Source organism: Schistocerca serialis, chromosome 2 (assembly GCF_023864345.2).
Source record: "Schistocerca serialis cubense isolate TAMUIC-IGC-003099 chromosome 2, iqSchSeri2.2, whole genome shotgun sequence".
Lineage (NCBI taxonomy): Eukaryota > Metazoa > Arthropoda > Insecta > Orthoptera > Acrididae > Schistocerca > Schistocerca serialis.
This window is the reverse complement of record NC_064639.1, coordinates 398,560,239-398,704,417: the sequence shown is the minus strand read 5'-3', so window position 1 is coordinate 398,704,417 and position 144,179 is coordinate 398,560,239. Positions and strand designations below refer to the sequence as shown.

General features: G+C 41.0%; 1 protein-coding gene across 1 annotated transcript; it reads right to left on the bottom strand.

The window, feature by feature from the left end:
• Window positions 1–49,044: 49,044 nt before the first annotated feature.
• On the bottom strand, window positions 49,045–98,717 carry LOC126455569 (putative defense protein Hdd11). The gene is made up of 4 exons (XM_050091324.1): window positions 98,676–98,717; window positions 74,605–74,929; window positions 66,856–66,947; window positions 49,045–49,557 (listed from the first exon to the last, which is right to left on the bottom strand). Exons 2-4 carry the CDS (start codon window positions 74,926–74,928, stop codon window positions 49,488–49,490), a joined length of 486 nt encoding a protein of 161 aa, XP_049947281.1. The 5' UTR covers window position 74,929; window positions 98,676–98,717; the 3' UTR covers window positions 49,045–49,487.
• Between the last annotated feature and the right edge of the window lie 45,462 nt (window positions 98,718–144,179).

The following is a 144,179-nucleotide window of genomic DNA, read 5'->3' as shown; positions in this document are numbered from 1 at the left end:
ACCAGTCTCTAACATCTTTTAAAATTCACTACAGTGCACTCCAGTTGACTCTATCAAATGATTTCTTCCACTCAATAAAGCAACTATACATCTTATTGTTCATTTTTATAATGCTTTCACCAGTGTTCCTCAGACATATCATAGTATCTCATGTTCCTTGACCCATTCTGAAACTGAACTGGTTGTCCACAGTATTTTCCTCAATTTTCTTTCGTTTCTCGTTAGTATGACCCTCATTACAGCCTTTGTAACATGACTGTTAAAACTAGTTGTCCTATATACTTTTCATTCTTTTGTGTTGCAGTTTTTAAGTAGTTGTACTAGAAGGGTCTTAAATAGATCTTGGGAGCCAACTTCCTGTGTCATAAATTCTGTTTGCTACCTCATAAGTCTGGCTATTGAATTTGGACGTAAGAATTTCATTGCTTCAGATGGTATTCTGTCACAGTCCAGTGCTTTCTTTTCCTATAGCTCCTGAATTGGTTTCTCCAATTCCCATTTTAATATCTTAGGACTTAAGTTTTCTTCATTCTCTTCCCTTTTCAGAACCAGTCTAGTTTTATCTGCCTGTGTATCATATACCATATTTACTCAAATCTAAGCCGCACTTTTTTTCCGTTTTTGTAATCCAGAAAACTGCCTGTGGCTTAGAATCGAGTTTAAAGTAAGCGGAAGCTCAGAAAAATGTTGGCAAGTGCCGCCACAACTAACTTCCGCCGTCAAATATATGTAGCGCTATACAGGCATGCTTTGCAGGCACAAAGATAAATACTGGCGCCAAAACCTATGCGTCAGTAAATAAATTTAAAAAAAGGTAGAAGACGAGCTTTTTTCTCCGCCCCGAGTTTCGACCACCACATTTTCACACATTATCCAACAAAGTAAATAGAAATTTTGTATTGTTCTTCGCGAATGTAGCAGCCTTTCAAATATTCGTAGCAACAAAAATAAATTTCTTTACACTAAAATATCACAATGCACAAGGCTTTAAGATTGTTGCACGAGTTGATACGCTGGGGCTCGTTATGATTTCACATTACATCTACATACATACTCTGCAATCCACCATACGGTGCGTGGCAGAGGGTACCTTGTACTACAACTAGTATCTTCTGTCCCTGTTCCACTCCCAAACAGAACGAGGGAAAAATGACTGCCTATACGCCTCTGTACGAGCCCTAATCTCTCTTATCTTATCTTTGTGGTCTTTCCGCGAAATGTAAGTTGGCGGCAGTAAAATTGTACTGCAGTCAGCCTCAAATGCTGGTTCTGTAAATTTCCTCAGAAGCGATTCACGAAAAGAACGCCTCCTTTCCTCTAGAGACTCCCACCCGAGTTCCTGAAGCATTTCCGTAACACTCACATGATGATCAAACCTACCAGTAACAAATCTAGCAGCCTACCTCTAAATTGCTTCTATGTCCTCCCTCAATACGACCTGATAGGGATCCCAAACGCTCGAGCAGTACTCAAGAATAGGCCGTATTAGTGTTTTATAAGAAGTCTCCTTTAAAGATGAACCACATCTTCCCAAAATTCTACCAATGAACCGAAGACGACTATCCGCCTTCCCCACAATTGCCATTACATGCTTGTCCCACTTCATATCGCTCCACAATGTTACGCCCAAATATTTAATCGACATGCCTGTGTCAAGTGCTACACTACTAATGGAGTATTCAAACATTACAGGATTCTTTTTCCTATTCATCTGCATTAATTTACATTTATCTATATTTAGAGTTAGCTGCCATTCTTTACACCAATCACAAATCCTGTCCAAGTCATCTTGTATCCTCCTACAGCCACTCAATGATGACACCTTTGCGTACACCACAGCATCATCAGTAAACAGCTACACATTGCTATCCACCCTATCCAAAAGATCATTTATGTAGATAGAAAACACCAGTGGACCTACCACATTTCCCTGGGACACTCCAGATGATACCCTCACCTCCAATGAACACTCACCATCGAGGACAACTTACTCGATTCTATTACTTAAGAAGTCTTTGAGCCACTCACATACTTGGGAACCAATCCCATATGCTTGTACCTTAGTTAGGAGTCTGCAGTGAGGCACCAAGTCAAACGCTTTCCGGAAGTCAAGGAATATGGAATCCGTCTGATACCCTTCATCCATGGTTTACAAGATATCTTGTGAAAAAAGGGCGAGTTGCATTTCGCAGGAGCAATGCTTTCTAAAGCCGTGCTGATACATGAACAACAACTTCTCTGTCTCAAGGAAATTCATTATATTCGAACTGAGAATATGTTCGATATTCCTGCAACAAACCGATGTTGAGGATATTGGTCTGTAATTTTGAGGATCCGTCCTTCTACCCTTCTTATATACAGGTGCCACCTGCACTTTTTTCCAGTCGCTCGGGACTTTACGTTGGGCAAGAGATTAGTGATAAATGCAAGCTAAGTAAGGAGCCAATGCAGTAGAGTACTCTCTGTAAAACCGAATTGGAATCCCATCAGGACCTGGTGATTTATTTATTTTCAACCCATTCAGCTGCCTCACAATGCCAGGGATGTCTATTACTATGTCCTCCTTATGGGAATCTGTACGAGACTCAAACGGCAGTATATTTGTACGATCCTCCTGCGTGAAAGATTTCTCTAATGCTAAATTTAAAATTTCAGCTTTCATTTTGCTGTCTTCCGTTGCCAGGCCAGATTGATCAGTGAGTGACTGGATGGAAGCCTTTGACCCGCTTACTGATTTTACATAAGACCAGAATTTCCTTGGGTTTTCAGCAAGATCTTTTGCTAAGGTATGATGGTGGTAGTGGTTGAATGCTTCGCGCATCACTCTTTTTACAGCAGCACAAATCTCTACTAACTTTTGCCTGTCCTCATTCTCCTGATCTTTCTTGCACTGCGAGTGCAACTGCCTTTGCTTCCTGAGCATTCTCCGAATTGCACTGTTAAACCACGGTGGGTCTTTTCCGTCCGTAACCCACTTTTTTGGCACATACTTGTCCAATGTGTGATTTACAATGTGTTTAAGATTTGCGCATAATTCTTCCACGTCCGTCGTACCGGAAGTAAATGAAGTCTATTCATTTACTAACTGGGATGCTAACAACTGCTTATCTACTCTTTCTAGTAAGAATACTCTCCTAGCTTTCTTGACCGACTTTTTAACTTTTGTAACCATAGTCGTAATGACAACATCATGATCACTAATCCCTATCTAAACACTGACACTGTCGATGAGGTCTGGTCTGTTCGTGGCTACCAGATCTAAAATATTTCCATTACGCATCAGCTGTCGATTTAGCTGCTCAAGACAGTTTTCAGATAATTCACATGACAGCTTGTCTGTACCACCTGTAGTGAATCCATAGACATCCCAGTCTATACTAGGTAGGTTGAAGTCGCCTCCGACTAATATAGCATGATCCTGGTACTTCTGCAATACAGAATGTAGACTCCCTTTGAATGATTCTAGAACTGTCATGGTGGAGCCTGATGGCCGGTAATAACACCCCACAATTAACTTTATTTCCCCTAGCCCTGTTAAACGTGTCCAGATAACTTCACAATCACACTCTACTTCGACCTCAGTAGACACCATATTTTTGTCAACTGCAGTGAAGACACCACCTCCTATGGTGTCTAATCTGTCTTTCCGATACACGTTCCAACCCTCACTAAATAAGTCAGAAATTCCTATCTCAGGGTTCAGCCAGGTCTCAGTCCCAAGAATAATTTGCGCACCACACGCTTCAAATGGTTCAAGTGGCTCTGAGCGCTATGCTACTTAACTTCTGAGGTCATCAGTCGCCTAGAACTTAGAACTAATTAAACCTAACTAACCTAAGGACATCACACACATCCATGCCCGAGGCAGGATTCGAACCTGAGACCGTAGCGGTCACAGTTCCAGACTGAAGCGCCTAGAACCACATGACCACAGCGGCCGGCCCACATGCTTCCTGGAGGGCAGTAAATTCAGGAACTTTATTCCGAACACTCTGAAAATTTACTGCTATATCTTGATAGCTGAAGTGTCTTTACACTGAGCGTGCCCTGATTTCCCTGCCTGCACGTTGACTGGTGAGTGTTCATCAGGACACCTCACACTACTGCCTAGCCTAAAAAACCCCCATGTGCACGTCACAAATACTCTGCCACCCGAGTAGCCGCTTCCTTTGTGTAGTGCGTGCCTGACCTATCTAGGGGAGTCCTACAACTCTCCACCCAATAGCGCAAGTCTAGAAATCTGCAGCCAAGACCGTCACAGAGTCAACGAAGCCTCTGGTTGATACCCTCCACTCGGCTCCAAACCAAAGGACCCCGATCCACTCTGGGAACGATGCTGCAAATAAAGAGCTCTGCTTGCACCCCACGTGCGAGGCCAGTGGTCTTCACCAAATCCGCCAGCCACCTGTACGAACTGAGAATCGCCTCAGGACACAGGTGACAGGCACCTATTGCTTCGTGGAATTTTGTAAAGTGCTTGTTGGTGTTAGTGAACCATAATGAAGCGCTTTCATTATAGTGCCAAATTCAAGAGGGGAGTTATTCCTTTTGTGGAACAAAGTTCGTGCTGCAGGTCTGTGTACAGTAGTGATGAGAGCAACATAAGGCGAGGGCGACTGCAGAGAGAGAAATTATTTGAATGTTCAAGTAGCAGGAAAGCATTTAGTGGGCCAAAGTGTGGCCGATATCATGCACTAGAAGTGATTTTAAATGAATTTGTTAAGGAACAGCGTCCGAAACTCCTGCCTGTGAACTCCGAAATTTTTAAGGCACATGGAATTGCTAGAGAGTAAAAAATCGAAATTCTTAAGTCTAGTCGCAGCTGGATTGATCTGTTTATGAAGCCCTGGGGCTTTTCACTTCGGAGGCGAACTTCAGTGCACAGAAGCTGCCGAAAAATTATTAAGAAAAACTTGTGGAATTTCAGCATTTCATAAATAGGCGGCGCACAGAAAAAGCAATACCTTCATGGTCAGATAGGAAATGCTGACCAAACTCCCTTATATTTTGACATGCCGTCAAATTATACGGTTGACGCCAAAGGAAAGAAAGACGTAAGTGTTCTTGCATGAGGGGGTGAAAAACAGCGGATGTCCGTCATGCTTGCTTGCACAGCAGATGGACATAAATTACCCCATTCACAGCTTTTAAGCGAAAGACTTTACCGAAATCGGAAGTGTTTCCAAAAACTGTAATTGTACGAGCAAACGAAACTGGATGGTTTTGGGTGGACATGGTGCTGGAATGGATTAGGCGTGTGTGTAATCGTCGTCCTGGCGCACTGCTTGGTTTACGCAAGTAATCTCTGGTTTGCGCAGTCTGTTGGCAATAGATGCGTAAGGCCCGTCCACACGCAACGATCTGTCTGCGCAAATGTCTGCGCACATCACATCTGCGCAGACAGATCGTTGCGTGTGAACAGAAGATTTGCACCAACCTGAGGTGTGTGCAAACCTGGAAGTTGGAGTTGGAGGTTTGAGCGAAACCTCTCAAATCTGTCGGTTCAAACCACATCTGCGCAGACAAGTTGGAGCGTGTGGACAGGAGATCGTCGCAAATCTGGCGCGAAACAGCTGTTTGCTCAGTCTAGTGTTTGTATTTGTGTGCACAGGGCATTAAAATGGCTGATACTCGTCAGTGTTCTCGAGAGTTTGTAAGTGAATTCATTGAAATATACAGAAACCACCCATGTTTGTGGAAGATTAAAAGTAAAGAATATAGTGACCGAGACAAAAAGACAGCAGCATACAATGCTCTAATTGAAAAATTGCGGGCAGTTGGCGCCTCGGCAAACAGAGAAACGGTAATAAAAAAATAATTTCGTTGCGAACTGGCGAAATTATTTGCGGATGGATGTCGAAACTTATAATTATCTCTTAAAGCATGTAACCCCTCATATTATGAGAAAAATACTTGTGTGAGAAGGGAAATTTCTCCTCATGAACGCCTGGCAGTAACATTAAGATTCCTAGCAACAGGAAGGAGCTACAATGATTTGGAATTTTCATCTGCAATATCGAAACAAGCATTGAGTGAAATAATACCCAACACATGTGAAGCTATTTACGCTTTCCTGAAAGACGAGTTCATGAAGGCAAGTCAAGTAAATTAGTCTGTCAGCGAACTGTTTACCGAAAAGAGTTATCCAAAGTTCAGAAATCTGGAAGATCTGGTGAAGGAGTAGATCAAGTATACCAGCCAACGGTATGGTATTTTGATCTGCTTGGCTTTCTTAGTGATCAAGAAACGCCAAGACCAAGCAGAAGTACAATTGAAGATGAAATTGGAGTGCCAATGTGCGAGGAAATGGAACACGAGGTTATGTAAAACAAAACAGGTTCACCCTGCAACTCTCGCAGTAAATTTACGTGACAAAACTGCTTTCGCTTTAGCAGCCACTGTCTGCACCATTTTGACCGCTTTCTCTGTTTCCTGCGGTTGGTCTGAATGTTTTTTGCAACACAAGTTGCGAACACAGACCACAACAGAACTTCCTCCATTTCTATTTTTCAAAATAACTGAATTAAATTTTGACGTTTTCGGGGAGCGTAGTCGCTTGCCACTGATATTTCTTTTCTACACCGACAGATGGCGGGCGAGTAGCAGATTGGGGTTTGTGTCGTGTGAACACACCACATTTGCAGCGATCTTTTGCATGTACAGACATCTGCGCCGATGTCTGCGCAGACAGATCGTTGCGTGTGGACCGGGCTGTACACAGGCCATACAACGCCTGCAGTAAAACGAGAATTAGAGGAAAGCAAAACGGACGTGGCAGTAATTCCAGGTGGGATGACGTCAATTCTACAACCCCTTGACATCTGTTTGAATAAACCATTTAAGAACAAGCTTAAATGCATGTACACAGACTGGCTTTCGAAAAGCGAGACAACTGACACCAACAGGACGTGTAAAACGCGCATGTCTGTCGCAAGTGTGCCAATGGATTTATGATGCATGGAAGTGTGTTCCAAATCAGATTGTGCAACAAGCATTGAAAAAAGCCTCGATATCCAATGCACTAGATGGTACGGAGGACGATGCTCTGCATGAAGAAATGAGCAACTAAGAATCGAGTCATACTGATTCAGAATCATGACTGATATTTTAAACATTACTTGTAAGATGTATTACAAACCTAATAAAATTTTGTTTTAAATTTCAGCGTTTAACTTCTAAGTTATTTTCATTCTTATTTTACAAGTGTTGCTACTCTGCATTGCACAATATACAAAAGCGTGGAGAGCTGCATCAAAGCAGTCTACGGACTGAAGACAACAACAACAACAACACACTCCGCATTTGAAGTCATCACTAAAAATCTACTACGGAAATCCGACTGGCAAGACTGTTTGGGATGTATGTCAATATGGCCAACTCTACGTTCTGAATTTTTTCCTGCCTGTGGCAAGAGACGGTTGCTAGTAGAAACTTTTATGAATCGTGAATCACATGCAGTATTCTCTTCACCATAAGAATAATACGAGTGTAAACATTATGCCATGATTCTTTCGTGTTTGTTGCTATCTCATTTAAATCCTGTCTGCGTAATAAACTACGAAATTAGAGTGAGACAACAGCAAACGCGGAAGAATATACATATCATGTCATGTTTATATTCGTATTATTCTTATGCTGATTAGTGATACCGTCTTAAATGAAGCACAGCAACTGACTAGATTTTTAAATCTAAGACGACTCTAATTTCTGTGCAGATTGTAATGTACTTAAAAGGCGTCTGCAAAGATTTTCAAACGGAGAAAAATTTTCGCTAAACTCTCGCTCAGAATATCTATTATACACAGTCTATTATTTGGTTCTTGTTAATTATTATCAAAGGAAGCAGCAGTGTAAGTAACAACAAATAGCAGTCTCTTGCCATTGTTTTGCTAATCAGACAATTGCTCTCATTTTTTTTAATTGTAAGTGGCGGTAGCGCGCACAAAAGCAAGCCATGCCGCGAGCGGCGACAGGTCGTAAACACTCATTATCAGAATGCGACAAACAATGCATGACACAGTACAGTAATGCATTTTCAGCTTAGAGTGACGTAAACACCTATAACAAAGAGAACGGCACTTATCAGATCAAAGCAAAATAAGCGATCGATTCAAACCAGATGAAGCACGTGAAAAAGGAAGGGTACTCGTATAAATACGGACGGAGCGCCTGACGCATAGCAATGGCTACCTGGTAAAGCTTAACTGCTAAGTTACGACTCGAACCAAACTACTGTAGCTGTTACCTTGATCCATTCGACCTAAATTGTGTCTTATGTTACAATGGACCAACTTTGTTTCAATTTGGAGGTGCGGGCTAAAACTTTTCTCTCCCCTTGAATTTCGAGTCTCATGTTTCAGGTGCGGCTTGGATTCGGGAAATTTTTTTTCCCTAGATTTCGAGTCTCATTTTTCAGGTGCGACTTAGGTTCGAGTGCGGCTTAGATTAGAGTAAATACTGTAAGAAGCAAGTTGATAGAACCCCCATATATGCCTAGGTATATTTTGATACTTAATTACATGACCCGATTCCTTTCCATTGAAAAATATCACGAATGTAGATTCTAATTTGCTACCAGACCTATTTGCCACTTTGATGCGCTTTCTTAGATTTGGGGAAGAGGGTATTTGTGGTGTGGACCAAACCTTCTTACAGTTAAAACTAAGTAACGAGCACGAAGATCTTACGAAATTTTTGTGGTATTGTTGTAAACACAGTACAACAGACAACTGCTCTACCTCTGGTGATATCACAGCATATCATTTTAAATGCTTGCATCAATTTCACTCCTTTTATCAACTTCCATAAGAGAGTTTGCAACAGTGTATTATAATAAATATACTCAGGCATAATTACTTTTAGATAAGAGTATATTCATAGATGATTTTTGTGATAGTGTAACAGATGATGAAAAGTTAGTAATCTGTATTTGAAGTAATCAGATTCATCAAGCAAATAAAATTTTTATTTTGCTAATAGACGAGTAGGGAAAGTGGCACGCACAAGAAGTTCTGCAACTAAATTTGTGATGTGAGCAATTGATGGAGATTGCAATATGACAAAGGATTTGATCATCATTGATGTAATAAGACATTTGAGAGGATCATTGGCAAATAAATCATTAAGAAGGGGCAGATTGTAGACTACAACTAAATTTTCATGTTAGGTTTGTCCACACATATTGGAATCATAGTTACATTGACTTCTGATGACAACTGACTGCATGATTTAGTATGGGAAGAAATTTTGTCATCAGACTTGACTCACAGATGGCATTCTTGGGTTACTAAACTTTATCATTTGTCCTTGATACAGATAAAATAAATTCCCAGAAATGTAGGTTTTCTGATATGCCTTTCAAAGACAATATGGACCAACCTTGTATCTGAACATTACTACTGTCACCTAATGTTTGGTGTTCACTGCCTGTAGTAATCAAGAAAGTGACACTTTCAAGAATTTCAAGAATTTTAAGAATTTTATTCACCATAGATCATTTTACAATGATATTGGCTTCGTCATACAAGATGTACTAGTACATACAGAGTAACAAAATAAACTTCTGTCAATACATTATAAATACATTTGAAGCATGGCAGTGTACCAAATTAGAAAGGATAGCTTTTAAAAGCTAACGCAACAAGCTATCTTATAATCCAATATAATATGGTATTTTATTGTTTATAGTATAAACTTTGTAATTACACACGATTAACCACAGCACAAAATAATATGTTTAACGACAGACAACTTTTAAATGCTTATATTCTCCTCAGGCATCTCAAAGAATTGTTTAATGTCATAGAATGGATGATCTGACAGCCAGCTGTACCACTTAATTTTCAAAGAATTTGTATCCATAGACTGAACATGAATTGGCAGTTTATTGAACATTTTGAATGGGTTAACTTTGTGGGAATTTCCTGTTCTCGCTAATCTGTGGCGTGGTATGCCTAAATTACCGTTCGCCCTGGTGTTGTGTTCGTGTATTTCCTTTCTGGCAATAAATTCTGAAATATTATTTTTAATATAGTGTACAGACACATAGATGTATAAATGTATAATTGTAAGTATTCTAAGTCTGGAGAAAAGAGGACGACAGTGCTCCCTATGACCTCTTTTACATATTATACGTATGACTTTTTTTTGTAATTTCAATACGTTTTTGATGTGAGGGGAGTGCCCCCATATAACAAGACCATATGAAATATGTGACTGGAATAGCCCAAAGTATGTCACCCTGAGGTACTCCAAGCTCACTACCTCCCTTAATTTCAAGAGAAGGTATGGCACCCGAGATATTTTTTCACATACATGATTGATATGTTCCTCCCAATATAGTTTTGAGTCAATGTGAATACCTAAGAGTTTTACCGACTTATTGCCTACTTCATTTGATGTTCCCATTAAAAGTTGTTGTGTTTTGTCAGGGTTGCATAGGAGCTTATTGGCTGCAAACCAGTCCAGGGCCTTATCTAGTGTTTCTTTTGTTAGGTTATTCAGATCTGAAATGTTCTGATGTGTGGTAAGTAGTGTTGTATCGTCAGCATAACACACAACAGGATGAGCTATATTTTTAGGTAAATCATTAATAGCGACAATGAAGAAGAAGGGTCCAAGGATAGACCCTTGTGGTACACCTGTGCTGATTTCCATGATGGAAGAATTTAAATTTCTGACTGAAACGAATTGTTTTCGGTTACTTAAATTAGAATTTATCACAGATAAAGTGCTCCCTCTCACCCCATAAAACTCTAGTTTCCCCAGTAGTATGTCAACAGGAATGCAATCGAAAGCTTTGCTTAGGTCACATAATACCAGTGATACCATGTTATTATTTTCAAAAGCTGTTAAGGTTTGGTCAATGATTTCCAAGATGGCCCCTGTTGTGTTCTTCCCCTTTCGAAAGCCAAACTGATTGTTACATAGGATATTGTGTTTTTCAAAGAAGTTGCTTATTTGTGTGTGTAACAGCGCCTCAAATACCTTTGAGAATATTGGAACAATGGAGACTGGTCTGAAGCTTTGGGGGAGATGTTTGTCTCCTTTTTTAAAAACTGGGACAACTTTTGATACCTTGAGTGCATCCGGAAAAACTCCAAATTCTACACATTTATTAAAAATATAAGCTAATGGTTTGGCGATTGAGTGTATTGTCTTTTTAATTATGTTATTTGATAACCAATAACAGTCCATACTTTTAGAACTGCTCAAGTTGAAGTCACAGTGTCAGTACACTCGCATCTTGTTTTTAACTTTTGCCAACAGCATTACATAGTGGAGTGACTTGACCATTATTACACTTGAATAGATATAAGACATATATAATAAATGAAAAAATTGATTTTCCGTTATATTGTTGCATTCAGTTCTGAAAAAATACCCTATTTTTAATTTTTTCTTTTAATAGTTGAGTGACAGGAAAAATACAACCTACAGCCAATGGAGACACTCCACAGGATCAAAATCCTGCTCATTACATCACACATGGACTGTGAGCGGATCAGCTCACCATCTTTGGTCTTTGGTGGAATGGACGATACCGTCTAACAAAGGATAAGGAATCATGGCCAGTGAAGATCACATTCCCACTGAAAGCAATGCCAGAAATTAAAAACAGGACAGGTATTAATAAAAACATTGTAGAGCACAAAATATCACAGTAATAGTCTTCCAATTTAACAAATCCTTAAAGAACAAAATTAAACACACAGACATGTTGCCATCTTTTGAATAAAATGCAGCATGCACATATTGGACTATGAAGATCTTAAAAAAAAAGAGCAAGATGTATGGCTGTGCTAACTGCTCTGAAGAAGAGAGAAAAATTGGCGGAAAACTTCTCTAATCACATGGTAAAATCCTCTTCTGTCCAAAAATGTGCCTCATTATTCTAGACAGACAACATTACTTCACTCAACTTCTCATCAAACACACACACATCGAACACCATCATCATGCTACACTAATAGTGATTGTCCAGTTGGGTGCATTATTTTGGATCTTGAGCACTAGACAAGCAATGAAGAAGCTTCTATATAGCTGCTAGCCCTAGAAAAATGGCCGCAAATGTTCAGATTCTGGAATAGAATATCCTGTGTGACCATACAGTCTGACCCAAAAGACCATTTGTAATCAGGTAGCTAATCTACCTGTCCATGTAGAACATGTTCAGAACTATCATTATTTTCAATAGTTGATTTCAAGTACTTAGGTCATTTTTGTCAGTCACTTTATGACATGTGGATAACTGGAAATCTGGTAGTTTAATTTCTTTGTTGCTGTGAATCATACATTTTTCTGGATTCATTTTATTCAGTATTATTTAGGATGCCAAATTCCAAGCAGGGGAAACATTTGTTACTGCAGCACTATGACTATCCCAATGACATTAAGACATGTGGAGCTAAGGAATTTGTCCCACTGACACAGGCTAGTAACAGTAAGAAGACAATAAGACTCTCAGAACATATGCAAAGATCTAGTCATAAAAATTTTGTTTGTGATTCAGTTAACATATTTAATATGTAGAAACATTAAAAGTAATGATAGTAGTTATAATACTAGTATATGTCAGTATTGCAGTCTATTTTTTATTTTCAAATGAGATTTATTAGTAACTTTACAATTGTTGTGCTTAGTGGTATTTCAACAGAAAACATTTAAAAGTACAATACAGCATTTTCCCTATGGTGTGCCTGGGGTTCCTTCCATCACATGACTGAAAACTTGACACATTGGAACATTTCAGCCTTAAATGACAACTGTTGCAGACTCCTTTTTTTATTCTCCTTCTTTGTTTTTTCCTCCTTTGTCCTCTTCTTCTTAGTTATGAAGATCTGATCATTGTGTTCAGCCAATTGCCAAATAATTCTGCATAGTGCTTGTGTAATCTTGTTGTTGATGTTCCAATTGTATGTATGAATAATAATCACTGAAAACAGCTGACAAATTGTGAATTATGTAAGTAGCCATGAGTTTCCTCATACAAATTGTTACATTGTTTGTGGGTCATGGGTATCATAGTTATTGTGTCCTTATTATTTTCATTATGATTGTACAATTTGGAGTTGTGTGATATGTGACTGCAAGTATCCTTCAGATATAAGACTAGATCTCATTTGCAGTTCCACAGGTAAACATGTGAATTAACAAATCAACAAGACGACATGTTTCACATATGGAAGTTGTGTTGAGGTGAATAATTTTTTGTTTGTTGCTATTTTTTCATTGATGATCAAATACCACATTGCTTTAACAGTGGATAATAGAACTTGCTGTGCAAATTCCTCCTGATAATATTCCAATGTATCTGAGGACAGATTTCCTCTAGATGATTTTTCTTGCTTTTATTTGTTAAAAAGTCATAGGTCTGTTGTTTGTTAAAATATGCTGTGGATTGTGGTTCTTGTATATGTAATTTTATCTGAACTTGAAAAAATATGGTTTAGTAACTGTTAATGTCCTTGGTATTCTTGTTATGTCGACTGGCAGCACTGTGCCTACTGGCTCCCATCCATTGCCTATGGGCTTTATAATACTATGATTCCAGTGCTGTTGTGCTTGTGGTTGATCATGAGGAATTTGCATTTTTGCTTTACTTCCATGATATTTAGACCATTATTCATGGTTGGCAGTGTCAAGGTATCTCAATGCACATTAAAAATATTTCCCATTTGACAAACCAGCATAGAGCTCATTGTATGTTGTCTGCTGTGGCAATAGGCACTGGAAGTATCCATGCCAAGTAACTCAGTTTACTTAGCACTGAGATTTTTACTGTTTGCCCTTTTGTAACAAGTTCAGTTGCCTGTCACAGTACAGTTTTATGTTGACTCTAATTTTGTTTAGCATGTCTGCCCAATTTTGTTGATAATTGGTTCCAGGCCTATGCTAGGTATTGCTTCTAAGTGCATACCAACAGTTTTGTGACAGCTACTTTGTTGATACCAGCTATAATGTCCCTTACTACCAATGCTGCTGTTGATTTGCAGTAGGTAGGTTTACCTCTTAATTAGGTAAGTACACATTGCCACACTAAAATCGCTGATGATATAGGTAGGTTTCCCTCTTAATTAGGTAAGTACACATTGCCACACTAAAATCGCTGATGATATGCCCAACCAAAACAAGATCTTTCGACAATGATACAGTAATAAATAAATTATTGGCATATGTTGCACAAAGTTCCCAATGATCACACCCAATGTTCCAACCATGATGTTTGTTACGAGGAGCTTTGCAGTGATAGTGTACAAAACTGCTGAGAGTGGGCATCCTTGCAGATCAAGTGCTGAATTTTTAGAGGCCAGTTCAAGTATCCATTGGTCGGAACCAGTGATGAAGTATCATAAATGTGCACTACAACTCATTTTTCTGTGTGGTGTTATGTAGATATTCTTAAGTGATGAGGATGCATGCCTTTTCAAAGTCCAAAAATAAAAGGACAGTGCAGTTCTTCCTCTGTGCAAAGGCACTGATTTTGTTGTGGAGGTTGTAGGTGACAGATATTGAACACTTCATCTGGATATGACAGTTTATTGACATGCACCTAAGTCGTTCATTAAAATAGGTTGCATTTGCAGTTTAACTGCCCTAGCAAGATCTTGTGTCTGCATTTGAGTGAGTAATAGGCTCATTTTATTAATAATCTTGCTGTTGCCCTTCTTAAGGTAGTAGAATTATGATGCTATCTTTGACAGCAAGAGGTATATTTTCAGAATCCCGTAACTTGTTTGCCATTTCCCACAATTTGGGTGCCAAAAAGTCGCAGTAATGTTTGTAAAATCCTGTTGGAGCCCATCTGGTCCTGGTGAATTTCCTTTTCTGGCTTGTTAACAGATATGTTGTTGTCATTTTTCATGAAGGGTGCCTCAAGGTTTGCTTCTTTACACTGTGTCATTCAGTCAACAATCTTTTCAATCATACTGTCACAAAGATATTCATTAAACTCATTTGCTATAGACTTCTTGCAGGTGGGTCATGATTTCATGTTGGTTCAGTAGTTTATTTCCTGTTTTGCCAGTGACATCATCCCAAAAAATCTCATTGTGGCATATCGCCAACATCTTTGGCAGAGATCTCACTAAAGTGGCCTTCATTTCTCGCCACTGAAGAGCTGTTATTTTGTCTCTGTACTTTTCGGTGACCCTAGCAATAAAATCATTCAGGATCGTACTGTATGAGTACAAGTGCCGCAAGTATTGAGAATAAAGCTAGGTTTTTTGCTTCTGCCAGAATGCTTTTTGTTATGTGAAGTGTATGACTACATATTTTTTTTTATTTTAGGCTTAGCTGTGTGTGTGCACCATTGCAAGATGCTATTGTAGTGACCTTTACATTGCAAGACCTGATACCAGGCTCACACTATTTCCTCATCCAGTCGGTTGTTCTGCAAGAGACTGATATTTAACTAGCCCTCTTCCACAATAAAAATTTGCGTGTTGGAGATTCATTTGGGTTTGATAAGCACAATAATCGGAACAATGACATATCATCATTCATCACATGCTCCTGGAGGCTGTGAGAGACATAAATCAAATGCTCTGTAGTGTCTCTTCAGAAATATGATCTCCCTGAAGACGGATTGTAACGTCATTCTGACAGCACAGCATGATGCCTCAAGTGTGCTGGCATACACCTTTGCCAGCACATCAGTCGGCACTAGGAAACATTGTATAGCAGGTGCTGAACTAACCTCACCTATGACAAGAGAAGACCAAGACATGGCCGCAGGCTACGCGTCAATGACATCCCCTGGGCAGCAGGCACATAGGCTGCCACTGCTGACCAAGCTGTCTCACTTACTCAATCTGTCTCAGTACCTCAGTACATTGCATAGGGACTCTGTTCGCATTGCATCTCAATACATCGCACTGTGCTCTAGTCTTCCACAGTGATAGTCATCGCTTTGCACCTTAGCCAGCTGTGAGGGAATGTTAGTCATTGTATATAGCTGTGATATGGACATGGGTGTGATTCAAGGATTATGACATGTAATTTTAATGCTGTTAACTACCGAACTTCTGATTGGACCTCATTGAAGTTAAGTACTTAACTGGTTCCTGTAATAAAGTGTATTTTAAACACATGCGCACTTTGTGTTGCAGTGAGAGGAAACTTGCAACCCACCTATCATACTACCCTCTCCTCATCCAGCCAGGAACCACAAAACATTATGGGGGGTTGGGCGGGGGGGGGGGGGAGGAGGGTCGCAGACACAACAAATGGCTATGAGTCTGATCAACAAGTTTTGTTTACTTTTCACATGTTCTAGGTTGCTGCAGGGGAGCTGTCAGTGCAGTGATTCTACTTGCTCATTTGTTCTTGTTGTTGCATGTATTACTGTAAAGGGAACTGCAGAACTAATGTATTTCTCTTTTCAGAGGTTTTGCACATTGCTTTTCTATTTGTCTTTTCATATTTTGCTGTAATTTGCTAGTGTTGGAATGGCTACCCGCCCACTCCACCCCCTGCCCACGCATGTTAACTGCGGACTGCTCATGCTCTGGAACTAAATCAGATTTTTCAGTTTCAGAACTAGCAAATCGCCACATTGCTGTCTACTGTACATCAATTGCTTCCATACAAGATGCATCAACTGCCCAACCGACCAACAAACTGATCCAACAAGTGCCACCAAACAACATTCCACCGTAAGAAGAGGAATGGTTCGAATATCTCACCCAGTTCCAGGCTCACTGTCAAGTCCATCAAATTCAAGGTATTGTGAAATCTCATTATTTCCTGTCCATCATGGGAAACCCTGTGCTTCACTTACTTGAAAAACTCTTCCCTATGTCGTCTTCTTACACACTCACCTGTGATGAAGTAGTAGGTACTTTAAGTCAGTATTACGAACAGCAGAATCAGGTTGTGGCAGCTGGAACGGACATACCATCAGTGGTCTACTGACTTTAGGGTCTCACTAGGAAGTATAAATTCAAGTATAGTTGTGGCAACTTTTATAGTGACATGATGATCCATGATGCAGTCACATACAGTGTCCCTGATAGCAGCAGAATTAGAGAAAAGATTCTCAAGAATCCAGATCCTTTGCTCCATCAAGTGTTGCAAATATTAGAACAATTAAATTTTGGCGCCATAGCCACTGATAAATTTGATCAGGTCTCGATTTGTCAGGTAGAGTCGCCTCTTGTCCATGACTGCCCCACTCAGCCACCACAATTAGTCTGCACACAGACATCCTAGTAAACAAGTAACCTGGCCTGTAAATCTAGTGAAGTCTTGCCTTTGCTGTTTTGCTCACTATAAGCAGCAAGATTGCCAATCGTGCAATGCGACATTTTACTCACGTGGAAAGAAAGGCTATGTCCAGGCAGTTTGCTTGCAATGGCAAAAGAACACCAATTCTGCCTGATTTTGCAACAACAGGTCTCATGAACATTCTGTGAATGCAGTGTTTTCAAAACCAACTACAAGTTTTAGCAGTAATTCAAGTAAGGTTGTGGCCTTCATCTTGCCCCAGTGCAGTGTGATGCCATTCCAACAAACTATTTGTAACACTTCACATTGTTGACCATCAAGCTGACTTTCAATTGGATACAGGTGCTTCTGTAACTTTGCTTAATTTGCCATGTGTGAACAGATAGGCTCACCATGCCTGTCAAAATCTAGCATGCACCTCACTATATACAATGGACAGGATCCCAATACTTGAACAGTGTCGTTTGCCTACCACTTACAAATCTCACACACTAGGACAGTGAAATTTACTGTGTTGCAATCAAAAGACAGTGAAAATACTTTTGATTTAGATTCATTTGACTTGTTTAGCTTTAGCATCCAAGACAATGTACTTTCAGAGACTGCTTTTAATCCAAAGACACTAGCTTGTTTGCTTACAGAATTTCCTGATCTCCTTTCTGATGAAATTGGAAAAGTTAATAATTTTGCAGTGCATGTTACCCTAAAAGACAACACACAACCAAAGTTTTTTCAGTCTCGACCCATTCACATTGCTTTACAAGACAAAGTAGCCAGTGAATTAAAAGAATTGCAAGACAATGGTGCGATTGGTCCAATACAAGCTATTCAGTGTGGAAGTCCATTGGTTTTGATGCCCAAGCCTTCTGGCCACATTTACATTTGTGTTGACTTCAAAACTACAGTCAATCCACAGACAATAATTGGCACTTATCTGTTGCCTCACCCTTAGGAACTTATGGACAGGATTGGGACAGGCCATTACTTTCTTAAGATAAATTTGTGTGATGTTTATTTGCAAATATCACTAGATGAAGAATCACGGAAAGTGTTTGTTGTTAATACACACTTAGGCCTGTTCAGGTATTTGTGTTTGCCCTTCAGCAGTGCCTCTGCATCCACCATTTTTCAGCGTTACTTGGAATAGCTGACTGCTCAAGTACTGTTCTGTTTGAACTATCTTGACGCTGTTATTGTCTTAGGTCATATGCTAGAGGAACATATTGTGAATTTGCGTACTATTTTTTGAGTGTGTCAGATGCAGGACTCAAGTGTCATCTCAAAAAATGCGACTTTTTTCAGGCAGAAGTACAGTACTTAGGTCATGCGATAAACAGTCAGGATGTGCACCCCCTCAAATTTCATTTGCTTGCAATCTGTGATCTGCTTGTTCCTAGCAATGTCTTTGAACTGCAGTCAGTGCTATGCAAGTTGACATACTACGTTCAGTTCATTCCAAACGCTTCACAGATTGTGGCTCCATTGCATTACTTGCATTTGGAAAAATGTGCCTTTTGTGTGGACCAAATAGTGTCAGATGCATTTCAGAAACTCAAAAATGCCTTGCTTAGTGACAGATGTTTAGTCCATTTTGATCCTGCCAAACCAGTGATTTGCAAGTAGACACTTTCTCTTATGGAATTGAAGTTGTGCCTTCACACAGAACTTATGCACAAGACTATTGCTTTTGTCTCAAATTTGTTAACTCAAACTTAGTGCAATTACTCAAAAACTGAAAAAGAAGCTTTTGCTATTGTGTACGGTGTGACAAAACATCACTATCTGTTTGGTCACAAGTTCTATTTAGTGACAGATCACAAGCCCTTGCAGTCCTTGTTTCATCCACCAAAGCCAGTTCCTACACATACTGCTCAAAAATTGCAACATTGGCCTTAGCTTCTATCCCAGTATCAGTACAAAATTGTGTACAGACCTACGGCAAAGCATGGCAATGGTGACACCATTTTCGATTGGCCCCGACTCTGCTTTTGATTCCTCCAATGTAGCTTATTGTCAGATTGATGTGCAGGACTCTGAGAATTGCTGCAATCTTTCCCACTGAATTACAGAAAAATTGCACAGGCCACAGAAGTGGACTCTGAACTGTAGATTTTGTTGCATTAAATTTGTACGTCTTGACCTCGCTCATTGAACAGTATTCAGAACTCAGTAGTGCTTTAGTACAACAAGGTGTGATGTTAGTACCTTCTGACAATGGACAATCACATGTGCTTACTCCCACAGTGTTGCAGAAGGATGTGATACAACTGCTTCATCAAGGACATTGAGGAATTGTTCACACTAAACTGTTAGCGTGCTGGCATTGTACTCGGCAGGGCATGGATGCCCACATTGAACAGATGGCATCATGGTGTTGTGCATTAACAACTAATCAGCTCCACCACAGACATTCTGAGCTTGACCTAGATTCAATCCCCATGGCAACAAGTGGACATAGACTTTGCAGGACCATTTTGGAACACTCTTTGGCTCGTAGTGGTAGACTCTTTTAGCAAGTTCCCATTTGTGGTGCCTGTGAACTCTACCACGTCACATAGCACTGTTCAAAAGTTTTCCTCAATTTTTTGCATTGAAGGATTGCTTAAAGACATTGTTACGGCCAATGGACCTCAGTTCATGTCACATGACTTTGAACAATTTTGTGAACAAAATGGCATTTGTCATCTAATAAGTGCTTTGTTTCACCTGCAGTCCAATGGAGAAGCAGAACGCTTTGCTTTGTTCACACCTCCAAACAACAGATGGCCAAGCTTCGCACCTCCCACACACTGGAACAGGTATTGCAACTCTTTCTCGTTCCCTGTCACTCCCACCCACGCGACATACCATCACCGGTGGAAATTCTGCATGGGCACCACCATCGAATGCTGCTTCACTTGCTCCACCCTCCACAACATCTGGCACCACCGATGGTCCAAAAGCATCATTTTGTGCCACATGATCTTGTTCTTTACAAGGTTTTGGGTAACGCCAGCACTGGGAGCGATGCGAGATCCAGAAACGTATTGGCACAAATATGTTTGTAATTGCAGGTCCCGATTATTTGCAGTGCCATCACCAGAATCAAATTCACATTTGTCATTTGCCCCGGCTTTTCTTCCCCCAGATTCACGGCCTCACGGGACCATGCAGCCTTCACAACCACCCGCTGGTGTCACCATGGCACCCCAGGATGAGCCAATGGATGTCGCACCCTTGCCTCCGCTGTTGCTGCTCTCTGACCCAATGGACCTGGACCCACCATCACCATTGCTATTGCTCTCTTCATCTCAGGACTGGACATGTATCCTGAGCAGTGTTTTTGGCAGGACATTCCTCTGCTGGCATAAGCCAGATGGCGGGATACAGCTGGAAGTACGTCGTCTTCCACAGATATGACTCCCAGCTCATCTCTGTATCCAGCTTCCTGCCTGCCTCCCACTGTCATACGCATCTCCAGTACATGACAACATTGTGGCATTTCAGGGTGGAGGAATGCATTGGCGTATGCCTTCACCAGCACACCAGTTAGCACACGGGTCTCAGTACCTCAGTACGTCGCATCGAGACTCTGTTCTCATTGCACCTCAACATGTCGCACTGTGCTCCAGTCTTCAACAGTTATAGTCATCATCTCACACTTTACCTAGCTGTGAGGGAACCTTAGTCATTGTATATAGTTGTGATATGGATACAGATAAAATTCAAGAATTAGTATAACTAATTTTATTGCTCTTAACCACCAAACTTCAGATTGTTGAAGTTAAGTGAAGTTAAGTACTCAGTTGGTTCCTGTAATAATGTTTATTTTAACCACTTGTGCATTTCATGTTGTAGTAAGAGGAAACCAGCCACTCTCTTCTCATCCAGCCAGGAAACACAAAATATTATAAGAGGGCACAGTGAGAACATCGAAAACAAGTAGATGTTCCATATGAACATTTGTCAGCCTGCTGATATAGTGGAAAAGCAACAAGCGAAATCCTTGAAAGCCACTGCTGTGACACCAAGGTGCAACAAAGAATGCTGATCAGCCCAGAAAACAAGGACACACAGGGTCATCCTCAGTAACATCATTGCTTCAGATAATCAGAAGTAAATATTCAGTCCTCCAAGCCCATATCCCGGTCAGTTACAGTGAAGCAGCTATGATGCCAACCCTGTGATGTGCTGCCTGCCATCTGCTGGATATCTTCTACCTTCAAGGTTGCTGCCCCCCTGATCTGCCAAACCTGGTCACTGTGAGCTGCCAACATCTCATCCACGTACATGCATTCTTGAGGACTCCTACCTACAGATTACTGAAAGCCAAACTGATGGTGTTCACTTCACTGTCAACCTTTCACTGTATTCAGGAAGTGCACTAAAGGCTGCTGCCCCTGAATTAAATCTGTGTGCAGACACTGGAATCCATGACATACCTTTAGTGGAGATACATGCAATAACTCTGCACTACCATCTGCATCGCCTGCAGATCTCCTGGAGTTTACTTGGGCATACCCCTTTGATGTCCACGAGTGTGCCTTAGTAACAAGCAGTGCACAATCAAATGGTTGACACCACTGTATGAGCTGTGCCTGCTGTCAACTACCTTGCTTGGCATTGCGGTATTACATGAGCAGCAACAGTGGAGACAATGGTATCAGGAGGCATATGAGTCCACGTATTCCAAGCCTGTGTGCTGCTTCCACTGCCCTCACTGAGACCATAGGAAATATAATTCAATTGTAATACTTAACCTGAAAAAATGTATGTCTTGCTAAGCCTATTTTGTTAGTGCATAGAGTGAAAACTGGCCTTCACCATGATACCCCACACTTTACCATACTGCAACCATAAGGGTATCATCCCAGGCCCTTTCAAATTGGCATCAAAAGCGTTTATGCTAGCTGCCACCTCATTGTCATCATCATGGTCCACATTTCCATCCATGCGTAATGTGGTTCAGTGAGTGAGTATCTTTCTGTTGGCCTTTCTGGTTGTGTTTATTATGCCTAGCTATGTCAAATTGTACGGACGTTAATTCTATCCTCAAAATGTCTTTTCTTAAACTGCAGGAACCTACAGACTTGTCACTGTTTATAGGAAATACCATAGAAGTATATTTATTGCCAGTGAGGTACAAATTTTGTAAATTATCAGGACATGAATTGCCATGCATTAAATAAGTACTAGCTATGTGTGTTACTAGTAGATGTTTGGTCTTTAGTACAGGACTGTTATGAATCACATTGGGCTATGAACTGGCATAGAAACTAATTCAATTCATTGCTATGTGTATCACTTTGTACTGTTTTGATGGGTACTGCATTTTCTTGTGAGTAAGGCTCATAACTCATTGTATACATGCAGGGGGTTGTGGTATTCATGAGTATTTCAAAAAGGTCATGAGTTATAAAACTGAAATTTTACACGATAAGTCAAAAATTTCCTACAACATTAACCGTAAGTGCATCTATTGTTATTTCAGTGTCAGTGGTTACTGAGTCTTCATGGACTGCGGAGCATATAGATTAGCATAAAAATTGCTCACTCATGACTTTTCTTCAATGAACAACTATTCATTACAATAAATGAAAGCTGTACTTGGAAAGAGATGTTGATTTTATTACAATACAAGTAAATATTGTAAACTGCAAACTCAAATGATGCTACCAGCATTTAATTCACATTTTTAGCTATAGCTGCATTTCTTATAACAATGCTGAAGCAAAACACAATAAAACAAGTTAATATTCTTGATCATCATTGTCACTGTCATTGTTTGTTCCCCCTGCTATTGGCCAGTCTTGCAATTGCTCATAAAATTCCATTTACTTGGGTAGAATATACCTTTTCTGTTTCACTATATCTAGTATTTTCTTGACACTGACAGGCACTTATTTTTCAGGATATGCTAATTCGCTGAGAAGTACAGGATCCTTAATGAAGCAGTAAAGGAGCTGAAATATCCTTGTGACACCACCATCAATGAACTGCTCTGTTGTTACTTGCCCAGGATACTACTCAAAACTTATCAATTTAGAGAGGGAAAAAGAAATTTTACATTCCTTAGAAAATTTTCTCACACTTGTTTCAGAGAGGCAAGACTTTTTAAAATAGAAAGACCACCATCTGTTAAATGCTGATATAGAAACATCATCAACAGTTTCCACTGAGGGTTTACTTGATGACTCTTTGATCATTATGGCTTACTCTTCAAGTATATAGATCTTGTTGTGATGGCTCACCAATGTCTTCATAGTTCCATCTCTATCGTTTAGGAGAAAACTATCCCCATGTAATGTTTCATCTTCTTAAATCCCCCAGTTGATACGAGTGTTAAGCAAAAGTGAATCATCACATTGTTCTTCAGTCATAAATAACTGTAGATCTACCAACAGTAACTTGTATGTGGTAGTACTGTAAGTAGCTGTCATGTCATCACAGTTTGAGGATGTGTGTCCTGAGAGAATATAAGGGAATCTTACATTTCAAAGACAAAGTTCCAGATGATGTATCAAAAAAGCAGATTTGAAAACCACCCAATTTGCATCTTACCTTGCTGAACACGAGACATAAATAATATTAATAAGGAACAAATAAGTGTAGCATAAAATAAGAGTGTAAACTTGTATTAAACATAAGGATTCAACAGAGAAAATATAGAATTAAGAAACAAAACAAAGACTTTGTGAATAAGCTCTTATAAACATTTGAACAACAAGACTGTGTGTAATTATTGGTGTAACATATATGTCACGAGACTGTTCAGAGGCAAACTAAGGAAAAATGTTTGAGACCTTTTTTAAAGAAGGGTATGTTGCACCACAAAAAAATGTTATGGACAGATGTAAAATTTTCTTTAAGTTTTCTGCAGCTAACCAAGCCAAGTCAGTCCAGGCCAGCACACTGTGTAGCAATCAGAATGACAAACAGGCTGAGGGCCAATTCTGCAGAAGCTATTGCTTCACTTGCTAGAGTGAGAAGTCTGAATCGGTAATTTAGCAGCATGACCTCACTGAGGAGGAGAGATCATTACATGATTCTGACAGGACAGCAAGATGCCACAAGAATGAGTAGGTGTTCCACGAGAACACTTATTAGCCTGTGGACATGGCAAAAAAGGACCAAGCTGAAGCCCTGAAAGTGACTGTTGTTACACCGAGGAGTGGCAAAGAATGCTGGTGGGCCCAGATAATGAGGACAGATGTGCTCGCCATTGGCAGGACATAACATCATTGCCTCAGACAGACTGTAATAAATACTCAGGCTTCCAAGGCCACATTCTGTACAATTACAGTGAACCAGCTATGATGTCAACCCTGTCATGTGCCGCCTACCATTTGCAAGATGACCTCTACCTTTGAAATTGCTGCCCATTTGATCTATCTGACATTGTCACTGTGAGCTGCCAACATCTCATTCACTGATGTGAAATCCTTGGGACTTCTATCTACAGCCAACTGATAACCAAACTGATGGTTTTTGGTCCACTGTCAACCTGTCACTGTATCTGGGAAGCATGCTAAAGGATGCTACCCCCGACTTGCATCTGTGAGCAGACCTACGATCAGGTGCTTGACACCACTGTACAAGCTACACTCTCTGCCCACTTCCCTGCATGGCATTATGGTATTATGTGAGCAGCTGCAACAGACAATGGTTTTGAGAATCTGCTGAGGTGTTTGAATGAGCATGTTCCAAAGCTGTTTGCTGCATCAACTGCCCTGCCCACAGCTGCGGAGAAGATGATTCAGCTTTAACACTTAACTTGGATAAATGTCTGTCTGGTTAATGCTATTTCATTAGTGCACAGACCAGTAATTGGCTTTCAGCACTGTACTCCAAGCTTTTCAATACTGCAACTGTAAGGATATTAGCCCAGGCCCTTACAATTCGACTTGCGGAGCATTTAGTCACATAATTAAAATGACCACCATGAAGGTTTTGCTGTGTGTTGTGCAGAGGGAGGTCTTGGACAAGATGTTTGAGCTCATAACATTTATTTATGCTTGATATTTGGTTGTTTATAAGTATCACGCAGTTAAAATCAGCCAAAAAAATAAAATTTCCATTGAAAGATCTGAGTAAAAGAGCGACATGATTTTTAAAAATAATGATCTTTTGTGACATCTGTTTGTTCTGGAAGCTACATATACACTGTCGCTTAAATCTCCATTAACACTACATGATATTTCCCTCCCAATCGTGAGATAATTTACTTTACTGAAACTGACACCTTCATACAATAACATTGCCATCCCATTTACTCTTCTTTCCACACTGATTTCAGTAAGTACTCCCTATAAAAGTTGATGTCAGTGTTTGTGCCAAGATGAAAAAAAAATTGTCAGTACTTGCATTTTTACAGCACTCTGGATTCTATATACATGCATATCATAACATTGTGTGCATTTGTAGGAAAGTCATAGCTGCAGCACACTGTAAGCGGTAGTCCAGTTCCATGAATTCTGAACTTGGAGTTTCCACAGTATTTTGTTGGTTAATTCCCACTTCTTTGATTTTTCAGTTCCTCTTTGCACTTTCATTTTTAACTTTTCTTTCAGTGTGGCATCCTGTCCATGTATAACTTGTACTTACATTTATCTGAGAATGATTGCGTTACATGAATCTGGTGACGTCTCTTTTGGCTTAGAGGCCATTTCTATTGGTGGTTCAGCTTGTGCAGGCTGTTCTGCCACCACTTGTTTAGAAACTCGCACATCATCATGTGTAGTGGGTCTGGCTTCCAATGCTGGAGTCGAAACTCTGTCATGATCAAGATCATGTTGCTACCTGATGTAGGAGTTTGAGCATGTTTACTTGGAAATAGTTAATTTCTTGTGTCACCCAGGTCTGTCTGTAAGCTGGTTATCCATGAAGTTGCACCACAGGCTGCAGTAATGTAGGATACCTGCACCGGGGCTGCATCACTCAGTGGGACATTGCTAGTAGGTTGCAACTATACTGCTCACTTACAGGAGCATTTGGCTTACATGTGGTCCACTGAGTTCCAAATCGAACATATTTTGGGTTGGCCCTCATGTATGATTAAAGCTTTGAATCTATGTGCATTCTCAAAAGATTAGATATGGCTCTTTAGATCTATCCATGTGTCACTTATACTATCATAAACATTAAAATATTTGTTAGTAGCCCAACACTTTGTAGGAACTGTAAAAACAGACCAAAATGTGCTGGTGATTCCTTGATGTGAACATCATCTACTTCAAATGGCATGAGCTTTAACCAATCTACGAGCCAGTACAGCAAAGGAAATCTGAACATTATTTGCCTTACTTCAGCACTCAGCAGATCCTTGGTTTACAGTCATTTATCTCTGGCGCACTTCATCATTTCTTATCTTTTCGTTAAACATATTATCCAAGAAATCATGCTGCAGCCCAAGAACTTCTTCAGCATAGAGCTGAATTCATTCACACAGCTACACATCATACTCATAGACTTTACAATGAGATACATTGAAACTGAACTTCAGCATAGACTTTTGAACATGCAGTTCCATTATTCTGTTTATTTCAGGTGAGAAACACTATGAGTAATAAATGTACCTAAAACTCACACTTGTTGGCACAATTGGAAGAAAACTCAAAATAATGTCTCAAGTAAGTAAAAAAAGGTAGCGCAGTTAAGAAGTGTTTTATAAATGACTGTTGATAGGTAACTCATCTTAAGTATAATGATGTAGTTACTTTAAGCATAGTAATGGGTTCTCTGAGGCATGAAATCTTAATTTTGATCCCACCATCGCTCTATTATAGTATTGGTGGTGGATGTTTAAGTAGGGGTTATTTCTCCTTTTGCTTGGCTTTTCTGTTTCAGCTATTTTAAATTTTCATTAATTCAGAATTTGTTAGATATATGAAAATGTGCTAAAGTATACAGGGTGAAGAAAAATCGACACACTCAGACTTTACAGCATGGTTCCTCATATGCTAGCAATACAAAAATCTCTCTTGCAAAATTTCATCCTGCGCATATGTCGGGAAGCAAATGAACATTAAAGACTGGCAATCTGGCAACCTGTAATCACATGTATGGTAGCTACCTGCGAAAAGAGATAGAGCAGAGCTGCACAATTGGTGCAGTGGACAGCATTTTGTGTTAGCATGGAGGAGGTCAAAGGTTCAATTCTGGCTTGAGGCTTATTTGTTTTCATTTGCTAAAGTAGTCTACATTGTACATTATCTAGCCTCTTAACTGTCATACAGTGATTACAGTGGGTCTTCTACAAAAAATTTTGAGTTATGTACTATGAACACAAAAATGGAAATACAATCATTTCCACTGATCAGCTTTTAAAGAAACCTTTTGCACATCGATTCCAGACCTGTTTTCCGTGTACCCTCCCCCAATGGACCCATTGAAATTATTTGCAAAGCATGTTGCTGGCCCTACTGATGACATAAGACCCTAAGAAAATTGGATGAATCTGAATGTGAGAAGAATAATAGTTGGTATTAATCAATGGGACCACTGGGGCAGGGTACACACAAAACAAATTTGGAATCTAGTAAGTGTAGTGTTGTGGAACAATTCACTTCTATGTTGTGCAAATGTCACTGTATGATGATTAAGATGCTAGATACCATACCACACAGACTACTTTTAGCAAATAAAAACAAATAAGCCTTGATCCAGAATGGAACCCTCGACCTCCTGCATGCTAACCCAAAACACTATCCACTGCACCAACTGCACAGCACCATTTCAATATGCAAACACAGGTAGTTACTGTACATGTGATTATAGTGTAGCCAGACTGCTAATGTTTAATGTCTGTTTACTGCCCAAAATATGCTTAGTATAAAATTTTGTGAGATTCATTTTTGTATTGCTAGTATGTGAGGAATCACGTTGTGAAGTCCAAGTGTGCAAATTTTTCTTCACCCTGTAGACATTAACAAGCAGAGGTATCTGTTGAACTAATTCTGTAAACTATGTTAAAAGCTATGTTAAAAAGTGTGGCTGCAAAATATTGTTTCACTCCATGATAAAGATTTTTTTATATTATAAAGGACAGCAGACATAGACAAAAAAACTGCCAGTGCTTTCATTCCATGTACCATTTTAAAGCATTGTTAGAGTCCAGTGCATGGGTTTTTTCACACTCTTTTGTCATGATGTCTACTTGAAAAATATGAGCCAGCTTGTCAATAATTATGTAAGAAGATCTACATCTACATCTACATTTATACTCCGCAAACCACCCAACGGTGTGTGGCGGAGGGCACTTTACGTGCCACTGTCATTACCTCCCTTTCCTGTTCCAGTCGCGTATGGTTCGCGGGAAGAACGACTGTCTGAAAGCCTCTGTGCGCGCTCTAATCTCTCTAATTTTACATTCGTGATCTCCTCGGGAGGTATAAGTAGGGGGAAGCAATATATTCGATACCTCATCCAGAAACGCACCCTCTCGAAACCTGGCGAGCAAGCTACACCGCGATGCAGAGAGCCTCTCTTGCAGAGTCTGCCACTTGAGTTTATTGAACATCTCCATAACGCTATCACGGTTACCAAATAACCCTGTGACGAAACGCGCCGCTCTTCTTTGGATCTTCTCTATCTCCTCCGTCAAACCGATCTGGTACGGATCCCACACTGATGAGCAATACTCAAGTATAGGTCGAACAAGTGTTTTGTAAGCCACCTCCTTTGTTGATGGACTACATTTTCTAAGCACTCTCCCAATGAATCTCAACCTGGTACCCGCCTTACCAACAATTAATTTTATATGATCATTCCACTTCAAATCGTTCCGCACGCATACTCCCAGATATTTTACGGAAGTAACTGCTACCAGTGTTGGTTCCGCTATCATATAATCATACAATAAAGGATCCTTCTTTCTATGTATTCGCAATACATTACATTTGTCTATGTTAAGGGTCAGTTGCCACTCCCTGCACCAAGTGCCTATCCGCTGCAGATCTTCCTGCATTTCACTACAATTTTCTAATGCTGCAACTTCTCTGTATACTACAGCATCATCCATGAAAAGCCGCATGGAACTACCGACACTATCTACTAGGTCATTTATATATATTGTGAAAAGCAATGGTCCCATAACACTCCCCTGTGGCACGCCAGAGGTTACTTTAACGTCTGTAGACGTCTCTCCATTGATAACAACATGCTGTGTTCTGTTTGCTAAAAACTCTTCAATCCAGCCACACAGCTGGTCTGATATTCCGTAGGCTCTTACTTTGTTTATCAGGTGACAGTGCGGAACTGTATCGAATGCCTTCCGGAAGTCAAGAAAAATAGCATCTACCTGGGAGCCTGTATCTAATATTTTCTGGGTCTCATGAACAAATAAAGCGAGTTGGGTCTCACACAATCGCTGTTTCCGGAATCCATGTTGATTCCTACATAGTAGATTCTGGGTTTCTAAAAACGAAATGATACTCGAGATCATCTGGAAATGAAAGTGGAACAGGAATTCCAGGCTATTAATGGTGAAGAAATGAGTCATCTGAGTCTTCTTCAAAAGATGTTGGCTCAACCTATGGAACATCTTTGGATTTGTCACATACTTGTCAGCAATATGAGCTTGATGTATCTACTACTGTTGGAACACCCCTAAACTTTTTGTTCACTAAGTCTCATTTCCCTTATATAGTCATGGTCTCACCTCTTGCACTTTGAAGATCTGGAAGATGACAGTGTTTTGCAGTTCTTCAAACTCTTCGTGGATGATGAACTACTGATTATATTAGTTTAAGAGACTAATGTTTATTCACACCAATGATTTTTTTGTTTCAGAACAGTGGCAGCTAACAAGCAAAGAAATATATATTTTTCTGTCTCTTGTAATTTTGCAAAGATAGTGAATTTTGGTACCTCAACTACTATTACATTGCCCATGCGACCAAATAATTTCTAGTCCTTTGTAAATAAAAACAGTGCCATTCTGCTGATATAAGTAGCTGAAAGCATTTAAAATTTTGAAACAATGGAAAGTATGAGTTAAATAATAAATTAAATAAAATCTAGACCATAAGCCAAAGGCTGCAGTAAAACATGTTGTATACAGTTATACGATCCTGAAAGAGAACTTACGATAGAGTAATATCTATTATCTTACTAAGGCAGACTAGGCTGGTTAAAATGATGCTGATTTTGAATAAAGTCTTTCTCATTTTGTGAATCTAAAAATGTATAGTAATTACCATAATATACACTGGGAAGAGAACTAAGTTTGATTAGGAATACAGAGGTCTTCCTGTGTTTTCAAATGTTATAATGATACTGAGAAGTGCTGGATATTGTCAGCAGTTGATGCTTTTACACATCATGTAGTAAGTATTTTGGTGACTAATGGAAGAGACTTTTGTGACACTGTCAAGCTGAACAGGAATCATAAGCCACTAGGTATAAAGGACAAGAATTAGAAAAGGAAAGACGCTGTAACTTTCCAATGAAGAGGAATAACGGAGGCATTGCAGTAATCAGTTCAGCATATAATGGTAAAATGGTACATGTAGAGAACTGTTATAGTATATTATCCATTGTGTTGATGCCATTCATTTATTTGAAAACATAAATTGTGATTTTTACAACATGTATACAGAGTCAATGATGTTTTTTTATTGTCAAACAGTTTTTACTAGCCGTTGTGCAAGAAACGGAACTCATCTGCAAAAGAGATCAATGGTCTTAGATCTCTGGCGCTGCTCCATGGAGAGTAAATTTCCTTGCCATGTTAATCTTATGAAGAGACACACTTCTTTGTCTTGAGGTCTGATGAAAGAGTGTGCATATTGGTGTTAGTCTCAATGTTTGTAAAATGGGTATTGTTTTCAGCAGCCAGTAAAGGTTGTCTGAAGTTAATTCAGTTTCAACAATGCAAATGGTGCCAGTTAGTTAATATTTCGTCTCGAAACTGATGTGAGGGACTCAAGAATATATTTTCTTACTGAAAGAGTGTAAATCAGTTTATTTCTTTGAACAGTGACTGACTTACTACTGTGGCTATAGCCTACACCCATAGAATATTAGAAATGACATTTGCTAGATGCTTCAATGGTCAAACCTGCACACATGGTCATACACTTTTTGGGAAACATTGTAGTCTTGTTTTCTGACTTATGAAATCCTATGGTGCCATAAAGATAATCCAAATCTCATCACAGAACTATACTTGCACCTGCACAGACTCAAGTGATCCTATGAGGACAAATACAGCATATTTCTAGGTTAGAGGCAACCAAGAAAATTTTAGCAGTGTTGGAGTTGAAATATGGATCTTCAGAACCCAGCATAGTGATTTCTAGCAAGTTTTGACACCTGTTAGCTTCAACAAAAGCAGTTCATCATTCATTATATCAATGCACTTTGAATAAAGGACAAAGAAGGACTTCAATAATAAACTAAACACTAAAAAAATTCTAATTTAGATTGTAATAAACTTGTAAATAAATAATAAAACTTTTGTTTTAATATCTTACTTTATCTACTGGCTGGTCAAAGACTTGTTATATTTCATCCAGCTCTCAAATGAGGACTTGTAAGAGGTAAGATTTATTTTATTAAGAAGTATTGTGATACCAATAATGTATTCTTATCCAAGTATTGCGATTTATGACATGATTTTCTGGTAGAGTACAATGGCCTACAGTAGTAGAGCTGTAATGGTCCATCGCAAATGACTTCACGGTGCAACTAAGCAGTGTACAGGCAAGCATAAGCAACAATTCTCAGCGCTTATCTGCATGTACCACACTATGGACTTCAGCAAACTCTTACTAATAGCAGCAGTTAATCGATTTTTCTTTTTCACCATACTCTGAGTAGCACCTTCAGAATAATTTTTAGGTGATAGTAGTTATTTTTCCAGGTTTCATATTAATTGGCAGTAAGTTACTATCTCGTTAGTGAATTTTTGCTAGGTTATGTTAAGATTAGATCTCAGTTCAAAATGCAGTGAGATCAGGAATCCAATGTTCAACCTGTAAAGGGAATTCACAGAGTAGGACAAGGAGCTACATTTAATCAATTAGGACTTTATCCCAAGTGGAGATTTTAAAGACAGTTAAGGCTTTTACCAACTCAACATCAGAGATATCTACTACTGTTACTAATTTAGCAACTCAACAAATAAAGATGTCTTCTACTGTGACTAATTTGTCTATAACTATTACTAATTTGGCAACCCAGCAATTGTAAATGTCTCAAAAGCAAATGGAGATATCTTAATCTGAAGTCTTAAATAAGATGGTTCAGCTTCAGAAAGCTCAATGGAAATTTCTGAAGGAACTATTGAGAATTAGTCAGTAGGTCCAATATTTATAAAGAGGAGGTGGGAACAGTTGTAGGCCAATTACTCAAGACAGGAAAAGATTTATCCTAAGTTTGTGGTTAACTTATGGAATACAAATTTCATGAGTACCAACTAAAATTCTCAACTCAATTAGATGACTGGGTGAAAGCAAAGGAACAGCAGACAACCCTCTGTATTAACAAGAGTATTAATGAAGCTGTAGAAAATCTCTCAATTGATAATTTACCTTTTTCACTGCAACTGAAATAGGACCTGGAAGGAGTAAGTGCTCAGATAGGATCTGACATGCTGCAATGGAAGAATGAAGTATCCCAATCAGTAGAGATATAGCAAGAGTTCGGGGAGTGATAAAGGGAAACCTAGAGGAAGAGAGGCAATAGATCTCAATCCTCGAATCAGTGCATGGCAATGTCTATGCACATAATAAGCCTGGCAGTAGTTTAGATTCTGCACAGGCTGGTATCGCACCATCTAATGTGTATGCAAATAATCTGATGGAAGAGAAACTGTTAAAACATTGACAGTTCCAGACTTACTCACCCAATAAAATTTCTGTTAATCCAGATACATTTATTCAAGGATTTAGGGGTATAATACCCAGATCATTGACTGGACAACAAGAAGAAAGCTATGAGTCAGGATACATCCAAGAGGATGTAGCCTGTCGGCAGCTGACATAATGGATAAGCATGGAAATTACCATGAATTGGTAAGGAATTCCTTGCCAAATATTGGTCCAGAGGAATATTTAAACATCTTATCAAATAACTGTTCAGCTTGAAGCCTTTGTCATTCAAGACTGGTAGCTTGTGAAGGTATTTTGAAAAGTACCTGAATAAAGTAAGATACTGTAATGAACTGATAACGCATAAAGAGATCTTGTGAATTCTTAAAGCAAAATAACCCATGAAAATCCATGAGAAGCTGACACATTATCAGAATAGAACTAGAGGAGTTTATGTCTCTACTTGTCTCCATTGACCTTATACAAGAAGATATATGATCAAGGACAAGTCATGGAAATTTGCATGCACACTGAGTGAGTCAGCAGAACAGTTGTGCAAAAATTTGCAATGCACAAGAAATCACTGCTGGTGAACTAATGTCTAATCATTATAACAATGGACAATACGATGACCAGAGACTGAATGGCAATGGAAACAATTTCCATCAGAAATGAAGCAAACAAAATAAGCCAGTATGAATATTCAGTCCTGAATATATTTCCAGTGTCAACAACCAATGCTGGAATCACAATATGACACATCCACAACTGTTGACTGCTAATAACTGAAGGGAACAATTACCAGCAATTACTGAAGTCATTGATGAGATTACCCACTCTAATGAGCAACATTCATTAAACTAGACTCAACAAAATCATGCTCCTGAGGACAAGGCATGGATCTGAATAGGGGCTATGGGCCAAAGGTTCAGTTCTTTTGACAAAATGGCAGAAAGAATGTGACTGAGGAACTCTGTACAGGTGTAAATGATTGTAAGGGACGATATTCTTCAGTACCAATATCAGCAACATGTCCTCTGTAGAAGATATTCTAGCCAAGGTTGTGCTTGATGTAGGAGCATTCGGTAAATGCTGTATAAAGCAACTTCTCCTGGGAGGTATCACAAAGGACTCAGTTACCCACCTGTCCTATCCATAATTGTTAATTATAGGAGCAATCAACATGTGATCACAGAACATATGAATACAGGCAGTGTTGGAAATTAAAGTGGGATGTACAGTGATTAAATGCGTGTTCCTCCTAGTAAATGAACTGATGGTTGACTGTATTCTGGGACTTAAAATTATCCAAAATAAAGGTGTACAAATAAACTTCTCTTCAGGCAAGGTCAGTTTTCGGGTTGATGGCGCCATCACTCAAGTAGATTTGATAAGGGTAGAGAGTAACCAAGGTCAACACTGCCAAGGGGGAGGGATGCAATTAATAGTGAAGGAGAGCTGACCAACCTATAAGTCACAAGTAAATGATATAAACTTATTTGGATTCTCAGAACAAGTACAGTGCAAGTCAGCTGAGTTGAAGCACCTTACAATAGAACAAAGAAGACAGTTGTCTGAACTCCTAAACAAATATTATAGAGTGTTCTAAGTGAAACCTGTAATAGTACATGGATTTACATGCAATTTAGGCGTTTCCTCTCATTGCACATGCTGCCGTAGTTCCTATCCAATCCCTTGGAAGCAGTGACAAGCTGTTGATGAAGAGACACAAAGGATGCTTAAGTGGAATCTGACTGAACCTTCCAACGGTCCTTGTTGTAGTGTGCTCCTCTGGTAACAAAACCTGGAGGGTAGAAAGAAATGAATGGACAGAAAAGTTAACGGAGGTACCAAACGAAGAGGTAAATTGGGAAGTTAAAGTTAGAATGGCACTTATGAATAAGCAAGGAGATGGAAGAATGAGTATGACCAGGAAAAAAAGAGACTGTAAAGCTTCCACATAGGAGAAAAAGTGTTGCTGCATATACACCCCACATGCCCATAAGAAATGGCAAGTGCTGAACATTGGCCCATTTGGGATATCAAGAATACCACATCCAGGACCATATCTATTTGAGTACTCTGAGACACACAGAAGGAAGGGGCTCTACTCACATCAAGACATCAAGAAGTATTACGCTTGACGCAAAAGTTAAAATGATTTGTCTGATGATAAGAGAAAAGATATATGTTGATGATGATGCCAGGCTGATATGTATATAAGGTGTAGTATAATCTTTCTTTTCCTTTTAATTTTGCTGCAATGGTTACATGTACCTGTGAACATGTGGCTTATAGAAATATCAACTATATTAGAAAAAGGATAGATTGCTACTCACTGTAAAGGTTACATGTTGAGGCGCAAACAGACACAATGAAAAGATTGTTGCACATTTAGCTTTTGGCTGAGGCCTTCTCAAGAAAAGAACACATTCATTCATAAAATCAAACACACCTCATGTCTGACATCAGGACAGGTGTGGGTAGAAAAGGTCTGAACTGCCACAGATGGCAGGCTTGTGTATATGAGATGTGCTTGCTTGTATGAATGTGCATGTTTTTTCTTTTCTGAAGGAGGCTCTGGCCGAAAGTTAAATGTGTAACAGTCTTTTCATTGTGCCTGTCTGCAACTCACTTTGTCATCTTAATGGTGAGTGGCAATCTATCCTTTCCTAATATTGTTGATATTCTAGTCCGGAGTTTCCATTATATGATTTTATCTTACAGAAATGTCATTTGTACTTTTTGCATAAACATGTTTTACAAATATTTTCTTTCAGTCAGTAAGTAATTGAGAAACTGAATCATATGAAAAGATTTGTTTTGAATAATGATGGTTTTCAGTCTCTTGCAATGTGTCAGGGAGTCATGTGAATGGTAAGGATGAAATGGGATTAGTGTTATCCCATTTAATCTATTTAATATGACTTCCTAGCATTAAGATTTCTGTGTTCAAACACACTTCTTTGAATTCTCAAATTATGGCTAATTCACACGCAACTGACACATCTTTTGTGACCACTGAGGTATACCATTGACAAGACAGATTAACTTACTCCCTTTGGAGCATTTTATGAAATGAGTCTGAATTTATGTACATGTTGAGAAGCTAGATCAAGCTGGCACAGGCAGTGAGTTCTGACGTCTTTGATCTGTGTTCTGCACTTACAGTGTATGATCCTTCTCGAAGCCAGTTACCAAGCTTGTGATTTTCAGTTGTGATGTGATCTATTTTGATGAACTAACTGGTTCCTGACCCAAATTAAGTCAGATTCATATGTAGCAGTTATATCAGTTATAATCTAATGTCGAGTGGCACCACTTATGAGTGTCCGAAGTGAGGCAGACGAAGTCATCTTTTGCTGGTGGCCGAATGGCTGAGAAGTATGACCCCAAATCGTTCCCCTCCATAGTTAAACCATGGGAGGAACATAGGTCCACAGAAACAAGAGAGCCATATTTGCCTCAATATTTAATTTGCAGAAGAACTGATGTGGACTCCTCTCAGGCTACAAAGCCTCTTATTTGTTGTTGACAACCTGGAGGATATGTTTGGGGAAGTGACCTCACTGTGTATCATGAAAATGAGTCAGTCCTGATTAAGACAGCATCCCCAGCCAGTCATGGGCAATGCTCATCTGTGACAAGCTGGGTGATATTTCCATTTTGATCACTCCTCATAGAAGCCTAAAAATGGTCCAGGGGATTATTTTTCATTGAGACATTCTATTGCTGTTTGATAACGAGCTACGTGCATTTATAGGGTTGGTACCAGCACCTTTATCTTGGCCTTCAAGGGCGATTCATTACCTGAAAAGGTCAAGGTGATGGTACACCGATGTGACGTCAAATCTTAGGTCCCTTCCCCTTTGCTGTGTTTTAAGTGCTGGAAATTCAGGTGCATGTCTTCCCGGTGCCCCTCCTCCCACCTGTGTCAGGTGTGGAGAGCACCACTCCCCCCTGCTCGCCAGACTACATGGTTCTTCGAAAGGAGAGGAAAATTATATAATACAAGGCCATGGACAGGCTGACTTACCAAGAGGCTAAAAATAAATATGACCACTTGAACCCTGTTTGAATGACATACTTCTATGCTGCAGCTACAATGACGTTGCTGTCACTGGCGATGATAGCCCTTATTCTATGCCTCCTACAGTAGACCCTTAGGGCCGCCTGACTACATTCGCCCCCCCCACCCCCACCCCCCCACTTGGTGGTTGGGGCACTTCTTCTTCTCTTCTGCTGTTCCAAAAGCACATAATTTGGAACAATGCCCCCCCCCCCCCTTTCTCCTCCCAAATGCCGGGGTCACGGTCCCCTACTCCCAGCTGGAAAAGCAACAGCCTCCTATGGCTCCTCTAGCATGAAAGGGGTTCTTTGGGACTCTACTTTCCAAGGCCTCTTCCCCGTGCAAGAGTGGACACCAGCCAGTGGCTGAAGGGCCCACAGGCTGCCAGTTGAAGGTCTTCATGCTCTTCATATGTACCTGAAGCTACTTCAGAGAAGCCCTCCCAGCAAGCCCCTAAAGAGCAGCAAGAGGGCAAACAGATGAAGAATAAATCTGGGAAGAAACAAGAAACTCCAGAGGCCCCTATGCCACCACTCCCTACCAGTTCCAAGTTTAAGGATGAGGTGGAGATTCTGGCATCCCCCAAGGACCTAAATCTAGCCGACACCTCAACAGTGATAGTAATAGATACAAGCAACCGTGGCATTGGTAACCCTGTGGCATAAACTGTCTCCTTTGTCCTTTCATGCCTTCCCAGATTACAGAAATTGTCATCCTCCAGTGGAATTATAGCAGTTTTTTCCACCACCTGGCTAAGCTATGACAGCTCTTAAGCATTACACCTGCTTGCAGCATTGCCCTTCAGGAAACCTGGTTTCCAGCAGTGTAGACCCCCCACCTTTCATGGTTATTGAGGGTATTACAAAAACTGTAATGATTACAACAAGGTGTGAGGTCCTTACCTCTGTATATAGTGAAGATGTGCCCCTCAATACAACTTTAGAAACTGTGTCTGTCAGGTTGAGGACAATACAGGAAATTACCATCTGCAATGTCTATCTTCCCCTAAAAGGTGAAGTACCACAAAATGTATTGGCTGCACTAATTTCTCAACTCCCCCCACACTTCCTACTGATTTCAATGTCAATAACACTTTGTGGAAAGCAACCAAGATTACTGGCTGTGGTAATGATTTCTAGAATTTTCTAACACCACTCAACCTTTGCCTCATTTCACTGTGGCACATGGCGCATACTCGGCCACTGATTCCTCAGTGCAATGCACTGGCTTTCTAGCATCTATCCACTGGAGAGCTTATGACGAAATGTGTGATAGTGACAATTTTCCACTCTTCCTGTCCCTCCCCCAGCGTCACTGGCCTGGACACTTGCTCAGATGGGCTCTTACCAAGGCTGACTGGGGCACATTCACCTCTGCTACCACTGTTGGATCTCCCTTGCATGGCAACATCAATGTGGTGATACAGAATATTACTATGACCATAGTTTCTGCAGCTGTATCAGCAGTCCCATGTTCCTCAGGTTGTCCCTGGTGGAAGACAGTGCTGTGGTTGTCAGTGAAAATCGCTGCAGCGATTAGGGAACATAGGTGGGCCCTACAACGTTGTAAGTGGCAGTCATGAATGGAGAATCTCATTGCCTTCAAACGACTCTGTGCCGGGGTCCACCAATTAATCAAAAGACGGAAGCCAGAATTCTGAGAATGGTATGTCTCCACCATTGGAGCATGAACCTCTCCTTCCCAGATTTGGACTAAGATGATATGCGTTTACAGATATCAGACCCCTGCAGGTATAAAAACCTGGCATTTCCAAATATGGAGCTGTATATACCGACCCATACACAATTGCAGAGCATTTTGCTGAGCATTGTGCTTGAACCTCTGCATCTTAGAATTACCATCCAGCTGCCTTTTGTACCCCCAAAACTGCGGGTGGAACAGCAACACCTATCTTTTACTACATGCCACCCTGAGCCATATAATGCTCCATTCAGTGAGTGGGAATTTCTTAGTGCCCTGGCATATTGTCCTGACACAATCCCTGGGCCAGACCACATCCTTGATGTCTTCAGCCATCTCTGGAACGATGGCGAATTCCTGTCACAGGGGCAATAAAGTGTCATCGTTCCAGTGCTAAAAACTGGTAAGACCCGCTAGATATGGATAGCTATCGTCCCATTAGCCTCACCAACACACTGTGCAAGCTGCTCAAATGTATGGTGAGCCAGTGGTAAATGGCCTTTTGCCTGCATCATCACCTTACTGCCATCTTTTTTGACCTGTTGAGACCCTATGACACCACTTGGCAACACCACATCCTCGCTGCATTACATGAGTTGGGGTTCTGCGACCTGCTCCGCCTTTTTATACAGAACTTTTTGTCACTCTGCAATTTCAGAGTTCAAGTCAGTGCTTCGCACAGTCCCCCCCCCACATCCAAGAGAATGTGGTCCTGTAGGGCTTTGTACTGAGCGTCCCTCTCTTTATAATGGCCATTAATGTTCTTGCAGCAGCTGTGGAGTCCTCAGTATCACCCTTCTTATATGCTGAGGATTTTTGCTTTTCTATTTGCTCATCTATTATTGGTGTGACTGAATGTCAGCTGCAGGGTGCCATATGAAAGACACAGCCATGGGCCCTTACCCATGGCTTTTAGTTTTCAGGCCGCCAAGACTTACGGCATGCACTTCTGTCACAGTTGTACAGTTCACCTACACCCACAGCTTTTTCTTGATGACCATCTCTTTATTGTAGTGGACTCTTATCACATTTTAGGACTGGTTTTTGATGCCCACTTAACTTGGCTTCCTCATCTTCAAAGTGCTGGCAGCATCTTAACATTCTTTTCTGCCTGAGTCACACTGAATGGGATGCATATCAAAGCCCTTGTACAGCCCCTTCTTGACTAGGGGAGTCTGGAGGAAGGTTCAGCATCACCCTCAGCATTGCAGATGCTGGACCCTATACACTGCTGTGGGGTTCAACTTGTGATGGGAGCTTTCGAAATGAGCCCTATGAACAGCCTACTCATGGATGGTGGGGTTCATCCATTGCAGATCCAGTGACAACAACTGCTTACCAATTATACTGCACACATTCACAGCTTACCTCAACATCCAAATCACCATCTACTTTCCTCCTACCATGATGATCGATCTCCTGCAATAGTGGCCCAGGTCTGGGATTACAATTGCAGTCCATATCCGGGCCCTTCTCACTGAACTCAAGTTTTTCCTCTACAACATCTCTTCCAGGTCCACTCACATACACCTCCATGGTGCCTACCTCAACCACAGCTTCGTCTGGGCCTATCACAAGTCCCAAAAGACTCTGTTCATCCTGTGGCTCTCCACTGCCTCTTTCTCACTCTTCTTGACATGTCCCAGGTTTCAGAGGTAGTTTACATGGATGGCTCGATGGTTGATGGTCACGCTGGGTTGACTTACGCTCATGCAGCACATACTGACTTGTTCTCTTTGCCAGATGCGTACAGTATTTTCACACCAGAGCTGGTGGCTTTCTCTCGCACTCTTCAGCGTATCCATTCCCATGCTGGGGAGTCCTTCCTCATTTGTAGCAACTCCTTGAGCACCTTACATGCTCTCAACCAGTGCTATCCTCACCATCCTTTGGTAATGGCCATCCAAGAGTCTGTTTATCAAACAACATGGGTGGTCAGTGGTGTTCGTGTGGACCTCTGGACATGTTGGAATCCTGGGAAATGAACTTGCTGACAGGCTAGCCATGGAGGCTTCTCTCAAACTGAGTCTGGAAACTGGCAAACCAGAATTTGATTTTCTATCAGTATTATGCCTCAAATTTTTAGTGCTCTGGAATACAGAATGATGTTCCTTGACTTTGCAAATAAATTATGAGTGATAAAGGAGGTGACAAATGTGTGGCGATCCTCTATGCGAGCCTCTCTCAAGGAATCCATTGTCCTTTTCTGGCTCTGTGTCGGCCATACTCATGGTCACCTCCTACATTGTGAGGACCTACCTCAGTGTCGGTGTGGTTCACATTTGACAGTGGTCCACATCTTGTTGGACTGTCCAAATTTAGCAGCCCTGAGGTGGACTTTTAATTTCCCAGATGCGCTTCCTTTGATTTTTGGTGTCAATGCCTTAACAGGTAACGTAAAAGTTTTAACTGTGAATGAGGTTTTTATCATTCTATTTAATTTCAGGCAATAGGATTCTTTTAGGGTATGGTTTTAATCTGAGACCTGTGTGACTAAGGGAAAAGGGACTGATAACCTTGCAGTTTAATCCCTTTAATCTACAAACTATCCAACCAACCAACTTACAAGTGTGAAGTCATCACAAATTATAATTACCAACAATGAACTTATGATGGAGTGCTGTGAGGCATTATGATAAACACTATCCAGTTAATGAAATTATGCATTTGCAGTGCCATGAGTAAATACAGGTGTGTGGAAACAAAACTTCAGCTCGTGCAATAATTGTGATAGTCACCGATAACTACATGGGTGTAGCTATATGACAGAGGTATGACATTGTCAGTGTTCCAAGGACAACAAGAGATTGTTGATCAGGTTATCTCCGGTTTACAAGTGATAAATCATGGAACATTGGTGTTCTTTTAAAAGGTTACCAGATATGAAAGCAGAGCTACACTTTTTATAACACGCTACTTCCTAATCTAACCATTCAGATCAGATACAAAATGGTCAAATCATAAGTGCTTATCCCATTCTTTTATAGGAAATTAACCTTTAAAAAGTACTTATATATGCATGAACTCTTCCATGTTCTCACATCACATTGTAAGTGTGGTGCTATGAGCTCTGATCCCAGTATCTTCCTGTCTGAGAATCATCCTTGGTCTGATGTCAAGGACTTTCTTCATCTCCCCATTTAGGTCTTCAGCCAAACTTCAATGTACTGTTTAAGTATGTAATAAATCAAATGAATCAAATGGACCACATGATGTTGTGCCAATGCCCCCTTCAGTGTATTACTAAACCAGATGATTTATTTTCGTGTGCCAGTGTTGACCCATTTGGCTCCACCAAGAATATTCACAAAACTTAATGCAAAATTAACACACTTTGTTGCAACCAAATGTACAAAATGATTTCCTCTCAACATACAACAACATATTATTATCTATTTGCTGCAAAGAACCTGAAACAACTTTATATGACTGTGCATGAATGTCATTCCTGATTAACACCTTTGTAAATTACTGAATGGGAAACATGGTTGAGTGAGCTTTGTTCCAGGTTTTACTTGGAACTCTTGCCTGAATGGCACATTCTTTGTAAATAAATGGCAATGGCCATACTAATCACTTAATATGCTATGAAAGCAATTAGTAAACATAATTTTCAACCTTGTTTATAAAATGGTAGCACTTTATTACTAGCTACCTAGTAAGCTGCAAATATTGTCGTAAGCAGTCAATCGTGCCCTTTAGAAATCATTACAAACAAAACATGTTTTTGAACATGACACAGTCCTTAGAGCATGCAAAATGTTCCTAAAACAAAATTTCACTGCCACGAGGGACCATACAGTATATCATAACTGTGTTGCTGTCATTTGCATATATGAAAAAGGAAATTCTGATTTCTGTAATCGTGCCCTTTAGAAATCATTACAAATAAAACATGCTTTTGAACATGACACAGTCCTTAGTGGATGCAAAATGTTCCTAAAACAAAATTTCACTGCCACGAGGGACCATATAGTATATCATAATTGTGTTGGTGTCATTTGCATTTCTCAAGAACTGCAAGAAAATAGTAAATCAATGACAGTCACAGGCATGGTTAAACCAGGTGCTGGTTTCAAAGAAGTGACGGAAAACATCGTAAAATATAACTATGACAAGCAGGACAGTGTTGTAATCTGCACAGGAGCTAAAGACATTTACGAAAACTATGCTATGAAAATGTATAAACAGCTCTTGAGTGTTTTGCTAGTACTGTCAAATACAAACATTTTACTGATGAACTTTACCCACAGGCATGATTTACCTGAATGGTCATGTGTGAATAAGGAAATTCACAGAATTAATGCGAAACTTAAAAGTAGTTGTAGGCTATTCAGCAATGTGAAATTAATTGACTCAAGCACACTTGACAGAGAATGTTTTACGAAACATGGGCTTCACCTTAACAGAAATGGAAAGGCCAGGTTAGGAAACTTAATAAGGGAAGCAACTAAATGCAATTATGAAGTGACAGCCACTGAACTGGGATGGTATAAATCTCCAATAGCAGAAACACCAGCAAAAACAGGAGCAGCACGCAAATGGACCATCCAAAAAACAGTAGCAACAGAGAAACCTACTACTGAACCAACAGCACGAAGAATCCTGTCAGCACCACCACCACATCCACTACCATTACCACCACCACCACCTCCGGCCACAGAAGCACCAGCAGCAACAACAGCAGCAGCAACTGAACCAACAACAACAGTAGCAGCAGCAATAAAACCATCAACAACAGCTGCAGCAACACAACACTGTCTAAGGAGGAGTCAAAGACAAGGTACATCTACATCATTAAATAAAGATTTTTTATGGCTTCAGACAAAGAAATGGAAAAGATTGTGACAAATCAGCAAGAAAATTTGCAGATAAGTCACAACTACTATGGAAAAAGCAGCACATTACCAGGTAATGACAAAAGAAAAAAATACTTGCAAAACAGTCAGGATAATGTGTCAGAATATTCAATGCCTCAGAAACAAAGTACTAGATCTAGAAGTAGCTTTAAATAATCTTGCTGATGTCTCTTGTATTTGTTTATCTGAACACTGGTGCAAGGCTAGTGAATTAAGTCTCATAAATATAAGCAAGTTTAATTTAGCAACACATTATTGCCAAAGTGTTTTTAAAAATGGTGGGGTATGCATTTACTCTAGAGTAGGACTGCAGTTCAAAGTGAAAACAGAATTGGACCATCTAAATATAGAAAAACATTTTGAATCATGTGCCATAGAGATAAAAACTGAGGAGAAGAGTGAAAAACTAGTTGTCATTACAGTAAATAGATCTCCACTGGGTGACAAAAACATATTCTTCAAAAAATTAGAAGCAGCATTAAACACTTTTTATAGTAATGAAGTGAAATTATTTTTATGTGGAGATTTTAATATTAACCTGTTAATTGAAAGTGATGAAAAAAGACAGCTTTTGAGTATACTCAGCAGCTTCCACATGAAACCACTCTTTACAGATGCCACCAGAATAAAATAACAGAACTGTCATCTTCTCTTTTAGACAATATTTTCTCAAATATGGAGAATGGTATCACTGAGCCACTAAACGTAAACTTAGGTCTTTTGGATCACAATACACTATTAACATACATAAATTACTCTATCCTCAAGTCAGTAAAACATAAGTGGGGATACAAAAGGCACTTCTATACAGAAAAAGTAAATACTTTCATCCAGTTGTTAGCTAATGAAACCTGGGATGATGTCTTTGCACAAACTACAACCGAGGAATCTTGCAATGCTTTTTCTAGTACATTCATGTCCCTATTTGAGATGTTTTTCCCAAAAAAGCTCACAAAGATCAATGTCATGCCTAGGAACACAAGCCAGTGGATAACGCCTGCTATTAGAGTATCTAGTCAAACACTAAAACATATCAGTCAACTCAAAAAAGATAACAAAGATGAACACTTCACCGATTATGTTAAGACATACAAGAAAATTTACAGGAAGGTGATAAAAAAAGCCAAGACAATGCACAATGACAGTGTAATTGCTGGGTCAGCAAACAAATCAAAAGCTATGTGGAATGTAGTAAAAAAAGAAATAGGCCCAAGCAAAAATGTTAGAAATCCAGATGACTTTGTTTTAAAAGATGATCAAGATGAGCTAGTCAGAAATCGTACTTTAGCAAATTATGTTAATGACTACTTCATAAATAGTCCAATCAATCTGCATAAAAATTGTCCTAAGATTAGTAGAACATCAATCCCAGAAGAACAAAGTGTTAATTCATTATTGCTACCTCCCACAAACAAATTGGAAGTTAATCAAATAATAAAAACAATGAAGAATAAAATGTCCTCAGGGATTGACGAGATACCTTGCTCAGTCATGATGAGATGTGATAGTGTCATATCAGACCCACTCTCACACATCATAAACATATCATTTTCAGAAGGTGTCTTTCCACAACGATTAAAAATTGCAAAAGTAAAACCATTGTATAAAAAGGGCAATATACATGAAGTGGGAAACTAAAGACCAATAGCTTTATTATCGGTATTTTCAAAAGTAATAGAGACAGTCATGAAAAACAGAATTACGAAGTACCTCGAGAAATTCAATCTATTGTCTGTAAACCAACACGGCTTCCGCAAAGGAATGAGTACAGAGTCAGCCATCACCCAATTCATTGAAAATATTGTAACGTGGCTAGATAAGAACAACAGTACAGTAGGAATAAATTTGGACCTCTCAAAGGCATTCGATACTGTCCAACATGATATCCTGCTAGACAAATTAGAATATGTCGGTATACGAGGAGTAGCTAAAAAGTGGTTTCAGTCATATCTCCATAATAGGAAACAGGTAGTAGAAATTGCAACAACAAACAGTAAAAACCAAAATATTGTTTACAGATCGGATATTCAGACTGTGCCAATAGGGGTACCGCAGGGGTGTGTTCTAGGACCTCTCCTATTTCTTCTTTACATAAATGATATCAAGATTCCAGTAAATGTTACTCATATAACCCTGTTTGCGGATGACACAAACATTGTAGTAACTGACATAAACTGGGTATTGCCAACATCTGCAACCAGAGTTATAGAATATTTACAAAATTGCTTTGAAGTGAACAAATTAACCATAAATATCTCTAAAACTAATTATATCCATTACAGGAAAGCAAAGTCACACTCTGATCTAGATCTCAGAATACAAAATAAAGAAATTGTGAGAGTTGCTACCACAAAATTCTTAGGTGTACATATAGATGAAAATTTAGACTGGAAATCCCATATCCTGTATCTCTCACATAAGTTAAGCTCTGCTTGCTTTGCTTTACGCGTTATTAGCTTTGTATGTAGTAGGGAATGTAGCAGAGCTGTTTACTTTGCTTATATACATTCTGCTATTACCTATGGCCTCATCTTCTGGGGTCATAGTAAGAAAAATCTCAAAACCATCTTCACTCTACAAAAACAAGCTTTTAGAATAATTACCAACAGTTCAAGGCTAACTCTTTCAAAGCAATTATTTAAACAGCTGAATACTCTACCCCTACCGTGCCTCTAAATACAGAAAAGCGTAATTAATGTAAAATGAAATATTAACAATTTCCAATCCAACTCGGATCTACATACTTACAACACAAGAAAGTGCAATGACATTCATATAAAAAGAGTTAACAAGGCTTTGGCGCAGAAACAAACAAACATACAAGGAAGTAGATTGTATAACAAACTACCGGTAAAGATAAAAATAAAAAAATTATCTTCATTTAAAGACGCAGTATTCAAATTTTTAATGACCAACTGCTATTATAGTGTAAAAGAATACCTGGAATAGCTCCATACTAAACAATTATATTTATGTACTCTGTGCCAATAGTAATTTTTATCTGACTGTTGCTGTGATCTAAATAAATAATATGTACAAAAGTGCTAGAATTGTATGTTATATCTAAATATCAACTGTGTATTCCATGTAAAAAGTCTTTCTCATACATCAATGTAAATAATCAAAGTTGTACATGCTATTTCAATGTGGTCTGATAATACGTAGTCTACTATGCACATCTGTATTTTGTATAGTATTGTTCACCCTATATGTGTGTATATATATACTATGTATTTTTTTGACGAAATCCATGCAATGTAAATTGTCTCTGGATGAATAAACTACTACTACTACTACTACTACTATGAAAAAGGAAATTCTGATTTCTGTGACATGTACACAGAATCAGTGACCTTCTGTATTTTCAAACAGTTTGTACTTGTTGTAAGGCAAGAAATATAAATCAACTGTGAAAGAGGTTTAGACACTTTGAACTCTAGAGCTACATTGTGGAAAGAAAATTTCCCTGCTATGTTAATCTGGTGAAGAGACTCACATTTTTGTCTTGAATCTGATGAAAAAGTATGCATATTGATGTTAGTCTCAATGTTTTTAATAAGGGTATTGTTTCCAGCAGCCATTAAAGGTTGTCTTAAGTTAATTCAGTTTCAGTGATGCAAATGGTGTGAAGGATATATTTTCTTACTGAAAATGTCATAAAGCAGTTTATTTCTTTAAAAAGTGACTGATTTAAAATTGTGGCTATGGAGTACACCCATAAAATCTGCTTACATGGTGATTTACTCTTTTGGGAATATTATTTTCCCATTTTCTGATTTATGAAATCCTATGGTGCCATAAAGGTAATCCAAATCTCATCACAGAACTGTACTTGGACCTATACAAACTCTGCTGATTCTATGAGGACAGTTAAAGGATATTTCTAGGTTACAGGTAACTGAGAAAATTTTGGCTGAGTTGCTGCAGGTCTACAAGACCCTCAGAACCTAGCACAGTGATTTCTAGCAACTTTTGATATCTGTTAGCTTCAACAAAAGCAGTTTATAAATATAAAGAAACACTTAATTAATAAACTAAACTTTAAATAAACTCTAATCAAGCTGTAACAAAAAATGTTTAAATAAATAATAAGATTTTGTTAAATATTTTACTTTAGTCACTTCAGTGCTTAATTCAAAGATCTTCACATGTCTGTACAAGTTATAATGATACTGATAAAACCATTTTTAACACAAGATATTGTCTGACAACTTATAATTTTTGTACATCACCTAGTAGATATATTATTTTAATACCTTCTACTACTTTTCCAGTTAGTGTACATTTTCCTCTTTTGGTTAGCTTCTTTCGTTTTCTCTTTCCGAGCGGTTCCCCATTACTTTTCCACCCTTTTCCTTTCCCTGAGTCCTTTGGGAATTGTTTTAACTTGAGTCTTGTTTGCATGAGGAAAAAGAGATGGATGACCCTGTAGTTTGGTCTTTTTACACCCCAAACCAACCAATCAAATGGTTCTGTGGTTTTCACATTTTCTAAAAGCTGGACAGCCAGGAAATGTCAGAAATGTATGACATTACTGAGTGTCTCAGGAAGCTTATGCAACCTACAGAAATGAAACAGCACTCCAGAAGGCAGCGCACAGTGTGCAGCTGTGTATGTGATGCAATGGAAAGAAAATGTATAGAGGGTTCATTGTGCATTGCATTGTTTGCTACATGTCCCCTGTTTACTACCTGTGTCTGTGTTTGTTGCACTACCAGCTGCAGTAAGACTGACATTCTGAGTAATAAATATGACATTTGATATTTAACATGGTCTCATACCAAAAGGAAAATTCTCTCAAGTAAGCTATAAAATTGTGAGACATAGTTGCTGCTCAGTACTTACCTTCAAGAGAAGTGACAGATAATGTGTCATAGTAACTTATCATAAATAATAAAATTCTATTACAAATATTTTCTGGTTCATCTTCCATTAGAATTTACTTGGTGCTCTTGACTTAGCCAATGTTTTCTTCCCATATTTACATAATTTTTCTCATTCTATTTTTTTCCTTATTCTCCACCACATCTCTTAGTATTGTTTACCACTGTTGCTGTTATTAACTTAAAGTAGTTAGTTTCATATCAAAAAATAAAGGCAAATATTTGTTGTTTTATGTTTTATAGGTGATTAAATGTGTTCCACTGAAAGAAATGTAAGATTATGTTTAAAAAATTAATTTTAAACAGTATGGAAGTAAGTAATACAGTAATATATGTAGAATGAGGTTTCCAGATATATTTGTCTCATGAAGGGTCTTTACATTTAGGCCAAATTGTTGTTAAACTTTTGATCTGCAATTACCTAAGAATATCATACTCTAATTCTTTTCATGTCATTGAAAATTATATTTTCTGGAATTATTTGCAACTGTGTTGTTGAAAATAGAAAATTCTAGTTTGTTTTGGGAATTCTGTATTTGTGAAACATTTCTTGATGACATACACAGCTTCACTGATGTCCTCCATTTATTACACCTGAACAGTTCTTAGTCATTTTAGTTTGAACATATGGTGTACTCATTGTACTGATTTTTATTTTCGACTAGTGTCTGTCTATTTCACACTTATTTACCTATAAATACACTTTCAGTCCTTTAGCTTCTGTAAATAAACAATGTGTCACATTGTGGAAAGTTGCATTTAATATTTTAGTGTTAGATATCATCATTTTGCCTAACATGTTCCTTGTGATTTCACAAAGATTGTTTCATGAGAAAAGTTCCATCAGCCATGGACTGACAGTCTCATTGAACTTTAAGAGTTTTCATTTCTTGTTCATGTGGTATTAAAGTGTTTCCCACAGTTTCAGTACTGTATAGAAAGCACTCACTGCTTGCATCTACTTCACTGAAATGGGCTCAGATTTCTCAGCAACCCAGAAGGTACCTCCATCTTTAGCAACTGTACATCTGTGAAAAAAAAATTATCAATAAGACAAAGGATACAAACAGGTTAACATTGATACACTTTGGTTTATAATATCATTAAAGACTAATTTACAATCAATAACTTCAGAACTATTGAGATGATCTGAGCTGATATTTTGTAAACATGCAGATTACTTAATTAAAATAAGCATCCCATTAATTTTCTTAATCCACTGAAGAGCACCAGTATCCTGTATGGCTGGGAAAAGCAGAGAGGTCAGTTACTGTCTTTTATGGACTGTAAGTCCCTATGGGCTGCAAAACTCACGTCAATTTTTAAGCACTTTTTTTAAAAAAAATTTACCATTCTTATCAATAGATTGCAAAGCCAGACTAAAAAAAAATTCTTAGTTTATAAAACTGAACTGATCTTTAAAATGCCTGAAAATTATTATCTGAACTTTCTTCTTCTTCTTCTTATCTTCAACATCACTGTTGTCCTCTTCATATGTAAGATGGTCTTCACTGGCATCAAGAGCACCGCTTATGTTGCAGTTCTTGAAAGATTTAGCAATAATGTCTCCTCTCTCTCTAGACCATGACTGTTTTATCCACTGACACACTTGTTTGATTGAAGGTCGTTTTAAAGCTCCCTGCAGTGTGAATTCATGTTGGATTTCATATTTCATGCATTTGTTCCATTCCTCTTTCATATACTCTTTACATGATTTATTTATCAAGACATCAAGAGTTTGCAATTGTGAAGTAAGTCCTCCCAAAATCTCTGTCACATAATTTTTCAAATGATTACTAAATTGATCTAACACAAGAAGAGAATTCTTCTTCAATAAAGCATCTTTCCTTCTCTCCCACACTCTGTTAATCCAAAATTTCATACCAGCCTGATCCATTCAACTCTTGTCACATAGTGAACAACAACATCTGGCGGTGTTTCAGAAGGTTTTTTGCATTGTTTTGCCATTGAAAATTATCATTGGATTAAGTTTAGCACCATCAGCACAACGTGAAAGGACCACAGTGTAGTGCACTTTTTCGTGTCAACTTGTTTTCATAGTTACAATTTCAGCACCTTTCTGTTAATCAGCATGTAAAATTTTAGAGAAGTTTCATTGATTTTCACTATATGGATAATTCCACACTGGTTTCCTTTCAATGTTGAATAATAATGCAATGAAAGATAATATTTTCTCTTCATACTCTTGTGGCATTTCCTGAGATACTTTCGTTTTGATTTGCATGCTAAGTCCACGACACTTCATAAACCTTTAGCACCAACCATCTCCACCCTTAAAGTCTGTTAAGTTCCACTGTAGTACCAGCTTCTGAGTGTGTATTTGAATCATTCTTGTATTAGTTCCAGTGCCATTTTGATGGTGTCCTTGAATCCATTTCAATATGTCTTCTTCTAGTTTGGCCATTTTGCAGTCAGTTCTCCATTTGCACATTTAGTCTTCTTCATTTCTTTCAGTTCTTCATTGTGGTTTGATGAACTCTCTGCCAGGTGCTTATGTGTGATTTGGGGAGTATCCAGATAGATGTAGATGTACTAGCCCACCAATTGTGAACAGTTTTTTGTATTGGTGGAATGCTGAAATGCCACGCAGCTGGTCTGTTTCCATGTTATTCTGCATAGGCTATTGGTTTTAATTTGTGGCCCACATTATATGAATATCTTTTATTTTTTTCCATTATCAAACTAGCTACTAACAAATATATTGTACTATTACTGATAACACAAATCACTTTCAATTCAAGTTCACTGGGACCATAGACTGCAATAATGCATCATAGACTAGACAGTGTTCTGGGTTTGTGATGTTGGGGTGGGAGGGAGACAGTGTTATCAAGCTTGTGAATCCCCGCAACTCATGTTCATTGCATTGGTACACTGTTGCTGCCCTAGTTGAATCTAATGCTGCTGGATAGAGATAGGTCTCCTGCAGACATTTTTAAGACTGGTGGAAATTTTAAATCAAACAGTGGACATGTTTATATTAATTTTGGGTGTGGTATAAGACACACCTGAATTTTGGAGGCAATTTTTCCATATGTGTCATGATTAAAGAACTCTATAAGATCAATATGAATTATGCAAGCACTTATTTTGTGAAACCATGTTCACTCTTCATGAAACACATATGCATATAATTTTTTAAAGCCAATTGACAACTATTTTGAAGCCAATAATTACCTTTTCCAATCTTTTTTTTTTCCCGTTCTCTTTGGAACCTCCGTATTTCATATTTAAGATGTTCACTTACTTTTAACATTATTCAATAATGCCAAATTTCAAGTGGTTTTATTTTATTTTTCTCTGGATTTCCCATGATCTGTTTTTCACATCCATACAATCAGTCTACATCTAGATGTAGATTTAGAGAAATTATCTCCTCAGTAATGTATCAGTATTTCACACTATGAGAGCTGTTATATTTGAGAAAGTATTCTTTGTCTGTGCAGATAATTCTTATATTATCCTCATTGTTTCAGTCATCCTGTATAACCTTGCTTCCTAGATAGGAGAAGTCTTTCACTTTTTCTATTTTTGAATCACTCATCCATTCACTAATTTTCAGCAGATCCCATCAAAAAGGAGAACTTCTACGGATGTGAAACAAGTCAAGGTACACATTAACAAAAGACAAACAACAGAAATCTGTATACTGCAATAACAATAAACTATCACTATACTATTTAATGCTGTTCATGTTAAGTTAGTTACATGTTCCATATAACATTGAATGATTTTTTTTTTTTTTTTTTTTTTTTTTTCGAAATGATGTGGAATGAGTCAGTTTAGAGGATATATATACATGATTAGGGTTAACATTAATGAACACATTATTATTTTAGTCCTACAATTAAAAACATGGTGTTTTGTTTACAGGCTACCAGTTTTTAAGTAGAAATTTGTCAATGGACTAGAAGTAGCTGTCCAGGACAATTGATCTGAAGTTAGATTTAAAACTTAATATGTTATTGGTTAAATGATCAAAGGCTTTTGTTGCTACATATTGATTTCCTTTACAAGCTATTGGCAGCTTTAATAGTTGGTCATACCGGTAATTTTTCCTTCTAGTGTTGCAGGTATGGACTTTATTATTGCTTTGTGAAAGCACAGTTAAAATGCCTAGCTCCTTGAAAAATGCTTGGTTTTGTGCAGTCAATACTTTCTTTTTAAGTGATGATTTACCCCAGAAAAGTATTCCATAGGCTATTACTGAGTGTAAATACACAAATTATGTCAGGAGATTGATTTGTTTGTTTCCAAGACTAGGAATTATATGAAGGGCAAACATACCTGAACTTAACTCTTCAAGAAACTCAGTAATAAGCTTCTTCTAATTTTCATCATTATGTACACCCAAAAATTTGGAGCATTCTACCCTATTTACTGATTCATGTTCATGTGCTACATCAATTGTTGGTATGACCATTAGATGTACAGAACTGAATATAGTGTATGGTTTTCAAAACTGAGGGAGAGTCCATTTTCTGAGAACCACTTTATAATTCTTTGGAAAATATCATTTACCATCTCTTCTGTTGCTGTCTCTCTAATGGGATTTATTATAACACTAGTATTGTCTCCAAGAAGCTCCAATTCTGTTTGTTGAATGATAAGTGGAAGGTCATTCACATATATAAAGCATAGGAGCGGGCCCAAAATTGAACCCAGGGGCCTTCCTTTGTGATTTCTTCCCAGTCACTAAATTAGTCACTAAGTTAGGTAGAAAAAAAGTTGCTAATTTGAAAACACCTGTTGTCTGATAGTGCTTCTGTCCAATAGGAAGCTTAATATTTACTTGATTACAATGGTGTGTTTCAAAAGAAAATATTCAACTATATCTTTAAGTAAGGAACCCTGTTTACAGTACATAACTACTTGTCATACACCTTTACAATGAACCCTGCTACTTGAGATACAGCTAACAGAAATTTTCAATCTTTAAATATTCAGATAATTTGTCGATAAAATAGCTCATGAGGTACACATTTAATTTTCTTTTGGAGTGGTTGGGATCCTCAATTTCTTGTTTTGTCTTTGATGGAGACCTGTTAAATATTTTCTTTATGAACCCTAGACATGGAGGCCACGTTTATATACATTTTTTTTTGTGTTTTGTGTAGGTCATAATTCAGCTGAAATTAATTTCTTGTATCAGCAGCAAAAGCCATTGAGGAGTTAATGTGTTGGGTAGCGAGTGTAAGAATTCCTTAAAAAGGCTACTCAAAGATTTAGGCAGCCCATTAATTTTCGTAATTAATGTGCTGAAGAACACCAGTGTCTTGTGTGGTTACCTAATTCCAAACAAACCCCATTACGTCATTCCTAATTTTGATGTTAAGTATGTTAGGATGGAACTTTCTGTCTTTCTATTACTTTTCTTAACCTCTGCTTTAGTTTTGTTTATCCTTAAGCCATATTACCTACTAAGTATGTTGTCTGCTCCATTCAGCAGGTGTTCCTTACTTTCAGCCAGATGGCCCATGTTATCTTGAATATTATCATATATTTTTGCTGAGCACTTTCACTTCACTTCCAAATTTTCACTTTACCTCCTTCATTGCTTCTTTGGTGTACAATTTAAACAGCAGTGCTGGTACACAGCAATCCTCCCTTCCACACTACTTAACATGAGTTTACTTTCTCAAACTTCACTTTTTTTCTCCTACATCTACATCTACATCTACATTGATACTCCGCAAGCCACCCAACGGTGTGTGGCGGAGGGCACTTTACGTGCCACTGTCATTACCTCCCTTTCCTGTTCCAGTCGCGTATGGTTCGTGGGAAGAACGACTGTCTGAAAGCCTCTGTGCGCGCTCTAATCTCTCTAATTTTACATTCGTGATCTCCTCGGGAGGTATAAGTAGGGGGAAGCAATATATTCGATACCTCATCCAGAAACGCACTCTCTCGAAACCTGGCGAGCAAGCTACACCGCGATGCAGAGCGCCTCTCTTGCAGAGTATGCCACTTGAGTTTATTAAACATCTCCGTAACGCTATCACGGTTACCAAATGACCCTGTGACGAAACGCGCCGCTCTTCTTTGGATCTTCTCTATCTCCTCCGTCAGACCGATCTGGTACGGATCCCACACTGATGAGCAATACTCAAGTATAGGTCGAACGAGTGTTTTGTAAGCCACCTCCTTTGTTGATGGACTACATTTTCTAAGCACTCTCCCAATGAATCTCAACCTGGTACCCGCCTTACCAACAATTAATTTTATATGATCATTCCACTTCAAATCGTTCCGCATGCATACTCCCAGATATATTACAGAAGTAACTGCTACCAGTGTTTGTTCCGCTATCATATAATCATACAATAAAGGATCCTTCTTTCTATGTATTCGCAATACATTACATTTGTCTATGTTAAGGGTCAGTTGCCACTCCCTGCACCAAGTGCCTATCCGCTGCAGATCTTCCTGCATTTCGCTACAATTTTCTAATGCTGCAACTTCTCTGTATACTACAGCATCATCCGCGAAAAGCCGCATGGAACTTCCGACACTATCTACTACTTCGTTTTTGTCAATTTTATAGATTACTAGATTGTCTCTCTAAATTAGTTCTAATTGTCTGAAGATTGCAAAACCTTTCATTTATTCATACACACATCACGTTCTCTGAACTCCATCATGAAGGGCAGCCTTTGAGGATATGAACTGAGACAAATTATATGTCAAGCACCCACAGCAGGCTACTTCTATAGAGTATACGGTAGCCTGCAGCCAGGCGATTAGCGCGAGTTTTGGTGTTCTCGTAAAGTTAAGTCATTTTAGATTATAAAAATAAATAGTTTAGTACTGATTAAATGGTAAATAGGTGTATTAGTGTGCTTTTTAAGCGTACCATTAAAGGTTTCATTTTTCTTTACGTAATATAGCAGAAAATGCAAAAAGATTGTACAGTCGTATTTTACGTTTACGTTTTGCCACAGCAAGTCAATAGAATTTCGTTTAGTTCCTCTTTGTTCTCTCCAGCCAGTTTAACTGCAGTGTACCTCTTCATTATTTAACTCACATTTCCAGGAAGTAGGGTAAAGTTTAAGTTGTTGTTTCAGAAACTTTGCACTGTTGTTTTTGTTTACACACAGTCGCATGTAGGCCAAATTTGTGGAACCATATTTTTGTGTTTATTTGTAATTTAACTGACGTTTATCATGAGTGAAAAGTGCTTGACTTGTCGTAGAATTGTTAGGTCGGGGCTTTGGTGTGACGGGTGCTGTAGTTTTTTCCATGTGGGTGACTGTAGTGGTGTGGGAATAGGGGAAGTAAATGAGATTCATCAGTGGTTTTGTAGGATATGTAGTATAGACAGGAAGATACTAGAACAGGAGGGGAAAATTGCCACCCTTCAGGCTGAGTTAGACAAGGCCAGGGGAGATCTTGACAGGTTAAGAAGGGAGAAGGGTAAAGAGAGGTGGGAAGTGGCAACAGGCAACAGGAGGAACAGGTCTAGAACTTTGTCTGACAGCTTCGTGGTGAATGTAGAAAATCGATTTGATCCATTGCTTCAGGTAGAAGCTGGTGAGCCTCAAGCAGTTGCAGGTGCAGACAGGGCACAACAAATTTTCAGCAGCAAATTGAAAAGTAAGAATGTAGGGAAATCAGTAAAGAGAAAGAAAGTGTTGTTGTTAGGTAGTTCCCATGCAAGAGGTGTTGACCAACTTTTGCAGGATGAACTAGGATCAGAATACCATCACCAATTTTTTTGAATCTTGTGCTGGTCTTGAGCAGGTGACAGAGGATTTAGGATCACTTTGCAAAGATTTCACAAAGGAAGACACTGTGGTTATAGTGGGTGAGGCAGGTAATAGTATTGACAGAGATCCTGGGTACAGTACACAGTGTGACCTGGCAAAGATTGCATCAGCATCGAAGCATACTAGTGTTGAGTTTGTATCTGTTCTTGGGCGCCATGACTGACCTCATTTGAATTCTTCTGTCAAAAGAGTTAATTTGGAGTTGGAACGGCTGCTTATGTCGGGTGCAGGGTCACACATTGGTGTGGTTACTGTTGATTCTCTCAATAGGTGGGATTACACTAGGCATGACCTTCACCTCAACAGGAAAGGGGAGGGTAAACTGGCTGGGAAATCAGTAGGAAAGTTAAAGGGGGGAGGCACTGTCATGAGTGATAAAATACCAGTGGTTATAGGGTTCAGAAAAGACCCTTTTTTAGGGTAGGGAGGATAGAAAGAAACCAAATTTTAAGAGAGGTTAGGACTGAGACAAACCTTCAGTTTGAGAAAGAAACCAAAACACATAATTCTAGCTTTTTACATCAGCATAAACAGCTATTGGTTAAAAATTTTCAACAGTCAGCAGATATTTCAACTTTACTCAATTTTAACTCAGTCAATGTGAAATGTCAGCTATCTTTATTGTGTCAAAATATTCGAGGACTGAGAAATAAAATTAATGAATTAATTGTCTGCATAGATGAATTAGAGTCTTCAAACCTATCTGACATAATCTGCCTCTCTGAAGATCATGTGACCACCGGTATAGAACTTTTAAGTGTTACAGGGTTTAGGTTAGCATCTCACTTTTGTAGAGCAGTACTGGAGAAAGGAGGAGTTGCCACATTCATTAGGAACTGTCATAAATTTAAGAACATAGACATTCATAAATTTTGCCTAGAACAACATATGGAAGCATGTGCAACAGAAGTAGAATTTCACAAAAAGTCCTTCATAATATTAAGTGTACATTGAGCACCTGCAGGTAACTTTAATCTGTTCATAAACCACCTTGAAGCTGTACTGGCCCATTTAACAACCAAAAACAAAGAAATAGTGGTTGCTGGTGATTTCAATGTAGATTTCCTTAAAGACTCTCCCAATAACTTATTTGAGTTAGAAACACTATCATTCAACTTAATTCCCACTGTAAAGTTTCCCACTAGGGTAGCCAATTGCTCACAAACAGCCATTGATAATATCTTTACAGAAAAGTCCAATGAACAAAATTATGTTACAAAACCAATAGTTAATGACCTCACAGACCATGACATCCAGTTCCTTCTGTTAAATGTTTATACTGAACAGGATATAAAATCTGTTAAATCTGAGCTGAAGAGGGTAATCAATAAGCTAAAAATTGATTACTTTAGGACACACCTCAGAGACATTCACTGGAACAATGTTTACAGTGCTCATGGCATGAGTGAAAAATACAACACTTTTGCTGATAAACTGCTTACGTTATTTTTCTCCAAAACTAACCAAGGTTAGAGCAAAGTCTACAAAGAAGCCATTGATTACTCAAGGAATAGGGGTATCTTGTAAAACAAAAAGAAAACTGTTTCTGTCAATCCGAAACAGTTCTGATGTTGATGCTACAGCAGATTACAAGAAATACTGCAAAATATTAAAGACAAGTAATACGGACATCAAAGCAAATATATTACAAGGAAAAGATAGTCATATCAGATGACAAAATAAAGACAATATGTGATATAGTGAAGTAGGAGACTGGTAGAACCAGACATGAAGAGGAACAAATAGCATTAAGAATAAATGATACATCGGTGACAGGTGTGTATAGTGTTGCAGAACTTTTTAACAAACATTTTATAACTGTTACTGAAAAGATGTGGTTGTCAGATTCTGTAGATGCTCCTATGGAATACCTCAGACTAGACATTTCAAGTAACTTCCATAATATGAATTTGACCCTCACGACCCCAGCAGAAATAATTTCCATCATAAAATCTTTAAAATCAAAAACATATAGTGGGTATGATGAAATATCAACAAAGTTAATTAAAGAATGTGATTCTGAGTTAAGTAACATATTAAGCTATCTGTGTAACCAGTCATTTATGAGTGGAATATTCCCTGAATGGTTAAAATATGGTTAAGTTAAGCCACTGTTTAAGAAGGGAGATAAAGAAATAGCATCAAATTTCTGTCCAATTTCACTTTTGCCAGCATTCTCAGAAATTTAGAAAAAGTAATGTACAATTGGCTTTATAACCATCTTATCTCAAATAACATTTGCAGTTCGGATTTCTAAAGGGTTCTGATATTGAGAAGGCTATCTACACTTACAGTGAAAATGTTCTTAATTCATTAGACAAAAAATTGCAGGCAACTGGTATATTTTGTGATCTGTCAAAGGCATCTGACTGTGTAAATCACAATATCCTTTTAAGTAAATTAGAATATTATGGTGTAACAGGAAATGCTGCTTAATGGTTCAAATCTTACATCTCTGGCAGGAAACAAAGGATGTTATTAGGAAAGAGACATGTATTAAGCTATCAGGCATCATCCAACTGGGAACTAATTACATGTGGGGTCCCACAAGGTTCCATTTTAGGCCCCTTACTTTTTCTTGTTTATATCAATGACCTTTCATCAGTAACATTACCAAATGCTAAGTTCATTTTATTTGCCGACGACACAGACATTGCAATAAATAGCAAATCAAGCGTAGCCTTAAAAAGACTGGCTAATAAAATATTTGTGGATATTAATCACTGGTTCCAAGCCAATTCTTTGTCACTAAACTTTGAAAAAACACACTACACGCAGTTCAGAACTTGTAAGGGGTGTCCCACGAGTATATGCCTAACATATGATGACAAGCAGTTAGAAGCATTCTTGGGATTACAGCTTGATAATAAATTCAACTGCAAGGGGCACACCACAGAACTGCTGAAGCATCTTAACAAATCTGTATTCACAATGCGAAATGTGTCAGGCATAGGGGATACAAAAACGAAAAAGCTGTCGTACTATGCTTACTTTCATTCCATAATGTCATATGGGATTATTTTTTGGGGTAATTCATCAAGCCAAGCTGAAGTTTTCTGGGCACAAAAATGTGCAGTAAGAGTTATATGTGGTGTGAACTCAAGAATATCCTGCAGAAGCCTGTTTAGGGAACTAGGGATACTAAGTACTGCTTCCCAATATATTTATTCCTTAACGAAATTTGTCATTAAAAATGTATCACTTTTTCAAACCAACAGCTCAATTCATGGAATAAATACTAGAAATAAGAATAATCTTCACAAGGATTTAAAGTCACTTACTCTTGTACAAAAAGGTGTGATTATTTAGGAACACACATTTTCAATAACTTGCCAGCAGCCATAAAAAGCTTAACGGCCAATGAAATTCAGTTTAAGAGAAGCCCAAAGGATTTATTGGCGGTCAACTCCTACTCCATTGATGAATTTCTCAGTAGAACCAACTGATTTGTGTGTATATCTGTATATAAGTCCAATATAACTTCTGCACAATTTCAGTGCAGTAATGTGTTCATTGTAAATAAGTATTATAGTAGTTCTATTACATGTTTATTACCTTATAAATAAATAAAACTTTTTTATTTTAAATTCAGTGCATTAGTGTTTGTAAAATAATTCTTTCATTTAGTGTTCATAAAAAAATGACAATCATTCCACTTGGGACCTGTGGAAGGTACATTACCTTATTTGTTTCAGTTGTAAATATTTGTGAGGTGTAGCCCTAGTGGGTGATGGGAGTGGCAACAGCTCCTTCTTATCCCACCCAGTTGCCAATCCCATCAATCATTTTTGATGAAGGCATTACTGGCCAAAAGCTTTTTTTGTGCCAGTCTTGTAGTTCTGCCTATCTGCAACTCAGCATCTCCGCTACATGGTGAGTAGCAACTTTTCTTTACATAATATTGTTAGCTATAGATATCTAGAGCATGTTTGTCAACTTCTTGACTGTGCAGTCATCTTTGTCAAGTTGTGTCATTGACTGTAAGATTTCAACAAGGGACTTTGGCTATTACATGAGTTCTTGTGCTGATGTTCAAAATATAAAGTAATCCAAGAATATAGCAAAAATAGTTTGGAAATTATTAAATAAAAAACAAATAAAAATTAGTATCTAAATGAAATTACACTGTCAAAACCAGCTGCAGTAAAAATGGTGACACTTTCAAATCATTGGTCAGCAAGTTCAAAGATTACTTTCTCACAGTGGCTGAGAATTGTGCATCCACTAATAAACAATCAAAACAGATGCATTAGATTTTAGTTGGGCAAACACTACATAGACCAGCAGTAAGCATTAGTGTTATAAATATAGCCAACAAGGAAAATAAAGAATTCACTGGATCACCAAAAAGTAGTAATTCTGCTGATTATTAAACTCTTTCACTGACATGATAGGATTATCCATATGCTATCTTTGTAACCAGTCAGTGATTCATGGGAAAAAATCAACTGAAAGACTTGAACCTTCTGCAGTAAAATCCAACTATAAAACTGCAGATAACCAAACCACCTCTAATTACAGTCAAATTTCACTCCAGCCTTTCCAAAAGTGTTTGAAAAAGTGATCTATGACAGAATACTGATTCATATAACAGGGCAGAACATTATAACTGCTCCTGAGTTTTGTCATTTTTAAGGAATTTTACAAAGGGAAAACAATACAGGACTTCATAAATGAAGTGGTGGGAAAGCTAACAAGAAAAATTATGACATTAATATATTTTGTTTCCTTGGCAAATCCACAAGCATATTAATTAAGAAACCAGACTCAGTCTTATCAGACACAGCTCAAACAAACCTAAAAGCGATTAAAGCTAACAGTTTAAGCCTGAATCTAACAAAGACTAATAATATGTAATTTCTAAAAAGCAATAATGGCATGTTATCACCAGAAGTAGACATTAATAATCACATACTAAATGAAACATCCTGTGTAACATTCCTTGACTCCAGTTGGATAATAATTTAAAATGGAGCCAACACATAGATAAGCAATTGAGACGCTCAGTTCAGTGTTGCCCTGAGAAGCATAATTCACTGTGTTGGATGAAAACCAAGAGCGTTTGCTTATTTTGGATAATTTTGTTCCTTAGTGTCTTATGAAATGTATCTTCTGGATCAGTGCACTTAAATTTAATAGGGGGTTTATTTAGCAAAAGTGAGTAGTATGAACATGGTGTAGAGTAGATACTGTAACCATATGCCTTGAAGAAGCCTTTTTCAGATCTTGGAATTCTGACAATGGCTTCCCATCATATTCTCTATTAATTTTGTTTTGTTTTGTTTTGCTGACAATAAAAATCAGTTAAAGCTGAACCATGATTTACACTGAATGAAGTTATGTGCCCAGGGGGAAGTTATTCAACAAACTCGAATCTAACATAAAGCTCAAAATTGGAGATTACTATAGCTGTAGCAGTTTTCAGTCAGAAGACTGGTTTCATGTACCTCTCCACACTCATCTGTCTTGTGCTAGTCTCTTTATCTTCGAATACTACTGCAATTCATGCCTTTGTTTCACTCTAAAAATTTTAACCCCCACCCCTCAAAAACTTCCCTCCATTCCCAAGCAACTATTCTTTGACGCCTCACGATATGGCCTACCAACCAATCTCTTCTTTTAGTCAAGTTGTGCCATAAATTTCATTTTCCAGTCTGTTTCAGTGCCTCCTCATTAGCTATTCTATCTACATATCTAATGTCCAGCATACTTCAGTACTACCACATTTCAAAAACTATTCTCTTCGTGGCTGAACTGCTTAGCATCTGCATTTCACACCTATAAAAGAGTACAATCCAGACAAATACCTTCACAATAGACTTCCTATCACTTAGATTTAAATTAGATGTTAACAAATTCTTCTTTGTCAGTAATGTTTCTCTTGCTGTTGCCAGTCTGCATTTTACACTACGTGATTAAAAGTATCCGGATGCCCTCAAAAACAGGGATATCCTTAAACTGACTTGATTACTGAAGTGCCTTAGTAGTAAAGAATACACTATGTGATCAAAAGTATCTGAAAAACCCCTAAAACATATGTTTTTCATATTAGGTGCATTGTGCTGCCACCTACTGCCAGGTACTCCATATCAGCGACCTCAGTACCTAGTCATTAGACATCATGAGAGAGCAGAATGGGTTGCTCTGCAGAACTCACGGACTTTGAACATGGTCACGTGATTGGGTGTCACTTGTGTCAAATGTCTGTATGCAAGATTTTGACACTTCTAAATATCCCTAGGTCCACTGTTTCTGATGTGATAGTGAAGTGGAAACATAAAGGGACACACACAGTACAAAAGCGTACAGGCCGACCTCATCTGTTGACTGACAGAGACCGCCGAAAGTTGAAGAGTGTTGTAATGTGTAATAGGCAGACATCTATCCAGACCATCACACAGGAATACCAAACTGCATCAGGATCCACTGAAAGTACTGTGATCGTTAGGCGGGAGGTGAGAAAACTTAGATTTCATGGTTGAGCGACTGCTCAAAGCCACACATCTTGCTGGTCAATGCCAAACGATGCCTTGCTTGGTGTAAGGAGCTTAAACATTGGATGATTGAACAGTGGAAAAATGTTGTGTGGAGTGACAAATCATGGTACACAATGTGGCAATCCTTTGGCAGGGTGTGGGTATGGCAAATGCCTGGTGAACATCATCTGCCAATCCGTGTAGTGTCAACAGTAAAATTCAAAGGCGATGGTGTTATGGTGTGGTTGTGTTTTGCATGAAGGGGGCTTGCACCCCTTGTTGTTTTGCATTGTATTATCACAGCACAGGCCTACATTGATGTTTTAAGCACATTCTTACTTTCCACTGTCGAGGAGCAATTCGAGGATGGTGATTGGATCTTTCAACACGATCGAGCACCTGTTCATAATTCATGGCCTGTGGTGGAGTGATTACATGACAATAACATCCCTGTAATGGACTGGCCTGCACAGAGTCCTGACCTGAATCCTACAGAACACCTTTGGAATGGTTTGGAACACCGACTTCATGCCGGGCCTCACTGACTGACATCAGTATCTCTCCTCAGTGCAGCTCTCTGTGAAGAATGGGCTGCCATTGCCCAACAAACCTTCCAGCACCTGATTGGACATATGCCTGCGAGAGTGGAAGCTGGCATCAAGGCTAAGGGTGGGCCAACACAATACTGAATTCCAGCATTACCAATGGAGGGTGCCACAAAGTTGTAAGTCATTTTCAGCCAGATGTCTGGATACATTTGATCACATAGTGTATGTTTTCTCTCCTGTGCCCAGCTTCAGTTATTTTGTTGCACAAGCAACAAAACTTACCTACTACTTTAAGTACACAATTTTCTAATCTAACTCCTTCAGTATTGCCTGATTTAAATTGACTAAATTCCACAACCCTTGCTTCCCTTTTGTTGAGCTCATCTTATAACCAGATTTCAACTGTCCTTGGTTTTTCTTTACTGCATTGCCAATGTACAGATGATAGTCAGATGTATGCTACATCCCCATCTCTTTCACTTTGCAACCGTTGCACCTCCTTCCATCTCCTGTAGCTCTTATAACTGCAGCCTGTTTGCTGTACACATTGTAAATATCCTTTTGCTCTCTGTATTTTGTCTCTGCTAGCTTTAGAATTTCAAAGATTGTACTCCAGTCAACATTGTCAGAAGCTCTAAATCTACAAAAGCTATAAATGTAGGCTTGCCTTTCTTCAATCCATCTTCAAAATATGTTTTAGGGTCTGTACTGAGTCATGGGAATCCTGGAAAAACATAAATTCTGTCCATAGGCCCTGGCGTGTCCATCTGTAGCAACTGACCTCTGTGTTATTGTCTACCAATGGTGTCATTGGATGTAGTATGCAGGGGTGTGAGGTCACCACACTGCTCTCCCGGCCATTGTCAGTTTTTGTGACCTTGAGGTGCTACTGCTCAGTCAAGTAGCTCCTCATGAAGCTGAGTGCACCCTGTTTCAGTCCTCCCACTTAGGAACAATTCCTGGCAGTGCCAAAAATCAAACTCATGTCTTCCAGATGGCAGTCAGCCTCACAGAGCATTCAGCTATGGAGGTGGGCAATTGGAATCCACACTATTTATAAATAAAGTTAAAAACGTACTTCATTTGCCATTTTCCCTACAAATTACCAGAATATCTAGAGTCAAGCACTGAAAAGTGCTGTTAGCTACATGGCAAGTAGCATGGTTTGTTATAAAGCAGTATGATGAGTAGTAATGCAGCCCACTCTAAATAAGATTCAGTACTTACAGATATAGGTAAATATTTTCTTTGAAAAATATTATTGTAATCAAATAAATATCAAGCTACCAAAAGGAAATATATAAAAATTGAAGAAGCAGTATATTTCTTCAAAGTAAAACCTTTCTTTCTACTATGTTGTATTAAATTTAGATGGCATAAAAATGAACAGTGTTAAGTAGTGTAGTCACAGTTTATTGTTAATACAATATACAGCCTAAGTTTCTATTTTTTGTTTCTTTTTGATAAAGTATACCTTGGTTCATTCCACATCCCTAAAGGTTCCCTTCTGGATGGGCTCACTATGATTGAGTGAATCAGTTCATACACTCAAGGTTAGAGAGTTATTTGTCTGAAATAATTATGTTATTTCAGCTTATTTGCATTTGTGGAAACAAGGGGGAAAAGTCACATGGCCTATTGCATCAAAATAATCAACAAAACATTTTGATTGATTTATTATAGTGGTTTTGCAATGAACAAACACACCAAATGCTTCAGATCTTAGAAAAATGACTTTTGGTATTGTGTAAAGCAGTCTCTGCCACACATTTTAATTCTTCCCTCAAACTGGGAAAAAACCACCAGTACTGTGTGTGTCCACAGGACATGAACTGTATTCACAGCTGTGAATATGGACTACCATCGGCTGTAGATGGACTGGACCATGACTTGAACTGGGATTTCCTGCTTATTGTGAGCTGTTGCCTTATGATTTGGCTATCCGAGCATGACCCAAACTTCCACATGTTGCCAATCATGTGTCTACAACCTGTGCTCATACATTAATTATGTATATTCCCATAAAGGGGAGCCATTTTACTTAAAAGTCACTTCCCCAATGTTGGGGGATAAATATGATATTTAATGTTTATAATTTATAAAAAAACAGCTACCAGCCACATGTATGGTTTAAAAAGGTTTATTATCTTCAGAACATGACCGGTTTCGGATTTTTCTTTAAAAATCCATCTTCAGATGGCAGTTACAAGCATTCTAAGTTGGACCTAGTTTTGTTTTTGTTATTCGTTTGCTGCAGAGCTATTTAATGTCCTTCTGGGCACTTTGTCATGAACAGCAGTAACTATTTTTTTCCAAAATGTGCTCTGGCCACTCTTCAGTGGTGAAACATGTCAATTGCCTACAATGACACACTATAAGATCTGTCAATATTGTGGGTGTCTTTCTCTCCCTCCAGCTCAGCCCCTCCTGCCACCATGTGTAAGCAAGTAAGAAATCTCTTATTCATCCACGCTTCCCAAGTACCCTACCACCTTTTCTTTCTGTTTAATATATTTCCAATATGATGCACACTATAAACGAAATTTTGCAGCAGTTAAGACTCTATATTCATGTTTGGGAAAGGTGAAGATCTCATTAATATTGTTAAGGACACTGAATGTGAAGAAAAAACTCAGATGGCTTAAGGGGGATGGAGAGATAATCATTCATGATCTTTATCAAGCAATCACTTAAGTGTCTAAAGTCACTTAAAGGAGCCAGTTGTAACTGAGAGGAGTATGGCAAGGAATTTTATACACCAACTCAAGCTACACACAATGAGCTGTTTTAAAATTGAAACAGCATGCACGGTTATCACAGCGGACACTTTGACAAATGTTGTTCAAACAATACTTCACCTAAATGAAAAGTGTCTGGTGCACGGGTCTTGGTTATTTAAAACATCTGTAGTTGTTGTGAAGGTCTAAGGATACTGGCAACCATTATCTCACATTTTATCAGTTTAGTATCTTTTTTGTTTTGTTTTTTATTTTGTTTTTCCCAACTGCTGTGTGCATTTGAATTTGTGTAGCACTTCTTTTCTCCTCTCCTTCCAAGATATCTTCATTCACTCATTGTGTTCCTTCTCTATTCTTCTGTCAATAATATAGTTTGTTTGGGGGGGGGGGGATTCAGAGCAAATTTGTGAGTGTTAATTATGGTTCAAAATTTTGTTCAATCCTGACAGATATCTTTATATACTTCAGTTTCCTATACATATTCATGAATTTCTGTTATTCAGTTGTTTTGGTTCTTTATCAGTAGAGCAATGTTTAGAATTTTCTTTGTGAACCTGTTATTATTGATTCTATGTATGTTGCCATTAAATTGTAATCACCAGTTTAGTGTCATTGTATTTGCACAGTTTCTCATTTATTAATTTTTTCTTGTGCATTTTCAGATGCTGTTTTCTCAGAAATTTGACACATATTCAGACTTATACTAAAGAAATCCATATTATCTATTATGTTTATTAAATATAATAACTTCAAAATAAAGGAAATATTTCAACTTACACAAATGTCAGAGGTTTATCAAGCTTCTCAGATGCTACCCAGGTGAATTCTACTTTTGATTTCTCGTCGGCATTGATGTGAGTTACAGCATCCTGCAAATGATTGAAACTGATTGTAAATTTAAGTTTTATGTGCAGGAACACTTTCTAAGTAATATCAATATTGAAAACTTAAAATGGAACAATAATATCACAGACATGTGAAGTCATAGACTATCCATAAAATACCATTTTTTGTTATAAAAATTTACTTACATTAAGGCATCACCTTGCAATAATGGAAATGCTGCTGCAAATCAGCAGCAATGGTGGTTGATTTCAAAGCAGACTCAGTCGTCAACTGTTCGTAACAGGGCACTCTACCAAACTACAATTCCTCATTGACACAGGGGTTGATCTCTCAGTTCACCCTTCTTCTCATCCTCCATGGCAAAGTACTGATGGCAACTACGTGCATGCTGCGAATGGATATTCCATCAAGATTTGCGGCTGTCTCACACTACTCTTAAATTTAAATTTTTGATGTGAGCTCCTATGAATATCCATTGTTGCCACTGTGCAATGCTGAATTGTTGAAGCAGTTTCCTTATTGTTTACGGCCTCCTCCCAGATCTTCACAATCAATGCCTGCTTGAGTCTACAACACAGTTGTCTCATCATGGACACCTACACCATGCCAACCATGCTGGAGCCAAATTTATAGCTGGAAATTCACCATATTACAACCTGCTTTGCTAGTACTCTGAAGTCACCCATCCATTGCCAACTCTAGTATTGGAAAAATACTCGAAAGATCATCACAATTTCAGCATGGCAGGATCATCAGTCCACCCACAGCCTCGTCATCTACCTCAAGATAAACTGAAGATTGCAGAGCAAGAGTTCTCATCAAGTTATCACAAGGAATTTGTCACTCTTCAAATAGTATCTGGGTCTCACCACTACATATTGTTCCTAAGAACAGTAATGGGTGCACCTTTGAGGCAGCTGTCAACAGCTTAATACCATAACAATACCTGATCATTACTCAGTGCCATATGTCGAAACTTTTGCTATGCACATCCACAGCAAGACAGTTTTCTCCATGATACACCTCATCCACGTTTTTTGTCATATACCCATTACACCAGAAGATATACTGAAAATCATTTATGAATTTCTGCAAATGCCATTTCGACTATACAATGCCTCCTGTACCTTGCAGCACCTAATGAATGAAATAAATTAGAGTTCTGTTATGTGTATGCTGATGATGTGCTTGTAATGTTGTCCAATAAGGCAGAGCATCTAGCACATATACAGCAACTGTTTACTAGTCTATAAGAATATAGCTGGGTTATTAATCCATCAAAATGTGTCTTTGAAGTAGTGCAAATAAAACTCTTAGGATGCTCAAGGAATCCTGTCACCTCAAGACACAGTTGAAGCTATCTCTCAATTCCCATTTCCCACTGCTATATCAGAACTATGCCATTTCTTGGGCTTTACAAGTTTTTATTGACTTTTATGCACAATCATGCATTGTTGGTAGCACACCTCAATGAAATACTAAAAGGTTTGCCTAGATCTAGACATGTGCTGCAGTCGACTTATGCCTATTCTCTTCCTGGCACATCTCTCAAGTTATGGTGGATGAATCGTCAACTACCACTGAAGCTGTATTACATTAACATGTACAATGTGACTTGCAACCCCTAGCTTCGGTTAGTAAAAAATTATCAGTTTCACAAGCAAATGGGTCAGCGTATGATTGCAAGCTCTTATGAGGCATATGTCTCAATCAAAAAGCTTAGGCAAATGCTTGAAGGTAGACATTTCGCTATTGTTACAGAGCATAAGCCATCCGTGTTTGCATTCTGTCAGAAGCCAGACAGTAAATCACCATACCAGTTACAGTATTTGGACTTCATTGTGCAATTTACTGTGGATATTTGACATATTGCTGGTGACTAGAATGGACCAGCGGATGCACTATTTCATACTGATGCCACTGCAAAGGAGCTTGACTTCATAGTGCTTACCAATGACCTGGAAAGAGACAATGAACTGAAGGCATTTCCTGAAACATTGTCAGGCTTACAGTTCCAATGCATTCAAATACCATTCCCAGACTAATCGCTACAATGTGATCTATCAATGTCACAAGCACGACTGTTTGTTACAGCAGATTTCTGCAAGCAAACATTTTGCTCTCTTCACAGCCTCTCTCATCTATAGTAAGGACTATTGTATGACTAGTGAAGAAGTCATTTTCTTGGCCAAATATCAAGAATGATTTCAAGGCATTTCTCTGCCAGTGCAGTGCTTCTCAGAAAAATGAGCTAAATTGGCACATTACTGTTCTGCTCAATACTTTCATCCCACTGAATCAACAGTGTGACAATGCCCACTTTGACATTACTGTATATTTATCATTGGCCAAAGAATATCAGTACTGCCTGACAGTTTAACGATTTCTCTTGCTGGCCTGAAACCTATCAAATGAAAGATACAACAGCAGCAACTGCAGCCACACCTTCTTTTGCGAGTGAATTCCACATTTTAGCATCTCTCTCCACATCACTACCAATCAGGACAAACAATTTGAGTCTTACTTCTTTAAAGCATCTGAGTTTCAAATCACTTTCAGCATTTCTCGCGACGAACTGAATTCGAACCTGTGTCTACCACATTTCTGCTAATGGTCTCGTGGAAGAGCTCCATAAACAGTTCAAGGTCTCATTCAGATGCTTCACAGAGTATTGAACTGACAGCTTCCCTGTTGTCCCACTAGGCCACCAAACAGCTTTACAAGAAGATTTCATTGCAACAACAGCTGAATTGATGTGTGGACAAAGACTTTGACTACCTAGAGAATTCTTCATTGACATGTCAAACAATGTTATTGAAGCATCAGACTTTGTACAACATCTACACTCACAAGTTCACTAGCTGCATCCAGCTGATTCAGAAGGAAATTTTATCAAGTGACAATTCATTTTCTATCACTTACAGTCCTATAAACAGGTTTTATCTGACATCACAACATTATAAAAATTCTCCAAGCACCATACAATCATCCATATACAGACAGAATACTCAATGTTGACATCAATGACTCTTCCTTCATGATATCCATTGACAGGCTTAAGTCAGCCCTTTCCCCAGCTGAGACTCTCATCTGTTTAGGGATAGCAGCTAACAATGAAATGCTGTCTATGAGTGATTCCACAAGGACACCAGATGCCTGTGCTTTTGGTAAACATCCAGTCACAACTCATTTCAGGTACTGTGTACACTTCAACCTAAATATTGTTGACACTTACGTAAACTCTTTGGTTATTCATGTTGTCTGTGAACTTCAAACAAATGATAAGCATACAGAATTCAGCAAACATGATCCTTAGTCCAACTATGATGAAACCCCCACCTTCCTATCATTATAATCCATTATTGTGGTTTGCACAACTGGAAAGCCAGTTTCTCTTGGCTCACATCACCTCACATGAAACTGAATATAGTTATGTGGTGGATGCACTTAAGAAGCAGATAGGTATGGAAGTACAAGACATCTATCTTCACCATCATGCACTGAAGAATCCATCTCTATCAAACATGTGCTTGCTGTAGTCAGAAGCCAAGTGACCTGAAAAATTGCTCTGCAGTGAAGAACTCAGTGCCTGCACACCATCCCAACTATTTTGTCTTCTTCACGTGCTGGTAGTCAATGCAATTGACAGTGATGTTCTGCACAATATATGACTGTGACTCTTACTTGCGGATGCACAGAAAATACTCACACAGCACATATGTCAGAGACATTTTACAGTTATATTATCTGCTACACTCTTCTCATCCAGAATCACAGTTAACTGCTAAAATCTTAGACTACTGTCCAATTGTACCACACTTATGCTGCCAATAGGTAAAATGGGTGGCAGGCCCCCACTTAAATTAACTTCTGCCCTTCAGGAAAAGATGAAAGTAACTCAGTTAAAATATGGAATGCAGCAATTTTTACAGCACAGACGCAAGGGACCTCTTTTGAAAGTGTGAAGTCATGCATTAATAGTTAGTGTTCAATTCAGAGGTGGATCAGGATTACTTCATCCCATTGGAGTCTGATGTGAGCACATCATTGGATAGTTTCTCCAGTACAGTTAATAGTCCCCGACTACCAGTGACTCCTCCACCCACAGTTGCATAACACAGTGATGCACAAAGATGATGGTCAGCAGGTGAATCATTCAATATGTCACATTTTGTTCCCTGTAGGTCACTTTGATTGCTAAATTTGCTTGCTCATTTCCTGAGGTTCCCTGCAACCCAGCGGAATGATAGCGACTACGCTGCTGTTGAAGAAGGATGAATGAATCCTGTATATTTCATGTGGATACATTTCCTAAAGTGTATGAGGGCACTTGGGATATTTTATCATATGAGAAACTTTGATGACATGTCATTTTCTCCAGTGTCTCTGAGAACTGTGTGCTGTTCTGCACTAAATAGAGTGTACACATTAGTAAGGTGAATCCTGAATATGTGACTGGTAGTCAATCCTTGGTTTGAACATCAGTGTACAGTATGTTATATTAAAATAGTGGTGACTATTTAACATTTTATAAAATAAGAAAATAGGAAACATTGATTGAATTTTTGTCGGTGGTTGGCAGAACATGATTATAATATTCAAAGGAAAACCCTTACTGATGTTCTACAAAATTATACTTATTTGGTCACAAACTGGCTTTCAGCTTCTCAGGCCATCTTCAGGTGACAATTGAAAGTTGCAAACACAGATGTTCATTATGTGTAACTTACACAGGCATTATTTATACAGAAGACACAAAAATGACAAAGTGTTTACATAAGAAAACGTTACTATAATTACATTAATTGGAAAATAAGGTAAACAAATTTTTATGTGGGGATACATTTAACAAAGGTGATGATGTTTCTACAAAACATTTGGTAGCCCATGATTTAAAAATTGCTGCCGCTCTTAGTGATGAACTCTCATACATTTAACAAAGGTGATGATGTTTCTACAAAACATTTGGTAGCCCATGATTTAAAAATTGCTGCTGCTCTTAGTGACGAACTCTCATGCAATGAGTTCAGTATGTCAAGAAGAAAATAATCTCCAGTAATGTCATTGCTACCAAAGCAGATTAATCAACAGTTTAGTTCTTTTGAACAAAGGTGATTACATTACAAAAGTGAACCAGCACCTTAATAGTTTCAATTTCCAACATCTACAAAAAGATCACATTGCTCCTTTCAGTGAACAAATGAAAACTGCCATCAGTTCATGCAAAAGTATTATATCTGAAACCGACAGTTGTATGCTAGCTAATATGAATCCCTTGGCTCCTAAATTATATGGCTTACCCAAATTACATAAAGATGGTGTTCTAGTATGTCCACTAGTGGTATCCTTGTTTGCTCCCATGTTACCTACTATTGAAAGAGCTTGATTATACTATTAAAATGAAAACCAGTTTTAAACCTAAGTTTGGTATCAAAAATTCTATGACTCTTGTTGACAAAAATGGAAGATATGCAAATCACACCCAGTTCTAAAGTAGCATCATTCAATGGCGCTAGCTTATTTTCAAATGTTCCTACTGATGAATCTGTAAACATATCAGTTGATATTTCCACTAATCCAAACTAAATCTCAGAATTACATGACATAATTGATGCTATTCAAATGAGTGTAGAACAGAACTACTTCTACTTTCAAAACAAGTATTATGGTCAGTATAATGGTCTAAGCATGTGTTCACCTCTTAGTCCTGTACTATCTGAAATTTTCATGAAGAGTTCTGAAAAAATTTTCTCACCAAAAGAGCCATTGAATTGTAAAATCAAGTATTGGTTCAGATATGTTGATGAGGGCTGTGTTTGTGGAGTAGTAACATTAGACAATTAGATACATTACTACTGCATTTAAAGCCACAACATAACAAAATTCAGTTTATAATAGATCTGGGAGCTCTTCTATAAATTTCATGGATATTAAGATAAATGTTACCACAAGAAAGCATGCATTTAGCATAGCTGCTGATATGGTGATTCCTGCAAGTTCCCAGCATCCTCACAATCACAAACATGCAGCTTTCCATTCAACAGTGCATTGTCTCAATCTATTCCACTATCCAAATCAGCCTTTCAAACAGAACTACAAACCATCAAACAAATTGCTTCCAGCAGTGGCTAAAGCACTGCCTTGATTGATAGTATTCTATGAAAAAATGAAGATGAATAAAAATAAATTTACATGACTTCTATATTCTGATCAACAGCAGTCATTCAGCATTTACAAGGTCTGGTGCAGAAATCAATTTATTGGCAACATTCCAGACAATCTTGCGAGAAAAGTTAAAGTTTCACAACTACAGACCTGCATTTTGTAATACTAATAACACATCATAATTTTAGTCAGAAGTAATGACAAATTGCAATCCTTGGCAAGGAGTGGTGTATATAAAATCACTTGCAAACAGTGTGAAAAAGGGTATATTGGTCAGTCAGGAAAAACTGTGGCAGTTAGGCTACATGAACACGAGAGAAGCTGGTGGTTAAGGAAGAAAGATTTGACCTTTCCTGCTCATCTTTTAGTAGAAATAATTAATATGATGTCAAATGTGAAATTTTATATTCTGTCAAGAAAAGCAGAAAGGTGATTCTACTGTAAATACTGGAAATCAAGAAACACATGACAAAGAATGCCAGCCTAGTATTAAATGAACAGACTCATTTTCCATTTCCCCTTTGTTAAATTAAGTTTTTGTTACAAATACTAGAGTCAAACTGTGCATTCATCTTATTTCTCATTATTTATTGAATGTATCTCCTTATAAAAACTTTGTTTAACCCCTTTTTTTAGTTGAAGTAATTGCTGCAATGTTTTCCTGTGTAAACATTTTGTCATTTTTGTGTCTTCTGTTCAAATAATGTCTGTGTAAGACGCACAACATGTTTATCTATGTTTGCAATGTGCAGTTGTTTCTCTGAAGATGGCCTGAGGAGATGAAAGCCAGTTCATGAACAAAGAAATATAATTTTGCAGGACTTTCAGAAGTGTTTTCCTTTTTAATATTAATAAAATACGAACTTAAAAGTTATATCAGGACTGCATTACTTCTTAAAGTTTGTCAACTCCAACATAATTCTGGGCAAAGGTGGAGATCTGCTACAACCTTGGTGTATAACTTTCAAATGCCACCCCCATCTCTGAAAGTCAGCTCTTCATGCAGATCTGAAAAGGCCTTGTTGTCCATCAATGAGGCCCAGAACTTGCATGTTAAGTACTTTGTAGCTTGATAAATGACATCTTGATGTGCATCATGAGGTGCAGTTCAGAAGTATTTATATGCCAGACTGGTATTTGGGTATATAGCTTTTCATCATTGACACATACTGTGTGCATCTACATCATCTGACATGTCTGTCAAGTATACAATCTTTATGTCCATTAAACATCATGTGAATCTTTGTGGTACACAGATTGTCATGTGTACATGTTGTTACTGTGAAACAATAAAAACCATTTCACAGATGATGTGCCTGAATACTGAACTTGAAAATAAATACTTTCAAAGTGCAGCTCCAGGTGTACATTAATATGTCATTTATCAGTGAGGTCCATTAAAACACAGCAGCCATCACCCCCATTCCCACACCTAAGAGCAATGATATTATCAAATTTCAGAATTATTTCTAGTGCTCATTGTACAATAAATTATTTCTTGAGTAAAGTCCTTACCTGCTTTCCTGAGCTACAGTTAACAATCTGGACTCCATCAGCTTCTTGGAAGTCACCCACTCGGCCTTTCTCATGTGCCTGACACATAAATCCTTTGAACTTTTCACCTTTTTTACCAGTGATGGTGACCTTAATCGGCTCACCTACTTTAATTTCCCTCTTACTGACAGTGATAACATAGGGACAGGGGTCTTTCTGAGCTGGTACTCTGTGTTGTGGCACAAGATCTTCACAAGCATCGGTGGGTGCACCACTGCTGTAGCCAGCCGCATGGTGCATCAGTGCAACCAAGCATATTACTCCCAGCAAAATAAATGCCTTCATTCTGAAACAAGGTGTTTGCTCACTGTCAGTTTCATATCAAAATGGTTACATGTACAATAGCACAGTTATGGGGAATGGTTAGTAATGCAGTGATAGAGTATGTAACATACATATATATAATCTGCAAGAAAGACAATTTTTTTCAATCGCTTTAGCAAGTAATTCCACAGGTGCGAGGCAAAACAAAGTAAGTGATTTGATTTGATCTATTTGTTGGCCCATTTATTTATTTCTGTACAAGGGTGCAGGAGGATATTGAGAAGTCCATTTGTGATGAGAATGAATATTGAGAGAATATGTTCATGACTGTGTTATGCATACATTGGTAATGTTATAATTATGTAATTATTACAAACTTTTGCAGTAAATAATGACAACAGAAATTGTTGTGCACATAGATACTGCTGTATCGAGGTCTTGCACCCACTCAGCCAGCAACCAACAACCCAGATGGATTATGCAGGCACAGACTTCATAGGGGACAGCTCCTCAGATGACAGACAAGGAATGACTGCATATCATGTGACCACCAAGTGGCAACTCAAGCACCACCAGAGGTCACTCACCCCACAAACCTTTTTTCCTCCATGGGCTGCATGCCTGAAAGTAGTGCCTGCAGTGTACTGGCACCCAGGCAGTATTTAGGTCAGTGCCTGGGCTACTCTCTACCAGTAGTTGAGTTTCATGGGCCAGGCACTGATTGCAAAAGCTTTCACAGAAACAGGATCTCACTCTGGAGCCACTGCTATGACACCAACACTGTCCATGTTAGCCTTTGCCTCCCAGAGCTGCCAGCTATGGACCTACACCATTCCTAACCTCTACACCAAAGAGACATGGCCTCCAGTGCCATGCCAGCAGTTGGACTCTGTTATATTTGTCTTTATTTTCATTGGCAATATGCTGATCTTAAACTTTCATGTCCCTAGGAACTTTAATTATTGTTTGTCCTCCTGGGGCTTTGATTGTGGCACTCTTTGTGTATACTCGCTAGATTTTGGAACTTTCAGTTTACTGTAACATTTTCAGATCTTCAGGCTTCAGAGATTATTATTGTTCTCCCAGTATTAAAGAAGTGACTTGGTTTCATCTATGCTGCCTTCAGTGGACACATTGTCTGCGATGAGGTTCCTTCTCTTCTCCTTCTTCTTCCTGCCCCAAGCCAGTGTCTCTCATATTTCCTCTGACCCATGTAGACATTGTTTTTGTGTGTCTTCTTCCACTTTCCAGTAGTAGACTTACTCTCATGATGGAACCAGTAGATGTCTCTGACTGTGTGATGTTAATGTTCTAGTAGAAGCAGCACTCTCATGACCTGCAACCTGCCTTTTCCATGTCACCTACAGACCTCTCTAACGCCCCCCCCCCCCCCCCCCCCCACACATCAACTCCATGGTCAAAGCTTCTGGATGGTGCCGCCCCCCCCCCCCCCCCCCTGTTCTAGCAGTTCACCAGGAAGGTCAGTCTGTGGGCACACTATGTTGCACACATGGAACAGCACTTCCTAGCCCACAGCATCACAGGTGATCTGCAGCAGTGTGCCTTCTTTCTGGCATACAAGAGCCCAGACATTTACCACCTCCTGCAACAACTTAACCCAGAAGTGGAACCCCACACTCTGCCCTAAGGCAGGCTGAAATCAAGTTTGTTAGAATACTTTGACTCCCACGTGCATGTGGCAGCAGCTTGCCCCAAGTTTTCCAGCTACCATAAATTTAATGAACTGTCTTACTGGGAATGGAACACCCGTTTCTATGGTTTATCTCATGACTGCCATTTCCAGTGTAGTAATCCTCAGTGTCAGTAATCGAATGTGGCTTTCTTGGTCTGGAACGTGATTTTCATGCATGCTCCTTATGTGGGACTGCACATGGATCTCTTTAAACTGAAAGACCCTTCTTTACAAACAAGACTCCACATTGTCAGAGCTTTTGAACAGTCTCTCAGATCATCATCCACCCTGCATGCCCCATCACAAGTGTTCACCACCCAATAAACATGTTGCCCTCAGCCCCAGTCATACTCCCCCCCCCCCCCCCCTCTCCCACCTGGGTCAGATTCACACAATTCAGGCAAAAACTCAGCAGCCAGATGCCACCATCAACAGGTCTATTTCTGTAGCTAGCATTTTATTAGTCATTAGAGACACCTGTGCTCCTACCAGCATGCTAATGCACCTCTTGTGAGTGGATGCAAAGATGGATCACGGGGTGGATCTGTTCACAGATGTATCGTACTCTCAGTCTGTGCTCCTACACTCAGAGGAATCTCCATTGCTAATGGTAGCCATCAAAAATGCACTCATCAATCTGCAGATAGATACAGGGTCCTCTGCGACCATCATAAATTGGCAATATTATTATCGTGTGATGTCCTCTCCCCTTCAACATTTTAACACTCCGCTGTGTATTTATAGCAGTTACATCATTGAAGTCAATGCCCAATTTACAGCCCAAGTTCAGTACCATTCAACTGCCCTCACCGCCAGGGTTTGGTTGTTGACACTCTGGGAGCAATCAGTCTCTTGGGCCTGGATCTGTTCAATTTTCTTGGCTTAGAAATACACAATACTGTCAAGCTGCTGGTTGCCAAACCCCACCTAGAACAGTTCTTTTCTAAGTTAAGTTCAGTGTTCATGCAACCCTCCTCAGTTGTCAAAGATTTTGAGGCACATGTGGCTCTTCTACAATCAGCAGCACAAAAGTTCTTCAAAATCAGAAATGTTCCCTTTGCACTCAGAGCCAATCTTCGACTGCAGATACAGTTGTTTCAGGATGAGGGTATTCTCTCTCCTGTTTCCAACAGCTGAAGGGCCATCCCCATCGACTTTGCAGAGAAATCAAACAGCACGTTTTGCATTTGCAGGGACTTCAAGACAACCATTAATGCCCAGTGAGTCATAGACACTTTTCCTGTTCCCAAGGCAGAGGTCACAATGCTCCAATGAGCAGTTGCAGAACCATTACACCACCTCTTATGCAAAAATGTTCACTGTCATGAGACACTGGCATGTGATAAAGCCTTCCAGAACTTGATATGTGCCCTCCTCCACCCCCACATGCCTGACAGAAAAAGACCCTTCCAAGCCTCCAATATTGGAAGCAGAAGCATCAGACAATGGGTTGGGGTGGTCCTTTCATATGTGACTGATGGGAGTGGCCAATTGCATTTGTGTCTAAGAGTCTCTCTGCTGCAGAGGATAACTCCAGTTGGATAGAAAAAGAAGCTCTAGGGCTCAAATTTGGCTCAAAAAAGGTTCCATGACTATGTCCATGGCCGCCATTTCATGCTGTTCACAGACCACAAGTACTTACTCCCTCATTTCAAGGTGTCAGCAAATATTCCAGCCAATATGGAATGCTGCCTTCAATGCCAGGCTCTATTTCTTTCAAGTGTGCTAATGCTGATCTCCTCATGCCTTTGGGCCAGGACCCGGCCTTTCACATCAATCCCACAGTCTGCTTCCACATGGAAGTCACTGCTGAGGTTGCTGAAGTTTGACGCCAACCTTGTCGCATGCCACACTGCCAAGGACCCAGTGCTTAATGAGGTATTCTGCCTGGTGCTACATGGTTGGCCACCAGACTGCAAGCAGCTGCAACATCCAGAGGTCCAGGCCTACTTGTATTGTTTGATTGAGCTCTCCATCTTCAATGATATGCTCTAGCTCCAGGGGGAAAATGGATGGACCAGGGTTATGATCCGAGTGGCCCTTCAGCAGTGTATCTTGTCTCTCGTGCAAATCTGGCAATGGGAAGTTGTGCTGACAAAGTGCCTGGCCTGCCATTGTGTCTACTGGCAGAGCATGGACACAGCGATCACCCACATGGTTGCCTCCTGCAGGCAGTGCAAGCAGGCTACCCCTCCAAGATTTTTTTTCCCTTGGCCAGGCCCTTCTGCCACCTGGTCGGGGCTACTGTACACATGGATTTTGTGGATTCCTTTCTGAGATAACCCAGGTTAATTGCCATAGATGCTTGCTGTGTCTCTCACATGTCTACCATATATCCAGGGCACACCACTCAAACCCTATCTCAATTTCTTTTCAATTGGAGTGCTCCCAGAAACTATTGTCACAAATAATGGCCCTCAATTTGCTTTCATGGAATCTTTGCTTTCTGTGAAGCAAGTGGTATAGTGTTGATACATACTGCACCTCATGAGGTCCTTATGCTCTTTCTGGATCCTTATTGTTCTATTCCCCAGGACAGGTCAACACCAGAGAAAAACTCCACAGCCAACTACATTGGTTGCAGTTATCTGTCATACATCCCACCTGCACCCACCCCTCCTCTCAGTGGTCCAGCCACCACTGTTTCTGTCTCTAACAACTTGTGTGGGTACTTCTCTTCAAAACAAAGAATGTCAGCATTGGTTTCTTGCAGTCATTTCCAATCTTCTTGATCAGGCCATGGCCAAAGAGACATTCAAGATGACACAGTATGTTGTAAACACATTAAGCAATTGTGGCCTCTTTGTGGTCCTTTTCCTGGGTCTGTTAATCTGTCATCATCTTCTGTTTCAGAGGCGGAATTGTCCACAGTACCCATCCCAGACACTGCTGGCCTATCTCAGTTCCAGTCTGTGGCCAGTCCCTGAATGGGCACTTAGCTGCCCCACATGCCATACCAGTGCCAACGCTGATGGAGGTAGACCTCAGCTGCCCCAGCCACCAATGGGAACTCAGCCCATTTCAGAGACATGGAGATGTGCTACCACATTTCCTCCCATATGGGGGGGGGGGGGGGCAGGATGGAGGGGGAAGGGGGGAATACTGTGGCAAGTCTTTGTGCCTACTCATCCAGAAACCAACAACACAGACTTCACAGGGAACAGCTCTTCAGATGACAGACAAAGGATGGCTACACTCTGCTGAACCACCAGGCATGACAAACCCAAGTGCTATGAGGGGTTACTGGACCTGTGAACCTTATCTCCTCCACGAGCCATGTGATTGAAAGTAGTATCTGAAGTATCCTGTTGCCTAGGCAGTATTGAGGCTGGCACTCTGCCCTACACTTCACCAGTAAGCTCTGAGTGAGTTTCCTGGGGCAGATGCCAATTGCAAAAGTATTGCCACAAATGGGATCTCACTCTATGGCAATGCCTCCATCCACACCAATCTTCATCTTCCAGAGCAGCCAGCTATGGACCTGCACCATTCATGGCCACTGCACTAAAGTGCCATGATCAGCAATTGGACTTTGTAATGTTTATCTTTGTTTCTCATTAGCAATATGCTGGACTTTAACTTTAGGAATTTAACTTTTGCATGTCCCTTCCAGACTTTGATTGTGGTGTGCTTAGATTCTGGAACTTTCAATTTACTGTGGCATTTTCAGGCCTTTACCTTTCAGAGATTGTTATTGTACTTTCAGTATTCAAGAAGCGACTTCATTCCAATTATTGTGTTCCAAACTGATTCCCATTAGAGAATAATGTTTTTGTGTGTTACAATAAACTTCATATTCATTTTATACCTGGGTGTTTCTCATGTGCCACCTTCATTGGATACATCAGATGTGATGGTAGGTCAAATGAAAACTTTAGATGTTTCATAAAATAACCCTAAAATTGCACCTGCAGCCTGTAAAATGCCAGGCGTTTTCCTAATAGTGTGACACACAGTCAGAAGGAGACAGTATCATGCAGATGAACAAACACTATAAAAGATACAGTGTAATGATGGCTTTCCAATTGCAATAGTCACCATGGATGAATAATGTTCTGTTATTCATTTTATATGTCTACATCTATACTTTACAAACCATTGTAAAGTGCATGACAGAAGGTACTTCCCAATGCACCACATATTCTTCCTATTCCCTTCTGGCAAATGATAGTGGTACTAATAGCTTCTGAAGAATAGCAGTTATCTAGTTGCTCAAGACAGAGATATTTCAAGAGCAACAATTGCTACTTGTCATGCTGTTATCACATATCTGCAGGCATGGAATCTTATTTATGTATGGACACCAGTGAATTCTTTAATTGATGGGAAGATCTTCATTGTTGACTAAGTTTTAAACACTCAATATGACTCAACATAAAGACACAGCTTTCTTTTACATAAGCACTCCATCTTCAGGCCACAAGTGGCCCATTGGGAACATCAGACTGCCATGTCATCCTCAGCTGAGGATGTGGATAGGAGGGGCATGTGGTCAGCACGCCGCTCTCCCAGTTGTTATGATGGTTTTCTTTGACTAGAGCTGCTACTATTCAGTCGAGTAGCTCCTCAGTTGGCATCACGAGGCTGACTGCACCCCGAAAAATGGCAACAGCACATGGCAGCCCGGATGGTCACCGACCCAAGTGCCGGCCACACCCGACAGCGTTTAACTTCGGTGATCTGACGGGAACCGGTGTATCCACTGCGGCAAGTCCATTGCCTTTCTTTTACATGAAGATGGGCAAAGGCATTAGACAAAGGTTACTTTAAAAATGCATATGAGGCAGGTCAAGAATGTCAAAAAAAGTTCAAAACTAGTTTTCAACAGCATTTTGTTGCAACTTAAAAACAAAATTACTCAAATATTGTGCTGATTTGGTAGTACCCATTTTTGTAGTCAGTTAATTAATCTAGGTGTATATCCTGAAAGACTGAAGCATAGAGGGGAACCTTCTTTGTAAAACTGGAGACAAATAAGTGATCCTCTACTTATAAAATCTTTCTCTTCTCATGTTCTCAAAAATTTTTCAGAAGCTGACTTTAAAAGAAGTATTAAACTGCTTCTCTGAGTACATCTTAGTCACAACTTAGTTTAACTTGCATAAAAGCATTCTATAGAGAAAGCAATATGGTCTCACAAATGTATTTCTAGTAGAAATAAATAAGAAAAACTACTGTTTTGGCAATTTGTGTGTTCTTGCCAAGTCCTTTGATTGCGTAGATCATGAAATTCTACCAGGGCAACTAAAATTGTATGTTGTCAGTACCATTCCCCTTTAATGGATGGAATTGTGTCTCAACAACAGAAGACACAAGGTCACAGTAACAAATGGTACAACATAAATATGAATAAATGTGAAATGGGGAAAATATTAAGGTGTCCCACAAGATCTGACACTTGGCCCACTGTCATTTTTAACTAAATAAATGATTCTTCTGCAACATCAGAAGGTTCTTCAAAAACTCTGATGTTTTCTGATGACACTAATACATCAATATCAGGTCAAAACACATTCATAACAGACACAGCCAGAAGAACAAGGGAACAAGCTTGTGACTGGTTCATAACAAACAGTTAAACCTTAATCTTACAAAGCAAGAGTGTACCCATATTGGTTGGTTGGCTGATTAATGTGGGAGAAGGGACCAAACAGTGAGGTCATTGGTCCCATCAGATTAGGGAAGAATTGGGAAGGAAGCCAGCCATGACTTTTAAAGGTAATCATCCCGCCGTTTGCCTGAAGTGAATTAGAGAAATCACGGGAAACCTAAATCAGGATGGCTGGATGTGGATTTGCACTGTAGTCCTCCAGAATGCGAGTCCAGTTTGCTAACTACTGTGCCATCTCACTCGGTAGCATACCAAGATCTGGTCTAGGGGTTTGGGGGCGTGCAAGAGTTGGACTGGGAATGAGCATCATGGAGGGGGGAGGTATTACTCATGTTAGTGTTGTGTTGAATAGTGAAATAGTTGTTAGATTTCACAACAAATGGCTCTGGGAACACATGCTACTAGTAAATGCCCATTACATATTCTGATTATTGTGAAACTGACACTGAGTTGATATATCTGTCTGTTTGACTGGACAGGATGCAAGTTTAGTTTAAGAAGACCATTTTTCTTACATATTTTACATACTTTTACTCAGTACTGTCATCTAGCATAATGCCCTGGGGAACTGCTACTAAGGTCAAAAAAGCATTTACCTCTTCTGAAAAACAACTCTTTCTAATCTGCCAGGAAGTTTCATATCATGCATACTCAGCTGCAGAGTGAAAATCTTATCCAGGATATATCCCTTAGGCTGTGGCTAAACCCTGCCTCCGCAATATCCTTTCTTTCAGGAGTGCTAGTCTTGCAAATTAGCTTTGGTGAAGTTAGAAAGGTAGGAGATGAGATACATGTGGAAGTAAAGTTGTGAGGACACATTGTGAGTCACGCTTGCATAGCTCAGTCGATAGAGAACTTGCCCACAAAAGGCAACAGTTCAAAGTATGAATCTTGGTCTGGCACACATTTTTAATCTATCAGGAACTTTCATATCTCTGCACACTCTGCTGCAGAGTGAAAATCTCATTCTGGAAACATCCTCCTGGCTATGGCTAAGCCATGTCTCTGCAATATCCTTTCTTCTGTGAGATCTAGTTTTGCTAGTTTCACAGGGGAGCTTCGGTGGAGTTTAGAAGGTAGGAAAAGAGATACTGGCAGATGTAAAGCTTTGAGGATGGGTCATGAGTCATGCTTGGATAGCTCATTCAGTAGAGCATTTGCCCAGGAAAGGCAATGGTGCCGAGTTCGAGTCTTGATCTGGCACACAGTTTTAATCGACAAGGAAGTTCCACGTCAGCACACTGTGCTGCAGAGTGAAAATCTCATTCTGATATCAAAAAGGACTTTACAACTTTGAAAACTCATATTGATTTATTAATTTAACTTACAGACATGGTTTTAATGTCATATTATAGCAAAACATATCAATTTTTTTTTACCATATACCTAAACAGGTTAAAAGTGAGATCCACTGAGTGTGTGACACATATGCCATCTGAGGCCAATTTCTTGCCAAACTTGCTGCAGCATGTCAGCTGTGACGTGTTCAATTGTGAGGCAGATTCTAGCTCTGAGCTCTCGTAGAGAGGCTGATAAGGTTGGAACAAACAAGGTACCCTTCAAGATATCCCAAAAACAAAAATCAAAAAGCATCAGATCCAGTGAATGTGGGGGCCATGCATTTGGTGAACTTCAGGCCATTTGCCTACGTGGAAAGTGGGCATTTAGGAGATAATTAGGTTGTTAACATCAATATGCATTAGGATTTTGGAGCATGTACTGTGCTTGAACATTATGAATAACACATGGGAAATGAATTATTGACAAACAGCCAACACAGATTCAGAAAATATTGTTCTGGTGAAACACAAATAGCTCTTTATTCTCATGTAGAAATGAGTGCGATTGACAGGTGTTGCAGCTAGATTTGTGATCAGAAAGGTCACAGTCCATAGTATTTGACAGAAAGTCATTGAGCACTACAGTAGTAATATCTAACATCCCCCAAGGATTAAAACTGTGTGCCGGACCGAGACTCAAACTCAGGACCTTTGCCTTTCGCGAGAAAGTGCTCTACCAACTGAGCTATCCTAGCATGACTCACACCCCATCCTTACAGCTTTACTTCTGCCAGCACCTTGTCTCCTACCTTCCAAACTTTGCAGAAGCTCTCCTGCGAACCTTGGAGAACTAGCACTCCTGAAAGAAAGGATATTGCGAAGACATGGCTTAGCCACAGCCTGGGGGATGTTTCCAGAATAAGATTTTCACTCTGCAGTGGAGTGTGCGCTGATATGAAACTTCTTGGCAGATTATAACTGTGTGCCGGGGTGTAAGTCATGCTTGGGTAGCTCAGGTGGTAGAGCACTTGCCCGCGAAAGGCAAAGGTCCCAAGTTCGAGTCTCGGTCCAGTACACAGTTTTAATCTGCCAGGAAGCTTCATATCAGTGCACACTCCACTGCAGAGTGAAAATCTCATTCTGGAAACATCCTCCAGGCTGTGGCTAAGCCATGTCTCCACAATATCCTTTCTTTCAGGAGTGCTAGCTCTGCGAAGGTTTGCAGGAGAGCTTTTGTAAAGTTTGGAAGGTAGGAGATGAGGTACTGGCAGAAGTAAAGCTGTGAGGACAGGGCGTGAGTCGTGCTTGGGTAGCTCAGTTGGTAGAGAACTTGCCCGTGAAAGGCAAAGGTCCTGAGTTCGAGTCTCAGTCCGTCATACAGTTTTAATCTGCCAGGAAGTTTCATATCAGTGCACACTCCGCTGCAGAGTGAAAATCTCATTCTGGAAACCTAGGCCTCACCTTGGAATAATTTAAGGAAATAGTGAGAAATCTAAGTTAAGATGGTCAGAACATGATTTGTAACTCATTCTTCCGAAATCACATGACCGAGCGAGATGGCATACAGGTTAGCACACTGGACCCACAGTCAGTAGGATATGGTTCAAATCCCCATCCGACCATCCAGATTTAAGTTCTCCATGATATTCCTACATTGCCCCAGGAAAATGCCCCAATGGTTCCTTTGAAAAGCACATGGCCAATATTCTTCTCCATCCTTTCATAACCAGACATTGTGTTCCTTCTCTAATGAGCTTGATGCTGATGAGACATTAACTCTAATCTTCTTTCCTTCCAAATACCACAACTTCTGTCAACATGTATCTTCTGCATTTGCTTGTCAGAGGAGTAATAGAAATACTACTATTAGTCTTGCAGAGTTGTGATTTAGGTACTACAGTGAATACTATACCTTCCTGTATGTCCATACAATTTACGCAAATCAAAAAAAGTTTTGCATCACCTCAGTGCCGAGAGTTCTGGAGCCTACACAGAAAATTGGAAGAGAGATCAACATATCTACCCTTTTTATTGCCCATGAAAACTACACATTGCATTGTACCACTAAACTGCGAGACCTTCAGAGGCAGTGGTCCAGATTGGTGTACACACTGGTACCTCTAATACACAGTAATATGTTCTCTTGCATTGATGCATGGCTGTATTCATCATGGCATGCTATCCACAAGTTGGTCCATATTATCCCACACTTCAATGGCAATTTGGTATAGATCCCTTGGAGTGGTTGGTGGGTCACATCATCCATAAGCAGCCCTTTTCAATCTGTCTCAGGCATGTTTAATAGGGTTCGTATCTGGAGAACATGCTGGCCACTCTAGTCGAGCAACATCATTGTCCGGAAGGTAGTCATTCACAAGATGTGCATGATGGGGACGCAAATTGTTGCCCATGAAGACGAATGCAGTGCCAGTATGCTTCCGATATTGTTGCACTATCGGTCAGAGGATGGCATTAATGTATTGTACAGTCATTATGACGCCTTACATGGCCACCAGGGGAATACGTTAGCCCCACATAATACCACCCCAAAACAGTGGGGAACCTCCACCTTGCTGCACTCACTGGGCAGTGTGCCTTAGGCATTCAGCCTGACCAGGGTGCCTCCAAACACGATGCCTCTGACAATTGTCTGGTTGAAGGCATATGCAACACTCATTGGTGAAGAGAACGTGATGATAATCCTGAGTGGTCCATTCGGCATGTTGTTGGGCCCATCTGTACTGTGCTGCATGATATCATGGCTGCAAAGATGGACCTCGCCATGGATATCAGGAGTGATGTTGTGCATCATGTAGCCTATTGCACACAGTTTGAGTCATAACATGATGTCTTGTGGCCGCACGACAAGTATTATTCACGTTGGTGGCATTGCTGTCAGGGTTCCTCGAAGCCATAACCCGTAGGTATCAGTCATCCACTGCAGTAGTAGCCTTTGGAACATACTTACTTACATTCATACAAATGTGCATCCATTATTATACACACAACAAAAAAAGGGAGGCATGTCATCAACAGTTCCTGCTTCTTTGTATCTCCGCCATGTCAGAACAACATCGCTTTGGTTCGCTCATGCATGGTTGTTTACTTCTTTGAGTGGGTTTAGTGAAATCTCTGAACAGTTGAAGGGACTGTGTCTGTGATACAATATCCTAGTCAGCGTTTTTATCTCCAGGGGTTCTGGGAACCGGGGTGAAGCAAAACTTTTTCTGTTGTGTGTATAATAATGGATGTACATTTGTATGAATGTAAGTAAGTATGTTCCATATTTCCTCTTAAACCATTAGATCAGTTTCAATCAAACTTGGTACTCATATTATTTACTGTCCGGAAAGAATCACTGTCGGGGTAAAAATCACCCACCTATCAAAGAGTTGGGGGTGCGGGTGAAAAAGCAGTGTAGCACATGAAGTGAGAATAGCTACTTTAGTCATCCAGTATTTGAGAATAAGAGCACTTAGAAACCTGCACAAAACTTTACACATAATTTAGAACCTATGTGACACTTTTTCTCTCTGACAACCGCCACAAAATAATGAAAGGACAAAATTTTGTCACTTGCTATATTTTCATTGTACGTGAAGCACCACATTTTAATTTATTGCCTTTTTGCTACTAACCATATTCATGTCACTTTTTGCATACAGTATTCACATATACCACTAAATGTACCAGAAAAATTACATCATTATATGGCATTTGGTTTACGAGATAAGACATCATAAACACTGAAATGAGTGAAAAACTACTGCATCCTGCAAACGTTTTAATTTATTACTTCATAGCTATTATTTTCTCAACGTTTTTTCAGGCAGTAACCGTATCTGCTGCTGCTTGTGCATACACAAATTTATCATAGTATGACACACTGAGTTGCATGAGAAACTGTGACATATTGCATGTTTCAATTTATTACTTCTTTACTACTAACTCTATTCGCAACACATTTTCCAGATGGTATCCACATATGCCCCTGAATGATTGTAGAAAAATACACTCAGATGAGAATGGTCATGGGATACCTCCTAATGTAATGTTGGACCTGGTTTTGCCTGGCATAGTGCAGAAACTCAATATGGTACAATGGGATTCATGTTGGGTGATGTGGGTGGCCAGATCATTCGCTCGAACTGTTCGAAATGTTCTTCAAACCAATCACGAGCCATCATGACCCGGTGACATGGCACATTATCATCCATGAAAATTCCACGTTGTTTGGGTACATGAAGACCATGAATGGCTGCAAATGGTCTCCAAGTAGCTGAACATAACTGAGGACCCAGTCCATTCTACGTTGAACACAGCCCACAACAATATAGTACCATTACCAGCTTGCACAGTACCTTGTTGACAACCTGTGTTCATGGCTTCGTGGGGTCTGTGCTACATTTGAACCATACCAGCAGCTCTTACCAACTGAAATCAGGTGTCATTGGACTGTGCCACAGTTTTACAGTAGTCTAGGGTCCAACCAGTATGGTCATGAGCCCAGGAAAGTCTCTGCAGGCGATGTTGCGCTATTAGCAAAGGCACTCGTGTCGGTTGTCTGTTGTCATAGTCTGTTAACGCCAAATTTTGCTGCACTGTCCTAACGGACATCGTACATCCCACATTGATTTCTGTGGTTATTTCATGCAGTGTTGCTTGTCTGATACCACTAACAGCTCTAGCAAATGCAGCTATTCTCGGTCGTTAAGTGAAGGCCAACGACCACTGCGTTGTCTGCGGTGAGAGGTAATGCCTGAAATTTGATTCTGACGGCACACTCGTGACACTGTAGATCTCAGAATACTGAATTCCCTAACTATTTCCAAATTGGAATGTCCCATGCATCAAGCTGTAACTAACACTCCATGTTCTAAGTCTGTTAATTCTCGTCATGTGGCATAATGTGCATGTCTCTATCCGATGACTTTTGTCAGTTCATTGTGTATCATTGTATGACTCATGATACAGGAGATATAACGTCATAAAGAATGACCAACGTGAGAAACTGACGCATCACACAAGACATTTTAATTTATTACTTCTTCATGATAAAAAGCTCATCCTAAATCAATGGAACGATTTCAGCCAAATTTGGTACACATATTAGTCACTACTGGAAAAAAAATACTGTAGGGGTAAGTAGCTCCAGCGCCTCTATCGGGGTGAGTAAGATAACTTGCACAGGGAAGGACAATGAGGGGGAAGAAGGAAATAGGCACAGATAGAAGGAGGAGGAGATGAACAGAGATAGGGGTGGGGGAAATAGACAAAGAGAGGAGTGAGAAGGAAATGGGCATAGAGAGGAAAGAGGAGGAAATAGGCAGAGAGATGGAGGAGGAGGAAATGGACAGAGAAAGGGAAGAGGAGGAAACGGACAGAGAGAGGGGGAGGAGGAGATGGAATTAGAGAGGGGAGGAGAAAATGGACAGAGGGGGTAGAGGCAGATGGATACAGGGGGAGAAGGAGATTGAGGAAGGGGGGAAGGAGATGGGCAGAGAGTGGGGAGCGGGGGTGGAGATGGAGTGAGAGACATGGAAGGAGGAGATGGACTAATAGAAGAATGGAATAAACGCATACCCGGGAAACGCCGGATACGCTACATGGTTTATAAAGTGTGGTCATTCCACTTTAGGGCGCTGCAAATGGTTATTCCTAGGTATGTTACTGTTGTTACTGTTTCCAGCAATACACCGCCATCAGTATAGTCCAAAACTAGTGGATCTCTACGGGTATTTATGTGCAATATGCGCAATCTGTGCAATATATATTTACGTTCAGGGTCAATGTCAGTCCCAGCACCAAAAGTAGATCTTTTGCAGGTCATCCTGTACTTCGTTACAGTCCTCTGGCGTTGCATTCTTCGTATAAACAGCATCGAAAGCAAAAAGCTACTTGGGGCTTCCGACTGAACATTTATATATGCAGTAAACACGAATGATCTTATAACACTCCCCAAGGATTTTCGAAAAATTATCGTTATATCTGTCGACTTGGTTCCGTTAAGATAGTGTCGAGTTCTATCTGCTAGGGAGTCGTTGAATCCAGTCACAAACTTGGTTCTGTACTCGGTTAGTTTGTGTTTCGCTCTCTAAATGATAGTGCATAACTGTATCGCATACTTTTCGGAAGTCAGTAACATGGCATCAGCTTGGATGGCTGCGGCTCTCTGACGGGGCAAACAGAGCGAGCAAAGTTTCACAAGAACCTTGTTGATTCCTATACTCCAGATTTTTTCGAAAGAGGTCATAATACGTTAGCATAAAAGGCATAAGTAGCCGCTATGTCAAGCCTGAAGCGTTTCGGTTAGTGCAGTTCACTTTCGCGGAAGAATTGGTAGCGGTTCCGCATCGCTAGCGCAATAACCGCGTGACAACGCTGTATCCCAGTCGCTGTTGGTGAAAGTATTCGAAGTTACGTGTACTACGTTACTAAAATAACTCAGTCCGCATTCATAAACAATTCTTCAAGCTTTCCTTTGCGTGCGTCGAAAGTGTAGTGAAATGTGCGTAGTGTACTAAAGCAGAGAGCAGACCTCTTTCTGTTGTCGTTACTCTGTCAGTGTGCAAAATTGTTTCGACTAATAAACGTCACGTCACTGTACAGAACATGGGATATACGTGACAGCGTAGCGGTAAAAATTAAGTCTTACGGCAGTGGATCCCAACCTAGCGATAATTAGCCCGTGAGGGGTAAAATTTAATTTTATGAGGGTAAAAAGAAAAGGGTTCAATTATTTTTCGGTCGCGAAATTAAATTACATTTGAAAGACGATTACTACTACCAGTATTTCCTAAGACTGTATGTAACAGTGATTATGCAAGTTACCAACAGTTACAATTTTTTTCAAATACAAACATTAATGCCTGATGCAATGTGGCGCAGACTAAAGTTAGCGAAACGAATGTATGGACATCAACCTCCTCACCCAGTCTACCCACAATACAAACACTTTGAAGTTTGTACCATGTACCTATGACAGTAAAATTGAGATATATGCACCACATATGCTTAAATATCTCATGATAATGCCTTCTAATTGACAGCACAACACAACTACTGTGCAGTAGGGCCTACGCTGTATTATTATGATTACTATTATTTGCTGCGGTCAGACACAACGCATTGACAGTCTGGAGTCTCTCGGTTTATACTAGTAAGGAGTCCAACAATCAAATGATTTACAAACGGTAGGCCGAAGTATAGTGCATACATTTTAATTTGGTCGATTACAAATGGGCTTGTAGGATGTGGGTGAAGCAAATGTCGCTATAGAGAGGAGTGGTGCAGAGGAAGCATGCTTTGTAACAACTGTCTACCCTCAAGGTGGATAGTTGGCATTCTTTTCTGAGAAGAAGTTAAAGGTAGCACTAGCGATGGGCCGAGAACTGCTATATCCTCCACAAATATTACAAAAATTGACGTACATATGTGTGCGTGATTCATAACCCCCCCCCCCCCCCTAAACCACCGGACCGATTTCAACCGGACGTGGTTCACACACGCCTTACTGTCGGGCAACAATCGCTATGCCTACCTATCACAGTAAAGGAAATATAACACCACAGACAATGAGATGAGCGACAAACTGCCGCATCATGGCCCACGTTGATACATATTACACTACTGGCCATTAAAATGACTACACCACGAAGATGACGTGCTACAGACGCGAAATTTAACCGACAGGAAGAAGATGCTGTGATATGCGAATGATTAGCTTTTCAGAGCAATCACACAAGGTTGGAGCCGGTGGCGAAACCTACAACGTGCTGACATGAGGAAAGTTTCCAACCGATTTCTCATACACAAACAGCAGTTGACCGGCGTTGCCTGGTGAAACGTTATTGCGATGCCTCGTGTAAGGAGGAGAAATGCGTACCCATCACGTTTCCGACTTTGATAAAGGTCAGATTGTAGCCTATCGCGATTGCGGTTTATCGAATCGCGACATTGCTGCTCGCGTTGGTCGAGATCCAATGACTGTTAGCAGAATATGGAATCGGTGGGTTCAGGAGGGTAATACGGTACGCCGTGCTGGATCCCAACGGCCTCGTATCACTAGCAGTCGAGATGACAGGCATCTTATCCGCATAGCTGTAACAGATCGTGCTGCCACGTCCCGATTCCTGAGTCAACAGATGGGGACGTTTGCAAGACAACAACCATTTGCACGAACAGTTCGACGACGTTTGCAGCAGCATGGACTATCAGCTCGGAGACCATGGCTGCGGTTACCCTTGACGCTGCATCACAGACAGGAGCGCCTGCGATGGTGAACTCAACGACTAACCTGGGTGCACGAATGGCAAAACGTCATTTTTTCGGATGAATCCAGGTTCTGTTTACAGCGTCATGATGGTCGCATCTGTGTTTGGCGACATCGCGATGAATGCACATTGGAAGGGCGTATTCGTCGTCGCCATACTGGCGTATCACTCGGTGTGATGGTATGGAGTGCCATTGTTTACACGTCTCGGTCACCTCTTGTTCGCATTGATGGCACTTTGAACAGTGGACGTTACATTTCAGATATGTTACGACTCGTGGCTCTACCCTTCATTCGATCCCTTCGAAAGCCTACATTTCGGCAGGATAATACACGACCGCATGTTGCAGGTCCTGGACGGGCCTTTCTGGATACATAAGCCAGCATATTCTCAAGATCTCTCACCAACTGAAATCGTCTGGTCAACGGTGGCCGAGCAACTGGCTTGTTACAATAGGCCAGTCACTACTCTTGATGAACTGTGGTATCGTGTTGAAGCTGCATGGGCAGCTGTATCTGTACATGCCATCCAGGCTCTGTTTGACTCAATGCCCAGGCGTATCAAGGCCGTTATTACGGCCAGAGGTGGTTGTTCTGGGTACTGATTTCTCAGGATCTATGCACCCAAATTGCGGGAAAATGTAATCACATATCAGTTCTAGTATAATATATTTGTCCAATGAATACCTGTTTATCATCTGCATTTCTTCTTGGTGTAGCAATTTTAATGGCCAGTAGTGTACTTATGTCGCTAAAGGCTCCTACACAATTATATCATGGTATCACACATGGTTCAGGAGATATAACGTCATAAACACTGAGCTGCGTGAAAATCTGCCGCATTGTGCATAACGTTTACGTTTATTACTTCGTTATTACTGACTCTATTAGCAACAAATTTTGAAGACAGTATCCACATATGCTGCTGAATGCAGCTACACAAACATGTCATTGTACGACATATAGTTCAAGAGATAAGACGTCATAAACATTGAGACGCGTGAAAAAATGCGTCATTATGCGTTTTAACACATTTATTCTTCACTACTAAGACACTTCTACATCGAGTCAACTTAAGGAAATCCCTGACAGCTGGCAGTACTTTTAACAGCTTTCAGCTGCGAAACGCCAACGGCTGTAGGCGAAAACAATAGTTGCCTATAGAGCTATGAGGAGGTGTTGCCACACAGATGTTTACAAAATCGCGTTGTAGACCCTCGAAGCAGCTGCACCGTGCGTACTAGAAATATTGTTTATAATAAAGTTCTAAGTAATGTAAACATTATAGAGGATTTGTATTTTGCATACAGTGTGTCTTAATTTAGATACTGTACTTACACATTTGTACATTATGCATATTTCTTTATACTACCGTTTCATAATTTCAAGGTGTTTACACGAATACATGGAAATGAAAATTTTTCGTTTGTCATAGAAATTTAGCAAAATGTATACCTGGGTAATGTCAGATTTGTCATCTAGTCAGTCTATATAAAAAAAAGATAGTTAGAAATAAGGAGTATCAGTTGTCTCATTGACTCATCAGTTCGTGGTTTAATAAAACAACCATAAAACTACATAAATATCATTTATCTTTCGTCATTTTAAAGTGTTCAAAGAAAATGCTTTTTCATTTTAAAGTTTAGTTAGGCGCTAATATTGATAATGCTTGTGCAAGGTTATTAGCTAATATCAGATTGCACTCGTAGGTAACGGTCTCAGAAAGTTTGAAAATCAATGTCTTATGGAATGATGGGCTGGTAGACCCCCGAGGGGTAAGTTAAACCACCTAACTGGAAAGGTTTTTCTTCCTTCACACACAATGCCTCTTTTCCTTCTCGAAGTGTTAAAGCATTGTCTTAAGTTACTTGTTGAGCGCAGGTGAATGCAAGGGGTATATGTATAGTGTAATGTCGCGTGATGATGAAAGAATGGAGAGGGTGAAACACGGTGCTTGCACACAACGTACCCCTCTCGAATAACATCAAGGCGGCCGCCGAGATCATTACCATTATCGCTGTCACTTTTCCTCAGTCCATGACAGACTGCAGGAGATACGGAATTTAACCCAAGATTTCGCACAGAGTATGGTGGCCAGAGCCGTTCGCTATCACCTGTCCTCTCCGTACCGCCCTAAAGCTAATGCTGAAAATGTTTTTACTACCGAGAACTAGAATCGGTAACATCTGAAGCGAGCGCCATCTCATGTGTACATTAGTGACCCCGGCCGTGGAAGAGGGCAATATTCTGGTCATGCCTGTACTACAGGCCTTGGCGACTCAGAAGGAATAGTGAGGCTTAGAGTCATGTAATTGTCTGCTGCCCTGACAAGGAAAGCAAGGTGGACACTTGAAGACGGATACGGGCAAAACCTTCATGCATCCAGTTTCATCAAACGTTTTCTTCTGGTACCGAGACTTCCGTGTAAAACGATAAAACGAGTAACATTTCCCTCAACTGCACAGATATTCTAAAAAAAGATCATCTGAGGCTAACGACCTGACAATGCAGACTTATTTCCAATGGAGTCCTTTCAGATAGCAAATGCATATTGTGTTAACAACGGCACAGTTATAACACACTCCTCGATTCGGGCGTCTTTTAACCTTATCCGTTCTATCCTTACAATACGTAATATATAACGTAATAAGTGTGATAAAATACGATTTCTTATCCGGTAACTCCAGTTATTACCTGACACTGCAAGAATACGAGATGATGTTTTGCTACTTAATTTGGCGGTATTACGGAATGGACGAAGAAAGAAAGAAAGATCAAGATTTAACAGTTAGTAGACGGAGAGATAATCAATACAGGACAAACATGGGGAAGAATTAGGCCATGACGATTTGAAAATAAACGTCTCGGTATTTGACTTATCGATGTAAGAAAACCACGGGGATCCGAATTCCTGGTGCGAGTTCAGTGCACAATTGCGCCAGCCTATTCGGTTTGAGAGCTATTCACGTAATCACTCACTATCCGATAAAGCAGCAAGTCTAGATACCCAGAGGTCGTATAACCTGTCAGAACTGCTGAAATTTTCCCATCATTCATCATGTGACTCTTTAACCACTTTTTTATTATTATCAAAACTAGCTTTCGGCTAAGTAGCCATTCAACTAGGTCATCTGGTTCTTACAGTGCATTAGTTCTTGTTGTCTCCACACTACAAATAGTAGACGAGTTTTGATATCTGGATTGACGATAGCAGAACTAAAGAATATATACCATGCAAAATGACAAGAGTAAGTAAAACTTCACTGAAAACGAGGGAGGCACGTTAGCATCTAATAAATATAGAGGTAGAAGGAAGTCTTTCTTGAATTGCAGCCTTACTTGAGAACGAAATAGGTAGATAAACAGTACAGACAAGACGAGAATCGAAGCATTTGAAATGTAGTGCAACAAAGAATGTTGAAGATTAGATGGGTTCAACGCATAACTAATGAAGAATGAATAAATTTGTGGCTCAACTTGACTGAAAGAAGGAGCAGATTAATAGGAAACATCCTGAGACATAAAAGAAGAATGTTAATTTGGTAATGGGGGAAGTGTGGGGTTTAAAAACAGTAGAGAGAGACCACGTCTTGACTCCAGTAAGTAGTTCAAGTCGATGTAGGTTGTACTAGTTTTGTAGAGATGGGACGACGCGGAGAGCTGTATCAAACCACTGTTCAGCCTAAAGACAATACCAACAACAAGAACATTAATATTTAGACTCGTTATTCATTCGTACGCAGTCACACACAATCTTTTGCCCATTTCTGTCTATTTTAATTCTGACCCTCTATGTACACAAAGTAATGGTGTATTTGAAATCCCCACCAATGTACGAGGCTGAATTCGAACCCGCGACTTCTAGCGTACCAGGCAGCAGCAATACGCCGAGACCGCGGAGAGGACCTATAAACTGAGAAAACTGTTCAGGGCGATTATAATGAAGTACTTGCGTTCTTCCCATTAGAAGAGAAACTACACTACCTTATAAAAAAATACAGAATTTAAAATTAAAGCTTCAGTAGGGCGGATCACAAATATAGCTTTTTAGCTGGTTGAAGACTGCCTAAATATCACCAAGTCTTTCGACTTTTCATCACTTTCCTTTGCTCTTCACGTTGGACCTTCCGCCTATTGAAATATTGTTCTCAAGATTGCTTGCTTGCTAATGAACACTAACTTCCCACTGTTTAGTCAAGTGAGAGTACTATTCGCTCACTCCACATGCGAGCGACGTATGTAGCGATCCGCCACATCGGCAACCGATCACTTCGTAGATCGCACTTGTGTTGGCAAATCACAGCGATCAGTACTGATCACATGAAAATCCCATGCAGTCTGATGATGGATCACCTGCCATTCGTGGTTGCAATGTTTAACTGGCTGGTTATCAGCGATGTGAGACAATATGGTTGCGACTCGTTTCTCTAGTTATTAAGTGTTGTCGTGAGTTTTGTTTCGGCCCTAGTTGAGTAAGAACTTTGCGCTAGAATTTTTAGTTATTACGGAACCACGAACTACTCTGACAAATAATGTGGAGGTTGGACTCGCCATTTGAATTAAGGAATAATACAAAATACACCCTCTGATTCTGTAGTGATTAGTATTTTGAAGCTTGTTTTATAGAAGTAGAATTGATGGGAAAGTAATAGCAACAGTCGCGATACAATAGGCTCCATCTGATGATTTTGAGGTAATTGTGGAATAATTATACATACTGTAACTAAAATTTTTAACTTCTAACGTTCGTGATAGCTTTACACAGAAGCTTTGAAAAATAGTAAATACACATGCTATACAGTAAAAACTCAACTGTGGCTGAACTCACAATCAGCGAAAGCAGCGTAGGCCATGACTGCAAAAACAGCAATAATTGAGCTACATTGCGGCTAACCTTATTTCAGATGAGATGATGGTATGGGATTATCGGTCAGGAGATCCCGTCTGGGGTTGTAAGGCTGTCTGGTGCAATACTTTCAGTTTGAGGCTACTTCAGTGACTTGCACGTCTTTGTGAAGAAGGTGAGATGAAATGATTAGGCCAACACAAACGCCAGGTCCCCAAGCGAACACAATCTCCGATCCGGCCGGGGATCGAGCCCGGTACCCCGCAAACAGGCAGCAACACAAACCTTTGCTATAACTAATATATTGTAGACCCCGGGCTGTGGACAGTTTCGAATGAACAGCTGTCAAGACTTCGGGATATATTGCGATTGTCCGAATATTTCGCCGAGTGGCATACATCGTTTGGCGCGAGAATATGTTAGCAATCGATTTTTAGGCGAGCTACTTTGACAATGTGAGGCAGACAGTCTGTTAGTCATATGTCATGGTGCAGGTTCGTAATAATGCACCGCCAAACATAGTAAAACACAACTTGTCAATAAAGTTCTTGTGCCAACTAGTAATAAGTAAGAAGCAATTTAGTAATGTACAGTTACGTGGAATATATTCTTCAAGCGTTAAAAATACACGCAACATTATCTGATTAATCTCTTATTTGTAGAACTGCTCAATCATACGCACATAACCTTAAACAGTGTTGTTATTTTCAGTTCAATGGGTAATTTCTCCCCCCTGCCTCTCCCCCAACAAAAATGGCCACTACAGCTGCTGGGTCCTTAGTTGTGCTACATGAGATATATCGATAAGCTGTCTCTCTTTATAAGCATTGAACATTGAGTTGTCTGCCCGCTTTAAGTAGTAACCAAAAAGCATTCAGAATCGACGTTTTTCGATTTCTATCTCGCGTGGCTGCTCCCAGATGTCTCGTTGCCTAGAATCTGCCCAGAGCTGCCTAAATGCAAAAGAGCAAACACGTAAAGTACATAACATAGATTTTTTATTAATATGTGTATAAACTCTATATATAAAAAGGAATGTCTTGACTGTTTGACTCATTATCGCCCAGCCCAAAACGCTAAGAACAGAAACTTGGAATTTGGGTTAATCTTTTACTGCAGGCGTCGTTTAAGAAGAGATTTTTCGAAATTCCACCCCTAGTGGGTGAAATAGAGGACTGAAGGTTTTTTGAAAATATATCGCTATTAAGACGATCTTGAGCTAGGACTACGAAAATTTGAATCTGGTTAAGTAGTAGGCAGAAGTTTATTTTTAAAATAAAGTGTTATTAAAAAAACCGCTAAAGCATTTTTTAAAGCTGCATCTATGAAAATTAGCATTTGACTTCTCGGTCAGAAATAAAAAGGTACGTATTGCAGCGCTTTTGGAACTTGCAACCCCGAAGGGATTGAAACAGGGGAAGAAAAGTTACATGAAAATATTTCAGTATGAAAGTACGTTTAAGGGAGATACTGTGCACAAGAATACCTGTTTAAGATAAGGCAATTCAGTTCTAGGTGTAACACTGGCGCTAATAACTATAAAGCACTTATCCGATTTGTCTTTTTTTCGGTTTTTGGTCAGAAGTACATTAGGAGAAGATCAATCTTCAATGGCTTTAATTAGTGTGAAAAGTTTATAAGGTGTTGTAATTTATGGACTAAATCATGGAAAACTATTTAAAAGTTATTACTGTAAATCGACTTAGCTAGAATCGCGTTGGAAAAAGTAGCAGCTCTTTAATACATAATGTTTCAGTAGGTGTAAAATATGTTTTTAAAATTACTTTGTTGTGATTACTAAGCAAACATGAGCGAAGCAGCGAGCGCTGTGTTAGTCGCGTATAACGATGGACGATTCCTTGTAAATTGGGTTATTCCAAAAAACCATTTGACGATAAATTTTTTATGTTGTAGATATTTTATCTGCGAAAGCCCCTAAGACATTAAAAATCTCGCAACACACCAAAGCGGCCAGACAGGGCGGTTGAGAAACGCTGCCGTAGAGCGTTCTACTATAGGCTGCCACCCACAGGCGTTCTCGCTGCAGCGCAGTGGTTGGCCCTCACCTGAGTGTTGTCCGCGAAGATCTGTGCTGCAGACTGCGCTGGTCGCGGCCGCCTTTTGAAAGCGAAAGTGTGGCCCTGGAGGGAGGGAAGGAGGGGGGAGGGCTGCGGCGCTAACCAATGGCCCCGGCCCCCACCCACTACCACCAACAATTCCCTCCACTAATCTCCAACTTCAGCGCTCGGCGTCATTGTTGGCTTCTCCTATCAAAACTCGCCTTATCTACAGGGGCTGGAGAAGGATGATGGATTAAGAAGTAAAATGTTTGAGGCAACACTTCCTAAACAGTTGCCAGCTCTTGGTGTGTGCATACCGAGGGCGCAATGGAAGTCATGAATCCTCCTGGTCATCACTGAGATCGTCGTCTGTACCCATCACGTTTCCGACTTTGATAAAGGTCGGATTGTAGCCTATCGCGATTGCGGTTTATCGTATCGCGACACTGCTGCTCGCGTTGATCGAGATCCAATGACTATTAGCAGAATATGGAATCGATGGGTTCAGGAGGGTAATACAGAACGCCGTGCTGGATCCCAACGGCCTCGTATCACTAGCAGTCGAGATGACAGTCATCTTAGCCGCATAGCTGCAACGGATCGTGCAGCCTCGTCTCGATCCCTGAGTCAACAGATGGGGACGTTTGCAAGACAACAACCATCTGCACGAACAGTTCGACGACGTTTGCAGCAGCATGGACTATCAGCTCGGAGACCATGGCTGCGGTTACCCTTGACGTTGCATCACAGAGAGGAGCGCCTGCGATGGCGTACTGAACGACGAACCTGTTTGCACGAATGGCAAAACGTCATGTTTTCGGATGAATCCAGGTTCTGTTTACAGCATCATGATGGTCGCATCCGTGTTTGGCGACATCGCGGTGAACGCACATTGGAAGCGTGTATTTGTCATCGCCATACTGGCGTATCACCCGACGTGATGGTATGGAGTGCCATTGGTTACACGTCTCGGCCACCTCTTGTCGGCATTGATGGCAACTTGAACAGTGGACGTAACATTTCAGATGTGTTCCAACCCGTGGCTCTACTCCTCATTAGATCCCTGCGAAACCCTACATTTCGGCAGGATAATGCACGACCGCATGTTGCAGGTCCGGTACGGGCCTTTCTGGATACAGAAAATGTTCGACTGCTGCCCTGGCCAGCACATTCTCCAGATCTCTCACCAAGTGAAAACGTCTGGTCAATGGTGGCCGAGCAACTGGCTCGTCACAATACGCCAGTCACTACTCTTGATGAACTGTGGTATCGTGTTGAAGCTGCATGGGCAGCTGTACCTGTACACGCCATCCAAGCTCTGTTTGACTCAATGCCCAGGCGTATCAAGGCCGTTATTACGGCCAGAGGTGGTTGTTCTGGGTACTGATTTCTCAGGATCTATGCACCCAAATTGCGTGAAAATGTAATCACATGCCAGTTCTAGTATAATATATTTGTCCAATGAATACCCATTTATCATCTGCATTTGTTCTTGGTGTAGCGATTTTAATGGCCAGTAGTGTATTCTACAAACAGCAGACTGAACAGCTTCAGAGTAGCAACTTTCCTTATAATTTACTTCATTAAACTTAGCTGGGATTAGTGTGAATAGAGGTAAAGCATTATAGCGGTAGTTTATTGTTAATTCAATATATGGGTATTACGGAGGCTGATTCCGAAATGATGTAACAAGCATTCAGGGATGATGGAGAAGGGTGAATTTATCAGTGTGAGGCAAGGGATCCTAGGCCGTAAACGACCGAGTCGAAAAGTATAAGCGAAAATCTACTCAAGTTCCGCCTTAGCCTTGTGTATCGCTCAAACTAAGGGCCCCAACTTCCGAACCTTAGTCATGACGTGCAGAATTCCCGCTGGAAACCTTCAGATAACTTCCGCTGTTGATGGACTAGCAACGGCGCATGTAATGTGATGTCAGGCAGACAGAAAATCGCAAGTCTGCGGTACAGTAACAATCAATTCCATTTACCTATGTAAGTTTCTCAAGTTACTACATTTACGACATGTGTTCGAAATGGCGTCTCCCAGCGCCAATGCAGGCAAGGCACCGTTGCACAAAGACCTGTGTTACCAGTTTTGATATCCCCGGTGTCTTTTGAACAGTATTGCAGCCAGCGAGAATTCTGGCCAGGAGACCCTCTTCAGTTTCGACATGCGTCTCATACACAAGACTTTTCACGTGGCTCCGTAAGAAGAAATCAAGTGGGCTGAGATCAGGTGAACTTGCTGGCCACGAAACAGCCCCCCCCCCTCCCCCCTTCTGCCAGCCCACTCTTCAGAGAATGTCTGACCCAGGCTGGGTAGTCAGGTGTTCAGCATTTTACCGAACTGATAGGTGTTGCAGCCCCGTGTTCGGTGTTCGGAACCGAAGTATGTGTGGTTCGGTGTTTTCAGAATTCCATTCACGTCACTAATTTATTTATTGATTTGCAAAATCAAATCAATATACATTTGATAATTCGTACATATGAAAAATACGTAGAAAACATCAAAGGTGCTGGGCACTGAAGACGACAGTGATAAAGATAGTTTTTACGAAGAGGTCCGCTTACTAAATAAAACTTTGGAACTACTACAAAGTCAAACTTCTACGTCCACAAAAACGTTTTGTCGAAATCGTTTTTAGCAGAGATGAAACGCCTAATATAAAAACATCATCACGAAATCACACTAATACCATGATTCTTTTCACCTACATGAAAGTTCTCGTTACCCTTGGGAATGCAATGTCTCGATCACATTGTGAACAGCATTCCAAGGAGGATCTAAGGTTGGCGTAACACACAGAGTGTCACTGAATGCTACCCAGCAGAAGATTTTTATTTCACTGATGTGCATAAGGTGTGCACTTTCGAACAGCGTGCCTTTATTTTTGCTATTGTTTTGTTTTTATTTTGCAGTAAAGTTACTTTTCTAGTTTATTTTTTCATCGTGGTGCCTCTTATGCAGATGGTGCAAAACACTTTTGAGCAATTTTTGCTCTCAGTATATCGATTGTTGTTGGATGCGACGGAATACCACCGTATTAGTGTGTGGGGATTTTTCGTCGTTACTTGTATCACTCTATGGATTAACCCTGAAGTCAAAAAATAGTGATCAGTGGGGTGAGCGGCTGAATCCTTGTAGACCGTTGCTGGCTACTGGTGCCGAGAGCCTGGGTCCCATTCGCGTTCATTTCGGAGTTATACAGTGGGGTACACACAGCCTTGTCACACCAAACGAATAGCGACTATGATTCACAAGCCGCCGATGTTGTTTGCGCTTGGCTGGTAGCGACACGACATTATCATTAGGGCGGGCAACGAATCAAGGAGGCAAATCGGTGTTTACGGGTAAGATTGGCAGGGCGTAACTTAAGGGATATCGGCAAACTTCATTTTTGTTATTCTTATCCAGACAAGTGATGTTCTTCCCAGAGACGCGTCGTTTCTTTGAGTACCCAGAGGGTCAAAACGGATCCTTCAAATACAAATAATAAAAGGATCGGCTATTTGCAGTCGTCAGCAATGAAACTTGTAGGTGAGTTTTGTGGCTCAGGATGTACCTGGAAAGAAAGCAGTAATGAAAATGACATCTAGAGTGGCTGAAATCTGTATGTGGCGTACTAGGAGATGGGAAATGTACTGCCTGACAAAATAAATGAAGCAATTCGAAAAGAAGCAGGAAAAAAATGGAACTTCACCGGCTGATAGGCTCTGTGATGTTATGTCTGTGATTAAAAAATCAAGTTAAATTTACAAAGAACTTGGCAGCATGAGCCCAGTAATCAGTATTATGTTGCACCCCGTTTGGTCTGCATGCACACACTGCTTCGGTTTGGCAGGGTGTCGTAAAGCAGTTGTATCCTCTCCTGAGGCAGTCTGGCCCACAGCTGTTTTTACTGGTCCTTGACATCCTGGAAACTGGCCCTGGGATGGAGTTGACGTCCGAGCTAGTCTCACACACGTTCCTTCAAGGGCAGATCTGATGATCTTGACGGTCAGTGGAGAATATCATCATCACGGAGACTGTTCATAGAGACATGTGCCATGTGTGGACGAGCACTGACCTGTTGCAAAAAGGCACAACGATACTGTCGCATGAGAGGCCAACACTTGAGGATGCAAGATGTCCGTGATGTGCAGAGTGTATCAAAACAATCATCCGATTTTAAAAATCAAAACTATTATGTTATTGGAGATACACTCCTGGAAATGGAAAAAAGAACACATTGACACCGGTGTGTCCGACCCACCATACTTGCTCCGGACACTGCGAGAGGGCTGTACAAGCAATGATCACACGCACGGCACAGCGGACACACCAGGAACCGCGGTGTTGGCCGTCGAATAGCGCTAGCTGCGCAGCATTTGTGCACCGCCGCCGTCAGTGTCAGCCAGTTTGCCGTGGCAAACGGAGCTCCATCGCAGTCTTTAACACTGGTAGCATGCTGCGACAGCGTGGACGTGAACCGTATGTGCAGTTGACGGACTTTGAGCGAGGGCGTATAGTGGGCATGCGGGAGGCCGGGTGGACGTACCGCCGAATTGCTCAACACGTGGGGCGTGAGGTCTCCACAGTACATCGATGTTGTCGCCAGTGGTCGGCGGAAGGTGCACGTGCCCGTCGACCTGGGACCGGACCGCAGCGACGCACGGATGCACGCTAAGACCGTAGGATCCTACGCAGTGCCGTAGGGGACCGCACCGCCACTTCCCAGCAAATTAGGGACACTGTTGCTCCTGGGGTATCGGCGAGGACCATTCGCAACCGTCTCCATGAAGCTGGGCTACGGTCCCGCACACCGTTAGGCCGTCTTCCGCTCACGCCCCAACATCGTGCAGCCCGCCTCCAGTGGTGTCGCGACAGGCGTGAATGGAGGGACGAATGGAGACGTGTCGTCTTCAGCGATGAGAGTCGCTTCTGCCTTGGTGCCAATGATGGTCGTATGCGTGTTTGGCGCCGTGCAGGTGAGCGCCACAATCAGGACGGCATACGACCGAGGCACACAGGGCCAACACCCGGCATCATGGTGTGGGGAGCGATCTCCTACACTGGCCGTACACCACTGGTGATCGTCGAGGGGACACTGAATAGTGCACGGTACATCCAAACCGTCATCGAACCCATCGTTCTACCATTCCTAGACCGGCAAGGGAACTTGCTGTTCCAACAGGACAATGCACGTCCGCATGTATCCCGTGCCACCCAACGTGCTCTAGAAGGTGTGAGTCAACTACCCTGGCCAGCAAGATCTCCGGATCTGTTCCCCATTGAGCATATTTGGGACTGGATGAAGCGTCGTCTCACGCGGTCTGCACGTCCAGCACGAACGCTGGTCCAACTGAGGCGCCAGGTGGAAATGGCATGGCAAGCCGTTCCACAGGACTACATCCAGCATCTCTACGATCGTCTCCATGGGAGAATAGCAGCCTGCATTGCTGCGAAAGGTGGATATACACTGTACTAGTGCCGACATTGTGCATGCTCTGTTGCCTGTGTCTATGTGCCTGTGGTTCTGTCAGTGTGATCATGTGATGTATCTGACCCCAGGAATGTGTCAATAAAGTTTCCCCTTCCTGGGACAATGAATTCACGGTGTTCTTATTTCAATTTCCAGGAGTGTATATACGTGAACAACATACTGTTGGAAAGAGCAAACTCACGAGTTTTACATGGTTCCCGCTAGGTGGCAGCAGTGTCCGCCCACTTCACCTCTAGTAAAAATGGTATCGGGACAACAGAAAGCATTTTGTGTTCTACGTTTCACGCAGTGCGGTTCAGTAATAACTGTTCAGTGTGACTTTCGCACTAGATATGGTGTGGATCCTCCTACATCACAGAGCATTAGACGACGGCATGAACAGTTCTGAGAAACAGGTTGTTTGTGTAAAGGCAAATCGCCGGGCAGTCCCCGAGACTGGTTTAGTCAGTTTATCCAGGTCCCATCTCCTTAAATTCCCACCTTTCTGCAGTTTCTTCATTTCTAATCTACAGTTCATAATCAATAATTATGGTCAGAGTCCACATCTGCCCCTGGAAATGTCTTACAATTTAAAACCTGTTTACTAAATCTCTATCTAACCATTATATAATCTATCTGATACCTTCTAGTATCTCCAGGATTCTTCCATGTATACAACCTTTTTTTATGATTCTTGAACCACAGATTTTCCATTTGTGTTCATGATATTTAATTGAGTCCAAGAGAGCTGTCATATTTGCGTATGTCTCCTTCATGTGAACAGCATGACCAACAGGAATAGATGTTAGAAGGTTCCCGTTGTGAAGTAACACAGCTTTCAAACTAAGCTTGGAGGAGTCTATGAATAGCCTCCATTCAGTTGGATCATGGTTCAAATTCAAAGATTTCATCAAGCCATTAATGTCGCAGCAAACAACATTATTATTTTTCTTCTCAATAAAGGGGAGCAGTTCCATGTGACGTTTTCTGTACTGTGATATTCTCACATCACTTTGGAGAAGATTCCATTGCTGTAGTCGAGACCCAAGAATTTCTGCATTCTCCTTTGACAGGCCAAGGTCTCTAATGAGATCAGTCAATTCCGCTTGACTCAGTCTGTACGGTTTAACATCTTTCCCTCAAAATTAGGGTCATGGGATGTGGAAAGCTTGTTTGGTTCTTCTTGCTCCACACTGTCTTCATTTTCTACTTCAAACACACAATTTTCGGGTGGAGTAGGTTCAAAATGGTTCAAATGGCTCTGAGCACTATGGGACTCAACTGCTGAGGTCATTAGTCCCCTAGAACTTAGAACTAGTTAAACCTAACTAACCTAAGGACATCACAAACATCCATGCCCGAGGCAGGATTCGAACCTGCGACCGTAGCGGTCTTGCGGTTCCAGACTGCAGCGCCTTTAACCGCACGGCCACTTCGGCCGGCGGTGGAGTAGGAACTGGTAAACTATCTGAATGTGGAATGGGTCGAATAGCAGATGGTAGATTCGGGTACTGAACTGTTCTTCTTTTCTTCATAGACAATCCTGCCATTATAGGTGGAGTCAGGCAGAAATAGCAGTCATCTTTATGCTTTGTAGGCTCCCGCCAAATCATAGGCACAGTGAAAGCCATAGATCGTTTCTTCTTTTTCAGCCATTCTCGCAGTGTAACTGAACATACGTTCCAACATATATGTGGATCCCAAGACTTATCCTGGTCCCCTACTTTCATACCGAAATAATACTGATAGACAGTCTTTACAAGAGGCGTCAGATTGCGTTTCTGTGAGGAAAATGTTATTTCACCACAAATATAACAAAAGTTATTCATCATATTTACACATTTTCGTGGCATTTTTACAAATTTTACACTAAAAAAGCACTCGCAAACCAGAAATTTTGCATTAATTTGAGTAGAGACTACATGTAATTCACAGTCACGGCAAGAGTATCTATGTTTATGACTTACAAACAGCTGAAGAGCATCTGTGTTTTGTTATTTGACAGGTGCGCCAACTCCCCCCCCCCCCCCCCCAAAAAAATCCCCAAATTTAAAATCTTCACTGTAAAAAATGAAATGTCACTTTATCTCCAAAACAAGCGCTAATCTGTAATTTTTATGGTGATTTTTGAATTCAGCAGATGGGAATACATGTAAATTTACTATATTTAAGCCCGAAACATTTTCATTGTTGCCCAGTGTTATTATCGTATTTTACTTTGCGCCAACCGGGAACACAAATGTTATTATAAGTGCTACCTAAATAATGTTTGTTGTAGCTAAGTTCGGAAAGCATAAATGTGAAAAGAAGAAACGAATATTGTGTACAAAAAAATTTTTACGTTGGCCTATTTTTTTGGCATTACGGTCAGAAGCGCAGCAAAAAGCAGTGAGAATTATTCATGCTAGCTGGGCAGATCTTAACGCTTCGTTCTTACCAATGTAATAAGGAACATGGACAGCGTTCCTGTTGTAGCTACCGTAGCTATCAGAAGCAGGAAAGGTATGCGACAGTTCGAGGAGTAGTAATATTCCATCATGAGTTCTTAACCGCAGTTTGGGCTTCGTTCGCTATTGTTCGTGTAACTCCACGATAACTGTCAGACATTTTATCACGTAGGTCTTGTAAAGAACGTGCTGTATCTTCATAACATATCTTTCCGTAAGTGGCCCCTGACATTAGGTGTAAACATTGATGGCACAGCTGAGAAGCCACTATCTCGGCAGGGTTTAACGTTCTACAATCAGTGAGGACTACCCACCAACAGCTGCAGCTAACCAAAGGGAATGCAACTTAAAAAAAAAAAAACCACTTAGAACGTCTGGCTGAGTAAAAGAAACATACGTTTTAAAGGACACAGTTGATTTATTTTTATATTAAGTCACAGACTTAACGGCGTGTTGAGTAACGGTGTATTTCCTTACAAAACGGGACTGAAAGGATATGTGTGTTAAAGTAGCACTGTGTGAGATGGTGCTTTCACTAGCTGCAGCAATTCCCGTCCAGTTTACAATCGATTGTCGCTGTTACGGCGTGACGATCGTCTGCATTCCCTGCCGGTTAGGATTAGAGTAGGCTACCGTAAGTCAGCGTATACTTCCTAGTAGTCTTGGTCACTTAAGATCCTAACAACATTACCAGTGCACGAGATGTGTTGCATACCTATCGGGCGTTAACTCATTTCTATCACTTTGTTTGCGTATGCCATCAGTGTAGCACTAGATTCCCCTAGCCCCTAGTAACCGGAATTATATATATATTAAATCTTGATAATCTGCCATTGTAACAGCAGTAACCGATCTAACAGCTGCACCAGACACTTGTGTCTTATATACACGTTGCCGACCTCAGCGACTACATACAAGGTGCGACAATAAAGTAATGAGACTGATGTGAAAAAAATGTTGCTTAGCGTTTTAGTCAAGTTTAGTATTGTCTGCTTCAAAATAGTTCCCTTCTGATTGCACACACTTTTCCAGCGCTTCTGCCATTGATGGTAACATTTCTGGAACTCTTCTTCTGTAATATCCTCCAATACCCCCGTTACAGATTTTGACATCTTGTGCTGTTTGAAAATGGTGTCTCTTGATCACCGTTTTGTATCTTGGAAATTGCTGGCACGGACACAAAGAACTCTTTTACGAAGTCTTTCTAAAATTTTTTTGTAGTAATAGACTATTAGTTAACTGTTTGTCCAGGAGGCACTCACTCTTTATGAACAATTCCCTTGGAATCAAAGAAGCACACAAGCATGCATTTCACTTTTGACTTTGACATGCGAGCTTTTTTTGGTCCGGGTGATCCTTTTGAGCACCATTGCGAACTTTGGCGTTTTGTCTCTGGATAGTACTGAAAAAACCAACTCTCATCACCAGTGATAACACGGCTCAACAATTCTGGATTGATGGCATGCTGTTGCGCAATATTATGCGGTTTCATTTCGGTGACGAGAGACACAAACACGTGTTAACTTATTGCAGCACAATTCACGACTGAACAGTTGCATCGAGGTGCTGCTTGGACTAGAAGCAGTTTATGGAGCAAGGTCAAAGATATTGGCCCTACGCAAGCCTGCAGGGTTGCCACATCTTGCAAAGAAAATCAGTCTTATAGGCATGCGTATTCAAATACAGAAATATGTAAACGGGTAGAAGACGCCGCTCCAGTCGGCTCCGCCTACATAAGACAAGTGTGTGGCGCAGTTCTTAGATTGGTTACTGCTGCTACAATGCAGGTTATCAAGATTTAAGTGAGTTTGAACGTTGTATTACAGTCGGCGCACGAGCAATTGGACACAGCATCCCCGAGGTAGCAGAGAAGTTGGGATATCCATGTCCGATCAATTGGTTGGTTGGTTGGTTTGGGGGAAGGAGACCAGACAGCGTGGTCATCGGTCTCATCGGATTAGGGAAGGATTGGGAAGGAAGTCGGCCGTGCCCTTTCAGAGGAACCATCCCGGCATTTGCCTGGAGTGATTTAGGGAAATCACGGAAAACCTAAATCAGGATGGCCGGACGCGGGATTGAACCGTCGTCCTCCCGAATGCGAGTCCAGTGTCTAACCACTGCGCCACCCCGCTCGGTGTGTCCGATCAATTCATTAGTGTACTGTGAATATCAGGAATCTGGTAAAACATAAAATCTCCGACGTCACTGTGGCCGGAAAGAGATCCTGCAAGAACGGGACCAATGACAAATGAAGAGAATCGTTCAGCTTGACAGAAGTGCAACCCTCCCGCAAATTGCTGCAGATTTCAATGCTGGGCCATCAACAAGTGTCAGCGTGCGAACCATTCAACGAAACATCATCGATATGGGCATTTGGAGCTGAAGCCTCACTCGTGTACCCTTGATGACAGCACGACACAAAGCCTTACACCTCGCCTCGGCCCGTCAGCACCGACATTGGACTGTTGATGACTGGAAAAATGTTGCCTGGTCGGACGAATCTCGTTTCAAATTGTATCGAGTGGATGGACGTGTACGGCTACGGAGACAACCTGATGAATCCATGGATCCTGCATGTCAGCAGGCGACTGTTCAAGCTGGTGGAGGCCCTGTAATGGTGTGGGGCGTGTGCAGTTGGAGTGACGTGGAACCCCTAATATGTCTAGATACGACTCTGACAGGTGACACGTACGTAAGCATCCTGTCTGATCACCTGCATCCATTCATGTCCATTGTGCACTCCAACGGACTTGGGCAATTCCAGCACAACAGTGCGGTACCCCACACGTCCAAATTGCTACAGAGTGGCTGCAGGAACACTCTTCTGAGTTTAAATACTTCCGCTGGCCACCAAACTCCACAGACATGAACATTATTGAGCATATCTGGGGTGCCCTGTAACGTGTTGTCTGGAAGAGATCTCCACCCCTACTATGGTCAGTCCTACAGGATTTATGGTGTCAGTTCCCTCCAACACCTTTTCAGACATGAGTCGAGTCCTTGCCACGTCGTGTTGCGGCACTTCTGCGTGCTCGCGGGGGCCCTACACGATATTAGGCAGGTGTACCATTTTCTTTGGCTCTTCAGTATCCCTTTACATAAAGGGTCATGTAATCTACTGTAAATTTTTGTTCTACATAGTTATCCTCCTGCTTTTACCTAAAAATAATAGTATTAATAGCAAATTTGAAATTGTCAGTGCTTAATTCAGGTTTTACTCTAAAACTGATGGTTTGTAACCTGAAACAGAGGCACGTTGTAGTAAAAATTAATAAAGTGCCGACTTATAATACAGCGGTAGAAAACGCAATTTTCTCAAAAAAAAAAAAAAAAAAAAAAAAAAAAGAAAGAAAGAAAGAGTCAGACTTCGCTTCAGTACTTCGCCGAGCTTATACGAAACACGTTTCTGTTATTCCTGAATAACTGTCGCACTTTTCAATGATAGCAGATAACACTTGCCTTTGATCACGACGAAGAACGTTCTCCTGAGTACAAAATAACAACAGCAATTATATAGATTTTTTATGTTTGTGCATATAAACTTTACTTGCATCAAAAGTAACTGCTTTGGTTGCATAAAAGTGCAGACGTTAGACGATCAGCCAATTTTATTACTTATAAAATGCAACTTATATTTTGCAAGGATACGAAATACATAATGGACTAACACTAAACGATGTGCCGTTCTAATTATTTGCAAAACAAACAAAAAACAAAGAGTAGTCGTCAGCTCCAAGATTCTCCCTCATCCTTTAATTTATGTTTCTTTCCCTACAATGCTAGCAATACTGCCGGTAATCCTACTATTTATTACGTCACTTGCGAGTGGTACGAAAACTACCGAACTGTAATTTTGGTACAGTGCAACTCTAGTTGAATCTTTTTACGACCGCTATTTTTACTCCTTGATAAAAGCCTGCGAGTGGTACAACATTACTTGTAGATACGATGGACAGTTCGCGTTGAAATACCAACACATCCGGCATCTTCATTCACGGTGTGGTCATGGGCACATCCCGATACGATAGCTACTTTCTACCATTCTGTCATTATACTGCACGGATTTCATGCAACCGAATGGCGCAGACACAATGATTGACTGCGAAGCGCTGAAGGATCACTTGATTGTTGGTACCTGTATGCCATTTTAAGGGGGTTGAGTTATATTTTGTCCAGTGAACTCACTAACATATCGAATAATTATCCAACCATAATCAGCTGAACTGGCTTACTGGACACTTACCTGGTACCGTTTGGCACCCCTTCACATTATGATGATGATGCCGACGTTTTGTAGCACAGATACAGCGGTACGCCGGATACGTTGTGCAGCTGTCCTGGTCCTCGACCATGCATCAGCCACCTACAATTTGCAGGAATTGGGTGCAATTGTGGGTCCGTGCCACAAAAGTCTCGCTCGAGGGAGTCCCGGATGTATACAACAGGACTGAGGTCACGTGACATGGAGTGAGCATACAATGCCGTGTTACTCGGGCCATTCTGACTGTGGGAGCGAAGTGTTAGTTCCTGTTTGCTTTTGGATAACACTTGCCATTCCATTCACTTTACAACGTAACGTGCTCGATGTAATAAAATAGTCCAGATCTGATCGTCGTCCTGGAAATCTTGCCGAGAACTGGATTCACATTTTAGGTTTATGCAACGTGTGAATATGTAATAAGCTCAGGATATGCCGGGGACCTTTTGATAACACTTTATTTCACAATGCGACACAGATCGAACGTTCCAGAAGCCGGACAACAGTGAGCCCAGCTCTCATAACTCGATTGCTTCTATAAATTTCATGACAATTGGAACAATGTCGATAGCGTTGATTTTACGAGTAAGAATTAAAAGTCATCACATCTCGGTAAATTAATATGCATTTGGAAATATTACAATTATTATCATTCGATCAATACACACAAATCAGTCCGAAGAAGAAGTTATGATAGGAATTTACATCAAATATGCGATGCAAACAATGCTTTTTATAGATATGTTAATTACACAATAAATAAATTAGGCACAGGACTACTGCCATATATTAGGTGTTTGATTGAAAAGACTCTTTTATCAGTAATACCGGATTGAACAGACTCTTTCATCAGTAATATCAGAAATTCCGACATTTAAATAGTAAGCAGGTTTTAGTTGTTGTTTATAGTTTCTGATCACTTAACATTCCCTAGGTAGGGATTACTAGTACTGATATTTTATTTACACTATGTTATACTGTCAATTGCAATCTAGGGTGATTACATACTGTAATTCAAGTATGAGTTTTGGTATCGAAACATTCAGTTTCCTATCTGAGCTGATCTGTTACGTTTCAGAAGGGACGGTGTAATGTTTTGCTGAAAGTACAGGTTGTGTGTGAGGTGCTACAGACTCGGAAACGAATGCTCGTGGTCAGACCATAGATTTCTCTATCGGCTACCGATGAGAGCCGGATTTTTTTCACTGCTGGTTCTAGTTTGGAATCGTCGACGTCATCCAGCCAATAGGTAGACACTGTAGTATCTGCTGTATATAAACGCCAATTAATTGGCAGTACGTCTACTGGTGCATTCCCTGTCTTTGTTGTTACAGCTATCGTCACACAGTAATTACACTACTGGCCATTAAAATTGCTACACCAAGAAGAAATGCAGATGATAAACGGGTATTCATTGAACAAATATATTATACTAGAACTGACATGTGATTACATTTTCACGCAGTTTCGGTGCATAGATCCTGAGAAATCAGTACACAGAACAACCACCTCTGGCCGTAATAACGGCCTTGATACGCCTGGGCATTGAGTCAAACAGAGCTTGGATGGCGTGTACAGGTAGCTGCCCATGCAGCTTCAACACGATACCACAGTTCATCAAGAGTAGTGACTGGCGTATCGTGACGAGCCAGTTGTTCGCCCACCATTGCCCAGACGTTTTCAATTGGTGAGAGAATGTACTGGCCAGGGCAGCAGTCGAACATTTTCTGTATCCAGAAAGGCCCGTACAGGACATGTAATATGTGGTCATGCATTATCCTGCTGAAATACAGGGTTTCGCAGGGATCTAATGAAGGGTAGAGCCACGGGTCGTAACACATCTGAAATGTAACGTCCACTGTTCGAAGTGCCATCAATGCGAACAAGAGGTGACCGAGATGTGTAACCAATGGCACCCCATCCATCACGCCGGGTGATACACTAATATGGCGATGACGAATACACGCCTCCAACGCTTCCAATGTGCGTTCACCGCGATGTCGCCAAATACGGATGCGACCATCATGATGCTGTAAACAGAGCCTAGATTCATCCGAAAAAATGACGTTTTGCCATTCGTGCACCCAGGTTCGTCATTGAGTACAACATCGCAGGCGCTCCTGTCTGTGATGCAGCGTCAAGGGTAACCGCAGCCATGGTCTCCGAGTTGATAGTCCATGCTGCTGCAAACGTCGTCGAACTGTTCGTGCAGATGGTTGTTGTCTTGCAAACGTCCCCATCTGTTGACTCAGGGATCGAGACGTGGCTGAATGATCCGTTCCAGCCACGCGGATAAGATGCCTGTCTTCTCGACTGCTAGTGATACGAGGCCGTTGGGATCCAGCACGGCGTTCCGTATTACCCTCCTGAACCCACCGATTCCATGTTCTGCTAACAGTCATTGTGTAAGTAGGCTGTTTATGTTTTCTTATTGGCAACGTTACGTAGCGCTCTGTGTGAAAATCACTGGCTGTGCTGTGTGCAGTCTGTGGCTAGTTTGCATTGTTGTCTGCCATTGTAGTGTTGGGCAGCGGCAGCTGGATGTTAACAGCGCGTAGCGTTGCGCAGTTGGAGGTGAGCCGCCAGCAGTGGTGGATGTGGGGAGAGAGATGGCGGAGTTTTGTAATTTGTCATGAACTGCAATATATATCATGACTATTAAGGTAAATACATTTTTTGTTCTCTATTAAAATCTTTCATTTGCTAACTATGCCTATCAGTAGTTAGTGCCTTCCGTAGTTTGAATCTTTCATTTAGCTGGCAGTAGTGGCGCTCGCTGTATTGCAGTAGTTCGAGTAACCAAGATTTTTGTGAGGTAAGTGATTTGTGAAAGGTATAGGTTAATGTTAGTCAGGGCCATTCTTTCGTAGGGATTTTTTGAAAGTCAGATTGCGTTGCGCTAAAAATATTGTGTGTCAGTTTAAGCACAGTCATGTATAATTTGTCAAAAGGGGAAGTTACAATTGGATCTCGACCAACGCGAACAGCAATGTCTCGATACGATAAAGCGCAATCGCGATAGGCTACAATCTGACCTTTATCAAAGTCGGAAACGTGATGGTACGCATTTCTCCTACTTACACGAGGCATCACAACAATGTTTCACCAGGCAACGCCGGGCAACTGCTGTTTGTGTATGAGAAATCGGTTGGAAACTTTCCTCATGTCAGCACGTTGTAGGTGTCGCCACCGGCGCCAACTTTGTGTGAATGCTCTGAAAAGCTTATCATTTGCATATCACAGCATCTTCTTCCTGTCGGTTGAATTTCGCGTCTGTAGCACGACATCTTCGTGGTGTAGCAATTTTAATGGCCAGTAGTGTACTTGTACACCAACGCAGGCCATCTGTTTATGGGATGGGGGATGTGTTCTCCATTCACTGTGAAGATAGTTTTCCTTCGAGACGACAGCATTTCACTTCTATGGACTGTGCAAACTGAATGACAAAATGCCAGTGTCCCAGAGTTGAAGGAAGACAGAAGCTGAAAATTAAATATATGCTCAAGAACGCTGATTGGCAGAATGACAAATTCCATGAACTGAAAGAAGAGAGAAGCTGAATGTGATATCTACGTGGTTCATCTTCTCTAATAGAAATAGCTCTTTGTGCAGAAGCAAAATAAAAAAAAAAAAAATGTGTCAAACAAGTGTTTAGCTACCAGAAGATCATTAGCCAGCATGATTGGCTTTCTTGAAATTTTTTTCTTTACGAACGTATGATCAGCTGTACGTCTTTTGTAAAAAGCACCCTATATTTTTATTCGATAATACATTTCTTCTCCTCAAGTGTTGAATCCCGCCTACTCGTCAAATGCGGGGTGTCTAGGAAACTTGCTTACTCGGATCGCCAGACAGTAATTCAAGCAAATCGTATTGAAGACTTTTATTACGAAAGTAAATGATTACAGTAATTAACTTTGTGCCAAATAGATGTATCGCAAGCAAAGGGCGACAGACAAAATAAACAATGTTCGTCAGTGTACTCAATTCCTGGGTCGCTGGTCTTGAAATGCCTAATCTCGATGCTTCTGAAGAAGTGGCCGCGACCAGTCGGGAGCGGCGCTTACGTTCTCTTCACATCGAGGCCGCTGCCGCCGTGTTGTCGCCCTAGAGAGGAGTCGGTCAGCGTGCAAATGGCTGACGTCTTCTTCACAGCCCTCTCTAAAAATGGCTCTGAGCACTATGGGACTTAACATCTGTGGTCATCAGTCCCCTAGAACTTAGAACTACTTAAACCTAACTAATCTAAGGACATCACACACATCCATGCCCGAGGCAGGATTCGAACCTGCGACCGTAGCAGTCGCGCGGTTCCGGACTGAGCGCCTAGAACCGCTCGGCCACCACGGCCGGCCACAGCCCTCTCTGCTCTCTCGTTTCCGACTGGCGTGCCGGCGCTTCACTTTACGCCGCAACATCAAGACCTGTTCAAAAATATATCACAATGAAAATTCGCTTAAAATTTATGTTATAGAAAACGTAACACGGCGGGATGAAATGACCATAACCCACCTCCGAATAGGGCACTGTCTCCTAATACATTGCACATTTTAACCAAGAGCACTTCTTATGATTCCCCAGAAGCAACTGGCCCATTAATTTATCCCAGCGATCAGCCAGCCACAGCTATCTGATCTACTATTATAATTATTTTTACTGATTTTCCTTGTTTTTTCTTTTTTTATTGTAAGTTTTAAATCTGACAATACACATGTGTTTCACCATTTTATGTGTGTGTGTGTGTGTGTGTGTGTGTGTGTGTGTGCGTGTGTGTGTGTCTGTGTGTGTGTGTGTGTGTGTGTGTAGGGCGTTTTTATATTTTCTAGACTGTAACAGAAGTTTTATTATTCTGTGACTTTTATCGGCACCCGCCTTATTAAATTTTCGTACTGGCACTAAATATTTAGCTACTGTGCGCCCTAAAGCATTATCATCATCATCATCAACGGTTCGCAGGTTATTGTATTCCACGGGTGGAGTTACTCCACAACACGTTTGGCGCTGTAAATTTAGACTCACAAGGAGATCGTGCCTACTCATCATCACCGATTTTATCCAGATGTATGATTCAAGCAGGGCTTGGTCAGGATTGGAAGTGACTGAAGTGGGAGCTCCAGATGGCTAAGCTTTTACAGAAAACAGCATTTCTGGTGCGGGCCGGTTAAGGCATCAGACATTTCTGTTTGGCCGTTGGCGCAGCGGAAAGCGGACGGAACGGTAATGCGTGGGTCGTGGTGTCTGGTCCCTACTCAGAAACATTTTTTAAATTTCAGTCTTTACCTTACTTGCACTGCAAATAAACCAAAACAATGTTCAGTATACTTCATTTATTAAGTCTAGAATAACAAGATGCACAGTCTGAGACATATATAAACAAGGTGAGGTAAAAATTAACCCCAAGGTTTTCTAAATGACCTCTGTTAAACTAAAGTTTCTGGAGTAACATATAATAATAAACAAGCACTATGGAACATTTATTACAAATCATTGTGAATTTTTACAATATGTGAAAGCCAATAATAATTATAATGGCAATGTATTTTGCTGTATCATTGATGTCATCTATGGAAATATCAGATTGTACTTTTCTTTGGTATTCAATTAACCTTTTTATTATAAAATTACGAAACACAGTAGAACATATCATAAAACATAAGAAGAGTAATTGAAACAAACAAGTGTTATTTAGAACATTATAATAAATATTATGTATATTGGTAAAAAATATAAAGCTAACAGCTACGAATAAAAATAGTTTATCATGTAAAAGGAAATAAAGATCTCCATAAATTAATTTCGGAATTTGATGAAATATATAAGCCATCTTGAATATATACACCATCTTCAAACCAAACTTTTATGGCAACTTTGACTAATATGTTTCCGATGGTCTTTGCGGTTTCGAACAGACACAGCATATAAAGAAAGTTTTTCGGTCTTCTTTTCGACTGCAGAGAAAGCATGACCCAATATTTTTTTAAAGACTGGTTCTGGTTATGTTTTTGATCCCGGTATATTTTTCCCAAACTATGTCAAAAACTGTTCCATCGTTAAGCGAAGCTCTCTAGGTAAATTTTTTTCATGAATCTTTTATTTCTCCTTCCACTTGCCCAAACGCCAATGACTTCAGAAAATTGCTCAGCTTTGTTATCCTTATACAAGACATAAGCGTTAATGCCTGACGCATCTAAAAGCCCATACAGGGTGTTACAAAAAGGTAGGGCCAAACTTTCAGGAAACATTCCTCACACACAAAGAAAGAAAATATGTTACGTGGACATGTGTCCGGAAACGCTTACTTTCCATGTTAGAGCTCATTTTATTACTTCTCTTCAAATCACATTATCCATGGAATGGAAACACACAGCAACAGAACGTACCAGCGTTACTTCAAACGCTTTGTTACAGGAAATGTTCAAAATGTCCTCCGTTAGCGAGGATACGTGCATCCACCCTCCGTCGCATGGAATCCCTGATGCGCTGATGCAGCCCTGGAGAATGGCGTATTGTATCAAAGCCGTCCACAATACGAGCACGAAGAGTCTCTACATTTGGTACCGGGGTTGCGTAGACAAAAGCTTTCAAATGCCCCCGTAAATGAAAGTCAAGAGGGTTGAGGTCAGGAGAGGGTGGAGGCCATGGAATTGGTCCGCCTCTACCAATCCATCGGTCACCGAATCTGTTGTTGAGAAGCGTACGGACATTTCGACTGAAATGTGCAGGAGCTCCATCGTGCATGAACCACATGTTGTGTCGTACTTGTAGAGACACATTTTCTAGCAGCACAGGTAGAGTATCCCGTATGAAATCATGATAATGTGCTCCATTGAGCGTTGGTGGAAGAACATGGGGCCCAATCAAGACATCACCAACAATGCCTGCCCAAACGTTCAGAGAAAATCTGTGTTGATGACGTGATTGGACAATTGCGTGCTGATTCTCGTCAGCCCACACATGTTGATTGTGAAAATTTACAATTTGATCACGTTGGAATGAAGCCTCATCCGTAAAGAGAATATTTGCACTGAAATGAGGATTGACACATTGTTGGATGAACCATTCGCAGAAGTGTACCCGTGGAGGCCAATCAGCTGCTAATAGTGCCTGTACACGCTGTACATTGTACGGAAACAACTGGTTATCCCATAGCACTCTCCATACAGTGACGTGATCAACGTTACCTTGTATAGCAGCAACTTCTCTGACGCTGACATTAGGGTTATCGTCAACTGCATGAATAATTGCCTCGTCCATTGCAGGTGTCCTCGTCGTTCTAGGTCTTCCCCAGTCGCGAGTCATAGGCTGGAATGTTCCGTGCTCCCTAAGACGCCGATCAACTGCTTCGAACGTCTTCCTGTCGGGACACCTTCGTTCTGGAAATCTGTCTCAATACAAACGTACCGCGCCACGGCTATTGCCCCGTGCTTATCCATACATCAAATGGGCATCTGCCAACTCCGCATTTGTAAACACTGCACTGACTGCAAAACCACGTTCGTGATGAACACTAACCTGTTGATGCTACGTACTGATGTGCTTGATGCTAGTACTGTAGAGCAATGAGTCGCATGTCAACACAAGCACCGAAGTCAACATTACCTTCCTTCAATTGGGCCAACTGGCGGTGAATCGAGTAAGTACAGTACATACTGACGAAACTAAAATGAGCTGTAACATGGAAATTAAGCGTTTCCGGACACATGTGTACATAACATCTTTTCTTTATTTGTGTGTGAGTAATGTTTCCTGAAAGTTTGGCCGTACCTTTTTGTAACACCCTGTATATACCGGGTGTTCAGAAATTCCCGTTACAAACTTGTAGGACTTGTGAAAGAAGTGGGTACATAATATTTTGAGTGGGAGCCCATGTCCTGAAACGTACCGTTTCCGTTCTATGACAGTTTCGGTTCAGTTGTTCAACTCATCTACTTCCGTTGAGCATTACGTTTTTGCACTACTCCAAAACCAAAAATAAACCAAAATACTAACCGTATAGAACAGCATTGATTCATTACAACAGCGGCTCGATGTGGCGACCACCAACATTGTTACAGACATTGTACCTACGAAGCATGTTCTGCTACACACTCTCTATCCCACCTGTGTCTGTTCAGTTTCCAATGCAGCGGCAAGAATTCTTGCCAGTAGATCATCCTCTGTCTCTACGGGAGTTTCGTAAATTAAACTTTGCATACGACTCCACAAGAAGTATTCCATGGGAGCTAAATCCGGCAACCATGGCAGCCACGAAATTGGACCACCTCGGCCTATCTTCAAAAAAATTGGTTCAAATGGCTCTGAGCAATATGGGACTTAAATTCTGAGGCCATCAGTCCCCTAGAACTTAGAACTACTTAAACCTAATTAACCTAAGGACATCACACACATCCATGCCCGAGGCAGGATTCGAACCTGCGACCGCAGCGGTCGCGCGGCTCCAGACTGTAGCGTCTAGATCCGCTTGGCCACTCCGGCCGGCTATCTAACAACAGATTTGTCTTTTGAGACGTCTCCAAGCCGTACGTGAGAAGTGAGGTGGTACACCATCATGCTGAAACCAAATTTCCTGGCGATCATTCAGAGGCAAATGTTCCAAGAACGGGTCAAATACGTTTTGTGGGAATATCAAGTATGCAGGAGGCGTGGAATGAGGTATGGCCCACACGTTAATGCCTAACTGGAGCTGAAATCTCTGAACAGGCATGACTCGAGGATTTTCGTCTGCCCAGACGTGGCTGTTTCGTGAATTCAGCACTCAGCCCTTAGCGAACCTACATTCATCTGTGAACAGGACTCGACGTGGAAACAGGGATGTGTCGATGCAGTGTGCAGGAAACACGTGCAGCAGGCAACGCATTGTGGAAAATCGGTTGGACCCATAGCGTGCACCTTTTGTAAGTGGTACGGATGTGATTGTTGCTCACGCGAAACGTACCAGACGTTGCTGTGACTAACACCAATTGCATGAGCAGTTGTTCGAGTACTCGTTGGCGGTTCTCTTCTACGCGATGCAGTACATCTTCAAAATGGGGCGTATGGCGTTGCCGTGGAGCATCACAGTCCTGCCTCCTCACGGTGGAGGTACGTGTTTCTCGGAGCCTCCGCGTAACTTGGGAAAAAAGTTTGTGCGATGGTGTGCTACCTTGGGGAAAATGTTCGTGATACAGCCGACTGGCAGCTCTTCCGCTGCCTCGAGTTTCGCCATACACAAGCAGAGTGTCTCTGTATTCTGAAAACGCGTTTCGAACCGTGTTTACTTTATCGGAGTCGCACAGGCATTGAATATGTCTTGCAGTAAGGCAGACGTTAAGTGCCATGAGGTGATAGTCTCACAGTACACGTCATCCTGTCCACCTGCTGCATAAGAGGACAAGTAACTCTGAGACTTTTGTCTTTCCCTCAACAGATGGGGACGCGTTACACATCTCAACTGAAAAGGTCGTATAACGGAAGCGGTACGTTTACGGACATGGGTTCATGCTCAAGACATTATGTACTCACTTCCCTCTAGAAGTCTGTAACGGGAATTTCCGAACAGCCTATATATCGCAAAAGGCAGCGCCTGGTTTTACGTGCCGTGGTCTTACTGTGGATTAGTAAATCAAATACATTGACTTCCCCATTTGTTATTATTGTAGAAAAGTGCTACGTTCGATTTTTTTTTTGCCTCCTCACCTACTACACCTATCTCATGCACCGTTAACAATAGAATAAAATTTTTATTTATTTGTTTTTGGATCGTATATGAGTCTTGTATTTTTTTCTTTCCTGTAAATGAATGCAGACGAAAAAACTGACCTGTTCTTGGTTTGAAGCAGGTATTCTGGGATTTCTGGGATGTTTTTGCGTGGGGTGCCAACTGTTGCGAAATTTTTGTCAGCGAGTTTGTCACTTCACAAAAAACGAAGCAATGGTCCATCGCAATGTTCCAGTTGTTTCATAAATAGTTCGTATAATTTCATCACACAATATGTAAGAATCGAAACATCTGTAGTGCTAGTTTCGTTTCCCAAATATTGGTTGCCCCCGTAAAAGGAATACGTCTTCGCGTTACATAAAGAAATTATATTTAGCCCATATTTCTCCAGTTTGCTTACCAGATGAATTTTGCATGGGCGTCTGCCTCCGAAGCTAAGGAGTCAATGGTTAGGAGAGTTGAGGGAGAGTACGATTCTTGACTATGCTTGACAAACATACACCAGAAATCACGGAATGCAGTGAATTTGTCTATTGTTCTTCTTTGCAAACGAGTATTTTGGTCATCAAATCTTAGATTATTTATCAAAAATACGAACCAGTTTCTCGTCACAACACCTCGGAAAAATGGGGACCCATACACTACAGACCAAGCATCAGTACAATAAACATGAGCATTTTTTGGAGCCCCGCCTCATAAGATACCACTCGAGTGTTATAAATTTTGTCTTTGCATCAGCAATTTTTTTGTTTCTGTTCTTAACTGTTATTAGAACTGCGTCAATAGTAACAACAATTCAAATAATTTCAGGGGAGACGTTGAGTTTCTTGCTTCGCGTAGCGCATCAGGCGTTTGTACCACTATATTATTGCTGACACTCTCGACGCTTTTTTATGTAAAGAGTGTGTGTTTCCACAGTATCCATTTTTGCCATACAAAATTTTTCTTACCTGCTAATCACCTTTATCGGATGAAACAACCTCATAAGGCTTTACATCACATTTGTCATCCTCCTTGTCGTCTGTGATATGACCGTTTCAGGATCGCTCACATCTTCATCTGGGTCGCTGTATTAGTTTTCGGCCTCTTGACGCTGAAGTTATCTTATTATTTCCTCCAAGATTCTTAATAGTTTTCTATGTCTGCAAAGAAAAGTACCACCCAAATAACAAGGCGGGGTGATTTATTAATTTATCTGTTAAAGGATGACGAAGAATGGAGCCCGAGAGATTGTAATAAAAAATTATATAGACTGGGTCAACTATTCACCCCACCTTGATATTCTAGGTTTAATAATTTCGTAAAAGACATGAAGGGAAGAGGTAAAGGAAAATTTGGCATTGGAAAAAGTTTCCAGGGATGGATTATATAAGGCTTACACGATAACATCACACACAAAAAAATGGTTCAAATGGCTCTGAGCACTATGGGACTTAACAACTACGGTCATCAGTCCCCTAGAAGTTAGAACTACTTAAACCTAACTAACCTAAGGACATCACACAACACCCAGTCATCACGAGGCAGAGAAAATCCCTGACCCCGCCGGGAATCGAACCCGGGAACCCGGGCGCGGGAAGCGAGAACGCTACCGCACGACCACGAGCTGCGGACACATCATACACAAAACTGGATACTGTTATTATTTGACAGTTGATAAGTTACTCGTCTTAGGGTGATATACACTTAAAAACAGTAGAAGTAGTAATTTTCTCAGCATCTCGCACACGTTATGAACGCCAAATTTTTATAATTACGTGGTTGTTTCAAACTTTTTATAGAAAAACAAACTTGGTTTACTTTCATAAAAGATTCGCTCTCATCGCACAGTTCGACAGTAAACCATTCGCAACGTATAATTTCGCTACAAAGGAACTTATTTTGAGCATCCTTCTCGTGATGTGACTTATTTTTCTCTCTTGATTAGATAAGAGCAATTTTTAAACTTTTTGATCAAATTCTTTATCTGACGATAAAAATAAATATCGCAAGTTTGAAGTAACAGAGTGCAATTGGGTGAGGGGGAACTTGCTTGTCTTCCCACGAGTCACTTAACAAAACAAAATGTGTTCTCCTGTATGTACGGCTTCTTCACACGAACAAAAAACTTTTTTACTAGGCTATTGTAAGTTTCCCAGATTTTGACGCAATAAAGAAGACATTCCTATATTTTGCCACGTATTCATCCACCAGTCCAAAAGCGCGTATTCTCTTGTAGACACTTGTAGACTGCTGGCAACAATTTTCCAGAAATGATATGGTATATCGCGCTGTGTACAAGTGCGTTACTTTCTTCATATTTCGATCTATTTGCACAGTAAGTAATGTAAAAACCTAAAATTAAAAAAAAGAGTTTCCCCATAGGGACTCGACTCCAAGACTACTGGGATTACCGTTCTGTACTTTTTCCGCTGCGCCTACCGCTGTCTGTAAACTCCGCTAGCGCCAAGTGGCTATTTTTTGTAAACGATTGGAGCTCCTACTTCTGATACTTTCATTACTGGTCAGGTCTGGTACCTACCATAAATTTGTACCAAATCGCTGATGACGAGTAGGCGCGGTCCCTTGCCAGGTGTTTCTGGATCAATGTTCCCTATCCCAAACTGATACATTTGTCCTTTTCTAGAGTTCCTGAAAATTTATATCGTCAAAAAACCTCATGTACAGGATTAGTATAATGACTTACATTACTCGCAAGCTTTTTCAGCTAAAGTTCCATTTGTTGTTGTGGTCTTCAGTCTAAAGACTGGTTTGATGCAGCTCTACATGCTACTCTATCCTGTGCAAGCCTCTTCACCTCCGAATAACTGCTGCAACCCACGTCCTTCTGAATCTGCTTAATGTATTCATTTCTTGGTTTCCCTCTACGATCTCCCCCCCCCCCCCCCCCCCCTCGCCCATGCTTGCCAAAGTACTAAACTGGGGATGCCTTGATGCCTCAGAATGTGCCCTAGCAACCGATCCCTTCTTCTAGTCAAGTTGTGTCACAAATTTCTCTTTCCCAAATTCTATTCAGTACCTCCTCATTAGTTACGTGATCTACCCATCTAATCTTCAGCATTCTTCTGTAGCATCTCATTTCAAAGGCTTCTATTCTCTACTTGTCTAAACTGTTTGTCGTCCATGTTTCACTTCCATAGATGGCTGCACTCCATACAAATACTTTCAGAAGGACTTCCTGACACTTAAATGTGTATTTGATATTAACAAATTTCTGTTCTTCAGTAACGCTTTTCTTACCATTGCCAGTCTCCATTTTATGTCCTCCCTACTTCGACCGTCGTCAGTTATTTTGCTTCCCAAATAGTAAAACTCACTTACTATTTATGTGTCTCTTTTCGTAACCTAATTTTGTCGGAATCTCCAGATTTAATTCGACTACATTCCATTATTCTCGTTCTGTTTTAGTTGATGTTCATCTTATATTCTCTTTTCAAGACACTGTCCATTCCGCTCAACTGCTCTTCCAAATCCTTTGCTGTCTCTGACAGAATTACAGTGTCACCGGCCAACCTCAAGGTTTTTATTTCTTCTCCTTGGATTTTAATTCCTACTCCAAATTTTTGTCTTGTTTCGTTTACTGCTTGCCCAGTATACAGATTGAATAACATCAGGGATGGCTACAGCCCTGTCTCACTACCTTCTCAACCACTGCTTCTCTTCCGTGCCCCTCGACTCTTATAACTGCCATCTGATTTCTGTACAAATTATAAATAATCTTTCACTCTCTGTATTTTACCCGTGCCACCAAGTTTAATTAAGCGAAAGAATTTTACTGCGAATACTGCAAAACTTTAAGTGAAAGGGTCTACTGCGTGTAAACTGGCCCATCTCGCCAATTATGCAGTTTCTTTTAAACTAAAGAAACAGACTGAACTATTTCGTTACGACGAAGCAAAAGCTTGCTGGAAAGATATGCGGACACTAACCAACGCTGAAGAAAACACAAAACTGAATAATTAGCGAAAGAAAGTATGATCCGATTTTTTGCTTCAAACGGGTGTGTTCCTGCCGGATGACTAAACATGAAATTTCTATCACTTCTGGAGCAGTTAGCTTCCAGTGTTAAAGTATTGTGCAACCGACTGAGTGTTATTACACTCCTGCAAATTGAAATAAGAACACCGTGAATTGATTGTCCCAGGAAGGGGAAACTTTATTGACACATTCCTGGGGTCAGATACATCACATGATCACACTGACAGAACCACAGGCACATAGACACAGGCAACAGAGCATGCACAATGTCGGCACTAGTACAGTGTATATCCACCTTTCGCAGCAATGCAGGCTGCTATTCTCCCATGGAGACGATCGTAGAGATGCTGGATGTAGTCCTGTGGAACGGCTTGCCATGCCATTTCCACCTGGCGCCTCAGTTGGACCAGCGTTCGTGCTGGACGTGCAGACCGCGTGAGACGACGCTTCATCCAGTCCCAAACATGCTCAATGGGGGACAGATCCGGAGATCTTGCTGGCCAGGGTAGTTGACTTACACCTTGTAGAGCACGTTGGGTGGCACGGGATACATGCGGACGTGCATTGTCCTGTTGGAACAGCAAGTTCCCTTGCCGGTCTAGGAATGGTAGAACGATGGGTTCGATGACGGTTTGGATGTACCGTGCACTATTCAGTGTCCCCTCGACGATCACCAGTGGTGTACGGCCAGTGTAGGAGATCGCTCCCCACACCATGATGCCGGGTGTTGGCCCTGTGTGCCTCGGTCGTATGCAGTCCTGATTGTGGCGCTCACCTGCACGGCGCCAAACACGCATACGACCATCATTGGCACCAAGGCAGAAGCGACTCTCATCGCTGAAGACGACACGTCTCCATTCGTCCTTCCATTCACGCCTGTCGCGACACCACTGGAGGCGGGCTGCACGATGTTGGGGCGTGAGCGGAAGACGGCCTAACGGTGTGCGGGACCGTAGCCCAGCTTCATGGAGACGGTTGCGAATGGTCCTCGCCGATACCCCAGGAGCAACAGTGTCCCTAATTTGCTGGGAAGTGGCGGTGCGGTCCCCTACGGCACTGCGTAGGATCCTACGGTCTTGGCGTGCATCCGTGCGTCGCTGCGGTCCGGTCCCAGGTCGACGGGCACGTGCACCTTCCGCCGACCACTGGCGACAACATCGATGTACTGTGGAGACCTCACGCCCCACGTGTTGAGCAATTCGGCGGTACGTCCACCCGGCCACCCGCATGCCCACTATACGCCCTCGCTCAAAGTCCGTCAACTGCACATACGGTTCACGTCCACGCTGTCGCGGCATGCTACCAGTGTTAAAGACTGCGATGGAGCTCCGTATGCCACGGCAAACTGGCTGACACTGACGGCGGCGGTGCACAAATGCTGCGCAGCTAGCGCCATTCGACGGCCAACACCGCGGTTCCTGGTGTGTCCGCTGTGCCGTGCGTGTGATCATTGCTTGTACAGCCCTCTCGCAGTGTCCGGAGCAAGTATGGTGGGTCTGACACACCGGTGTCAATGTGTTCTTTTTTCCATTTCCAGGAGTGTATAAGTCTAAACTGAAGAGGTGGAACGGACTGAATTTCGAGCCTTTTCCAAACAAGAAAAAAAGGTGAAAATCCGAGTTAATACAGAGATAGGAGGTTTCAGATTAGTGCTTTCGAAGGGCCTGGTAACAGTTTGTTCTAAATAAATGAACCACTTTATCAGAGAAAAACTTGTGTGTTTCCATATATTTTGCTAATAGAAGTGATATACCTACTGATACCATACATCGCTTCACCCCCCTTTTCGGAGGTGCTCGACTGGGAAATTGCTTACATGAATCACAGAAATGGAAGAAAATTGCATCGCTACAGTTTGGCTGGGAGAGAAGGTACAGGTTTATTACACTGCCGGAAAAAAATTAGGACACTCTTCTAGAGGCTTCCAAGTCAATCAAGATTTGTTGTTGCGACAGTGTATATGGAGTACGTGAAATGATTGCACTAACTAATCAATAGCGTAAGCGGTAATGAGGTACCAGTTATCGAACCATACTGGAACACCCATATTAGTAAGTGATGTACCCTTCACGGGTGGCAAATCAGGCTCTGATTCTGGCATCTCGTCTATCGTACAGATGACAAATAATGTCCTGGGCTACGTTATGCCACGCTTGCTCGACCTGTCCACGAAGTTCTGTAAGAGTTGTTGGCCAATGAGTCGCCCAAGTCACTCCTCGTTCCATCGTATCCCACATGTGCTCGACTGGAGATAAGTCCGAAAATCGAGCTGGCAATGGAAGTTGCTACACCTCTTGCTGAACACGTTGAGTTCACAGGCAGTATGTGGGCGAGCATTATCCTGTTGGAACAACACATCACCTTCCTATTGCAACAACATTCTGCACGTACCGAGAGCTGGTTAGCGTCCGCTCCAGAAACACCAAATGTTAACGAGAGTTGTAGTTTATCGCAACCCAAATCGTAAGGCCTGGGCTGGAGCCAGTGTGTCTTGGAAGAATGCACTGTACGAGATAGTGTTCACCATGTCTACGTCGTAGATGCAAACGACCGTCACTTGCGTGCAGGTAGAATCTGCTTTCATCACTGAAGATCACGGCACGCCATTCCATCTTCCAAGTGATCCTCTCAAGAAACCAATCAGGCTGTGCACGTCGGTACTGTGTAGTGTTTGGAAGATGCGCTAGAGGCGTGCGTGCCCGTAGTCCACTGCTAATAAACGTCTGGCAACAGTTCATGTTGACGCGTTCATAAACCCTGTTATCTGTGCTGTGGTAGCTGTAAGATCTGCCACTTCTGCGCTTACAATACGACGATTCTGGCGGGCGTGTTCGCTGCTTGAATGTCCAGAACCTCGTCTACGGGTGTGAGAATGTTCACGTGACTGCTGATACAAGCATCATTGCACAACTAACGCAGCATCTCCAACTTTTGTGGCAATTCTCCGAAAGGACCAGCAAGCCACTCAGAAGGTCACAATTGGACGCCTTTCAAACTCTCTCAGTTCGTTGTAGGAAGCACAAGTGCGTCTCAGTGACATCGTTGCCTGCTTGCTTCACACTTTTGCACCACGCTGGGCATCCTGGCTGTCAGCCATCCCTATTAAAGGGTAAACACAGATGGCGTTCCGGTAGCTATGCCACTGCGCTTTCTGTTGGGGGACGACACTGAAACCATTATCAGTACATCTACTATCGCACGGGTAGTATGTGATACACCGATCAGCCAGAACATTAATACCCTCGACCTACTATCGACATAAGCCCATCCAGGTAACAGCAGCGTCACATGGCGAGGAATGACTGCTAGTCAGATACAAGCGCGGTGCATGTAGTATCGGTGAGCGTGCTGTCGGCGTGTAAAATGGGAAAGGCGCGCAATCTATCTGAGTCTGACCGATGGCAGACTGTGATGGCTCGAGGGCCTGGCACGAGCATTTCGGAAATTGCGCAACTTGTCGGGTGTTCGAGGAGTGCTGTGGTGAGTGTCTTCGGCACTTAGCGAAACCAAGATGAAACCTCGTCCAGACGTCGCGGGGTTCGGCGGCCACCCGTCATTACGGGTGTTGGACATCGTAGGCTGGGCAGACTGGTAAAACAGGACAGACTTCGAACTGTGGCGAAACTAACATCAGACCTTCATGCTGGGCAGAGTACAAGTGTCTTTGAACACACTCCTAACGATGGATCTCTGCAGCCGACAACCCGTGCATGTGCCAATGTTAGCACCACGACATCGCAACTACGACTGAAATGGGCACCTGGCCATCAGCACTGGAGGTTGGTGCAGTGGCAGAGCGTTGTATGGTCTGATGAATCCCGATACCTTCTTCATCATGTCGTTGGAAGGGCGCGAATCCGTCGTCTTCCAGGGGCACAGCTCCTTGACACCTGTACTGCAAGACGGAGTCAAGCTGGCGGTGGCCCCATTAAGCTCTGGAGAACATTCACGTGGGCATCCAAGGGTCTAATGGAGCTCGTGAAAGGCACCATGACGGCCAAGGAGTATCGTACATTAGTTGCGGACGACGTACAACACTTCGTGACGATCGTGTTTCCCGACAGCAGTTGCATTTTTCAACAGGATAATGCGTCATGTCACAAGGACAGGAGTGTGATGAAGTGGTTAGAGGAACACAGTGTCGAGTTCCAACTGATGTACTGGTCCCCCACCTCGTCAGATCTGAACCCGATGGAACACATCTGGGATGTTATTGAACGTGGCGTCAGAGCTCATTGCCCCCTCCCCGGAATTAACTGGATTCAGGTTACTTGTGTGTGCAGATGTGGTGCCAACTCCCTTCAGCGACCTGGCAAGGCCTCATTGCTTCCATGAAACGACGCGTCGTCGCTGTTATGCGCGCTAAAGTTGGACATACCGGCTGTGAGGTAGATTGTCATAATGTTCTGGCTGATTAGTGTATCTCAGTGTTACATGAAATGAGAGCACGTGGCTAGTGATAATAATCATATATCTACCGTACAAGTCTGTATGCAATTCTAAGAGGAGTAATTTGTCACTATTTTTTCGTGCAAAGATGCGACTGACTGACATCATTAATGTTCATCTTTATATCCTGCAAGCCATGGTACACTGAGGTGACAAAATCATAACATAGCGATATGCACATACACAGATGGTGGTAGTACAGCGTGCACAAGGTATAAAAGGGCAATACATTGGCAGAGCTCTCATTTGTACTCAGCTGATTCACGTGAAAAGGTTTTCGACGTGATTATGGCCGCAAGACGCAGTCGCTGACGGCCTTCACTTAAGGACCAAGAGAACCGGCGTTTGCATAGAGTCGACAGTGCTAACACACAAGCAACAATGGGTGAAATAGCTGCAGAAATCCATGTGGGATGTTCAGTGAAGATATCCGTTAGGACAGTGCGGCGGAATTTGGCGCTAATGGGCTATGTCAGCGGACGACGGACGCGAGTCTCTTTGCTAACAGCCTGACATCGCCTGCAGCGCTTCTCCTGGGATCGTGGCCGTATTGGTTGGACTCAAATTACTGAAAAACCGTGGCCTGGTCAGATAAGTCCCAATTTACTTTGGTAAGAGCTGATGGTAGGGTTCGAGTGTGACGCAGACCCCACGAAGCCATGGAGCCAGGACATCAACAAGGCACTTTGGAAGCTCGTGGTGGCTCCAAATGGTGTGGGCTGTATTTACATGTAATGAACTGGATCCTATGGCCCAATTGAACCTATCACTGACTAGAAAAAGGTTATATTCGGCTACTTGGAGACGATCTGCAACTATTCATGGACTTAATGTTTCCAAACAACGATAGAATTTTTATGGCTGACAATGCGCCATGTCACCGGACCACAATTATTCTCGGTTGCTTTGAAAAACATTCTGGACAATTCGAACGAATGATGTTTTCGCACGACGTTAATCCCATCGAATATTTATGGGGCATAATCGAGAAGTCAGTTCGTGCACAAAATCCTGCACCGGAAACATTTACGCAATTATGAACTGCTACAGAGGCAGCATGACTCAATATTTCTGCAGGGGACTGCCAACGACTTGTTCGGTCTATGCCCCGTCGGGTTGCTACTGTCACATCAGTGTACCATCGATCTCATTTAACAAGAAACGTTTTTCATCAGACAACATGAAACGTTTCCATTGATCCACGTTTCAGTCTCTATGACCCCGCGTGTACTGCAGTCGCAATTGACGATGTCGTTGGGTCAACATGGGAGGACTTAGGAGTCGCCTGCAGCGGAACCCCATGTTAAACAATGTGCTCTGAACAGTGTTCTCCGAAACACTTGCGCCTCCACCAACATTGCTCTCTGGAGTCAGATTTTCCACAGATCGCCGCCTATCCTGTTTTAAACGCGGGAAAGATTCAGACTTCATCGTTTTGTGATGAGGCGTGTACACCCAACACCTTGTCGCCTACACGTAGTATCACCGTCCTCCGTGATGGTCACGGCGGTAGCATTGCCAGCACCCGACCAGCTTTGTCGTTTGCGGGATGCTGGTGCCCAAGTGACCCGCCATAACAATCTGCCCTTTGTCAAAGTCTCTTAAGCCAGTGGATTTCTCATTTGCCGCTCTTACAGTCGCTTGAATGTCTTTGCTCCGCTTATCGCCACACCACCAGGTGGGATCCAGTCTCGCGGTGAGCAGTAGTCATAATGTTTCGGCCCATCACTGTTGCATTCTTGACCTTAAGGAAGAACAGAGTGAGCTCATTTTGAAAGATTTTGTTTGCCGTGTACAAGTCGATTCCCACAATAAAGATTTTCATTCTCCGAAAAGGTCATAATACACAATCGTAAAATGTTTCCAATATGATCGGAGTAGGTATTAAAATCCATGGAGAAGAAATAAAAACTTTGAGGTTCGCCGATGACATTGTAATTCTGTCAGAAACAACAAAGGGCTTGGAAGAGCAGTTGAACGGAATGGATAGTGTCTAGAAAGGAGGATATAGGATGAACATCAACAAAAGCGAAACGAGGGTAATGGAATGTAGTCGAATTAAGTCAGGTGATGTTGAGGGCATTAGATTAGTAAATGAGACACTTAAAGTAGTAAAGGAGTTTTGCTATTTGGGGAGCAAAATAACTGATCACGGTCGAAGTAGAGAGGATATAAAATGTAGACTGGCAATGGCAAGGAAAGCGTTTCTGAAGAAGAGGAATTTGTTAACATCGAATATAGATTTAAGTGTCAGGAAGTCGTTTCTGAAAGTATTTGTATGGAGTGTAGCCATGTATGGAAGTGAAACATGGACGATAAATAGTTTGGACAAGAAGAGAATAGAAGCTTTCGAAATGTGGTGCTACAGAAGAATGCTGAAGATTAGATGGGTAGATCACATAACTAATGAGGAGGTAGTGAATAGAATTGGGGAGAAGAGGAGTTTGTGGCACAACTTGACTAGAAGAAGGGACCAGTTGGTAGGACATGTTCTGAGGCATCAAGGGATCACCAATTTAGTACTGGAGGGCAGCATGGAGGGTAAAAATTGTAGAGGGAGACCAAGAGATGAGTACACTAAGCAGATTCAGAAGGATGTAGGCTGCAGTAGGTATTGGGAGATGAGGAAGCTTGCACAGGATAGAGTAGCATGGAGAGCTGGATCAAACCAGTCTCAAGACTGAAGACCACAACAACAACAACAACAACATGATCTCTCAGGATTTCTCGGTGTAATTGATTGATAGTCTGCTCCCGGGCGTTCAGCCGAGTTGTTGTTTACATTTTCTGCTCAATATTTTGTTGACCGACCAAACCATCTTCTTCAGGTGCTCCGAGTTTTGCTGTTACGTGCGTGTACTTGCCGCCTGGACTCCAACCAGACTGCGAGCTGTTGTGAATCTCACGCAGTTATTTATAGCCAATCTCAATTCTGGACGTCCACTGCGTCCTTCGATGCTCTTTTGTGTTACAGAAAACACAATGATCCTTCGTGAAACGTAAATTCCCTCACTGTTTTCCAACTCTGATGAATCTGACGGTCGGCGAGATTTTAATAAATTGAGTGCTGGGTGCCAAGCATTATTTAAATCGAAACCTCCAAACCTTTACCGCGCGGGATTAGCCGAGCGGTCTAAGGCACTGCAGTCGTGGACTGTGCGTCTGGTCCCGGCGGAGGTTCGAGTCCTCCCTCGGGCATGGGTGTGTGTGTTTGTGCTTAGGATAATTTAGATTAAGTAGTGTGTAAGCTTAGGGACTGATGACCTTAGCAGTTCAGTCCCATAAGATTTCACACACATTATACATTATACCTTCAAACCTTTCCACAGAGCTCGTGCTCTTTCAGACAAGGATAGCCTCGCTGGAGAATTACAACACTTACGACTAGTGTTCCGAACGAATAGCTACTCAGAGCATAAAACTGAGTGAACAGTACCGTCATGATCAAGAGCGGCTGAATAAGAGGTTGAGAGTGAGACAGAAGAAAGGAAGCAATAAATCGGTTATCTCCCTTATGTTGGTCCAATATCAGGAAAGATCGGCAGACTCCTACGGAAACATGCATACAGTGTCTTTCGCTCTCTTCTGTTAAGATAAAAAGGAAATATGATCTAGGTCTCCGAAAGCTGGGTGTGTATCGCATTTCATGCGAATGTAGCAGGCCGACCGTTGTGGCCAAGCGGTTCTAGGCGCTTCAGTCTGGAACCGCGCGACCGCTACGGTCGCAGGTTCGAATCCTGCCTCGGGTATGGATGTGTGTGCTGTCCTTAGGTTAGTTAGGTTTAAGTATTTCTAAGTTCTAGGGGACTGATGGCCTCAGATTTTAAGTCCCATAGTGCTCAAAGCCATTTGAACCATTTGAATGTAGCATTTCTTAGTCTGGGCAGGCTATCAGAACAGTCGAGGAGAGATACAAGGAACATCAGCGACACACCGCACTGAAACAATAAACAAAAAACCAAGCAAAGCAGCTGTCTCCTCACAGCAGTGCTTCGAATATAAAAATGAAATCAAATACAATGAAATCAGTATTGTGATTAAAAAATCCAAGTTCCTGCTACGGAATAATTAAGGAGTCTATCGGAATAATAATGTCAGCAAACCTAATAAACAAGGATGGAAGTTTCAACTTAAATAATGCTTGGGGTCCGACACTCAGTTTATAAAAATCTCGCCGACCTCGCATGCATCATAGTTGGGAAATGCTGGGGGAATTTACTTTACTGGACTGATCGAGGACTGAGCTAGTTTTAAACAGTTGCGGGACCTGTATTACGAGAGGTAGTAGTAGGTGGGTGATGTCCTAGTTTGCTATACTGAATGTTCATATCATCTGGAGAGTGTTATAGGCGTTTCACGGTGTAACTAGTCCCGTGTCGTACGAGGGGCGTTCGGTAAGTCATTCAAAACTTTTTTTCTGAAAGCAGATTCGTTTTATTCAGGATTCCAGTACACCATATTATTCCCCAGTCGTTTCGCTGCAAAACCCTATTTTTTCAGATAATATCCGTTCAATGCAATGGCCGTAGGCCACCTTACTGGGAGAACCTGTCTGCCCACATACATCATCCACGTTTGCTACCTACAGAGTGCATCCTTCATTAGATCAAACAGATGAAAATCTTCTGTTGGGCGGCGAGGGATCCAGTAGGCGCACATCTTTGAGTACCCCAACTAGTGAAGGAGTGACCGGCTGAGCAGTGTGGTGTTTGAGCGTGATCCGTCAATCGCCTCGAATGAGAGTGTCCGCAAGTGCCAACACTGTAGGAATCACAGTTGTTTGCGTCCTGCCGGCACATGGGAAATCGGACAGGTTTGCACGATGTCGTTCCGTCGATGACAGTCGCCTCGCTCAACGACTCACCCGTGCTTTTGTTCACTGCCAGGTCTCCTTAGACACTCTTCAAGCCCCCATGAATAGTTTCGAAGCTCTGCTTTTCCGCCAAAAGAAACTCAATGTCAGCTCTCTGCTTGGAATGCACCTCCAATACAGACGCCACTTTGAAGGCTACGATAGCACCGCACCTGTTTTAACTTCATGAACCCGTTGGGGCTGAAGCGGGAATTTCCGTATATCCCACAACAAATTCCGCATTTTTTCAACCGAAACTGGTCAAGAAAAAAAGTGCTGCATTACTTATTCAACCTCCCTCGTACTTCGTACTGAACTGGAAATGAGCCAGTAATGCTGAGTTATTGAACTTGCATAATGAGAAAATGTTGAACACAGTATTCGGAATTTTTATAGTATCTTTCTGCCAACGTTCTAAAAGTTTTTACACATAAACTGCTACCGTATTATTCTTGATACTGTTTGCCGTAACGCATTTCTCACTTGCCTCGTTACAAATCTTCCTCGCATGTGAGTCCTTTACCGAAACAGCGGCTCACCTAAGAAAGGTCCTTGAACTTTGGAGCGACCTGGAACGGCTTGGACACAAATTCTACATATTCTAGCAGTCTGTTAATAGTTGAGGCCGCTTATGCAAGAGACACTTGTCCAGCTGGCGTTGCGTTCAGCCGCTGGCGCCGGACAACAAGTTTTCCCTGCCTGCAGCTATTACTCTGTCCACACAACTCGCTACTCTCGAATGTGTCACACAAATTGACTCGTCCTGCTTCAGCATGCACAACCAGACAGAACATTTCGTTTGAGGAATCGAAAACAACGAGTTTCGTTTTTGCCTCTCACACACTAACGAAAGACGTCTCTTAGTTCAAACAGGAATTTGTATTTAAACATTTGTTCACAGACCTATCTCACATTTCTAATCACGTCTTCGATTTGTGTGATTGTGTTTCTCTTGTCCCGTACACAATCTTGGATGAGGGAGGGGGGGGGGGGAGGGGGTTAACATGCCAGTCAATGAGTTATCTCAGAAAGTAACTAAGAGCTTTTCAGAAGCCAGCTCAGGCGGCAGTTCTAATTTTTTCGCGCTTTTTTTCTCCGTGTCAGTCAAGGTTTTCCTAGGAACTTTGAAAGATTCAGATGCTGCGGTGTATCCCATCCATCCTTCAATAACCGCATTTACTGCCTCCTTCACTCCTTCTTGTGACCAACTCTGCCAATATTCGTAGTCAGTGTTGTCATACAAATACAGAAGAAACGAACGAAACCATTAATGTTTGGAACGTTTCAAGTATCCAAGTTAAGAGCGCGTTATCCAACGGGAGACGGTGTAGAAAAGGATGATGACATTTTCATAATATTTTTGGTGGATCTGTTTACTCAGAAACGTCAATATTCATTTGGCTTCTCAACTGAACTTACAATGTATAGGACAGTGGATAAAGAAAACGACTTCACAGACATAACGCAATTAATAGTATTCCAGATCGTAGTGCTAGTGCTAGTGGCGGAAAGAGTACTCGCCTAAGAGAAGCTAACAGTTCTCGTGATTATGAATCTACACCAGTAAAGAAATCCAATAGTATTAGTACTTTAACAAAATATTCAGAAGAACGTCTTGAACGTATTTACTATTATTATCATAAACCTCCACCTAAAGTTGCGACCTCAAGTTAGTTACTGAAGCCGGCCAGTGTGGCCGAGCGGTTCTAGGCGCTACAGTCTGGAACCGTGCGACCGCTCCGGTCGCAGGTTCGAATCCTGCCTCGGGCATGGATGTGTGTGACGTCCTTAGGTTAGTTAGGTTTAAGTGGTTCTGAGTTCTAGGGGACTGATGACCTCAGAAGTTAAGTCCCATAGTGCTCAGAGCCATTTAGTTACTGAAGACACGTCCATCTATAAAAAGAACATCGAACATCGTCATAATGTGAAGAAAAAAAGACGTATTGAACATCCAATTCGAGGAAACAAGGCAATTAAAGAACTAGAGATAAAACAACGCACTCAATCCCAATTTGACGTAGCAAGGAATGACGGAAAATGTGTCCATTATTGACACCTGAAATTTTGAACAATGCAAAAAGCAAGAGCAATTGGGCGCACAAAGTTTATACGTTCTGCAGCTTTCATAACACGCCTCAAGAAAGAATACAGACTGTGTCGTTGACACATCACTGCTTTCATGAATGCCAGAGATGTACAGCAAGACCAAGGTATTCGCCAGTCTGCGACCCATTTTGTCGAAGAAATAAACCAGAAAAGTTTCCAGATACAGCCACATTGCATTTGGAACATTAATCAAAGTGGATTTAATTATGAACTAACTTCTGGTGCGACAGTACCTAAAAATGTGAGAAATCAACAGCTGCATTGGTCCAATCTGCACACAATACAACTCGTAATTATACAATAGACGTTGGACTTTTAATAGGTAGACAACTAACAAAAAAACTGTACATTTGTCTTCAGGAAAAACTTTTAGTCCAAAAGTTACAAAGTCTGTTGAAGGCAATCTTCCACCAAACATACATTTGGAGGCTATCACAAGTGGAAAAATGACAAAAAACCATTTAAATTCCCTTTTTGTGAATGTTGTTAATGGCAGTGTAGCAAATAACTAGAAATCCGTACTGCTTTGTGACTCTTGTAGTGCTCTCAAGGATACAACAATAGTAAATGATTCATTCGTGCGTAAAGCCACTGGATGCATGATCATTCCACCAAAAACAACAAAATCCTGCAGCCTCTGGATGTATATTTCTTCCGGAAATATAAAGGTAACAGACTCTATAAGGACTCTCTGCAGTGTCTTGGACACGAAATTAGGAAATACAATTTTCATAACGAAAATGCATTCTGTTAACCATTCTAATCTCAGTTGTATGTAAAGCTTCCAAATACAATTGGAACACCAAATTACTGTTCGAGTCGAGAGACTTTCCTTGTAAGTTACTTGGAAAGCGAATTAAAGTTCAGGGGAAAGAAACAAAAACATAACGGAAAACTGATGGAACTTAAATACTGTCAGAGACGGAAGAAGAGTTGAATGGAAAAAGAGGTTATGATATGCACCTCAACGAAAATAAATCAAGGGTAATAGAATACAGTAGAAACGGATAAGAAAATGTTAGGTTAGGAAATGATACACTAAAAGTATCAGACGAGTTTTGCTATTTGGGCAACAAGGTAATTGACGATTCACGAAGTAGAGAGAATATAAAGTGTAGACCGGTTGTTGGAAGAAAAAAGTTTCCTGAAAAGAGAAATCTATTAACATCAAATATAAAGTTGTTAGAAAGTTTTTTTTCTGAAGGAACTTGGAGAGATGCCTTGGACGGAAGTGAACCGTGGTCGATAGGCGGCGCATATAAGAGAATAGAAGATTTAGAATTTCGAAATGTGCTGAAGAAGAATGCTGAAGATTACGTGGCTTGATTGGACAAGCAACGAAGAGGTATTGAATCTAATTGGAAAGAAAAGAAATTATTGCACAACTTGTCTAAAAGAAGGAGTCGATTGATAGGTTAGATCCTGAGGCATCAAGGAATAGTCGATTCGATAATGGAGGTAAGTGTGGGAAAGGGGTAAAAGTTGTAGAGGGAGACCAAAGATTGAATACAGTGAAAACTGTAGAAGGACACCAAGGCCTGGATGTACCAAAGATTGTAGAGGCTTGAATACAGGCTCAAGCAGGTGTAGGCTGCAGTTGTTATGCAGAGGTGAAGAGATCTGTACAGGACAGACTAGCTTGGAGAGCTACATGAAACCAGTCGCCGGACAGGCGATCACAACAGCTTGATGTAGTGTGTCCTTTATATCCACATCCGAAGACGAGTTCATTAATGCACTGAAGTTCGTTAACAAACCTAAGTGAATTACGAATTTCTTGATGATGATGGTGAAGTCCCGTACTGCTTGACAGAGCGTAGGGGAACGATGAAGGAGACCCGCACCGCCGTACTAGGCAAGGTCCTAGTCAAGGTGGTTTGCCATTGCTTTCCTCCGACCGTAATGGGGAGGAATGATGACGATGACGAAGACGACACAAACACCCAGTCATCTCGAGGCAGGTGAAAATCCCTCACCCCGCCAAGAATCGAACCTGGGATCCCTTGCTCGGGAAGCGAGAATGCTACCGCTAGGCCACGAGCAGCGGACACGAATTTCTTACCTACATATACATGTAATCTGATTCAGCAGAAGATTACCAGATTGCGATCCTGAGTTGATCTGCTTAGTGTGTCGAATAGTGAGAGCGCGTAACATCTCGTCGACAACACGGTCCTTAGATGATGATGATGATGTTTGGTTTGCGGGGCGCTCAACTGCGCGGATATCAGTGCCCGTACAAATTCCCAACCTTTGCTCAGCCCAATGTCGCCACTTTCATCACTTTCATGAATGTTGATGAGGACAACACAAAGACCTAGTCATCTCGAGGCAGATGGTCATTATAGACGGAACCTATGCTCACTTGGACCTGAGTTTTGAAGGAACTCAGCGGCAACCTATTCATGGAATCATGGCTTAGAATCTCGTGCCTGCTGAATATTTATCCTCTACGCTACCTGGCTTGGTATATCCGAGAGGATTGCAATAGGCGGTGGCATGAATGTTGTTTCTTTCTTTCACTTGATAGAATCCACACAACAGACACAACAGAGGACTAAAACCACAGAAAACAGATTATTTTTTTTTTTACTGTGTATGCACTGAATTGTATACAGTATATCTTAGATCAGTTTAGGTTCCAGAGATACGTAGTAAAATGCTAGGTAATACAGACCTTACGACTTAAAGATGTGTTAAAGGAAGGAAAACAAAAATTTATAGCATTTGTAGACTTAGAGAAAGCTCTTGACGATGCTGACTGGCATACACGCTGCGAAATTCTGAAGGTAGCGGGGATGAAATATAGGGAGCGAAACATTATTTACAGTTTGTACAGAAATCAGATGGCAGTTGCAAGAGTCGAAGGACATGAAAGTGAAGCAGTGATTGAGAAGGAAGAGAGACAGGGTTGTCGCCTATCCCCGAAATTATTCTATACGTACATTGAGAAAATTATGGAAGGAACTAAGAAGAAATTTGGAAAGGGAGTTAAAGTTCAGGAAAAGAAATAAAAACTTTGAATTTTGCTAATGCTATTATGATTCTACCAGTGATGGTTCAGAATCTTGAAAAGAAGCTGAACGGAATGAATAGCATCTTGAAGAAAAGGTAATAAGAACAACATTAAGGGAAGTAAAAAACGAGTGATGGAATGTTGTTCAAACAAATCAGGAAACGCTGAAGAAACTGAGTAGGAAATGAGACACCAAAAGTAGTAGATGAATTTTGCTGTTTAGGCAGCAAAATTACTAATGATGGCTTAAACAGTGAAGATGTAAAATGCAGACTGGCAAAAGCAAGAATATCATTTCTGAAAAACATAGCAATTTGTTAACATCTAATGTAAATTTAACTATTAGGAAGTCTTTTCTGAAGGCGCTTGTCTGGATTGTAGCCTTGTACGGAAGTGAAACGTTGACGATAAGCATTTCAGACAAGAAGGGAATAGAAGCTTTTGAAATGAAGCGCTGCAGAGTGCTGGAGATAAGATGAATAGGTCAAATAACAAGTGACGAGTTTCTGAATCGAGATGAAGAAAAAAGTAAATTGTGGCACAATTGGACTAAGAGAAAGGATCCGTCGATAGGAAACATCTTGAGGTATCAGGAGACGTCTGTCTGGTAATGGAGGGAAGCGAATGTGTAATCAGATTGAAATGGATATAGGTTGCAGTACTTATTCAGGGATGAAGAGGCTAGGACAGTGCAAACTAACGTGAAGACTTGCGTCAAACCAATTTTTGGACTGAAGACAATACCAAAAGTAGCAGGTATTGTTCTATCTTTGGTACATGTGCAGTAAGTTTTTTGGCTTATTTTCAGACGTATACATGGAATGACAAGGGTATACTTACGTCGTTCTCAGTACTATTACTACGTAGAAAGTCATATGAGATTGACTTTTGCCGTACGGAGAGGTTTAAGTACTCTAATCACATTTTGCTGTTGTTATTTGAATAGTGACGCTTGGCATCGAAGTTACTAGCATTCCCCAGATTTCTCAATAATTAATAAGGTAGCTCTCTAAACTCAGAACTCTCTGGACATTCTCTCTTACCGTGAGATGGAATCTCCAACACTAACCACTGGAATATGGAAGAGATAGCAACCTGTGTGTGTTCTATAAACAAAAACGTACTAAAGCCGAGTTAATGGTAACTTTTTTAGGCTGCATCACTGAAGCTATAAAGAGATCAAACTTAGAGATTTTAAAACTTACAGAATCACCGAATGCTTCTGGTTGGGTACCTCTGTGACCAAACACGCTAAGTCGTCTTCTGAAAACGATTACGAATTTATAACTGCACTTGAGCTAGTTTACTTATTTGTATGAAAAGAAGAAGCAGGACTATCATTGAAGTATACAATTGAGTAAACGGTAGTTATTAATCTGAGTATTGCGAGTGCAGTAGATGAAGGAAGCTGCCACCTTAGCAATTTTTCTTCTGCGAAAGTGACCTTCTTGTTTCATAGAAAGTAAACAATCACACATTCAGAGGCAGTTTTCCCGGAACCCAGTTGCTGTGATAGAATTACTGGCTTTTCGAAACATCATTTGAGCGTGAACGTCTCTTGCGACTTGACAAACAACAGTGTCCTTTATTCTCGCTTCGATTTACTGAAACATTTTCTTTTACTTTTCCCCACTGTTACTTCCGCACCTGCACTCCGTAAGCTACATTGCCGCATTCACATAACATACGGGAATGCAGCCGGGTGACGAATGAGCATAGAAGTCATTTTCAAGGCACAGATGCGCATTTGTGCCTTGAATATGGAAGTTTGATTACCTGTCGAAATATCGGCATTTGTCGAAGCCGTCACGCTGCTGCATCTCCGTAAGTTATTTGAACATTTTATACGCCGGAAGAAGCTCAAGTTACAGGAGGCGGCGGAGAGTACTTTCCGAGTTCATCTGCGAAAGATGTGCGAAGAGAAACGACTGTCGGAAAGTCGGAAAGGCTCCGTGTCCGCTCGACTTCCTCTGAGATTACCGCCATTGCAGTTTCGACAGATATGAGAGGGTGGGGAGAAAGGTGTTGTTTGATTCTGCTTGGAACGTGCATTCTGGAAATTTTAACCGCAAATCTCTCCGTGACGCACAGCCTCTCTCATACAGTCTACATTGCAATTAGATTAAAAATGACGCTCGCTAGATTACGAAGAGAACCGGTGACGAAACGTGCTGCTCTTCTTTGGACCTCAACTATTTCCTACGTTAATTCGATCAGAAAAGTGGCCGTTATTGGAGAACAACTTTCAGGAATGTCATTCGTGGGCGAACCACATTTCTAAGAATTCCTCTTGTGACTCTCAGTTCGGGATCTATATTACTTACAATTTCTTTTACCACAATGTTGTCTTTGCACTTACGCATATTCCTATATATTTTATGGTTTCAAATGACTGAACGTCAGGCGAATAAAAGAATAAAATTCGGTCTTTCCTTCTATTTATTTGCAATACGTGACATGTGTTTATGGTGAGTGAGAACTGCTAGTTCCTGCACCAGACATCAATCGGTGTAAGCTGTGTTTCTGTTGACAATCTTTGCTCATTTCATACTGCTCATGTTTTTTTCTGTACTTAGCGCTCGAATGATACTGTTGTCAGAAACAGCACTGTTAAATATTTGACGTTAGGAATGTAAGCGAGAAGCGTATGGGAAGGATTTGTAAACAGTTTAAAATTTGTTGCAAGTCACAAAGTGCTCTATCAAATAAAGGGTGAGTGCAGTCTGTATAATTTGGGCTCCATTTTAAGCCAAAGTTAGTTTTTCACGCATCTCAATATTTATGAGATCATGTACCCTGAATTATGTGTCGTATAAATTAATTAATGATATAAATTTGCAGGTGTATTTAGTGATACACGTAGACACGGTCTACAAAATATGATGCGAATAGAGTTAGCAGCAAAAAATTAATAAATCAAAACGTCATCCGTGATGCTGAAATTTTTCTCCATGAACAGCGAAAGTATACTGATCAGCCAGAACAGTGATCACCTACCTAATAGCTGGTATGCCCACCTCTGACATGGATAACAGAGGCGACGCGTCGTGGTATGGAAACGATGAGGCTTTGGGAGATCACTGAAAGGAGTTGGCACAGTATCTGCACACACAAGTTACGTAATTCTCGTACGTTTCATGGAGGGGGGCCATGAGCTCTGACGCCACGTTCAATAACGTTCCAGATGTGTTCCAGCGGGTTCAGTTCTGACGAGGTGGGGGACCAGTACATCAGTTGGAACTCGACACTGTGCTCCTCGAACCACTTTATCACACTCCTGGCCTTGTAACATCACGCATTATCCTGTTGAAAAATGCAACTGCTGTCGGAAACCCGATCGTCACGAAGTGTTGTACATCGTCCGCAGCTAGTATACGATACTTCTTGGCCGTCATGGTGGCTTGCACCAACTCTATTGGACCTATGGATGCCAACATTAATGTTCCCCAGAGTTTAATGGAGTCGCAGCCAGTTTGTCTCTCTGTCCCGTACTACGGGTGTCAAGGGGCTGTTCTTCTGGAAGACGACGGATCGCGCCGTTCCATCGGAATGGTGAAGAAGTTATTGGGCTTCATCAGACCATGTAACGCTCTGCCACTGCACTAACCTCCAGTCATAGTTGCTGATGTCATGGTGTTAACATTGACTTACGCGTGGGCGTCGGCTGCGGAGGCCCTTCGTTAGGAATGTTTGATGCACTGTGTGTTCAGAGATACTTTTACTCTGCCCAGTATTAATGTCTAATGATGGTTCTGCCACAGTTCGCCACCTGTCTTGTTTTACCAGTCTGCCCAGCCTACGACGTCTGACATCTGCGATGAAGTGTGGCCGCCCAACGCCACGACGTCTGGTCGTGGTTTCAGCTCGTGTTGTAGACCTTCACCATAGCACTCCTCGAACACCTGACAAATCGTGCAGTTTCCGAAATGCTCGTGCCAAGTCAACGCGCCATCACAATCTGCCCTTGATCAAACTCAGACAGATCACGCGCTTCCACCCTTCTACACACCGAAGCATGCTCACTGATACTACATGCAACGTGCGTGTGTGTGACCAGTAGTCATTTCTCGCCAGTTGACGCTGTTATGGCCTGGAGGGTTTATATTCGTAGTAGGCCGATGGTCATAATGTTCTGGCTGATAAGCATATAGTAGCGACAATTTTTTTTTCCTTTCATCGTTTTGTGGTGGGGCCAAGGTAAATTATGGGTAAAGTTTGTTCGGAGTTGCTAAATGCTGACATTCTCACATACTGGATGAATATAGCCTGGGTAATCTGTGCGACTTAATTACGCTGCCTCAAGATGTCTAAGAAGTTTCTAACTGTAATACACTGAAGAGCTGCCTAATATCGTGTAGGGCCCCCGCGAGCACCCAGAGGTGCCACAACACGACCTGCATGGACTCAACTAATGTCTGAAGTAGTGCTGGAGGGAATTGACACCATGAATCCTGCGGGGCTGTCCATAAATCCGTAAGAGTACAACAAGGTGGAGATCTCTTCTGAACAGCACGTTGCAAGGCATCCCAAATATGCTCAATAATATTCATGTCCGGGGAATCTGGTCGCCAGCCGAGGTGCTTAAACTCAGAAGAGTGTTCCTGGAGCCACTCTGTAGCAACTCTTGACGTGTGGGGTGTCGCATTGTCCTGCTGGAATTGCCCAAATCCGTCGGAATACACAGTGGACAAGAATGGATGCAGGGGATCAGACATGCTTAAGTACGTGTCACCTGTCAGAGTGGTATCTAGACGTATCAGGGGTGCCGTATCACTCCAACTGCACACGCTGCACACCATTACAGAGCCTGCACCAGCTTGAGCAGTCCTCTACTAACATGCAGGGTCCATGGCTTCATAAGATTGTCTCTTTACCTGCACACGTCCATCCACTCAATACAATTTGAAACGAGACTCGTTGGACCAGGCAACATGTTTCCAGTCATCAACAGTCCAGTGTCAGTGTTGGTGGGCCCAAAAAAGGCGTAAAGCTTTTTTGTTGCGTGTCATCAAGGGTACAAGAGTGGGTCTTTGGCTCCGAAAGCCCATATCGATGATGTTTCGTTAAATGGTTCGCACGCTGAGACTTGTTAGTGGCCCATCATTGAAATCTGCGGCAGGGTTGTACTTCTGTCACGTTGAACGGTTCTCTTCAGTAGTCATTGGGCCCGTTCTTGCAGGATCTTCGAATGGTTATAAATGGTCCCTAATGGTTCCACAGTGTAGACCAGAGATAAAATTGCCTCA

Coding starts and splice junctions, on each gene's coding strand:
- LOC126455569 (XM_050091324.1), bottom strand. CDS start 74,928: ATGAAGGCATTTATTTTGCTGGGAGTAATATGCTTGGTTGCACTGATG. Junction 66,948..74,604: donor ACTGTAGCTCAGGAAAGCAG/GTAAGGACTTTA, acceptor AATCATTTGCAG/GATGCTGTAACTCACATCAA. Junction 49,558..66,855: donor GATAAACCTCTGACATTTGT/GTAAGTTGAAAT, acceptor TTTTTTTCACAG/ATGTACAGTTGCTAAAGATG.